At 40.7% G+C, this 144,179-nt stretch overlaps 1 protein-coding gene across 2 annotated transcripts; it reads left to right on the forward strand.

Annotated features, from left to right (window-relative positions):
- The first annotated feature begins 15,972 nt into the window (after positions 1 to 15,972).
- On the forward strand, positions 15,973 to 19,261 carry LOC147605254 (BTB/POZ domain-containing protein At3g19850-like). Of its 2 annotated transcripts, none has more exons than XM_086794167.1 (3): positions 15,973 to 16,293; positions 16,637 to 18,112; positions 18,226 to 19,261. In XM_086794167.1, the coding sequence occupies exons 1-3, from the start codon at positions 16,231 to 16,233 to the stop codon at positions 18,598 to 18,600; spliced, it is 1,914 nt and encodes a 637-aa protein (XP_086650293.1). In that variant the 5' UTR covers positions 15,973 to 16,230; the 3' UTR covers positions 18,601 to 19,261. The 2 variants fall into 2 exon arrangements, with proteins under 2 accessions (XP_086650293.1, XP_086650294.1); XM_086794168.1 differs by having other exon boundaries at positions 16,205 to 16,293; positions 16,565 to 18,112.
- The last annotated feature ends 124,918 nt before the right edge of the window (positions 19,262 to 144,179 follow it).

A 144,179-nucleotide genomic window follows, 5' to 3' on the forward strand; every position in this document is an offset into this window, starting at 1 on the left:
TATGCCAGTCGGATGCTGTCTGTATCTACCTTGCCAATTCGCTTGTAAGATTAGGCTTGCTCACCAAATAAATGAATGCATGGGTGATCAACATGAAAAACAAATTGATTACCCAAAAGAGAATTCCTAAACTTATTGATAGAGTACACCAAATAAATGAATGCATGGGTGATCAACATGAAAAACAAATTGATTACCCAAAAGAGAATTCCTAAACTTATTAATAGAGTACACCATGCAGAGAGCTTCTCTCTCTGTCATGGTGTAATTCTTCTTAGCCTACTGCTGCAGAATGCTACTACTGCAAGAATTTGACTTCACCATTGAACATAGACCCAAAAATGAGCACGCAGTTGTTGATTTTCTTCCCGAGTAGTAGAATCCAAAAAGTCAACGAATGGAGTTCTGGATCAGTTTTCGGATGTAGACTTATTTACTCTAGATATTCCACCAGATATATGGTATGATGAGATGCTACTATTCTTGATGAATGGATCATTTCCAAAGGTATGAGTAGAGATCATCAGAAGAGGCTCACACTTCGAAACATAACCTTAGCTGTGGTAAGATAGTTGTACAAAATGGGAGTGGATCAAATCTTGACGCGGTGTGTTCTAGATCATAAGAAGATAGCAATAATCATAGAAGCCCATCAAGGCATCAGTGAAGGGCATTTTTCAAAGAAATCACAAGTTGAAAAATATTCTAGGCGGCCGGATTATGGTGGCCGATAGTGCTAAAAGATGCATGGCAATTTGCCAAAGCCTACAATTCCTGCCCAGAGATTAGGGCAACCAAATGCAGCATATAGGATGCCACTGCACAATCCAGTGTTGCCTCTAGAACCATTCCAAAAGTGGGGATTGGATTTTGTGGGTCAATTCCAAACACCAACTCAGAGAACCAACAAGAAATATATACTAGTGGGCCACTGATTATTGTATTAAATGGGTGGAAGCAAGGTTCTCAGAGATAACATAGCTATGTCTCTAGAAATTTTTATATATGAAATGATTTTTTATGACCATGTTTGATTGCCCACTGGAATTGGTTAGAGATCAGGGTGGACACTTTTTGAATCAAGTTATCCAAAATCTCATTGAATATCATACGATCATTCATAAAAAGTATACAGTGTGTTATCCACAAGATAATGGTGGTCAGGTAGAATCCACTAATCAAGCATTGCAGCGAATCTTGAAGATGATTGTGAATGAGAATTTTACATATTGGGACTAGAAGCTGTATTCAGCACTATGGGCATTCTAGGAGACAACATATAAGGTAGCAATTGGAAGTACTCCCTTCTCATTGGTATATGGTCTAGAAGCAATAGTGCTTGAATGGAATTCATAATTCCCAATTTTTGGGTGGTAGTGACTCATAGATTCTCCGAAGGAATCTATCACCACACATCGATTAGAGAAACTATGTTGGCGTTGGGCAAGAAAAGGCTACAGAGAGTAGTTGCGATGCCGATGTCATCTAGAAATAGTGGATGCTTTTTGTTAATAGAAATACTAAATTTAAAATTTTTAATGTAGATGACCCGTTATTATTGTTTAATTCCAGAATGGGTCCACATCTTGGGAAGCTTAAGTTAAGATGGACACGCCCATACCAGATATTCGTAAAGCTCAATACCGACACATTTGAATTAATATCACTGGATGGTGTGAAATTGTCAAAGATCGTAAATGGACTTAGACTGAAGCCCTATTTTGGAAGGCTACTAGAACCAATGCATGTGCCATTGTACACTATTTGTATCACGCACTCACATGACATGTGTCCTTGTCCACGTAGTAGTCATGGCTAGTGGGCAAAGTGGTTGGGTTATTATTATTGTATCGTGGGGTGGTGTCGCTTCATCTTTCTTAGCCACCATATCACATCAATTTGTGTGCATTGTTAATCTAGTAATCATGAATTCATGTATTGACTTTTTTTTCCATTTGTGTGATTTACGCCCCCAAGCCCTAAATCTCTATCACTAAAACTTCTATTCTTCACAATTGCTCTCTTATTCTCAAAGTTCAATGGCATCTTATTCTCACTCTGTGTCTCGCTTGAAATCCCTCTTGTCGCTCTCGGTTTTAGCTCGTATAACCATGGTGGAATTTGAGAAGCTCACCTATTATTCTAGATGTAAACATCATCCACAACCGTGTTTGGTTGTTTGAGAAGGTTGGCCTATTGTAGTTTGCCTCTCTTTTGTGGAACCCTTTAACACTTAGCCCAGATGTGTTAGAGCAACTGGAGGTGTAGAAAAATGGACTCGTGAAAGACAACTACATAGGGTACCAGGATTTTTACTCCAGAATATGTGGCTCAGGTTTTTCAATTACCTCTGGAAGAACCCATGGATATACCAACATCAGCCAACGACAGATGCTGACATGGAATTTTATTTTGGTCCCAAATGAGCAGGTAAAGAATACAAGCTTGCAAATTATAGGGGATGCTTGCAATAGATTACTTTTTTAAAAATTTTATTGAAAGGAGCATTCTATATTTAATTGTTATAAATATGTATAGTTAAGAAGTTATAAAAATTGGATTTATTTTTACTTATTCTTGAAAATAATCCTAGCCCTCAAGTGGGTTCGACTTTTGTCCACAAGGTGGACTACCCAACCACTGGGTATACCAGGTGTTAGCTTAGGAAATAACTCGCCACCTCAATCTTATAATTTTAGCTTAGGGGTAGTTTGGGAATAGGTTTCCAATAGTCTTATGTGTCTATCTAATTCTCAAAGCTGATAATTATGTATCCACTCACAAGCACTCATTGTAATTGTGAATGGATGAACTGATAATCAAGAAACACAAGAGATTTGAGAAATACATAGTCCATTTTTTGTCTTTGCATTATCAGTGCAATGTTGTCTTCATCTCTAATATGTATTAATCAACTGCTTGTTGTTTAATTATACCATCATGTTTAATGTTAATCTTTCATTACTGTGTTAGTTTATCTGCCAACAAATAGGTTGGTTTTGGGCAGACCAGAGACACTCAAACAAAAACCAAGGAGATAAAAAAAAGAAAGGATGCAAGCCATCAAGAAAAAAAACAAAGAGAAACTTGGTTTTATACTGTGATCCTATAAAAGAATTGGAAAAACTTCATAAGCTTAGGGATATGGTCACACACTCAGAAGGAGGTAGAACCAAGACCAAAACAAGTAAACACCTCTGACACTGTTCATCCAAACAACCTAAAGTTTGTCTGACAACCCACAAACCATTGGATATACTTAGTGTCATCATTGAGGTCAATGAGAACTCATCGGTCCCGAGTATGGATTTTGAACTCTTTAGGAGAATGTTTGAATATGAGAACCCTAAATCCATTCAAGAGGTGGAGATTCTAATTTCACTAGCACCCTCATATGGTAGAGAGGTGATGGGTACTCCTCCATTGAACATCCCTAAGTTGGTGGATTTCATGGCTTCAAAAACCAAGACCACAATCACTGCATGTCTGTGTGGAGACCCTAAACTCTTTGTTGGATTGAAAGCTCTTCTTAATGGGGAACTTAATGTTAGGCTTACACCCTTTGTAGACATGCATAAGCGACATCCTTCCTATGAGACCACACTAGAGCCTCAAATGAATGAGGACAATACCAAGTCTATGGTCAAAATTCCATTGAACAAATTGGGGTAATACTTTGAGTGTGATGAGACTGATGCAACCGTCTTTGTGCTAATAAGGGAATCACAGTAATGGGAGTCCTAGATGGTGTTGCGGGAGTGAGTTTAATCACAAGAAGTGTTGGAAAAACATGGTTAAACCTCATCTTGAAGTGTCTAGCATTGTTGTCAAGAAGGCAGATAGAACAATTGCCAAACCTATTGGGATGTTCCGAGATCTTAGGATCAACATTTTGAAACATTGGGTGAAGCATACCTTCATTGTGATTTCTCCAAACAACCCGACTCTTATGAGATGATCCTAGAAAGATACCATTTATGCATGAAGCTAAAATGGTCCATGATTGGGCAAGGCACCATGTCTACTTACATTTCGATGATTCAATCCTTAGAGTAGGCCTTAAGATTGGTCATGTACATCCTATAGGTAGTGGTAGAGTTTTTGACAATTAGCTCGATAATTTAATCCTTAGAGTAGACCTTGTGTGATGTGTCATGTATATCCTATGGGTAGTGCTGGACTTTTCAATAATCTATCGGATACCACCTAACATGCCTAAAAAGGGTGTTTCAAAGGTATCTATTTTATTGCATATCCTTAAATCCTTATAAATGCCAATTTTGGGTGAAGCACAAAGTTATTCTTGGGCATATAGTGTCCAAAAATGAGATTTCCACTGATGAGAACAAAATCAAGGTCATCTTGGAATTAGCCCCACCAAAGGGAGTCCAAACATTCATGGGCCATGTCGGCTACTACCATCGGTTTATTCTTTTCTATATAGAGATAGCTCGTCCTTTGTTGAAGCTATTCGTTTATTTTTTTATGCACTGAGGAGTGTCAACAAGATTATGACACACTGAAACAAGACTTGGCAAGTACTCCAATCTTGCAAAAGCACTTGACTAGGACGTCATCTTACATTGATGCATTAAACTTTACAATCGGATGCATCATAGCACAGCTAGGAGAACACAAATTGGACTATCCTATTAGCTACCACTGAGCATGAAGGGTTAGTAATAGCTTATATGCTATAAAGAAATTTAAGCATTACCTTCTTGCTAATAAATTTATTTTGTCGATGATCATTATCTTGTGAACAAACCATGCTCTACGGGAAGGATCACGAGGTTGTTTTTTATTCTTCTTGAGTTTGATTTTACAGAAGTTTTGAGGCATGGCAAGAAACATGTCATGGTAGATCATCTATCCTACATACCTAATGGTGAAGCACCAATTAGAGTTGGTGATAATTTTCCAGATACTACACTATCAAAGTAGAGGCTATTCTAGAGTGGAGTGAGAAAATAGTTAACTTTTTAGCTAATGGTTTTCCAGAAGGAAAGGAACTAAGGAAAGATTTAACAAGGAAGTTGCTAAAAGAGAACGAGCCTTACCACCATGAAAATCTTTATAGAAGAGTTAAGGATGGTATTCTTAGACACTCCTCATAGGAGGATGAATTTCTCATGATCATCGAACAAGCATACTAGGGGTTAGTAGGTGGACATTTTTACAGTAGAGATCACTGTCGAGGAAATACTCTGAAATCAAGGTACTGGTGGCCCACACTTTTTTAGGACCGCACACTATTTGTAAAAGGTTGTGATGAGTGCCAATGTTGTGCCAAGCCACAAAAGAAAGACATGATGCCACTTCATCCTGTTAGAGTCTAGCCTTTTGAAAAATGGGCTTAGATTTCATTAGCCCTATTAGTCCTACTGCACGTGGCACACAAGCACGCTTCATCATTGTTGCCCCATATTATGTGTGAAGAAAAAGCTTCACAAAAAGTGGATGCCATAGTGACTGATAAGTTTTTCTATGAGAACGTCTTTACCCCTTTGGATGTCCATTTGAGTTAGTGAGTAATTAAGGTAAGCCTTTCATCAACGATGTTATCAAAAATCTCACTAGCACATTTACGATCGCACACTGCAAGTCAACACCATATTATGTAGGTTAGCTAATTTTAGCTTACTTTGGGTAAGAATAAAATGCCAAAAACGGAGAGAAAATAGAGGAAGAAGAAAATGCCAGATGGTGGCCAACGCATAACCAAAGTACGAAGCCTTTTTTTAAAATAATGTTTATAAGTTTAAGCTTTAACTACGCTTTAAACTAAACAAGCTCTTATAAACAAAGTTTTGAAGCCATTGCTCTACAAATTAGTTTTGGTCTTCTTTGTACCAGTTCCCCAGCATGATTGCCAAAAGTGTTGATATCCGGTTGAGACTTGGCACTTTCATGGTTCCAAACCACCTAGTCAGCTTCAGAGATGCGACTAATGCAACTGTGACCAACACAATAAGCCAGTGCTAGTGCGTTGCACCACCAATCTACGTAAGCTAAGGGAGTTAGTTGCGATAGCGCAGAGGTTAGCTCCTATATCATCTGATCAAATTCTTGTTGTGGCTCCTAATTTTGTTCCCAGATAGGAGTCACGTCTGGATAGGAATGACATTGGACCCATTTCTAGTTAGAAGACATATCCATAAAGAAAGCACTAACACAACCTAGAAATTAAATAGAATTGCACAATACAGAGAATGGAGAATTACACCAACAATCACTGTATCATCAAAGTGAAGACCTAGCACTAAGTACAACACAATAGTCCCCACAGTTTGCACTGTCTACTTTCTTCTCCCTCCTATATCTCTGGATAGTTTCCCTTACTTTCTTTACATCTTCCCGGGCACTACCCATTGGCAAGAACAGTTAGGTTGTTAGTACAAGAAAGAAGAATCAATTCTAGAGTTGTTGCCCCCAATGGATATGCTTGTGCGATGGTGGTCGACGGCTTGATGGCCGCCAACACCGACATAGATGCATCTTCTAGTCCTACATGATTCGACTATGGAGGGATTTTTGTTGAAATAGATCTATTTGGGGCCAATGATCTTTTTGAAGATGAGAGAGTTGATAATGATCAACTGTGATTTTGTAAACATGCAAATATTTTCATTACGGGTCTAACTTTCCTCTTTTTTGTTGGTTTCATGTATGCTTATACGTATTTATGTATACCAAAAGTGAGAATATATGTATATATATGTGTGTGCGTGTATATATATATATATATATATTGATTTGGATACAAAAAAGACTAGTGGAGAAAAAATTGGGGAAAAACATTTTTTCAATACAATTTTAGACCTTCATTCCGACGAAATAATAGACTATACTTCCAACGTCTTTTTAGATGCTCATTCCGACGATAATTTAGACCTATGTTCAGACAAAAATTCCAAAGATGCAGAGGCATTAGGACTTGCCGCCGCCGTCAGAACATAAGCATCCTGTAGTAATGAGCTAACCTAGCTAGTTTGAGTTTGAGTTTAGTCACTGTTAATAAATCTAAGTACAGTGTAAGTGAGCTAACACAACTAGTTTGGTCACTATCAACAACAAGTACCTAATCAATATCATAATCCCCCACTAGTGGTCAATGTGCATGTCAAGGATACTATGCACATCGAGGAGGTTGTGCCATGAGGCTATGCCAGCTTTGCGAGGGTCACTGAATCTTTCACACATGTAGGTTTGCCTCAAAGGTAGGATCATGGGATAGTGGTGGTGGGATAATTCAAAATAATACGCCAGGATGTTTAAATATGGCCACCAATACATTGAAATATCTATAACTAGTTGCACGAAGAGAACTAGATTCCTTACACAAGGATATTTCAAAATAAAATGTTTAAATATGGCCACCAATACATCTAGCCCAAGGATTAGAGTTTCACCAATTATGATGCCATAACTAATCCCTAGGCATTTAACATGTTGATCCCACATCCATGGGCTACTATGTTGTTATGGCTCACCTTGATAGGAAGCTTAAGGGGGCAAAAGCAAAAGATGAGGACCTTGAATAACTCTCACAATGGTTTCAAGAACACAAATGCTACTCCCAAGTTTCTTAACATAAATTGAATCAATACGTCAAAGATGGCTGCTCCAATAGTATAAGGAAATGCTATGAATCAAAGTTAATGTTCAATGCTAATTTTGTCACTTTAAGAAATATTGAGATAAAGAAAAACATCCAATTAAAAGAAGAACATTTGTAGGAATTTTGTAGATGAAGGGAGTCTCAATCCTAACACTAGAGAGAAATGATTTGTTTCTATTATAAAATTGATTTTGCTAAGTGAATGTTGATAAAGGTGATGAATTTTTAAATTTTGGTGGATTGATATTAGGGTACTCCCTCATACGGCTTCACACACTAAATGGTTTGATGGCCTACAATTTAGAGAACACTCCAAATGCAAGTTAAGTAATTCCAATGGATATGTTCAGACAATATAAATGGTTCAATGGTCTACAATGTAGAGAACACTCCAGATGTAAGTTAAGTAATTCCAATGGATATAAGCATTGGTAAAAAGGCAATATAAGGGATGTTTCATTCGTGCCTTCCATCACTAAGATTTTAGTATCATTGGTGGTATGGTAAAGAGAGGTTCCAAAGTTGAGTTTGAAGGAAATCAATGTGTTATGGGAGGTAGTAATTAGGGTGATTAAAGTCATCAAGCAAGGGAGACTTTGCAACTAGAGTCATCAAGTAAGGGAGACTTTTCAAGCTAGATGCATGTGCTTCATAATTTAGTGTAATGAATATAAAAAAGAGTAAGAAAACTACTATAGAGCTATAGCTTTTAAAATCTGTTGAAATTAAGATCTAATGTTGTGACAATTAGAGTTCTTACTTTACAGAGAACACTTATTATTACTTTGGTAAACAAGCAAGGCAGAGGTCCAACAAAAGCTTAAGCTAAGGGGTCTTTAGATCTTATCATTTTGATGTCTTAGGGCCTTTTAAAGCCTTAACAAGTGGCTCATACTACTTTCTTCAACCTGTTTAGATATACTAGGGTGTAGTTTCTCAAAGAAAAGTTTAATACATATTTGAAAAATTTGATGCTATGGTTGGGATCTTATGAGTAGGAAAATCAAAACACTTAAATCAGTAAGAAGTTTGAAGCTTTCTTGAAGAATAGTACAAGGACACAACATTAGAATACCTCAACAAAATTGTAGACCACCTCAACAAAATGGTAGAACACCTTATAGTAGAGCACATTAGAACACCTCAACAAAATGGGGTGGTAGAAAAAAGAGCAGAGTGCTTGTTAAATTAGCTAGATGCATGTTTAATGAAAAGGGAATGCCAAGGCTATTTGTACTTCATACTACCTTATGAATATGTATCCTATAGAAGCTTTACACAATATCACACTTTCAAAGGACACAAACCTAGCATCAGTGATCACTTAAAAAAAGTGTTTGAGAGTATTACACAAAAAAGAAATTTGTTGGTTGCTAAGGCAATCAAATGTATCTTAGTGGGATCTAGTGAGTGTAGCAAAGGTAATAGACTAGATGATCCTACCAAAGGAGAATTAGTGTATCTAGAAATGTTCTTAGTGTGATGAGTATGCTTGTTAGAAATATTTTTCATAAGGTAAAATGGAATTTGAAACTTGGTAAGACATGGCTATTTTAGCTCTGAGGGTTCCCAACACAACTCCACACATAGAAGAAATGCAAGAATGAACTAGACAGTGATGCAAATGAGAAAGAACTAATTACATCTCATCACAAGTGACACACCCGATAGCTAACAACTTACAAACGATATATTAATTACACTAGCTAACAACTTACAAACTATATATTAATTACACTAGTCTCATAGTGTTGTAACTCAAAGGAGAATGTTTAACAGAGAGACATAGTCTTAGACTTTGTCCATTGCTTAAAAAGAGCTCTTTAATTAGATATAGATATGGGCCATACCCGTTGAATGACTTGACATCTTGCCATAGATTGTAGTAACCTCACTAGTCAAAGTGTGGTAGCTCAAATGAGAATGTTGAATAGAGAGACATAGACAAAGAGCTCTTTAATTAGATATAGATATGGGCCATACCCATTGAATGACTTGACATCCTAACTTGTCTACAAATATGCCATAGCTTAAATATTTTCACTTGAAATCTTGTTTTGCAAGACCTTTGGTACATGGAGATTTGAATATTCCACAAATTGATTAATAAAGAAAATAAACCATAGTAACTCAAGAGTACAAAAACCAAAGAACACAAGGTTGGGTGCAATCCTCCCTCCCGACGTGTGTGGCTCCTCTCCCACATGTGGTATTTAAATCATATTTCATAAATTATCCCTTGGAGCCATAAATAGCATAGCTTTTCCAAAATTGGGCTTTTACAAAATTGAACCATAGTCCATGAACCATAGTCCAATGCTTTTAAAGTATCTCATAAAAAATAAACCTTGCCCAACATATGTACAATGGACCAAACCATACAAAATTAATTATTTTGCAAACATTATTTTGCAAACATGTGCATGGCTAGATAATTCTGTCCAATATCCATCTTTGCTGTCCTGAAGTTATGATCTATATTCAAAGAAATTCCACAATGTTAGATCACAATTAGTTTGGAGTCACTAAGAAAAATAATACTTACAAGTGGAAATCATCATCTAGATTCACTACCATGCTTCACACATAAACTATGCATCACACATAAACCATGCGTCACACATAATTAATCGAATTCACTCACAATGTCTTCACATAATTAATTGGACGCATTCCTGCATTGGATTCACTCACAATATCTTCACATAATTAATTGGATTCATTCCCACATTGGATTCACTCATAATGTCTTCACATGCGTTGCACGTGTTCACATAGTTGATTGGATTCACTCACAATCACACCACACGTCTTCGCACACGTCGCACGTGTAACAAAGTTGTTTGGATTCACTCACAATCAAACTCACACCACACGTCTCATACATTATCGTTGATCGGATTCACTCACATAAACTTAGCCTAAGATATTCTTTTCACTTATTGGGTCACCGAACAATTAATAAATTAATTATCGTAACAAAGCCCCACATTCAAAGCTTATTTTTGCTGAGCATTAATACAATCATTTTGACCTCTTTACACATCCCAAATTGTAGTGCAAAAGGTTGCCACGCACAAAGATGACTATTTTCTTAGGGTACCAGTTATACACCCATTTTGACCTCTTCATGCACGTGACACCCCAAATCATAATGCAAAGTTTTTTGTCACATATGCATACGAGTAGGGACAAGTCTTGTACATATTTAATTGCTCCTTGTATTGTACATCTTCGAATGCTTCAAATGGCTCCTTTTGCTACCTAGATATCTAGGTGCTCAAGGCTCCGATTTCAATCAAACTAGTTTGATTGAATGGGAAGAGAAGGTTTCCTATGGTTTCAAATAGACTAGGAGGATGTTGATGAGGAGAGAGAGGCTTCTCATTGTCGGAGAAGGAACCCGAGAGAGAGAGAGAGAGAGAGAGAGAGAGAGAGAGAGAGAGAGAGAGAGAGAGAGAGAGAGATGTTTGAGATGAGGAGAGAGAGGCTTCTTGTTGTTGTCAGAGATGGAACACGAGAGAGAGAGAGAGAGAGAGAGAGAGAGAGAGAGAGAGAGAGAGAGAGGGAGGGAGGGAGGAAATAAATCTTGTGTGTTGTGGGGAGAGAGAGAGAGAGAGAGAGAGAGAGAGAGAGAGAGAGAGAGAGAGAGAGAGAGAGAGAGAGAGAGAGAGAGATTTATATTGAGATCTCCTCTATAGTTATTGAAGCTTCTTTGGAATATTTTCTCTTTTAAAAAAAAAAGGTGTTGCCCCCCTTCCAACAATATTCCTTCTATATATTCTATATAAAGGGGCTTCATAAGTTGACTTTGGGAGTTGCCATGTGGCGAGTTTTTAAGGCCTGTCCTCTTTCAACTCTACTAACGTTTTCTTGGAGGTGCATTAAATGCTTTAAAAAGAATTGGTAGTGTGAGGCAGGGGTCGCTTTAATTTAAAAACAAGAAACGTCACCTTCATGCTTTGTTTGAGCTCTTTCTCGCTTTGTCTCTTTTCATCGACTACCTCCCTCCCTCCCTCCCCCTCTTTCTCTCCATAATGTGTCTGACATGTGTATGTAGGTGGTGTTGAGTTGTGAGTAAGTGTGAGACTTTAATTTAAAAAGAAAAAACGTCACCTTCATGCTGTGCCATGCATCAACAATAAAGACGACCTACTGTTCTGTAAAGAAGCGGTGCCCTGGCCTGAAGGTAATGTTGTAGCCATCCTAGCTGGGATTCACTAAGGCCTCCATCAGTGTCATGCGGCTGCGAAAGATAGATCCCGCCTGCCTGGCCAAACAGCTTCAACAACAGCATTGCCACTCTAAAGATGAGGAAGGGGGACAAATGTAGCCTTTAACAGGTGACACATAATCTGTCATACCTTTCCATGTTCGCCTTCACCAGACCAAATACGTCATCAACCCTGTTCTGGATGACAATAAGCTCTATCTCCCTCATTGCTTATTTTTAAATTTGTATTTACATGTTCTCAAGGCTCAGCAGAGAGAGAGAGAGAGACAGAGAGAGAGAGAGAGAGAGAGAGAGAGAGAGAGAGAGAGAGAGAGAGAGAGGAGGGAGGGAGGGAGGGAGGGAGGGAAGGAGGGAGGGAGAGGTTTCGTTTCCTCTGCGAGAACGTTGCGGGCTTAGCCCGGTACATTACCAAGCGTTTACTTGCCTCCATAACAGCAAGGGGATCAAGTGATGCACAGTTTGATGTGAAGGGTTCCAAGATTGTCAACTGCATTGTAACTGTGAAGTCCCGCTGTGTTATCTTGAACACACTGATGAGCATGGTGAGCGAGCGATTGACCGGTGAGCCTACATATTGGATGCCCACCGTGTTATCTTGAACACACTGATAAGCATGGCGAGTGAGGATTGACCGGTGAGCCTACATATTGGACTTCCACCTACCACTTTCCACATCGGTGTCCTCCAGACTTCGAGCGAGGATTGACCGGGTGAGCCTACATATTGAACGCCCACCTACCACTTTCCACATCGGCATCCTCCTCTCATCCCGTTTTGAAGTTGCCAGATTTCTCTCTACCCTTTGAGGTAGTAATTGATGCCAGTGGTTTTGCCCTGGGAGGTGCACTCATGTAGGAAGGTCATGCAGTGGCCTATGAATCTCGAAAACTCAGAACGCATGAGAGAAATTATGTTGTCCACGACCTGGAACTACTTTCAGTAGTATATGCCCTGAAGTTGTGGAGACATTACCTACTGGGTCAAAGATTCACTTTGATGATCAAAGCTTAAAGTGGATCTTCACTCAGAAAGATCTCAACATGCACCAAAGAAGGTGGATGCAGACCCTACAGAAATTTGATTTTGAAATCAAGTACCGCCCAACAAGCCAAGAAAATGTGGTAGCAAATGCACTCAGCAAAAAAGCCTCCTTGCTTGCAATTACTGTAGTGTCAAATCCTTTGATTATTGAAGCAAGAGAGAAGATCATGCAGGATAGATTCTTTGGCTCTATTGCTACCCTACTTATGCAGGAAAGCAAAACTCCACAAGAGTTGAACCGAGTTCAAGGGTACAGCCTGAATGATGGAATTATGTATTATAATCGCAGGCTATGCATTCTCAATGATGAGGGAACTAAGGGTGAAATTCTGAATGAAGCCCATGACAACCTTATTGCAGGACATCCAGGTTTCATCAAAAAACTTCGAACGAGGATTGACTGGTGAGCTACATATTGGACGCCCACCTACCACTTTCCACATTGGCATCCTCCTCAGCAGACTTCGAGAAATTCTCAGCGAAGTGGGGACTCCATTCCAACACTTGCCCGTGGTGGAGCTCTTAGAACACAATGCCCAATCCAACGACCAACTTACTCATTGGGCTACCATTGATTGCATGTCGCCTTGGACCTATTACTTGATCCCATATTCACCCAATATGCTCGGTGGCCCATGACACTTATAGTCTCTTGCACTATCGGGTTACAAAAGTAGAGTATTTTATCTAGCATAGGAGGTGAAGTTTGAAAGCATAAAACAACAAATGCACTTCATTCGCCCTCACCATTGAACGCGCTCGAGGACAGCAGACACTATCACAACCTCAGCTGCAATGGTCATCCAAAAGGTAAAGTCTCTCTCATTTCTCTTTATGCTAATTTTTATGCGTGTTTGCAGGTTCCGAAACCTCAGCAGAGGGGGGAGAGTGAGAGAGAGAGAGAACATAGTTTGTTAAGTGAACAGAAGGAAGCCTGGGTAGGCTTTGGGACACAAAGGATTGGTGCGGCATTTGAGATGATTTCCCATGTCTCAATCAGTCATCCCAGGTCCTATTGTAAGGCAAGTCAAAAGCGAGTGGGCGCCCATGGAAGCACTTCCAAAACCTTCCTAATCATGACCTTTCTAGCATGTTCATCTGGTAGAGGGTGCCCATAGGTGGTCTTGCAAAAGCATCCAACAATCATGACCATGAAAATTTTCTTAGTGCATGTTCATGGGATTTTAGTGCTCTCGTTTATGTGTGTAGGTTGGAAAATTGATGGGGTGACGGAAGATCGAGGAGCAACAGCATTGTAGCGGGGCAGAGGTGTACAAGGAGAAGGGTGTGAGAAGGGTGGCATCATCTCTTTGGTTACTCCGCTTTGTTTTTGGATCGCACGACCTTCCTCTTTGTTTTTGGATAGTTTATAAAGAGCATATTGCCATTTCCCATAATTTTGTTAATAAATGCGATTTTCCAAAAGAAAAGAACATTAGCATTTCTTACAATAGTGATAGTGGTTGGGCCAACCTGGAAGAGGATTTTTTAAACTTTCTCCATGTTTTGCTTTATACTAAAAAATTGCTAATGGGTAGCATTACAAGCAATGCAACCCAAAAAGGTTGTGTGTTTGTGCGTGTCCCAATCATGACCATGAAATTTTTCTTAGTGCATGTTCACGTGCTTCAACACTCTCCTTTATGTGTGAAGGTTTGAAAATTGATGGGGTGGCGGAAGACCGAGGAGTAGAAGCATTGTAGTGGCGCGTACAAGTCTCTGTTCGACTACTCCACTTTGTTTTTGGATTGCATGACCTTCCTCTTTGTTTTTGGATAGATTATAAATAGCATATTGCCATTTCCCATAGTTTTGTTGATAAAGGTGATTTTCCAAGAAAAAGAAGAACATTAGCATTTCTTACATTAGTAATAGTGGTTTGGCCAACGTAGAAAATGATATTTTTAATTTTCTCCAAGTTTTGATTTATACGAAAAAACTGCTAAGGGGTAGCATCACAAGCAATGCAACCCAAAAAGTTTGTGTGTGTGTGTGTGTGCGCGCGCGTGTGTGTGTGTATTTATATACATACATACATATATATAGGGGAAAGAGAGAGGGATTATAGGGGAAAGAGTAAGGAGAGGTATAAGTTAAATAAAGACTCATTGGGATCTTAAAGGGGCTTCTTTACTTTAGAGTCCTAGACCAAGACTTGCAATTTTCGTGTGTGTGTGTGTGTGTGTGTAGATATACAAATTTTAAGCCAAAATAACCCTCAACAAACTCATTTCCTTAACCTTTTTTTAGTTTTAATGTCAACCAACTCATTTTCTTAACCTTTTTTACTTGTAGATATTAGCACTGAAATAGCCAAAAACAATATGCACCTTAGTTCAAATTTTAGTTCTTCACATATAAGGCGGAAATTATTGTGTGTGTGTGTGAGAGAGAGAGAGAGAGAGAGAGAGAGAGCTTCATATTTCACATTGAGAGATTCCTTCATATTTTACATTAAAAGAAAGAGAGATGAGAGAGAGAAAGAGATGCATTGATTGGTATGTGGCTTACGTGTCAGAGACCAAAGGGCCCAAAACGGTATCCTTTCCTCTCTCGGCCGGAGGAGGTTTGGGAGACTAGTGTTTTTTAATGGATTGACTATATCTAATTCATCATACCACCCCTAATTTGCCCTTGCACTTGTTAGACCACCTTGGATGTGCTGCCCGAAAACTCATACAAGAGCTTGGCAGTGTGTTCGACGTAAAAACCACCATCATTGTGTTTATGAGGCTTTCGTGGATCCCGAAACGTCGTAGCTGAGGTGCTGACTATGCGAGTGCGTGCGCACGCACACACACAAACCTCCCCAAAACCCAAAAAAATATATTTGTGGATTCTCATGTGAATGTATCCTTTCTTCCTTGCTGACAGGATGGCAGCTGCCCCCCTGATTGAGCACCTATCATCATTAATATACGCATTTCAGTGTGTACAAAGAAAAGGAAAGGGTATAGTTTTTATAGTGTGGAATGTTGGATCGACCTCCAATACCCATGGAACTCTAAATGAGCCGGGAAGTTCCCCCTCATGTATATACACATGCTTAGTGCTAATTGGCCACAAAAACGCATTTCGAGAGAACGGAGTTTATGAATTTAAGAAATGCTTAGTGCTAATTGGCCACAAAAACGCATTTCGAGAGAACTGAGTTTATGAATTTGAGAAATTATTATGCCGCCAAAAGCAAAAAGCAAACGCAAAAGCAGAAGCACTCTCCGTCTTCCTTCTGCCCTTCTTCTTCATCCTCCTTCTCCTGCGAACGTCTAGCTCACCTCTGGTGCTGAACCTTTGCCCTAACGGAGGAAGAAGAACCAAATATCTTCTGCACAGCATGCGGTTTCCCTGCGATTTAGAGGTCCAGGTGAACGGAGAGCAGACGTTCTTCCTCTCAAAGGTATAGACTGTTTCTTCCTTTTTCATACCTCATACCTGCGGCTTTTAGGGTCTTTTAGGTTTCTGCAAGGCTGATTTTAGGGCTTCTGAAGCCTGCGTTTACGGGTTATGAAGCCTGCTTGTGGGGTTGGTTGTAGGGTCCTGGAAGCCTGCCTTCAGGGAATTTGATGTAGGGTTTCTGTATCCTCTTTTTGGGATTTTTGTAGAAGCTTTTTTCTCTCTGGCTCCGTTATGCTGCCTGACGCAAAGCCGTTCTGCGTTTTGATCAGAAGATGGCAGCAGTGTTTGTTTTCTTTGCTACTTTTCTACAGTCGAGTTGAAGCAAAGCTGTGCAAAAAATGCAGGAGGTTCTTCTACATCGCTGTGGGCGGCTTCTAAAGGAGTACAGGAAGGCGTTGAGGACCGAGAGAGGGGGAGAAGAAGGGGGGATCTCTTCTGTGAGGATGTTTTTGCACGAATTGCCAGGGGGTGCTAGGGCGTTCGAGATGGTGGCCCGCTTCTGCTACAAGGGAGGGATGGTGAAGATGGACTTGGGAAATGTAGCCCTTCTGCGCTGTGTGGCCGATTACCTGGAGATGAGTGAGGAGTATGGTGCCGGGAACCTGCTGCAGAAGACCGAGGCCTTCCTTTCCACCATGGCCATGTGGAGCTGGAAGGATGCCATCACCCTGCTCACGAGCTGCGAGACCCTCCTGCCCTTTGCCGAGAAAACCCACATCATTCAGAGGTGCGTTTATTCTCTAGCCATCAAAGCCAGCCCCCATTACTGCTGCATCTCTCCGAACCCAAGCTCCATGAACTCACCAAACCCTAGCTCCATCTTTTCAATCCTTAATCATAATTTGTCAAACACTCAATCACCAAACCCTAACCACAATTCATCATACTGTAACCATAATACAGCGCACCCTAGCTGCAAATTGCGAAACCCTAACCGCAGTCCATCTTACCCTAGCTGCAACTCCGCAAACCCAAGTCTCCCGTGGAAAAACCCTAGCTGCAATGCACCAAACCTCAACTGCAATTCACCACACTCCACCTGCAATTCCAAGTTCAACTGGTGGTGTGAGGACATGTCTTCTCTTTCAATGTACATGATGGAGAGAGTAGTCAAGGCCATGGTAGCATATTGTGTAGACAACAAGTACATTGCCAAGGTTCTTTTGAGGTACTTGGAAGCCTCATTGCCTTTGCTGGGATACAGCTCTCTGTCTGTAGGTACAGGTAAATCTGGTACTGATGAAAAAATTCTGCAGGAATATGCACAGAGAGTTCAGAGAGAGCTTTTGGAAACTGTTGTTGGTCTTCTTGACAGCTTGGAATGGGCCTCAGTGCCAGTCAAGTCTCTTTTTGAACTGCGCAGGGTGTCCATTTCTATGAATGCTGCCAATTCTTGCAAAAGACAGCTTGAGGAGATGATTGGATCTCAGCTCCATAAGGCTTCTTTGGACAACATACTCATACCTCGATTCAATGGTAGGGAACGCAGGGCTTGCTTGTATGATGTGGATTTGGTTCTTCGCCTGGTGAAACACTTTCTGCATGCAGAAGCTGTAGACAAGCTTCAAGCCAGGTCTGGTTGCAATGGTGATTTAGTTCACGACGGTGATTCAGAACTTTGTTATGGTTATAGTGATGAACTTGGCTCTTCTCCTGCCACTCTGAAGATGGTGGGTAGCCTCATGGACATGTATCTTGCGGAGCTTGCTCCTGACCTGCGCTTGAAGGCCTCCAAGTTCAGTGAGCTAGCAGAAGCACTACCGTGCAATGCCAGGGATACGCATGATGGCCTCTACAGGGCACTGGACATATACCTTCAGGTAACTCTACATTAAGCTTGATGAATCCCTCTGGATTTTGATTCTTGAATGATAGGTTAGAATGAAAACTGGATAACCCATTTTGTCAACTTTATCTTTTACCTTTTGTGTAGGCCCATCCAAGAACAACAGTTGAAGATGCTGTGCAAATTTGCAGAGTCATTGATTTTGAGAAGCTCTCATTTGAAGCATGTAAGCACGTCATGGAGAACCCCCGGATTCCTGCAAGGTTCAGTTTTCAAGTTCTAGCATCGCAGCAAGATAAACTGAGAACTGTGCTGGAGTCAGGCATGCAGTGCTCGAGGAGAACAAATGCTGAAGATGGTATCACATACCCACCTGCTGCAACACGGTATGCCTCCCTCATCAGACAAAACGAAGAACTAAGATCTGATCTACAGAGTATGCAGGCCAAAGTGGTGGAGTTGGAGAGACTTTGCAAGGGTTTAAGGTCTCAGATGTCTCAAGAGGTGCTGCTGAGTTGCTAGACTTGTGCAGGACCTGTAAATATTAAGGGGACATTACTGAAGTGACAGGACACTTGAAGGTCTGGTGCAGGCCTGCAACAAACTCTAGCCGTGCTCTTTCGTGTTGGCATTAAGGAGAACAATCATGAAAAATCGAGAAGATGGAACCAGTGGTAAAATAGAATCCTCACTCTTCTTATTGCATTATTAGAAGGTGGCATGTGTTGGGTAGAGGCCTGCTGATGGATGATCAAGTCAGCTTTTACGAGGCATGATTCTTCTTACTTGGCCTTCAGCCATCAAAGATAAAGACTGGATTGTGACTGTATAGTTGACTGGGAGTAGGTAAGGATCCTTGCATGGGATGGCAGGTTCTTACGAGCTAGAAGAATACAAGGTTACGTTCTTTACATATTCTTTGCAAGCTTTTCAAAAGCTTTGCAATTTTTTCTTTCTAGCATTTGAGCTAACTGATATCTCATGTAAGGTTGTGGATTCAGGGCACAGCAGCCCCATTCTTTATTGCATTTGCTTTGAAACCCACCACTGGTCAATCCTTAAGCCACAAAGACTAACTAATAATCGTGGGGAAATCTCACTGTATGGAGGAGTGCATGACAAGTGAGTGCATTTTCTTCCCCACTGCTATCAGTTTGCAAGAAGAAGTGTTGGTTGCACCCCATTTATCGTCCAAGAAAGAGAGGCCCAAATTTTTCCTTCACAACATATAAGTTGAGAAACATAGATTACAAATTCTTTTGCTTTTCCAATCTGTGTGAGATGCATACATGCAATTAGATTAGAGATGTAGTAATAAGTGTTTTGCAATTCGTGATGTTTTAAGTCTTCTGAAATGGGTGGCTTAATAGCTGCTTGGGATGCTCTAAGGGACCACAATTGTATCATCCTCCAGTTATATGAGGGTTAAGACTCATCAAGCTTTCAGGGTAGGTTTTGAACAGTGATACTAATTAAGAGGCAAGACCCCTTTCATTAGCTTCCGATTTCACAGAAATTTATGCTGTTAACTTTTAGACGACAATAGAAAACAAGAAGCAATGCCGTTTAATTGATAAGGGTTGGGCAAGGGGCTAACTTTAGTTCCTTCCCTCTCCCTCACTAGGCATCAAATGAGCATTTTCTCCTCTTTGAAAGTTGTGCGTTTTTAGAAGGATTTAGAGTTCCTGGGGGTTAAAAACTGTTAGGAACACACAATGCCCGAAATGAATCACCATAATTTAATTTTTACGATGGATCTTCCACCTTAGGCTTTTCTGATGCATCTTTATTGAGTATGTTGCATTTCAAGGTATGGGACTTTTTGGGGTGTTTGGACTGGTGATTGAACACGATATGTTGATTTCAAATTTTAAGTACCAATGTTGGTGACAATGTTAGCAACAGAGCTCTTGCAGAATTATGGTATTGTGTGAGTTCACCATAGTACTGGATTTTCTGGTTGTCAGCATAGATGTCGGTGATGCGTCCTTGCTCTCTGACACCCTTACTGACCTGCTTCCAACAAGTTTGCAAATCAAAGTGGTTTCCTCTAAGGAGGCAACCAAAGTAGACAGGAGCTGGAGGTCTTGGTTCTTGTGCTTGGACCAAAGTACAAGTTATTGAAAATGGGGGATGTACAGAGCACCATTGATCTTACTCTTGGTGCTTGGTATACTGTCTCTGGACATGTGGATCTGTTAATGTGGCCATTGGGGCCAAGAATGTGCAACAAAACACCCTCAAGGACTCAAGGGCCTTTGTATTCTCTTGGGAATCACCCCATGTGAAGTGGTGTTGAAGAAGAGGACATTCATTTGTGTTTATAATGGTTGGTTCACACCCATTTTAATATGGGAGGACATATTTATTAAATGGGCACCTTCCTCATTAAAGGGTGGACTTTATTGCTAATGAGGTGATAGCTCACGTTCAAAACCCCCCTTGGTGATAGCTCAAGTGGTAAAGGTGTTTATTGCCAATGAGGTGATAGCTCAAGTGGTGAAGGTGTTTGCCAAAGACCAAGAGGTCTTGGGTTCAAAATCCCCCTTGGTGCTTCCTCAACCACGGGCGGGTGCCTACAAGCGGTGGAAAATCAGTGACTATGGGAGGATCTTGGACCTAAGGCTAGTTGGGAAAAAAAAGGGTGGATTTTATTCCTAATGTTTATACGAGGAGGATCTTGGACCTAAGGCTAGTTGGGAAAAAAAAGGGTGGACTTTATTCCTAATGTTTATACGAGGAGGTAAACAACCCATAGGATTTGTTCATATATCTCCTTTTTTCGTCTCTTTGCCGACATGCATATATGGCTCATTAGTTGAGTAAACATGATTGTCCATGAAGTACATAGGGTGTTCACATTATCCAGAGGATTGTCCTTAACATGATCTCATGGAGTCTTGCCCAAGTTCCTACCACCAATGAGATCTTTTTGGGGTTACTAAAGATTTTGCTAAGAATAGAGCATGAGCATCTCTTTGTTCTAATGTAAAGGATAGAATAGCATAATTAGGGGTGGTAAATGATTTATTCCATTAAAAATATCTTGGAGGAGTGTAAGGTAATTGCTTAAAAAAAACAACACAATTAAAAATATGATAATCTTTTCAAAGAAGCTTCAACAAATAGGAAGGGAATTTCTTTAAATAACTCCCTCCTCTCTGTGTGTCTCTCTCTCTTAGGACACCGTGAGATTTCTATAATTTAAAACAATAGGATTTCTCACCATAGGAATTGTTCTTGTATTTTTTTCATTGGTTTGAGCTTTCCTAGGAAATTTTAAGTAGTGTAAATATGTAACTAATTTGAAAGCATAAGAAGTGGTTTTAATTTTACTCTTCCAATTCAAGTTTATTTAATTGAAATCAGAGTTTTCCTTGAGCAGCTAGGAATTTTTAAGTAGCAAAAGGAGCCACTAGGAGCAAAATAGGTTATGAGAAATATTAGTCAGCGTGAGGTTAGTGAAGGAATGGATTTATGGAAATTCTCTGATGGATTAGCAAGCAGAGCGTGAGGTGTGCAGCGTTCTCTCTCTCTCTCTCTAGCAAGCATACCAGGAGATCTCTCGCGCAGGGTTGATTCTCTCTCTAATGCTACAGCACAGACTAGGGAGCTCATGAAAAGGAAAAAGTTGCTAAAGCGGCCATGTATTAAAATTTTAACTTTTAGTTGAAATTTTCCATGGGGTATGTGTGTGAGAGAGAGTTTTTTGATTCTAACTTTTAGTTGAAATTTTCCGTGAAAAAAAAATGGAAGGGAAGAGAACAAATGGTAGGAATACTTGAACAAAAACCTTAGTTGACAAAAAATCTAATGGATCACAAAGGCAAGTCAAAAAGTTATACATCTTATTAAAATTACAACGTTACCTTAACTTAAGATTGCTCTCAATTTCCAAGTAGGTAAAAGCTCTTCTTCTCGAGTCCCAATTGGTCATTCTCAATTTCCAAGTGGTTAAAAGAATGCCTTCTCGAATTCTTGAATATGCAAGCAAGCATGCTGATTCTATCAAGGTCAATTTCTAAAATTTATCATTTGCCCAACACTAAACCTTGGTTTTTTGCGGACAATGCTTGTAAGCAAGCTTGATTTTTGATGAGCTTTCAAAGCATTTTTTTTTCCAAAGAAAAGTTCTTATTACTCTATTGTTGAATTCAAATTCTAGTCCCTAGGGTCTTCCAAAAGCCTTTAGCTTATTATGTCAGCACCACTACCATTGTTAGCATTAAAGAGAATGTGAAGAAGAGGGAGAGCTTGAGTTTCTTTTGTAAACAAACACACAAGAGAGAGATGGATGGCTGAATTTTCTTCTATCTTTACAACCATTAACATAAAGAGATAGGAGTACATACTATAAGGAAAAGTACTCTCTTACTATAACATACAATGGTCGATCCATGTTGAGATATCGAGCTCAACTAGTGCTATGAGACGGACATTGATGACCCGCCTAGGTGATAGCTTCCGCACTTGTGTCACTGGCATGGTTGGTAAGATTATGGTTGATATGCTGCTAGTGGATGATAGGCTGTGTGACAGCTACTTTGGAGTACTAGGGTTATGGCATAGTTATAGCGCCAGCTCATAAAGTCGGATTCACACTATGGACCAATCATTTGTACGTTATTGTAGGAGAGTACTTTCCCTTTATTTACGTACTCTTATCTTTTAATTATATGGTTGTAGAGAAGAGAAGAAGATATACAAAAATTCAGCCATCCACCTGTCTCTCTCTCTCTCTCTCTCTCTCTCTCTCTCTCTCTCTCTCTCTCTCTCTCTCTCTCTCTCTCTCTCTCTGCGCGCGCGTTCTCTTTATAGTATTAGAGCTCCAGTTCATGTGAGAGCTAAGGAGGCAAAGAACAAGAAAGAAAGGAAGCAGTACACAGATAGGAGCATCATCAGTCCCCTTCTTGGTTTAGGTACAATAGCCCCTGAAAAGATGCAGGGGGGAAGAGAGCTTGAGCTCTTGCAAGCACACACACACACACTCACAAAACCCTAATAGAGAACACACAAGGTGAGAGGCTGAAAATCTTCTTCTTCTCTACTCAACACTCAACACACCATATACAAGAATAAGAGTACACATAATCAATACATACACGGGTTCTCTATAGTGTGAACCCGACTAAATGAGCTGGCGCTATAACTATGCCAGTCTCTAGAATGGCTGTCACATAGCCTGTCATCCCACTGGCCGCATATCTCCCATGATCTCACCAACCATGCCAGTGGTGTAAGTGTGGGGCCTATCCCCCAGGCGGGTCATCAGTGGCCACCGCCTCACTAGACATAAAAATATCTAAACACTCCCCCTCGAGCTCAACTCCATCTCATGTACACCAAGCGAAGCCCTAAATCTGCGGAGCTTCTCTGTACCCAATGCTTTGGTGAAGATGTCAGCTACCTGATCCTCTGTGCTGACATAAACAAGGTCAAGGTCTCCTGCCAAGAAGTGGTTTTAATTTTTCTCTTCCAATTCAAGTTTATTTAATTGAAATCAGAGTTTTCCTTGAGGAATTTTTAAGTAGCAAAAGGAGCCACTAGGAGCAAAATAGGTTATGAGAAATATTAGTCAACATGAGGTTAGTGAAGGAATGGATTTATGGAAATTCTCTGATGGATTAGCAAGCAGAGCGTGAGGTGTGCAGCGTTCTCTCTCTCTCTCTCTCTCTCTCTAGCAAGCATACCAGGATATCTCTCGCGCAGGGTTGATTCTCTCTCTAATGCTACAGCACAGACTAGGGAGCTCATGAAAAGGAAAAAGTTGCTAAAGCGGCCATGTATTAAAATTTTAACTTTTAGTTGAAATTTTCCATGGGGTATGTGTGTGAGAGAGAGTTTTTTGATTCTAACTTTTAGTTGAAATTTTCCATGAAAAAAAAAAAAGGAAGGGAAGAGAACAAATGGTAGGAATACTTAAACAAAAACCTTAGTTGACAAAAATTCTAATGGATCACAAAGGCAAGTCAAAAAGTTATACATCTTATTAAAATTACAACGTTACCTTAACTTAAGATTGCTCTCAATTTCCAAGTAGGTAAAAGCTCTTCTTCTTGAGTCCCAATTGGTCATTCTCAATTTCCAAGTGGTTAAAAGAATGCCTTCTCGAATTATGCAAGCAAGCATGCTGATTCTATCAAGGTCAATTTCTAAAATTTGTCATTTGCCCAACACTAAACCTTGGTTTTTTGCGGACAATGCTTGTAAGCAAGCTTGATTTTTGATGAGCTTTCAAAGCATTTTTTTTTCCAAAGAAAAGTTCTTATTACTCTATTGTTGAATTCAAATTCTAGTCCCTAGGGTCTTCCAAAAGCCTTTAGCTTATTATGTCAGCACCACTACCATTGTTAGCATTAAAGAGAATGTGAAGAAGAGGGAGAGCTTGAGTTTCTTTTGTAAGCAAACACACAAGAGAGAGATGGATGGCTGAATTTTCTTCTATCTTTACAACCATTAACATAAAGAGATAGGAGTACATACTATAAGGAAAAGTACTCTCTTACTATAACATACAATGGTCGATCCATCTTGAGATATCGAGCTCAACTAGTGCTATGAGACGGACATTGATGACCCGCCTAGGTGATAGCTTCCGCACTTGTGTCACTAGCATGGTTGGTAAGATTATGGTTGATATGCTGCTAGTGGATGATAGGCTGTGTGATAGCTACTTTGGAGTACTAGAGTTATGGCATAGTTATAGCGCTAGCTCATAAAGTCGGATTCACACTATGGACCAATCATTTGTACGTTATTGTAGGAGAGTACTTTCCCTTTATTTACGTACTCTTATCTTTTAATTATATGGTTGTAGAGAAGAGAAGAAGATATACAAAAATTCAGCCATCCACCTCTCTCTCTCTCTCTCTCTCTCTCTCTCTCTCTCTCTCTCTCTCTCTCTCTCTCTCTCTCTCTGCGCGCGCGTTCTCTTTATAGTATTAGAGCTCCAGTTCGTGTGAGAGCTAAGGAGGCAAAGAACAAGAAAGAAAGGAAGCAGTACACAGATAGGAGCATCATCAGTCCCCTTCTTGGTTTAGGTACAATAGCCCCTGAAAAGATGCAGGGGGGAAGAGAGCTTGAGCTCTTGCAAGCACACACACACACACTCACAAAACCCTATAGAGAACACACAAGGTGAGAGGCTGAAAATCTTCTTCTTCTCTACTCAACACTCAACACACCATATACAAGAATAAGAGTACACATAATATGAAAGGTACTCGCCCAATACATACACGGGTTCTCTATAGTGTGAACCCGACTAAATGAGCTGGCGCTATAACTATGCCAGTCTCTAGAATGGCTGTCACACAGCCTGTTATCCCACTGGCCGCATATCTCCCATGATCTCACCAACCATGCCAGTGGTGTAAGTGTAGGGCCTATCCCCCAGGCGGGTCATCAGTGGCCACCGCCTCACTAGACGAGCTCGATATCTCAACACTCCCCCTCGAGCTCAACTCCATCTCATGTACACCAAGCGAAGCCCTAAATCTGCGGAGCTTCTCTGTACCCAATGCTTTGGTGAAGATGTCAGCTACCTGATCCTCTGTGCTGACATAAACAAGGTCAAGGTCTCCTGCCGCCAAGACCTTCTCTCTGACGAAGTGGTAGTGGACCTCTATGTGCTTCGTACGAGCATGAAAGACTGGGTTCCTGGCCAACTGTATACTGCTAATGTTGTCACAGAAAATGACAACTTGTCTATCCACTGATAGACCCAAATCTGCCAGTAGCTTTCTCAACCAAGCTACCTCACATGCTGCCATAGCAGCTCCTCTTTACTCGGCCTCTGTACTCGATAGAGCAACCGTAGGCTGCTTCTTGCTGCTCCAAGTCACAGCAGCACTCCCCAAAGAAAACATGAATCCACTGGTAGATCTTCTATCTGAGATACTACCAGCCCAATCAGCATCTGTGTACCCATGTACACATATCTCTGTCCCAGTCTCATAGAATAGTCCACAATGCAAAGTAGACTTCACATACCTCAGTATGCGTCTCACTGCATCCAAATGCAGTTTCCGTGGAACCTGCATAAACTGACTCACCAACCCAACATCATAGCTCAAATCTGGTCTGGTGATCGTCATGTAGATCAAACTTCCTACTATGCTCCTGTACATAGTAGGATCCTCCAAGATCTCTCCTGAATCTACACTCAACTTGCCATTCTGATCCAATGGCATAGAAATAGGCTTACAGCCTGTCATACCATACCTGGACAACATGTCCAAGCCATACTGTCTCTGCAGTAATCCAATACCATGTGGTGACCTAATCACCTCAATGCCCAAGAAATATCTGAGCTCCCCCAGATCCTTCATCTCAAACTTTTGTCTAAGCAAGATCTTTACATCAAAGATCTCTGCATCATGGTCCCCCGTAATGATCAAGTCATCTACATAGATGACAACAAGCACAACTCCTCTATCACCATGTCTCACATACAATGAGAAATCTGCATTGGCTACATGAAAGCCAATAGTGACAAGATATTCAGAAATCTTGTCAGACCATGCTCTTGGTGCTTGCTTTAAGCCATACAAGGCTTTCTTCAACCTGCAAACATACTCGGGGTGACCCACATCCTCATAACCAGGTGGCTGCAACATATACACCTCTTCTTGCAAATCCCCATGCAAGAATGCATTCTTTACATCCATCTGATGTAAAGACCATTGCTTTGACGCAGCCACTGCTATCACAACTCTCACCGTTGCCATCTTGGCAACTGGGCTGAAAGTTTCCTCATAATCAATCCCATATGTCTGCGCATATCCTTTGGCTACCAATCTAGCCTTGTACCTTGTTTATGCTTCCATCACTGTTATGTTTAACTTTGTACACCCACTTGCATCCAATGGCTTTCTTGCCTTCAGGCAATTGCACTAAGTCCCAAGTTTCATTTCCATATAGTGCATCCATCTCCTCATCCATAGCTTTCTCCCAACACACATTTCCAACAGCCTCATCAATGCATGTAGGCTCTACAACCTGCACAACCTTTGCCATATATGCATAGTGATGTGCCACATAACCATCATATGTAAATCTCTGCACAGGGTTCTTCACTCTCCCTGATCTTCGCAGCTTTTCATTCATGGCTTCCATAGCCTTCTTTACACCAGGTGTTCTCATAGCTGGGATCCCAAGCTCCTCATCAAGGCTCATATCTGAGCCACTAGACTCTCCATCAACATGAGAATGCCCTGCAGAAATGTCAGGCATACCAAGGGGCTCAACCACTTTCTCTTTTCCTTTACATGATGTAGTAATCACATTTGCAGGGCTGGTATTATGACGCAGCCTGCCACTCCATGGTCTATCAACAGACCCACTAGATGAGGACTCTCCTGGTCCACTCAAAGACTGTGATTGCTGACCTGCATTCTGTGAAACCACACTTCCACTCACATCAGCCCCAACAGCTTCTTTTTCAGCAGCATACCAGCTGCTCATCTCATCAAAGACAACATCCCTGCTTACCCTCAACTCACGTGTAGTAGGGTTATAACACCTGTATCCCTTTTGCTCAAGGGAATATCTAGTGGGTCTATCAACAGACCCACTAGATGAGGACTCTCCTGGTCCACTCAAAGACTGTGATTGCTGACCTGCATTCTGTGAAACCACACTTCCACTCACATCAGCCCCAACAGCTTCTTTTTCAGCAGCATACTAGCTGCTCATCTCATCAAAGACAACATCCCTGCTTACCCTCAACTCACGTGTAGCAGGGTTATAACACCTGTATCCCTTTTGCTCAAGGGAATATCCAATAAACACACATTTTTCAGCTTTCGGATCCAGCTTAGTTCTCAGCTCATCTGGCACATGCACATATGCAATGCATCCAAAGACTTTCAGATGAGATAAATCTGGTTTTCTGCCAGTAAACCTCTCCTCTGGAGTTACATCATGTATGGCTGCAGTTGGAGTCCTGTTCATGATGTATACCGCTGTAGACACAGCCTCAGCCCAATAGCAATGCGGCATATTCTTCTCTTCCATCAATGCTCGCGCAATCTCAGCAATGTGCCTGTTTTTCCGCTCAGCAACTCCATTTTGCTGCGGAGTGTATCTGCATGTATACTGTCTCCGAATACCATTCTTCTTCAAATATTCAGAGAACTCATTGGAGAAGTACTCTCCCCCTCCATCTGACCTTAGGCACTTTACATATTTCCCTATTTGCTTTTCAACCAAAACTCTGAAATTCTGAAAGTGAGCGAACACCTCACTCTTCTCCTTCATGAAATATACCCACACTTTCCTTGTGTGGTCATCAATGAAAGTCACATAGTACCTGCAGCCTCCCATAGATATGGTCTTCGTAGGACCCCATACATCTGAATGCACAACATCTAGTGCATTTCTGCTCACATATCTGTTACGTGGAAACACATGCTTTGTTTGCTTCCCAAATTGGCATGCTTCACAGATTTTATGCATACCTTCCACTTTAAATTTTGGCAGCCCTGTCACAATTCCTTTTGTCTGCATAGACTTCAATCTCTGCACATTCACATGTCCAATTCTTTTATGCCATATGTCTGTGTCTGCAACAATTCCTGAACCATTTGCAAACATCGCAGCACTCATCTGAGGCATGTCTACATCCAACGTAAACATTCTGCCCACTCTGTTGCCTTTTGCAACCAACCTGCACTTGTCTTTAAAATCTTCAACATAACATCCATCAGGGTTAAACCGAACCTGCAAACCCTGCTCAATCATCTGGCCAACTGAAACCAGATTCTTTGTTATGTTCGGTACATGAAGTACATCTGCAAGGTACTTCACTTTGCCATCCTGCATAGACAATGGCACATCTCCAACGTGGGCAATTGGATGAGCAGTGTCATCCCCTGTTTCCACAAAACGTGGTCTTTCCGGGTTTTTCATCTCCTTGAACCACTCCCCATGACTCGTCATGTGGTTCGAAGCGCCTGAATCCACATACCATACATTATCTTTTTGTGCTGCATCAACATTTTCAGACATGGCATTCACAACATGCTGCATAACAAACAACCTTTCATTATCCTCATTATTTCTGCTTGAGGATGCATAGTTGTTTTGCTGCACTTTCCCATTTTGCATGTCAGCCTGCTTCTTATAACATTCTGACTGCACATGTCCAAGCTTACCACAATAATAGCATTCACGTGCATCATTATATTGCCTTTGCCAATTTCCATGGCCTCTTTGACTCCCCCTGCCTCTGAATTTGCCTCTTCCACCTGCGTGTTGTTGTTGTTGTTGATTCTGGGACTGTTGTTGCTGCTGCTGCTGCTGGCCATAATTCTGATTACCTGTTCGGCCACCTCCTTGACCGCGTCCTCTTCCTGAACTCGTGTAGAAGGCCTGTTGCTCTGAACTGTTTTTGCTTTGTGAAGACTGTTGGTCTTCACCCAAGTTCTTCTCTTCGATAATCAGCATAGACACCAAATCTGTAAAGTTGGGAATATTTTCCCGAGTCTGAATAGACGTCTTAAACGCCTTGTATTGTGCCCCGAGACCACGTAGACAGACTTCCACCTTGTCATCATCATCTACTGACACACCAATAGTTGCAAGGGATTCCACAATACCCTTTATCTTCAACGCATAGTCATTCACAGACATGCTCTTTTTCTCCACAGTATGAAGTTCATTCTTCAACTATATCTTACGTGCCTTGGTATTTGTTTCATAAAGCTTTACCAAGGTGTCCCACGCCTCCTTGGGGGACTTGGCATCCTGAATGTGCCCAATCATGGTGTCCTGTATACTAATGGATAGCCAATACATAACCTTCCTGGCTCCTTGGTTCCAGTCTTTAAACTCTTTCACATCTGCAGTAGTAGGATTTATGTCCGGTATCTCCGGTGCCTCTTCATGTTCACCTTCTATGTAGTCCCAATAGCCTTTTCCCATCAGGAAATTAGTCAACCTAAACCTCCAAGCATGGAAGTTATTCTTATCCAGCTTCTCAGCCACAATCTGTGTTATGCCATCATTAGACATCTTGCCAAACACACAATTTTACCAGAAACTGCACTCTGGTTTTTCCTGCACAACTGCTGTATTTTCTACACAGCGGTATTGTAGTCCACTCAAATGTCACAACCAGTGACCTCAATGTGCATACATACACCCAACCAATGGCAACTGTAGACCTCTTTGCAGCACCCACAGTGTCTGCACAGTCAATCTGTCTTCCTGCAGTACTTAAAACAGAGTTCTGCAGAGAATCGATGACTTACCCTCAGTGCTCGAAATCGCCTGCTTTCTGAAAAACGGAGGTCCAGATGCGCCCAAAATACGTTTTCGGCCTTGAAAACTTTGTCCGATAGTCCGATAGGACAGTATAGTTGCCCTATAGCTTTACTCCCGCGAAGAAAGCTCCTCAATCAGAGATTGTTGCCCCGGTGCCTCCCGTAGAGCTCCCGACAAGGGTGTAGTCACCAACACAAATAGGGAAGAGTAGTTGAAGCTCTTACCCTCGTACTTCTTGTGGTTCTCTTGCTTGCAGCTCAACCCTTAGCACGAACCACGCTCTGATACCATGAAAAGATGCAGGGGGGAAGAGAGCTTGAGCTCTTGCAAGCACACACACACACACACACTCACAAAACCCTAATAGAGAACACACAAGGTGAGAGGCTGAAAATCTTCTTCTTCTCTACTCAACACTCAACACACCATATACAAGAATAAGAGTACACATAATATGAAAGGTACTCACCCAATATATACACGGGTTCTCTATAGTGTGAACCCGACTAAATGAGCTGGTGCTATAACTATGCCAGTCTCTAGAATGGCTGTCACACACAGCCTGTCATCCCACTGGCCGCATATCTCCCATGATCTCACCAACCATGCCAGTGGTGTAAGTGTGGGGCCTATCCCCCAGGCGGGTCATCAGTGGCCACCGCCTCACTAGACGAGCTCGATATCTCAACAGCCCCTCGGTAGCTCCGGGAGCTACACATCTTCGATCGAGGAGCTATCTTCGCAGGCTTGGAGGTGCATGTGTGTTTGCATATGTATTGCTAATCTTGGGTGTATGTACATGTGCTGAAGTACCGTTGCCTTAGTACATAAGATACTGTTATGTTATAGGTTGCATATAGAAATTATCTATTGATAAGTTTTTGGTCCCTACAAACTAACATGTCTAATGAAATCAATCAGATTGTCAGTGAGAAGCTGGACAAGAACAACTTCCATGCATGAAAGTTTAGACCAATTTCCTAATGGGTAAAGGATTTTGGGACTATGTTGAAGTAGACAATGAGGAGCCTCTAGAGTTGTTTGAAGAGAATGCCACTCTAGCAGATATAAAGGCAGTCAAGGATTGGAATCAGGGTGCAAGGAAAGTCATGTATTGGCTTTTGATCAGTGTCACAAACACAATGAGATAGGATACATACAGGATGCCAACACTCCAGCAGTTGCATGGGCAGAACCTGGTGCAAATGTTCCAAACCAATACAAAGGCAAGGAAACTTCAGCTAAAATAAGAGCTGTGTACTGTGGTGGAAAAGAAAAGCATGTCTATCAAAATGAGTATGTTTTAAAGAAAAGCATGTCTATCAATGAGTATGTTTTAAAGATCAAGGATATTGTTGAATCCTTTGGGTCTATCAATGTATCGGTGGAAGATGATGATTTGGTGAGTGTCTGTTTGAATGGGCTTGAAAAAGAGTACAAGCCATTCAAGACCTCCATTGGAGTCAGAGAGAATATTCCCAACTTTCGGGACTTCGTGTCTATGCTAATCATAGAAGAAATGTCTCTGGGTGAGGACTCTTCTTCATAAAGAAAGAACACATCAGAACATGTCTTCTACTTTAATTCAGGTAGAGGCAGAGGTAGAGGTAGAGATCATGGTTGAGGCCAAGGTGGTGGCCGACAAGGAAACCAGAATTCTGGACAACAACAGTCCAATTATTAATGTAGCAGGGCAATCATACATAGGTGTAAGAGGCCATTCTAGAGGTAGGGAGCCAAAGAGGCCAAGGTGAAGGGCAAAGAAATCAGAGTGCAAACATCATAGAGTACTATTATTGCGGCAAACTAGGGCACTTGGCAAAGGATATTAAGAGTGGAGAGTTGCAACAAGGCAAATATGCATCATCTAGTAAACATGGTGGTGATGACAGAAGTGAGCAGCTGTTTGTGATGCAGCATATGCTTAGTTCCACAAACAGGAGATGTGTTAGGATATGTTATGTGGATTTTGGTGCCTCTAACCACATGACCAATCATGGTGCGTGGTTTAGAGACATGCAGAAAATAAAAAAACCAGGTTATGTAGAAATAGGTGTAGATACTGCATATCCCATTGAGAGCATGTTAGTAAAGTGCGATTGTCTATGTAGGATGGCAAAGTGAAGTACTTGGTAGATGTACTTCATGTTCCAAATATTACAAAGAACCTGGTTTCTGTTAGATAGATGGTTGAGTAAGGTCTGCAAGTGAGGTTTAATCCTCAAAGGATGTTTTGTGGAAGACTTTAAAAATTAGTGTCGCTTGGTTGCAAAGAGTAACAAAAATGGCATGATGTTTACTTTTGATGTGAACATGTCTGAGGTAAAGGCAGCCATGTTTGTGCATGGAATTGGTGTCACTGCAGATATTGACATATGGAACAAGTGCATTGGTTATGTGAAAATAGAGCACTGAAGTCTATGTAGGCCTAAAATATTGTTGCAGGTTTTCCAAAGTTTAAGTTGATGGTATGCATAAAGTATGTGAAGCATGCCAACTTGGTAAGCATGCGAAACATGCTTACCCACATGAAACGCATGTCAGTGCAAGGCCATTAGATGCCAACTATGTAAGCATGCGAAACATGCTTTCCCACATGAAACGCATGTCAGTGCAAGGCCATTAGATGTCATACATTCAAATGTATGGGGATTGACCAAGACTACATGCAACCACCAGGTTATGAGAGTGATGCACATTGAGATTTTGTATATAGAGGTTACAGAAAGTCTTATATGGCTTGAAGTAGGCACCCAGAGCATGGTCAAACAAGATCAGGAAGTATCTTACCATTGGATTTCAGATATCCAATGTAGATTTTTTTACAATAGAGGGATCGTGCTATTAGTCATCCATGTGGATGACTTGATTATCACTAGTGATAGTGATGCTGACATACATGATGTCAGGAGGATTTTAAAGTAGAAGTTTGAGATGAAGGGTTTGAGTGAGATGCAGTATTTCTTGGGCAGAGGTGGTAAGATCACCTCATGGCATTTTGTTATTGTAGAGGCAGTATGGCTTGGACATGTTGTCCAAGTATGGTATGATCGGCACTTTCACTACCATTTGAGTAGAACACAAAGCTTTTTGTAAATACGGGTGAGCTTTTGGAGGACCCCACTATGTATAGGTGCCTAGTGGGTAAATTGATCTATATGACCATTACTAGGCCAACCTTGAGCTATGCTGTTGGACTTGTGAGTTAGTTTATGTAGGACCCCACTGTATAGGTGCCTAGTGGGTAAATTGATCTATATGACCATTACTAGGCCAACCTTGAGCTATGCTGTTGGACTTGTGAGTCAGTTTATGTAGGCCCCTAAGAAGCCACACTTGATGTGGCTAGACGGATTCTTGGGTACATAAAGTCCACAATTGATCATGGACTTTTCTATGAGGCTGGTACAGAGATACAACTACATGGGTACACAAATGTCGATTGGGCTAGTAGTGCTACGAATAAGAGATCTACCAGTGGTTTTATGTTTTCATTTGGAAGTGCCACTGTGAGTTGGAGTAGTAAGAAGCAGCCAACAATTGCCTTGTCAGGGATGCTGCTATGGCAGCTTGGTTTTAGAAGCTACTTGGTGATATGGGTGAGCCCATGGATAGGGTAGTTGCCGTTTATTGTGACAACATGTGTAGCATACAGTAACCGAGTATACCATGCAAGAATGAAGCACATTGAGGTGCACCATCACTTTGTTAGGGAGAAGGTTCTGCAGCAGAGGTAATGTACATTCGGCATATGTTAGCACACAGAGGATCAGGTGTCTAACACCTTCACAAAGGCATTGGGCACATAGAAGCTCTATAGGTTTAGGAGCTTACTCGGAGTGAAGTGTGTGGAGTTGAGCTTGAGGGGGAATGTTAAGATATTAAGCTCAACTAGTGTTACGACGGGGCGGACATTGATGGCCCGCCTAGGTGATAGCTTCTGTGCTTATGCCACTAGCATGGTTGGTGAGATTATAGTTGATATGCTGCCAATGGATGACAAGTCGTGTGACATCCACTTTGGAGTACTAGAGTTATGGCATTGCTATAGAGCCAGCTCATATAGTCAGGTTCACACTATGGACTGACCATTGTATGTTATTGTAGGAGAGTACCTTCCCTTTATGTATGTAATCTTATATTTTACTTTTATGGTTGTAGAGAAGAGAAGAAGATAGAATAAAATTCAGTCATCCATCTCTCTCTCTCTCTCTCTCTTGTGTCTTGCACTCTCTTGTGTGTGTGTGTTTCTTGCAAGGAACTCAACCCGTCTCTCTCCCTCGTATTCTCTTTACGGTCCATAGTGTGAACTTGAATATATGAGATGGCTATAACTATGCCATACTCTAGCAATCCAAATATAGCTATCACATAGCCTGTCATCCACTGGCGATATCAATCATAATCTCACCAAAACCATGTTAGTGGCATAAGTGCAAAGGCTCTATCGCTCAAGCAGGTGATCAATGTCCACTGAGCTCGACATCTCAATATTCCTCCTTGAGATCAACTCCACACACTACACTCCTAGTTAGCTCCTAAACTCATGGACCTTCTTCGTACACCAAGTGACTTTGTGAAGGTATCAGTCACTTGATCCTCTGTGTAGCTATATACCAGATGTACATCACTTTCTAGAACCTTCTCCCCTCACAAACTTGTGATAATGTACCTCAATGTGCTTCATCCTAGCATGGTATAATAGGCTACTAGCTAACCATATGATACTCATGTTGTCACAATAAATGATAACGACCCTTTCCACATGCTCACCCATATCTAAGTAGCTTTTGAAACCAAGATACCTCACAAGCGTCCATAGTAGTGCCCTTGCACTCAACCTTTGTACTCAACAAAGAAACTACCGGGCTGTTTCTTGTTGCTCCAACTTAGAATAGATCTCCCAAAAGAAAACATAAAGTCGATGAATAGATCTCTTGTATGCGACACTATGAGCCTAATAAACATCTGTGTACCCATGTAGCTGTATCTCTATGTGCTGTCCTCCAAAAGCTCACTGTATCTATAGAAAGCTTTGCATTGTGCTCCAATGGCACAAAATAGGCTTACAATGCCTATCATACCATACTTGGACAACATGTCCAAGCCATAATACCTCTCTAACAACAAAATGCCATGAGAGGTGATCTCAAACTTCTACTTCAAAAGCATCCTGACATCGTGTATGTCAGCATCACTATCGCCAATGATAATCAAGTCATCCACATAAATGACTAATAGCATGATCCTTATATTTGTCTTTTCCACATAAAGTGAAAAATATGCACTGGATATCAGAAATCAAATGGTAACAAGTTACTCCCCGATCTTGTTTGACCATGCTCTTGTGCGTGCTTCAAGCCATACAAGGCTTTGCATAACCTGCACATAAAATCTAGGTGTGCATCACTATCATAACCCGGTGGTTGCGTTATGTATACTTCTTGCAAATCACCATGCAAGAAAGAATTCTTTACATCCATTTGATGTAAAGACCAACCCTTCAGTCTTTTGCAACCATAGCAATGGCAGCTCTCATGGTTGACATTACCTGGATTGAGAACCTTTGAGTAGGCAATTCTCTCCTGTGTTTGATTTTGGCATTAGTGCCCTGACTAGGTGGCTATGAATCCTCCACTATATAGAGGTGTAGGCAAGGTTTAAAATATCACTAGTACTGATGATGCTTATGAATGCTAATGCTAATCATTAATCCTAATGATATATTTAACTAGAATCAATGCCTATGCTAAAACCTAAGCTTTGACACTAATTATGAAAAGGCTATGGAGGATTAAACACAAGGATTAGCATGGTGGATTAAGCTTAATGGAGCACATAAATATAAGATTAATACTAATCACATCTAAAGAGAATGTGAGGGATTAAACACAAGGATTAGTATGGTGGATTAAGCTTAATGGAGCACATAAATATAAGATTAATACTAATCACGTCTAAAGAGAATGTGGGGGAGAGACATAGAGCTTGAGTTCCTTGTGCAAGAAAATACACACACACACACACACACACACACACACACACACACACAAGAGAGTGCAAGACGAGAGAGATGGATGGTTGGATTTTCTTCTTTCTTCTTCTATTCTCTATAACCATATAACTAAAAGAAAAGAGTGCATACATAAAGGGAAAGTACTCTCCTACAACAACATACAAAATGGTTGGTCTATAGTGTGAACTCGACTATATGAGCTGGCACTATAACTATGCCATAACTCTAGTAATCCAAAGTGGTCACACAGCCTGTCATCCACTAGTGGCATATCGACCATAATCTCACCAACCATGCCAGTGGCATAAGTGTGGAAGCTGTCAGCCAGGCAGGCAGGTCATCAATGTCCACCGTAGCACTAGTTGAGCTCGATATCTCAACACTCCCCCTCAAGATCAACCCCACACAATGAACTCCAAGTAAGCTCCTAAACCTGTGGAGCTTCTTTGTGCCCAATGCCTTCGTGAAGATGTCAGCCACCTGATCCTCTATGCTGACATATACTAGATCTGCATCACCTACTAGAACATTCTTCCGCACAAAGTGATAATGCACCTCAATCTGCTTCATTCTAGCATGGCATACTGGGTTACTAGCCAATTGTATGCTATTCATGTGTTGTCACAATAAATGACAACTTCCCTATCCACGAGCTCACCCATATCACCAAGTAGCTTCTAAAAGCAAGCTACCTCACATAACCTACCATAGTAGCACCCGTGTAATCTGCCTCTTTACTCGACAAGGCAACTGTTGGCTGCTTCTTACTGCTCCAACTCATATAGGAACCCTCCCAAATGAGAACATAAAATCACTGGTAGATCTTCTATTTGCAACACTACCAGCCCAATCAGCATCTGTGTATCCATGTAACTGTATCTCTATACTAGCCTCATAGAAAGTCCATAATCAACTATGGACTTTATGTACCTAAGAATCCGACTAGTCTCATCCAAGTGTGGCTTCCTAGGGGGGCCTGCATAAACTGACTCACAAGTCCAATAACATAACTCAAGTCTGGCCCAGTAATGGTCATGTAGATCAAGCTACCCACTATGTGCCTGTATGTAATGGGGTCCTCTAAAAGGTCACCTATAGCTGTGGAAAGCTTTGTGTTCTGCTCCAATGGCACTGAAATAGGCTTACAGTATGTCTTACCATTCTTGGAAAACATGTCCAAGCGCCCTATTGCCTCTGTAATAACAAAATGCCATGAGGTGATCTCACCACCTCTATGTCCAAAAAATATTATAGCTCACCCAAATCCTTCATCTCAAACTTTTGCTTCAAAAGCTTCCTGACATCCTGTATGTCAACATCACTATCACCAGTGATAATCAAGTCATCCACATAGATGACTAATAGCAGGATCCCTCTATCTGTCTTTTTTCACATAAATTGAAAAATCTGCATTAGATATCTGAAATCCAATGGTAACAAGATACTTCCCGATCTTGTTTGACCATGCTCTGGGTGCCGGCTGCATCATGTATACTTCTTCTTGAAAATCATCATGCAAACATGGCTGTCTTTACTTTAGGCATATTCACATCCAAGGTAAACATCCTACCATTTCTATTATCCTTTGCAACCAAGCGACATTGATTTTTGAAGTATTCCACAAAACATCCTTCAGTATTAAACCTCACTTGTAGACCTTGCTCAACCATTTGTCTAACAAAAACCAAGTTCTTTGTAATATTTGGAACATGAAGTACATCTACCAGGTACTTCATTTTGCCATCATGCATATACAATGACACTTTACAACATCATATGCAATGGGATGTGCATTATCATTACCTGTTTCTACATAACTTGGTTTTTCCATTTTTTGCATGTCTCTAAACCACTTAGCATGTCTCTAAACCACTCAGCATGACTACTCATGTGGTTAGAGGTGCCAGAATCCACATACCATATATCTTGAGAACCTGACACATCTCCTGTTATGGAATTGAGCATGTGCTACATTATAAACATTTGCTCACTTCTGTCACATCACCTTCCTGTTATCTAGATGATGCATAGTTACCTTGCTGTAACTTTCCACTTTTAATGTCATTCTGTTTTTTATAGTAGTCCTTTGCCATGTGCCCTGGTTTGCCACAATAATAGCACTCTATGCTATTTACATTTTGATTTCTTTGCTAACCACCTCGGCCTCTTTGGTTCCCCCTACCTCTGGCCTCTTCCACCTGTGTATGATTGCTACTGCTCTACGTATCATTGGATTGTTGTCCAAAATTCTGATTTCCTTTCGGCCACCACCTTGGCCTCGAACACAATCTCTACCTTTGCCTCTACTTGAAGTAGAGTAAAAGACCTATTCCGATGTGTTCTTGATTTGTTGACCTCACCTAGTGACTTTTCTTTTATTATCCACATAGACATCAAGTCTTGAAAGTTGGGAATATTCTCCTTGACTATAATGGAGGTCTTGAATGTCTTGTACTCTTTGCCAAGCCCATTCAAATCATCAAATCATTATCTTCCACCGATACATTGATGGACCCAAGGAATTCAACAATGCCCTTGATCTTTAAAGCATACTCATTGATAGACATGCTTTTCTTTTCCATGATATGCAGCTCTTGCTTTAGATGCAATTTCCTTGCCTTTGTGTTGGTCTGAAACATCTGCACAAATTATGCCATGCAACTGCTGGATTGTTGGCATCCTGTATGTGTCCTATCATCATGTCTATGACACTAATTGAAAGCTAATACGTGACTTTCCTGTTGCCATATATATAGGCAGTGATGTGTGTGAACACACTTAGGACCGCCGGAGCACTTTTTCCCTCTTTAGGAGGTTTTTTTCCCCGGCTTGTATATATGCCCATCCTTCTAGGGCTAACTTATCTTTTGTACATTGACACAATCTAATATACTTTGTGTTGTGTGCATTCTTGCTTCTTCTTCTCCAAGCTTTGTGTGCTTTCCTGCAACCCTAATTCCAACAATTGGTATCAGAGCAGGCATCGGCTTCCAGGGCTACACCGCCAGCACCCTTCGACTCACGTTCTCCGATTGAGGTGAGCTTTCACGAGCGCTTGCAAGTCCCTATACTCTACAAATCATCCTGTAGAGCTTAGCGTTCTCAGAAATTGCATCTGAGGTCGTTTCGAGCTCCGTTTTTGCATTTCAAGTTCTGCACAGGTGTTTTCGTCATTTTCTGCAGAAATTTCGACCGTGCTACATAGCACGAGTTGTTTTCTGTTCAGTCTTTGCTTCATTAACAGGCAACTTTTGCATCAGCTTCAGTCAGTGGCCATGGCTGATAACAGCAATGATGTATTTCGCATGTTGTCTGCTGAAGACAAACTGGATGGAGACAGCAACTACCCACTTTGGGCATACATGATGCAACATGTTTTGGTTGCAAAAGGAGTGTGGAACATTGTGCAGGGTATGGATGTACGTCCAGGTTCTGTGGATGTAGGATCTGTTGAGGATGTTGCAGGTTCTAGCAGCTCTACTGTTGCTGCTGTTTTACCCACTGCTGAACAAGCTCGTTGGGATGGTAAAGATGCGCAGGCTCATGCCTTGATTGCACTTTCTGTCAAACGTAACATCACCCCACATATTCGTTCAGCTAAAACAATAAAACAAGCTTGGGATATTCTAGCTGGTTTGTATGCAGGTCGTAATAACGAGGCAAAAATCGCTTACCTGTGTAAAGAGCTAGAATTGAAGATTATGCAAGAAGATGATGACATGAATGTTTTTCTTGCTGAGATTAAAGATCTCAAAGAACAGTTGATTTCTGCAGGTGAGAATATTCTTGATCATTCTCTTGTGCAGACTGTTCTTGATGCTTTACCTGAGACATATCAGAGTTTTGCTTCCACTTGGAGACTTCTTAATGAGGACAGACCTGATGCTGTTAAGTATGATACTTTAGTCACCAAGCTCTTGCAAGAAGCGCAGTCCAGGCAAAACAGGGCCAGGCAGCGTGCAGTTGATCAAGCATTTATTGCTACCCAGCAGCAGAGAAGAAGTGGTAAGGCAGCCCCTTCCATTGTTTCTTCTTCTATTAGTAGGTATGCAACTTCTTCTCCTTCCACAGGTAGCAACAATAAGTCTGAGAAGGCTCTTGATAAAGGCAAGAAAAAGACCAGGTGCAACTATTGTAAGGCAAATGATCATGTCATTAAGAATTGCCCTAAGCTAAAGGCTAAAGAGGCAAAGAAGAAAGAGTCAAATGCAGCCACAATAGCGGATGCTTCTACAAATGCAGATTCTGCAAATGTTGTGCAGGATACAGAATGGGCGTTTAGCGTGTATTGCCAGTATGACCCATCTGTACATGATGCATGTTTGGCAGTTTCTGTTGACTCTCATGTATGGTATTTTGACAGTGGTGCTACAAAGCACATTACCTCACATCGTGATATGTTCACTTCTCTTGAGGCTGTCCCTAATGGGAATACTGTCACATGTGCCAATAATGCTTCTTACCCAGTGAAGGGCGTTGGTAAAATTATGCTTACTGCTACAAATGGCAGCGCTTTCACACTTTCAGATGCTTTGTATGTGCCAGGGATAAAGAAGAATCTATTGTCTGTCTCTGCGCTTGCTAGACTTGGATTTGTACTCAAATTTGTGGATGACAGATGTACTGTTCATGATTGGACTTCTGGTGATACGATTATTGCATCTGGCACCTTGTTTCGTGGGCTGTATAGGCTCAATTCTTATCATAAGTGTGTGGAAGATTCAACAAATGCAGTTTCTGATGAAAAGGCAGTTTCAGATGCAAAACTATGGCATGCTCGTTTTGGTCATCTGAACTTTGCTAGTTTGCTGTGTTTGCAGAAATTTGATATGGTTGCTTCATTGCCCCCTCTTGAGGCACCATTGAAACATGTTTGTGAAGGCTGTATTTTGGGCAAAATGCAGCGTTCTGCGTTTCCAAAGGATGGTTCTGTGCCGGCCAATCGCAAATTGCAACTTGTACATAGTGATGTATGTGGGCCTATGCAAACTCCGTCATTTGGTAAACACTTGTACTTCGTGACTTTCATTAATGATTACTCAAGGCATGCATGGGTATATCCACTGAAGGTAAAGTCCAAAGTGTTTTTGTGCTTCAAACAGTTTTTGCTTATGGTTGAAAATGTATCCAATTGTAATGTGGGCACCCTCCATTCTGATCGAGGGGGGGAGTACATGTCTAAAGAGTTTGATGCATTTCTGGCTAGTCGTGGGATAAAACACCAATGTACAGTGTCATATACCCCTCAGCAAAATGGTGTTGCTGAGAGGAAAAACAGGTCACTTATGGAGATGGCACGATGTATGGTCAAGAGCCAAGCTTTGCCACATGCGTTTTGGCTTGAGGCTGTCATGTGTGCTGCATATGTACTCAACAGGTGTCCTACTAAGGCCTTGCAGTCTATTACTCCATACGAAGCTTGGCATGGCAGGAAGCCTTCTATTGGTCACTTGCGTGTCTTTGGTTGCTTGGCCTATGCTTTAGTGCCTATGCAACAACGCAAAAAATTGGATGATAAGGCTGTCAAATGCATTTTTGTTGGTTACAGTGCTGAGAGCAAGGGTTACAGATTGTATCATCCGCAGTCAAAGCGTATCTTGATTAGTCGAGATGTTGTTTTTGTGGAAGATGATGTGCAGCCTTTGTTATCATGTACCAAAGAGACAGGTGTGAGCTCACGGGATGTATTTGATACATTGTTGCCTCTATTTACAGGTGGGAATTCAAATGTAAGTCCTAATGAGGCAAATATTCAGCCTATGCAGATTTCAAACGACATCATAGATCAGCCTATTTCTGATGCAGATTTACAGGATGTAATTCATGAGGATAGGGCTGAAAATGAGCACGCTAGAGGGATGCCTAAATGGCTGGTGCAAACCTTGCGTGATAGTAAGATTGATGCACCTATGACTAGTCGTACTCGTTCAGGTTTTCAGCATGCCTCTTATGCATCAGATTGTTATGCTTTGGCTGTGTCTAGTATGTGTGAAGAGGAAGAACCTCTTTCATTTGTTGATGAGGCACAAAATTCAGAAAATTGGTTGGCTACAATGCAAAGTGAATATGATGCTATAATGAAGAATGGTACATGGTCTTTGTGTGATTTGCCTATTGGTAAAAAGTCCATTGGTGGATGTAAGTGGGTTTTCAAATTGAAACGAAAGCCAGATGGCACTGTTGATCGCTATAAAGCTAGACTTGTTGCAAAGGGTTATGCTCAAGAAAAGGGCATTGATTTTGATGAGACCTTTGCTCCCACTTGTCGTATGACTACCATTCGTAGCATTTGTGCATTGGCAGCTCATAATGGTTGGAATGTACATCAGCTGGACATAAAGACTGCGTTCTTGAATGGAGATTTGCATGAGGAGGTGTATGTATCGCAGCCTCGTGGTTTTGTTCAAAGAGGGCAGGAAAACAAAGTGTGCAGGTTGAAAAAGGCTTTATATGGTTTAAAGCAAGCTCCACGAGCTTGGTATGAAAAGATACATGCATATTTGACTGCACATGGTTTTCAGAATAGTCCAACAGAAAGCACTTTGTATGTTAAATGTGTGGATGGTGTACATCTAATCATTGCTCTCTATGTCGATGACATGCTGCTCACAGGACCAAATGAGAGTCATATTGCTGATTTTAAGGCTGACTTGAATGCCTCTTTTGAGATGTCAGATTTGGGGCATTTGCATCATTATTTGGGGATACAATTTAAGCAGTGTGATGGAGGTATTGCTTTGTGTCAGACAAAGTATATTGAGACATTATTGCGGAGATTTGGCCTTGAAGACTGCAAGCCTATTGCTACTCCAATGGAGACAGGATTGAAGTTGAGTCTTCATGATGCTGGAGATCACTTTGATGTCACACTCTATCAGACAGCTGTTGGTTGCCTCATTTATGTATGCATTACGAGGCCGGACATTCAGTTTGCAGTCTCACAGGTGAGCAGGTTTATGCATAGCCCAGGGTCTCAGCATTGGAAGGCAATTAAACGCATCTTTCGCTACTTGAGTGGCACCATACATCTTGGGTTGTTTTATCCCAAGGGAAGATCATTGCCGCCAGATTTACATGCTTTTTCGGACTCAGATTTGGGCTGGTTGCTATGACACAAGAGTGTCCACAAAGTGGTTTTTGTTTCATGCTCGGTAGCTCATGCATATCTTGGTTGAGCAAGAAGCAACCTACTGTGGCCACTTCTAGTTGTGAAGCTGAGTACAGGGCAGCTTTTACAGCTATGGTTGAGTGTGTGTGGCTCAGACGGCTTATGGCTGACTTGGGTGTTGGACAGGAGTCTGCCACCTATATCTTCACTGACAGTCAGATCGCATTGGCAGTTGCGAGAAACCCAATTTTTCATGCTCACACAAAGCACATTGAGGTGCATTATCACTATGTCAGGGAGAGACTCTCAGCAGGAGAGATCAGCTTGGCCTATGTGCCAACACAGGACAACCTCGCCGATCTTTTCACAAAGGCGCTTCCTGGTGAGAAGTTCAAAGCTTTCCGCAAAGCTTTGGGCTTGCTCCCCTTTGTGGATTGATCTACTTCGGGCATGGCACTCCCCTATACATGAGTGCCAGCTCTCGTTCACACCATCACTCCCAGGGGGGATTTGTTGCCATATATATAGGCAGTGATGTGTGTGAACCTCTTTAGGAGGTTTTTTCCCTCGGCTTGTATATACGCCCATCCTTCTAGGGCTAACTTATCTTTTGTACATTGACACAATCTAATATACTTTGTGTTGTGTGCATTCTTGCTTCTTCTTCTCCAAGCTTTGTGTGCTTTCCTGCAACCCTATTTATTGCCATATATATAGGCAGTGATGTGTGTGAACACACTTAGGACTGTCGGGGCACTTTTTCCCTCTTTAGGAGGTTTTTTCCCCCGGCTTGTATATACGCCCATCCTCTAGGGCTAACTTATCTTTTGTACATTGACACAATCTAATATACTTTGTGTTGTGTGCATTCTTGCTTCTTCTTCTCCAAGCTTTGTGTGCTTTCCTGCAACCCTAATTCCAACATTTCCTTGCACCTTGATTCCAATCCTTGAATGCCTTTATATCTGATGGAGTGGCATTCTTTTCAGACAACTCCAGAGGCTCCTCATTATCTCCAAACTATTGTTGTGCATGATATTGACCTACCTTAGCCAATTGCATTGTCACACATTACATTCAGGTAGAGATAGAGATAGATGTCGTGGTCGAGGCCAAGGTAGTGGCTGAATGATTTGCAGTAGCAACAAAGCAACCATACATAGGTGGAAGAGGCTAGTCTAGAGGCATAGGGAACTAGAGGGGCCAAGGTGGTTGGTAAAGAAATCATAGTGCAAATAGTATAGAGTGCTATTATTGTAGAAAACCAAGGCACATGGTAAAGGATTGCTTTAAAAAGTAGAATGGCATTAAAAGTGGAAAGTTGCAACAAGGCAATTATGCATCATTTAGTAAATAGAGTGGTAATAAAAGAAGTTAGCACCTGTTTGTGATGCAACACATGCTCACTTCTGCAATAGGAGATGTGTTAGAATCTAAAGATGTATGGTATGTGGATTCTGACACCTCTAACCACAGGAACAACCATAGTGAATGGTTTAGAGACAGGCACAAAATGGAAAAACCTAGTTATGTAGAAACATGTGATGATACTACGTATCCCATTATGCACGTTGGTAAAGTGCCATTATCTATGCATGATGGAAAAATGAAGTACTTATTGGTAGATGTAGTTCATGTTCCAAATATTATAAAGAACTTGGTTTCTGTTAGACAGATGGTTGAGCAGCGTGAGGTTTAATCCTTAAGTATGCTTTGTGTGGAAGACGTAAAAAATCAATGTCACTTTGGTTACAAAGGGTAACAAAAATGGCAAGATGTTTACTTTGGATCTGAACATGCCTTAGATAAAGGCAGCTATGTTTGTGCATAGAACAAGTGTCATTGCAGATATTGACATATGGCACAAGCGCATTGGTCATATGAATATATAATCGGCTGAAGTTCATGCATGACCAAATTATTGTTTTTGCAGATTTACCAAAGTTTAAGGTTGATGGTATGCATAAAGTATGTAAAGCATGCCAGCTTGGTAAGCAGGACAAACATGCTTTCCTACATGAAAAGCATGTCAGTGCAAGGCCATTAGATGTTATACATTCAGATGTATGGGGACCAACCAAGACTGCAACAATTGTTGGTTGTAGGTATTATGTTACAGTGTGTGGTTTATTTCATGAAGGAGAAAAGTGGGGTGTTTTCTCACTTTCAGAGATTTAAAGTCTTGGTCAAGAAGGAAAAAGGCATACAAATAAAATGCCTGAGATTAGATGGTGGTGGAGAGTATTTCTCCAATGAGTTCCAATGAGTTTAGTGAATTCTAGAGAAAGCATGGAATCAAGAGACAATTTACGTGTAGGTGTACTCCATATAGAATGGTGTTGTAGAAAGAGAAAATAGGCACATTGCAGAAGTGGCATGTGCCTTGATGTCTGAAAAGAATATGCCACATTATTTTTGGGTAGAAGAAATTTTTGGGCAGAAGCATGAACATGACCACTGTAGCTGTTCATGGTATGAAAGGTAAACAGAGACATAAAACCGGATGTGTCTCACTTGAAAGTGTTTGGGTTTATTGCATATGTGCATGTTCCTTTGACGAAGTGAGAACAAAGTTGGATCCAAAGGTAGAGAAATGTATCTTCATTGGTTATGATTTGGAGTAGAAAGGTTATAACCCTACCACTTGTGAGATGGGAGAAATGTATCTTCATTGGTTATAACCCTACCACTTGTGAGATGGGAGAAAGTAGAGATGTTATCTTTGATGAGATGCACTAGAACTGAAGGAAACATAAGATGTAGATGTAAGAACTACTGATGTTGCACCACATGTAGAGTAGTAATCATATGTCCTTAGTGGACTTGGAGAGTCCTCTAGTAGTGGATCCACCAGTGTTAAGCCATGGTCAGGCACGTTGAGGATAGATGTAGGTACACATATATCACACAAAGGGAAGGAAAAGGTAGATCAATCTTTTTTGTGCTTGATCTACCAGCAGGTCTTTAATATATGGATGGTAACTCTAGTGGTTCTGAGTAGAGCCTTGATGTTGAGGAGCTTGGCATTCCATGTGTGGTTACTCCTGGTGTAAGGAGAACCAGGGCTGTTTTGAGGACACATGTAGTGATCCAGGTGTACGTAGGTCTATGAGGGTTAGGATATAAAACCCATCATTATGATTACATGGTTAAAGAAATACAGGAGTTGTAGCCCAAGTGTTTTGAGTAGGCACTTAGAAATAAAAGAGGAGATGGCAGCATTGGTGGATGCAAATTTAACATGGGAGTTAGTCCTTTGCCTAAGGAAAAGCATGGTTTAGCATTGGTTGCAATAATCCATTTCCATACTAACTAAGCACGTGTTTCCAACATAAACTCAATCGCAAAAAAACTTGTAGGTAAGGGGGCCAGTTTGTATGTAGATTTTATTGTGATGAAGTATGGTTTAGTATGGGTAGGAATAGTCCATTCCCATCCTATAACTAAGTGTGTTTCCATTGCTATAACTAAGGGTGTTTCCAACATGAAATTAATCACAAAAAACTTGTAGCTGTGGGGGTTAGTTTACATATAGATTTTATGTTCAAATTACCCTAAACATGGTATATTTATGTCATGAAAAAAGGGAATCCACTTAGGTTAAGCTTGCAATGTAGGCTAACCTAATAATTCCTATAGTTTAAGGGTCATGAGATTATGTTCACACCATGGATAAAGTTGGGCTTAAAATGTGTTGATAATTCCAAATGATTTAAATCCTAAATCAAAATTTGAAAGATTCAGAGTAGGGTCAAGTTTAGGTGGTGCCAGGGTTTCAAGTTCCATGGGTTTAGGTGGTAAAGGTTCCATTTCTAGCAATGACTCCTTTTCTCATAAGAGTAGTGTGAATATACTCATTGGGTTTAGGTGGTAAAGGTTCCATTTCTAGCAATGACTCCTTTTCTCATAAGAGTAGTGTGAATATACTCATTGGGTGTTCTAAGGTGACAGTTCGCATTGATTTGTCAATAGATTACTGAGATCTACTTATCTAAAATCCATCCAAGGTGAGTGATATCAAACTCCCATTCTATGTCAATCCCCTCAAGAAGAATAGTGAAATAACCCCATATGAGTTTAACTCCTTTTCATCTAGTTGATGCTATAGTTGTGCTTAACAATCCATCCTCTTCTAAGGATGCTTACTTCTAGCATAGTTCCTACAACCATGAGAAAGAAACTCCCTTCCATGAAATAAGATCTCATGTGGAACTTAAATTTTACAACATATTCACACTCATTGTAAAGTCCTAATATATTTTTCATTAAGGCCTTTGTGGATTGGTTTGCCTAATGAGATCCATGTCTCATAGGATATGTGGTTTCTTCCTACTCTAATATCTAATAGAGTGAGCTTGGCTATACTCTTTTTGGATTGGTTTGCCTAATGAGATCCATGTCTCATGGGATACGTGGTTTCTTCCTACTCTAATATCTAATAGAGTGAGCTTGGCTATACTCTTTGTAGCAGGCAAGAAAGTCCAAGAAAAGTCTTGCGGGGTTTACCTCTTCTTTGCTATCATTATCTAGGATCGAGGCATTATTAGGCTTGATATCTACACTTGAACCTCTGCTCAAACCTCTAAGTAGTATGACTAGTGCATCTAGGGTTATACTTCCCTTTCTTTCTCTAGGCCCAGTTTCTTGCTTAACAGTCCTCTCTTACCCGAAGGTTAGATGTTCCTCCCTTATTGGGTATAACATGGAGGGAAGCTTCACCTTGGCTTCGAGACTGCTATTCATTTCCCTTGTGGAATACAATGAATTATCCCCTCACCCCTAAAGGCATTTTGGTCTTAAAGTGATTTTCTTAGGAGAGATCCTCTCTTCACTTAGCCTTGAAGTACTATGGTCTAGGTATGAATTGGATGTAATAAATGCACCCTTGTAGCCAAACTTTTTTGTTCCTCTCACTTCATTGGTCACTCTGAGGATGTATGTGTTGCCATCCTCATTTGTGTAAGTAGTTTTGTCTTTAGCAGGATGATAACACTTGGTGCTGACTAAGGAAATAATTGGAAATTTGGGGTTCCCATCCCTTTTCTAGTGATGTTGAAGAGATTTCCTTGGCATCCTCATATGGGCATATGTCGCCTTGATTGACTGTAACCCTCCTTTGGAAGAATATGTCTATCACATTTGGAGGTTGAGTCACAAATTGGTTCCATGTGAGCTCTTGGACTCTCAAGTGTTCTATGTGGTTCTTGAGGCTATGTTGGCACATCAAACGGTTGGATTTGGAGGAGTTTTGCATGGGTTTATACATATTTTCCTCAGAATCTACATAAAAATAATGTTCATCATCATGCTAAGGGATGACAACTTTTGGGTTTTCTAACATTTGTGGTCCATGTCTTGGCATAGCCGAAAAGCGACCCATCACTTCAAGAGCATGCCATTATGGTCAATGTACATGGGAACCTTTGTAGATTCATGATACATGATGCTCATCAGACACTTGTGCCACTTGTGAAAGCTCTATGGGGTTTATACCCCACATTATTGATCTACTCTATTTCGTTGTGTGAAGAATTCTTGGTCTGCTTTCTACATGAGATCAAGCACCACTCCCTAATTTCGGTGCATGAGATGAAATCTCATTTTCAAAGGTTGCATTTGAATAGGCATGGTGATTAACCACAAATGAATAAGCACTTAATCCAGCACTAGAATCACTTGTAAAAGTTCTTTTTATGATTTTTTAGTTTTTGAGTTTTCTATGGATTTTTAATGGTATTTTTTGTGATGTTTTTATGGTTTTTAAGCTTCTAAACAAGAAAACAATAACTTAAAAAGGAAGGAAATAACATACATAAACATATAATGCAACTATGAGTTCTTTTTATTTTTCTTGTCCAGTCTTTGGAATCTAGTCAAATTGATGATTGGGATGACAGATGGATGATCTAGAAGTTGGATAATCTGAAGAGGCAACAATTTGTATCAAGATCTTAGAGCCTAATCATAGGAGTATTTCACCCATCAACGATCTTAATGTGGTGATTTGGATCAAACAATCATACACTAGAATTGTCACAATCATACATGCATATGATCAGAATAGACCCAATCTAGATCAGCTCTATGCTAGAGTCTAAATATTTCACTGATTGGCAATCTTGATGTGACAATCTGGATGAAATGATTGGATATGAGAATTGCCACACTCAGAAATGCGTGTGATCAGAATAGACCCGATCTGAATCAGCACAATCTTAAAGTCTAGCAATTAGAGTCTTTCACGATCTTAATGTGGTGATCTTAACGTGGCCATCTAGATAAAATGATAAATTGGAATCATCATGATTATAAATGCATACCCTTGGAATAGCTATGATCAAGATCAATGCAATCTTAGAGTCTAGAGATCAAAGTATTTCATCGATTGGTGATCTTAATGTCAGACGATCTGAACAATGCAGCGATATCTTAGGGTCTAGCGATTAGAGTATTTTACTAATCACCAATCTTAATGTGGCTATTTGGATTCAAGATCGGCAATCTAAAAGCACATTAAATATGGAAATGTTGCTACCAGTTTCACCATCCTTTTCAATTATTGTAAGAGTATTTACTCAACTTTATTCCCTCTTACAAGATAATATATGTCACATACTTTGTGAGCCCGATCTGGATGATGATTTGGATCTTGGCAGACCCAAAAATTTCAGAGCAGAATACATTATTTTTGTATATTTTTTAATTTTCAAGTTTTGTTAATGTTTTTGAGGCTTTTTGGCATGATAGGGTTGTTTAGTAATAACCTCATAATTATCAATATAATTTAATAAAAAATAACACTTATTACTATTAATTCCTTGACTAGGCTAATCTAGATAAAAGAATAAAAAAATGTTGATGTACACTAATGCCCTATTTAATCTAAGGCTAATGCTCATAGTTATGATTAAATATTTCAAGTTGATAGAGAGCTTACCTCAAACACACTCAGGAGAGTTTTCTCTTCATATGAGACAAGAATTAAATAAAATAAGCACCATAAACACCAAAGAGGTTAAAGTGAGAAGCCAAAACCTATTCTAATCACACAGATCTACTCCCAGTCATTCTAATCACACAAACAATGACATAATACAACTCCAATACTACACTAGACACATTTCCTCAACACTCAACTAAATATTTTCATCCAAGGGTAAGATAGAGTGGGATATTGAATAGAAAAGTAGTTGTACTCCCTTATCTCATCCAAGACTAGCTTAATCCCAGCACAATATCAACACCATTTGCTCTCCATTTGCTCATGTCAAGAACTTTCTTGATCTCTAGCAAGGAATCATAGTGTTAAAGGTTAGACCACTTATTTTCAATTATGGAAGTCCATTTGGAGAGGCTAAAGAAGCTAAGAGGTGTGTCAATCCCTCTTGTTTAAGCCCTCCTTCTCTAAGAATCCTGAACCACCCTCTTCTACAATCATGCTTAATCTCTCTCTTACTCAAGCAAGCAAGCAAGCATGCACACTCCATACACACCATCAACACACATAAGCATGCACATTACAATCAACCAAGTAAGAAGGCAAGAGCTCAAGAGAACAATAAATATTTGCACTTTTAAAATGATAAAATTCCCCTATTCACATTATCAAAAGTTGTGTATGTATAAGAGGGCTTCACTCGATTGTCGTCGCGCCCAACTTAAGTGGGTTCCCAATTCCTATGTCTATCCATATATACATCATTTGTGGTTGTGGTAAGCTTTAATACAATAGTGGTCCATGGCCTATAAACATAATGTGAATACAATAGATCCATTATATTTGCCCATGAATCTGGAAATTTCTATGGACATGAGTCTAGATTACTCCTTTGGGTCTTATGTAGGTCCTTCTTTGGTTGAAGAACCATGCAACCTTTCTGTAAACCCCCTTCCTATATTATTCAATATTGCTAATGTTTGGGCATCTACTACGGGTTGTGAGGTTTGTGGGGTACCATCTCTAAGCATTTGCAAGGAAGTTGGACCAAATATTGCATTTGACCTAGGACCAATCATTGTAGGAATTGGAGCCACACCAAGTGTTTGAAACTCAGTGCTACAATTAGAGGCATAAGATTATGGTCCAATGTATGATAGGTATGATTAGGGGTTATATTTGAGGCATTGTCCTCAAGGACTAGTAGGTTTCTACTATTATATTAAGTTTTGATGTTCGCACGTTTAAACCTCATAGGTAAGCCATTATGTCCATGTTCTCTCTCTTTTTATTTTTAGTTTCCTTATAGCCAAAATAACCTTTGTATGGTCTACCTCCTTATGCATCAAACAAGGTTCTATTAATTTTTGTTTGCATGAATGTTTTCTTAGACACTAGGGCAGGTTAATGCTGTTGAGAATTGTGGATCAAGCTCTCCTACTAAAAATCGACTTCCTATTGAGATGCTAATCCTACTCTAATAATAATATAATTAACATGAATAATCTAAGGTGGATGATACCTAAGTGAACTCATGATGATAAGTTTGTGCTAATTAAATTGCACTCAAGCTAATTAGACTCCAAGATAGATTAACTTTGATACATAGAGAAACTTGAGATAAGTGTAAGTAATATATTCATTGCTTGAAATGGCCCCCTTTCATATGAGGAGGTAAACCCTTGGGATTGAACATTAATGTGGAATAATTCCCTTTGCTCATGTAGCTTCATGCTAGACTTTTCTCTTGCTTGGCTATTCATTCTCACTCTCTACCTCTTCCTTGTTCTCAATGGCACCACATTTCTCAACACCCTAAAGAGAATGTGGGGGAGAGGGAGAGCTTGAGTTCCTTGCAAGCAAGAGAGTGCAAGGCACAAGAGAGAGATGGATGGCTAAATTTTCTTCTATCTTCTTCTCTTCTCTGTAACCATATAGCTAAACGATAAGAGTATATATGAGCTGGCACTATAACTATGCCATAACTCTAGTACTCCAAAGTGGCTATCACAGCTTGTCATCAATAGGCGGCATATCAACTCTATAATCTCACCAACCATGCTAGTGATATAAGTGCGAAAGATATCTTCCAGGTGGGTCATTAATGTCCCGCAGCACTAGTTGAGCTTGATATCTCAACACTTCCCCTTGAGTTCAACTCCACACTGCACTCCAAGTAAGCTCCTAAACCTATGGAGATTCTCTTTGCCTATTGACTTCATGAAGATGTCAGCTATGTGATCCTTTGTGGTGACATATACTAGATCTTTATCACCTGCTACTAGAACCTTCTCCCTCATAAGTGATAATGCACCTCGATGTGCCTTGTTCTAGCATGGTATACTAGGTTATTGGCTAACTGTATACTAGTGATGTTGTCAGAATAAATGAAAATTGGCCTATCCACGGGCTCACCCATATCAACAAGTAGCTTTTGAAACCAAGCTACCTCACAAGATGCCATAGAAACACCTTTGTATTTTGCCTCTATACTAGACAAGGCAATTGTTGGTTGCTTGTTACTGCTCCAACTCATAAGAGCACTCCCAAATGAAAACATAAAACCCATGGTAGATCTTGTGTCTGCAACACTACTAGCCCAATCAGCATTTGTGTACCCATGTAGCTATATCTTTGTACCAGCCTCATAGAAAAGTCTATAATGAGCTGTGGACAGTATGTACCTGAGAATCCATCTACATACATACAAGTGTGGCTTCTTATGGGCCTGCATAAACTGACTCACAAGTCCAACATCATGGCTCAAGTTTGGCCTAGTAATAGTCATGTAGATCAAGCTACCCACCACTATCCGTCTGTACGTAGTGGGGTCCTCCAAAATCTCACCTATATCTGCATAAAGCTTTGTGTTATGCTCCAATGGCACTAAAATAGACTTATAGCCTATCATACTATTATCAGGTGATACCATTGCCCAATAATCTACTAAGTTTTCTCTAGTTATGCACGTAACATACACCAATGTAATGCCAAAGAAATACACAACAAGTGCAAAAGATAAAACATAAATACAGTCACAAGAGACGAATAAGATTACAAGAGATGAATCGGCATTGATATATTACCAAAAAGACTGATATACAAAGATGACACTTGACTGATCAAACAACCAACAATAACACTTGTTCTGATTGTCATTACAAATTTATACTACTTAAGGCACAGTTACAACTAAGAAGTTCTCATGCTCTAAGAAATGGATATGTTACACCTATGATGGAATTCGTTACAAGTGCTCAACTGGCCACGACCATGGTGTTCTGACTTGTCCGACTGTCTGGCCCCAACAGTTGGCACACCGGTGGGTCAGATTTCCAATATGACAACTCAAACCCACATTCTTTCCTTGAGGTTGTCGGTAGTGTAGATCACCTGGAGATTGGCTCCATTGGGGATACTCATTGGCATCCTCCTCCGCTCACTTCTAACTCCAACACGCTTGGGGACGTTCTTGATCCCTCGGCTCTGGAGGCGCTAGTCCTCCACCCCGCCAAGCTCATCGTCTCCGACGGCACCATTGGTAGCGCAGTAGTAGGCCGAATCGGACTGTTCTTCTGATTGGGGGGAGCTAAAGGGGCACAATTGTTGGGGGGCAAAGGGAAACTTGCATGGTTGCTTCTTATTGTTATAGGTTAGAGATCTTCGCTTTGGCTGATAGGTTGGCTCAAAGTATTACATTCTTGGCCTCTTCAAGGGTGGTGATGGCCGTCTGAATATCTTCATGTGTGTTTTGGAGCTTCCCTCGCCGAGCCGAAGGCTTCTTGTTGGCCAGTTTGGTCTTTAGTAGCTCATCAATACGAGCCAGTATGTCATGGGCCTGTTTGTGTTTGTCTTTGTAGGGCATCTTCATGGTGTCCCTATACAATCCTGCAACTCATCAAAGTTCTTTTGGAGGGCCGATGTATGTTCTTTTAGTAGTACCATGGCCGAGTCTATTGTTGATGACGTTGCTCCGGAATCGGATACCATGGCCAATTCTACATGTTGACCCGCTCCTCTTGGACTTGGAGAGGCCTCTTTCCTAGGGCAGTAAGCTTTGCATTTTGCTCCTTATACCTGCTGAGCTCCTGCTTGAGTTGTTCCATTTTTAGTGGCAAGAGATGATCCTTTGGGGTTGAAGGAGTCAGTCCTTTAGGAGGGGGGGCTGGGTCGGAGTCGTTCTTCTCAGTACAATGATTTATGTTTAGATAGGCATTCTGCTCGCGGCTCCCGGACTGGGCATCCTTGTCATCATCCGAGTCAGCCGTGTCCCTCGAGAGGATGGCAAGAGGCTTGCACTGGCCCGTGAGGATTAGCCAGAGATGGCCCCCATGAAACTGTCCCATTGAGTGGCCAGATATTCCTGTAGTGTATTGGATAGCACGGTCAATGTCTCCGTATCTATCTAGATGGTGCTAGAGGAGAGATCGATGAGGGATTTGATTTGAGACTCGACGAGGAAGCTCGTTCGAGTCTGATCTTTCAGTGTTCTATCTTTGATGGAGTCCATGAAGTCCATAAAGACGGTGGCTGCTTTCAACCCTTCCTGCTTTACATCTCCTACCTCCTACTGGGCCTCTGCCACCTGTTGTCAGGGGTTTGTGTTCTCTTGCTAGAGCCTTGTGATCGTTTCTTATAGCCGGAGCACTCGGGCTTCTTCTTGCCTTGTCTCGAATGGATCCTCTCCCTCCAAGTAGTGCGCCAGCAGGTACTCTGCATATTGCATTTGGCTGTTGGATCAGAGTTGGAAGACTCGGTTGTTGTGGATAGAAGCAATATTCTCAGCCAAAGGCTCCATCTGACCTGTTGCTTCTTTTCTTTAGAAGAGAGGCAGGCCAATACAAGCTTTCGCTTGAACTATGAGGTCATGGTCGTGGAGCCGATTCTCCCCTTGGAGGTCTCGCTAACCGTCCATTCTGAGCTGGCTACCTATGCAGTGTGCAGTGCTAGTTGCTGGTCCTGGTCCTACTATTGGGCTTGGGCAGGTTGTACCTCTGCCTTGTCGGCGGCGGGTGGATTTGCTTGCAGCCTATCTCTGAATGGGAAGTGGTCTGTCACAGCAGTTATCCCACCTTGGTGTGTGTGTGTGTGTGTTGCTCATCATCATGCAGGTGGTTTCTCTTTGCAGCTTTGTGAAGCATAGTGATGCCCAATTGATATTTTTCCCCCTCTCCACCTTTCGTATCCACGCCATGGCTGAAGAGATGTGCTAGACTTGTTTTGCAGCTAAAGCATCTCCAGAAATATTTTGCAGCAAGTTATCTTTGTGGAGTTTTGATGATTGGTCAGCTTATGCTCTCCATTCACCCTTTCCCCTTAGTATTTGACCATTATGAACGTAGGAAAGGTAAGCGATTCCTCCAAGTTTTTTTCCTTCATGATTCTCACAAGTAGGTCACATCAAGTGGCTCCTCAAAGCCCAACAAGATGTCTTGAATCATGGATTATGAAGATAATTATTCTATTCTTATTATAATTACTAACTAAACTACTTGTTTTAAGTTTTTCTTAGTCAAATAGCACAATTTTGTTTCGTTTTTTTAAAAACTATCTTTAAGTCAAGTCCACCCAATTTTCCACTATCTAGTGTTTAAATCCTTTTTCTACTTTGACCAGATCCATAGGCTCAGCCTAGCCCTGCCCAATCCCATGGGTCTAGCCTTTTGCCCACCACCATTGGACCTATAGAGTGGAAACTTACATACCTATATTTAAAACTACCACTTCACTCACACACACCACTTAAGATAAGTTCACACACACTCTCCTTATAAAAACATCCCTTTTATAAAATAAAAACATATTTTTTTTCATAACATGCAAGTAACATATGTCCATATATCACATATCTGTTTTAAGATATCAAGCTCAACTAGTGCTATGGACATTGATAGTTTTTTAAAGATATTAAGCTCAGCTAGTGTTGTAAACAATGATGACCTACCATGTGGGTGAGAGCTTCTTCACTTATGCCACTCGCAAGGTTGGTGAGATTATGGGTGCTATGCTACCAGTGGTTTATAACAAGCTACATGACAACCACTTCTGTGTACTAGTGTTATGGCATGGTTATATGTCAGTAATCTGTTAGGACCCGACACTTACCTGGTTCGAGACCACCTAGTTGGCTCTGGAGGAGTCACCGACTAATGCAGCTATGCCCAATGTAGTAAGACAATGTGAGAATGTTGAGCCACTGTCTGGCTATGTGCGGGGAGATTGAGCATGAATGCAAGCAGGTTAGTTCCTATGGCTATCCATTCTCCAGAAAGACTACCACATCCAAACAGGAATGACTTAACACAAGATTAAACACTACATAGATAGAGATGAATAGATAGAAAGTAATAGTAGGACAAGGTTCAATCCATTCTTGAGTATTACAATACAATGCCTTAGAAGAACCCTGTCCATGAATTCCTATCTCAACTCTCTTGTGTCCCTATTTGGTATTGTTCCTCTCCTCGGAGCCTGAGTAGACTCGACATGTATATCTCTATCTAGACAGTGATGCACCCTCTTCAGCCTGGTAGACTAGATCCAACCTCACTCATCTATCCCCTTATCCAACCAATCCTCCTTTTTCCATTACAACCACGGGTACTACCTGTTCATCAAGAAGTTGTTACAAAACAAGAATACCCGGTTTGTTGCACAACGGTAGTCCAGTAGGCGATTTGGGCGGCAAACCAAATGGGCTGGTTGGCCACCAACCAAATGGGCTAGTTGGCCACCAACACTTGGTGATCACGGTGGATGCTGCGCCAAAAGTAGCGAAGCCCACAATTGCGGTTCAAACAAAATTTGTTCTTGGATTACAACTTGGTATGGATCCTCTTGTTTGGATTCCTTTTACGGTCTATTCCAGCCGCCTTCTTCTGGTAACTCCTCCGTTGCAATGCCCCTTGAGATGAACTTGAGATGAACTTGATAGGGCCATTGGGGCATATCATGGCTTGTAAGCTCTCTTCCTGCTGCTGCATACCCAGGTGTGCCCTATGCCAGTCCTTTCTCGTTAGCCTTCTGGAATTGCACTTTAATGGGCCGTGCCTCCGGATGCCTTGCCCTTGCCCTGTGCATTACTTCCACTGCCATTCCTATGGCGGCAAAGGCGTGGGGCTTTGTCTACTCAGGGGTGATGAGGTCTTCTTCAAACATAGTTTTCTCTGGTTCCTTGGGCCTTATTTTCTCACCCCAAACCCATTTCACCCATAGGGTGGTGTTTCCGTAGGTTCAAGCTTTGTCATCTCTCTTTTCTTGTCTGCTGGTTGACTCCGTTGGCAAGGGGTTTTAGCAGGGTCTCTCTTTGAATAAGTTGTTGCCTCCACACCTAGATCTGTGACTCATAAGAGACATGCTTTTACGTACCGCTCTGGATCCGACGGATGGGCTTCTTCCTTGTCCTAATGCACCTACTTTGAAAGCTGCCTTGTCCATTCCTGTCTATCTTCGTGACACTTCCAACTGGTTCATGAATTTCACAATCTCCTCCTAGTTGGAAGGCCTCAGGCAAGCACCTGTGCTTGCTTGTTGGGTTGTTTGGATTAAAGCATGTATACATTTTAGGGTAGTGCCCTTCCATACACCCATGTTCTGTTGGCCCATCTCCTCCTGAACCCTTTTCTGTAGCTCTTTGTTAGCCCCCTTTTCCCTTTTGGCCCAGCCTTGGAAGTCTTCTATCATCTTATCATTGGCCCTGATTTCCTTGGCATATGCACTCTTCTCATAGCATCCACGTGCTCCTGGTGCCTCTTCCTCACCTCCTCTGCATGCGTCTAGTTGTTCTTGTCTCTTTTGGAGGTCAGCATGGGCTGTTGTCAAGGCAACATTTTCCTCGTTTGATAGTCATTTTTCCTCCTCTTCCTCTTGTATTCCTAGCAGGGGTTGTAGCCTCTACCTCCTTATGGGGTCTTTATGGTCTCATCCCATCTTGCCTCTATCTTTAAACTCCTCAACCAAGGCTTCCAATTCTTTAGTTTGCACCCTGAATGCAACTTTGTGATTCTCCTACTCTTCCAGCTTCTTTGTTGTAGTCCACACATGCTCCTTCAGCATTGATGTCCCTTTGTATATTACAATCTCCTTTCCCTTTCTGTCGATTGGCACGACTATCTTCTTTCTGTCTCCTTTGAGGAGTGTGAATCTGTGTTTCCAATCTTCCATCTCATTTTGTAGCTACTCATTCTCCTTCTACAGCAGCTACGTTTCCTTGCTGGAACTTCCCCCATTGGTTTTGGCCTCCTTACCTTCTCGGCTAGGTGTAGCTTCTTGCATAGTTCTTGTTGGTTCTAGGCCTGTTTGCTAGGTTGGGTTTGACTGTCCCCTACACCTCCTTAAAGTCCTCAATGGACTTCCCTTTCCACTACATCTTTTTAGCTTCAGGCTTGTGCACCTCTGAAAATTCATCTCGGCATCTAGGACAGCCAACCTGGCTTCTACCTTGACCATATCAACTCTATCTCTATCAGCCTTGGCTTGCACCTCCTTGACGATGGGTGATGTGCTCCTCTCTAATTAAGGAAACTTGTCCTTCTGTTGGCGGCCTAGCTCTCCCTAGCCCTGTCCAGATCCTCTTTTAGCTGCATGAAATCCTTCTCCTTTCGTGCCATGGCCTCCTTCATATTTTCCATTTCTTCCTTGAATTCCTTGTTGGCCTTCTAGAGGTCTCTGATCTGAGGTCTCTGATCTGGCTTTGCACCTCTCCTAGGCGGTCAGAATCCATTCTCCTCTTGCACAACTCTTCTTGTAGGGCTTCTTGCTGTATGATTTCATCCTTTCCATGCAATTTTGTCATCTCTTTTAATCACCACACCCAGTTTGTGTCTATGGCTTTCTGAAAGTTCATAGCACTGGTACCAGGGAGGTTAGACTGCACTTGTTTCCAACTTGTAGACTTGTGCTTGTTTCTGCTTCTTATTGTGCTCCTGCTGCTGCTGCTGGTGTGACAGGATGGACTTGCTAATGTTGGCTAAGTCCTCCTTGAGCCGTTTGGTGCTTTTTGTTTCGACCACCCTGCTTGGCCATTCTCCCCTTTTGCTGGTCTTCTTTTCACCAAATTTTGAGACTCAAGGATACCTTCTCCTTTCCCTATCCAAAATCTTGTTCCTCCCAGGGCTTTTCTACTCCTTCCTCTCTAGGCCCTATGCCTTCTTTATGTTCTACCACTTCTTTTTGGCCCTCCTTCTTTTCGACTCCTGATTGTTCATTGAATAGAGCTATCAAGTATGGGCCAATCTTTGTTCTGGTGTTTGGGCTGTTGATCTTGTCGATTTGATCCTTTAGATTATTGTATAGCACCTTGGCCCATGCCACTTTAGTTCCTTCCTCCACCGCTTTCACCATCCTGTAGGCTTTCCTTGACATATAGTATGGCTTGTGGGTGAGATTTATCATCTCCACCATAAAGCGTATTTTCTTCTATCAGCCTTCGTCCATTGTGCTTGTTATTTTTAATTCTTTGGCCTTGCCCTCCAGCGGGGCAAACTCCTTGATTAAGTCCTCCTCATATAGGTGGCTGGCTTGACCTAAGTCTCCCCTTCAACCAAAAATCTGAAGACTTTAGCCACATAAAGGGGGTTGAATATCCTTTTCTCACTTGATGGGAGTGTTATGGTATTCGATTTCTGTAACTCCACTAGCTGCTCCACAGCCTTGAAGTTTTGTTAGAGCTCCTCCCAGGGCAACTTCGTAAACTCCTTCAACCCCATCTTCTCTAGCCACCACTAGGAGTGCTTGTCTACCTCCTTATACAAGGTGCATGAGAGGAAATCTAATTTCACCATTTGCTTGGGCGTTGGTTGCGCTGGGGTTGAGAGACATGAGGCGAGGGTGGAATTAGAGCTTAGAAACAATATATCTTAGAGCGTAAGGTAGCAAGCATAGTGATTTTTGAATTAGGCTTCCAATGGAGAGGTAGTCAGCCGTTGTCTTGGAGCACGCCTTCCTTGGGGGGTACGGTCATAACTGCTCGACATCTTCAGGATTTTTCCAAATCGCTTTCACAATCTGGCCATGAGTTCCTATGACGCTTTTTGCCAGGTCATTAATGGGCTAGGCCGAGAATTGGCGATGGCGACACAACACGTGTCCTTTTCCATTCATACACCCTTTTTTGGGGTGGCAACTTTGATTTTCCCACCACCTCCACACCACCTCCACACTGCTACCAGTTGGCTCCTCTATTTCTGTGCATACTAAAATCATATTTACATATGCACATCCTAATTTTGGATTTTATATTCTTCTATTTTTTAAAACTCTAGAATCCTGTTCTGATTCCTATTGATCCTATCAAAACTCGGACTCTTCTTGTTGGGCACCTTCCAGATCTTGATTGGATGCTTCTACTTGTTAGACATTCTCCAGATCTAGATCTGGATCTGGACATAGTTTTTCTTGTTGGACACGATCCAGATGTGGATCTGGATTTGGACACACTTCTCTTAGGTTCTCGAGATCTAGATCTGGACATAGTTCCATTAGGTTCTCTAGGTCTGGATCTAGATCTAAACACACTTTTCCTTTAGGATATACTTGTCTTGCTAGTTATGGCATTTTTTTGTAAAATAAGGCTTAAGCCTGTACCCATTCACTAGTTTCCTTAAGCTTCCATCTAAACTTACTAACTCAAATGTTCTTGTCCCCATTTTCCTGATAATTCTAAATGGGCCTGTCCATCTCAGTTTCAATTTTCTTGGGTGGGGTCCCATTCTTGGTGATGAGAACAGCAAGACTGCATCTCCTTCTTCAAAGATCTTAAATTTAGTGTTCCTGTCAACCTGTAACTTTCTCCTTTTCTGCACGATCTCAGCTATCCATGCAGCCTCCTTTCATCCAACTTAAGGAGTTGTTTGATCCTGTGCACCTCTGATTCTTCTGGAGAGAGCCTTTCTGCTATAGCTATCCTGAGGCTCTGTGTTAGGAACTCCATTGGCACCATTGCCTCTAATCCATACACCATGCTGAAAGGTGTGAGTCATGTTGTATTCTTATATGCTGTCCAGATTGCCCACAATGTTGCGTGTAGCTTTGTGTCCCAATCTGCCCTATTCTCATTTATTGTCTTGACCGGTATTCCCTTCAGGATTTTATTTGTGGATTCTTCTTACCCATTTTCTTGTGGGTAGTAGACTATTGACATTTGATGTATTATCATGTGTTAATCTATCAGTTTCCTGATCACTTCATTAAGGAAGTGGTTCACTTTGCACCGCTAATCCTTTGGTGCGCTTCTGCCACCAGCACAGCCTATTGCTCATTTTTGGGGATGCATCTTCTCAATATCTGATAAATGCCCATCTTGTAGAGCTATACAACTACCACCATTAATGACTTGCTCCGCAGATTCAGCTTCTTTCTCTGATCTCTAGATATGTACTCTAGAAAGGACAAGTCAGATAGGAATTGTAGCATTTTCTCATACCAACTGGGTTTTTCTTTGTAAGTGAGGAAGAGCTGGGCATCCAAGAAGTCATATTCCACCCCCTCTGGTTCTTCTCTTTTGACTCCAATCTTGACAGGAAGTTTGCTACTGCGTGCTTGTTCTTGGGGGTGTGGCTTATGTTGAGCTAGAACTCTTGTAAACAAAAGCATACATTTGGCCAATTTTCCTGCCAAGTCTGGTTTGTTTATTAGGTACAAGAGAGCTTTGTGATCTACATGAAATTCAAACATTTTTCCCAATAGGTAGTGCTTGAACTTCTTGATGGAGTAGATCATTCCGAGTGACTCCTTTTCTTTAGTGGAGTAGTTCTTCTCTGGTTTGGACAACCTCCTGCTAGCATAGTAAACTTTTATGTACCGGACTTCTTGTGCTTCTTGCATTAGAGCACTTACCAATGGCAACATTAGAGGCATCGACAAATACATGAAATACCAGGTAATAGTTCAGCTACTACTGGAGAATGGGTGCTGCATGATAGTATTCTCTTGAGATTCCAAAATACCTCATGATAGGATCTGAATCAGACATATTCCGCATCTTTCATTGTTAGATTGTATAGGAGTATTGCCACATTTTCTAGGAGCCTCCTGAATTAGCTATGCCACTTAATTAGCCCTAGGAATCTTGTACGTTCTTTGGTATTCTTGGGCGGCTGCAGCTTTACAATTATTACGACCTCCACAGCTAGCCCTTCTGCAAACACTATCTTCCCTAAGAGGGGTCCACTTGTTTACAACAACGGCGTGAGGGTACTAATCACTAGATCTAGAGAGCTTGGTGTGTAAGAATGGTGGAGAAAAAAAAAACCTTTTATAACACCTCAAACAAGGTCAACTCAGGGCACCAATGAAATGGCGACAAAAATTAGGGCTTTTTTTTGGCTGTTAGTTGGATGGTGTTGGATCGATTCATAGTATTTCAATCAAGGTATGGACTACACAGATATGATCTTCATACCTCGATCAAGGTGTTGTCAACAGTCTAGATTCCATTACCTACCTTGATCGACGATGGAGATTTACAATTTTTGGATGGTCAAGATTTTGATCTTGTTATCTTGATCGAGATATGGATTGTCAAGATTTTGATCTTGTTATCAATAGTCTAGATTCCATTACCTACCTTTATCGACGATGGAGATTTACAATTTTTGGATGGTCAAGATTTTGATCTTGTTATCTTGATCGAGATATGGATTGTGAAGATTTGGTGTAGGTACCTTGATTAAGGTCTCGACTCCTAAGATTTTTTTTTTCATGGACCTCAATCAAGGTCTGGACTACTAAGATTAAAAAAATATATATTTATTTATGGACCTTGATCGAGGTCCATATGATATGGTGCATACCCATACATTTACAAATCCATCATGCGTGGACCTCGATCAAGGCCTTGCATGGCAAATTACTTGATATAGGGTAAGCATGATGTGGTTGCCCACTTCGACCTTGAGGAGGGGCCCATGTGGATGCCACTTGGATCTCGATTGAGTTATCTAAGCCGAGGCTCATTGGATAGATTTGCCCATATACCTTGATCGAGATATGCCACCCACAATGTTTTACGAGAGGTTCTTGTCCCATCTTTGGGGTGATGGGATGGTTTTGAGCACCCATAGCTTGCAAAAAACAACCATCCTATTTTTCTCTCTCTGTGCCCCTAATCCTACTTTCTCTCTCTAGACATGGAAACCACTATGAATTTATAAATTAATTATAACTCTCATAATTAAAATACTAATTAAATCCCATCATTCAACTAGAATTAGGTTTACAACAATTTCAAGCATCTAGACCAACTCTTCTCTCGCTAAAATCTACTTTAGCTTAGGGATTCTCCCACAATTTAATTAAATGATAAATTCTTGTAGGGTTAGGAATAGGCTATCTAAATTTTGAAGGTTTATGAAAACAAAATATTTTCTCAATTTAATAAGATTTTATCAAGTTTTGGGCATTAATTTTCTAAGGTTTATGACAACAAAAGAGTTTCTCAATTTAATAAGGTTTTATGAAGGGTTGGGCAGCATTAATTTAAAAGCAAGAGGGTGAAGACTAGGCCTTAGAGGTCTTTGGTCTTGAAACTTAAGTAAAATCATTATCCAAATTTGATTTAAGTTAAAACTTTCAATTTTACTACAAAAAGGAATTGATTATGAATCTAGATAGTTGTCTCTTGTAAAAATGGGTTTGTAGGTGGTTGTTATACACACAGTGGATAAAGTTTTGGACTCCTTCTTCCTCCAAAACTCTATGACTTTTTTTTTTTGCAGGTCCATAGGCTTGTACAAACTCCAATAACTCATCTCTTACACCTTAAATGAATTTTTTTGCAGATCCCTAGGCTTGCATAAACTCCAATAACTCATCTCTTACACCTTAAATGATTACTTTGGACCTTAGTAAACTTCCCTAGGATCAATTTGAGCACATGGTACATTGAAAAACAAGCAAAGTAATCTTCTAGCAGTACTCTCCTAGCCTTGATGAAAAAAATTTATGGATTTGTCATGAAGGGGGTAGCCTTTTATACTAAAAAATGATGGTTGCACTCTTTACATACACCATTAGTCTACTCAAGTTGGTAGCACACCATACCTCATGTAACTCAACCTTAGGCATTCATGTATTCATCCATTTTCTCATGCAATCAACTACTCTACATACATCCATCCATACATACATCCATTCATGTATTCATCCATTTTCTCATGCAATCAACTACTCTACATACATCCATCCATATATCTAGTCAACTCCCACATTTACATAGCTAGAGTTATGATCTATTAGTTCTCGGTATCCTTATCTCCACATTACTATTTTCCTTTAAAAAAATAACCTAAGGTATTTTCACTCACATGTTAACGTTAGACTTTAATCTTTCACCCATTCAATCTTGAATTAAATCAAATGTGTACTCGATTCACCTCTTTTTCCAAGGGCAATGCACACATATTCCACTACATATTTGAATGGATGATTCTTATTATTATTATTTTTTAAAATATCTCTTTTATTTCTTTTAGAAAATTCTTCTACCATTATATTTATTTTCTTTCTCTTTTTTCCATCCCAATGTGTAGGGGGGTGCACATGTATACATGTGCACATGGGGAAACTCCAACTTGATTTTTGCATATGACAACTTGACTATTAATATTGAAATTTATTTTTTAAATTCTCATCTTCTCAATTTCTCATATTGTCTCACTAGAAATATACATTAAAAATTTAATTTCTTAGCTACACCATGATCTTACAAATATAGATCAGGGGGGAGGAGAACATGGTCGTGAAGTTGTGTGCTTAGTCAAAAAGACTCCTTACTCATAATAGCTACGGTTTATTAAACCAATAAAATTATGGATAAAATTGGAATAGAGATTACCCCTATCATTACCTTGGTTAAGCAAAGATGATCTAGGAGATTGTCACCTAGGCTGTAACGCCTGTGTGACCGACGGCAGCAGATCGGATGGCCATGTCTGGGGTTCAGTGGGAGAGGACGTCCATGCGAAGTCATGGGCGGCCAGGCTAGTGTGGACGGCAGGCCACACACTATATAGCCTGGGGGATGAGGGGCAATCCTCATTCTTCCTCTATGGCTGTTTGGTGAGCCAGAGGCCATCCCCTCCTGTGGTAACGCCCGTAGAAGCGGCGTTACAGATATCTAACAGAGATAAAAAAATTCAAGGGTACAGGTTAAAAGTTGATGACTGCTTGTACTTAAACTAAACTAGCTATGTGGTCTACAACCACTAAAGTGTTGAGTCTTGACTGGAAACTCATACTCTTGGTAATCCTATTGGGAAAATTTTGTTTGGCATTTGGGGACTAGCTAGTTGAGATGATGCGTGCTAGAAATTGGCCACTATGAATTTGGAAGCAGGGTGTAGCCTGAAAAATAGTGAAGAGTGTAGTTGAGATGATGAACTGCTATAAATTGGCCCCTAGGAATTTGGAAGCAAGGAGGTTAAGAGGAAGGGAAGGATGTAGCCTCACTAATAATGAAGGGAGTAGGATAATTGTGTCTAAATAATACTTGTTGCAAGGTCAAGTGTGTTGGAATTAGGGTTTCAAGAAAGCACACAAAGCTTGACCATCTGCAATGACTTTAGTAAGAGCTTTTTGGCTCCTTAAGGTGGTTTCCACCTAAGAGGTTTTTGCTCATAACTTGAGCAAAGGAGCTTTGATTTGTGACCCAACTGAAGCATTGGATTTGTAGCAACATGGGCTACAAGAAGCCAGGCAAAATGTCTCCTTCACACATCACTGCCTATATATATGGCAACAAATTTTCCCTGGGAGTGATGGTGTGAACGAGTTCTAGCACTCATGTATAGGAAAGTGCCATGCCCGACGTAGATCAGTCCACAAAAAGGGGAGCAAGCCCAAAGCTTTGCAGAAAGCTTCAAACTTCTCATGAGGAAGCGCCTTTGTGAAAAGATCGGCGAGGTTGTCCTGTGTTGGCACATATGCCAAGCTGATCTCTCCTACTGAGAGTCTCTCCCCGACATAGTGATAATGCACCTCAATGTGCTTTCTGCGAGCATGAAAAACTAGGTTTCTCGCAACTTCCACCAATGCGCTCTGACTGCTGTCAGTGTAGATAGAGGTGGCAGACTCGTGTCCAACACCCAAGTCAGCCATATAAGCCGTCTGAGCCACACACACTCAACCGTAGCTATGAAATTTGCCCTGTACTCTATTTCACAACAACTAGAAGTGGCCATAGTAGGTTGCTTCTTGCTCAACCAAGATATGCATGAGCTACCGATGAGCATGAAACAAAAACCACTTTTGTGGACACTCTTGTGTCATAGCAACCAGCCCAATCTGAGTCCGAAAAAGCATGTAAATCCGGCGGCAACGATCCCCCTTGGGATAAAACAACCCAAGATGTATGGTACCACTCAAGTAGCAAAAGATGCATTTAATTGCCTTCCAAGGCTAAGACCCTGGGCTATGCATGAACCTGCTCACCTGTGAGACTGCAAACTTAATGTCCGGCCTCGTAATGCAGACATAAATGAGGCAACCAACAGTTGTCTGATAGAGTGTGACATCAAAGTGATCTCCAGCATCATGAAGACTCAACTTCAAACCTGTCTCCATTGGAGTAGCAATAGGCTTGCAGTCTTCAAGGCCAAATCTCTGCAACAATGTCTCAATATACTTTGTCTGACACAAAGCAATACCTCCATCACACTGCTTAAATTGTATCCCCAAATAATGATGCAAATGTCCCAAATCTGACATCTCAAAAGAGGCATTCAAATCAGCCTTAAAATCAGCAATATGACTCTCATTTGGTCCTGTGAGCAGCATGTCATCGACATAGTAGAGAGCAATGATTAGATGTACATCATCCATACGTTTAACATACAAAGTGCTTTCTGTTGGACTATTCTGAAAACCATGTGCAGTCAAATATACATGTATTTTTTCATACCAAGCTCGTGGAGCTTGCTTTAAACCATACAAAGCCTTTTTCAACCTGCACACTTTGTTTTCCTGCCCTCTTTGAACAAAACCACGAGGCTGCGATACATACACCTCCTTATGCAAATCTCCATTCAAGAACGCAGTCTTTATGTCCAACATGTCCAACTGATGTACATTCCAACCATTATGAGTTGCCAATGCACAAATGCTACGAATGGTAGTCATACCACAAGTGGGAGCAAAGGTCTCATCAAAATCAATGCCCTTTTCTTGAGCATAACCCTTTGCAACAAGTCTAGCCTTATAGCGATCAACACTGCCATCTGGCTTTTGTTTCAACTTAAAAACCCACTTACATCCAGTGACCTTTTTACCAATAGGCAAATCACACAAAGACCATGTACCATTCTTCATTATAGCATCATATTCACTTTGCATTGCAGCTAACCAATTTTGCATTGCAGCCAACCAATTTTTTGATTTTTGTGCCTCATCAAATGAAAGAGGTTCTTCCTCTTCACACATACTAGACACAGCCAAAGCATAACAATCTGATGCATAAGAGGCATGCTGAAAACCTGAACGAGTAGTACGACTAGAAATAGGTGCATCAATTTTACTATCACGCAAGGTTTGCACCAGCCATTTAGGCATACCACTAGCCTACTCATTTTCAGCCCTATCCTCATAAATTACATTTTGTAAATCTGCATCAGAAATAGGCTGATCTGTGATGTCGTTTGAAATGTGCATAGGCTGAATATTTGCCTCATTAGGACTTACATTTGAATTCCCACCTGTAAACAGAGGCAACGACGTATCAAATACATCCCGTGAGCTCACACCTGTCGCTTTGGTACATGATAACAAAGGCTGCACAGCATCTTCCACAAAAACAACATCTCGACTAATCAAGATACGCTTTGACTGTGGATGATACAATCTGTAACCCTTGCTCTCAGCACTGTAACCAACAAAAATGAATTTGATAGCCTTATCATCCAATTTTGTACGTTGTTGCATAGGCACTAAAGCATAGGCCAAGCAACCAAAGACACGCAAGTGACCAATAGAAGTCTTCCTTCCATGCCAAGCTTCGTATGGAGTAACAGACTGCAAGGCCTTAGTGGGACACCTGTTGAGTACATATGCAGCACACATGATAGCCTCAAGCCAAAACGCATGTGGAAAAGCTTGGCTCTTGACCATACATCGTGCCATCTCCATAAGTGACCTACTTTTCCTCTCAGCAACACCATTTTGCTGAGGGGTATACGGCATTATACATTGGTGTTTTATCCCACGACTAGCCAGAAATGCATCAAACTCTTTAGACATGTACTCCCCCCCTCGATCAGAACGGAGGGTGCCCACAGTACAATTGGATACATTTTCAACCATAAGCAAAAACTGTTTGAAGCACAAAAACACTTTGAAGCACAAAAACACTTCGGACTTTGCCTTCAGTGGATATACCCATGCATGCCTTGAGTAATCAAAAATGAAAGTCACGAAGTACAAGTGTTTACCAAATGACGGAGTTTGCATAGGCCCACATACATCACTATGTACAAGTTGCAATTTGCGAGTGGCCCACACAGAACCATCCTTTGGAAACGCAGAACGCTGCATTTTGCCCAAAATACAGCCTTCACAAATATGTTTCAATGGTGCCTCAAGAGGGGGCAATGAAGCAACCATATCAAATTTCTGCAAATGTAACAAACCAACAAAGTTCAGATGACCAAAACGAGCATGCCATAGTTTTGCATCTGAAATTGCCTTTTCATTAGAAACTGCATTTGCTGAATCTTCCACACACTTGTTGTCATAAGAATTGAGCCTATACAGTCCACGAAATAAGGTGCCAGATGCAATAATCGTATCACCAGAAGTCAAATCATGAACAGTACATCTGTCATCCACAAATTTGACTACAAGTCTAAGTCTAGCAAACGCAGAGACAGACAATAGATTCTTCTTTATCCCTGGCACATACAAAGCATGTGAAAGTGTGAAAGCGCTGCCATTTGTAGTAGTAAGCATAATTTTACCAACGCCCTTCACTGGGTAAGAAGCATTATTGGCACATGTGATAGTATTCCCATTAGAGACAGCCTCAAGATAAGTGAACATATCACGATGCGAGGTAATGTGCTTTGTAGCACCCCTATTGTAAAAATACCATACATCAGAGTCAACAGAAACTGCCAAACATGCATTATGTATAGATGGTTCATACTGGCAATACACGCTAAACACCCATTCTGTATCCTCTGCACAACATTTGCAAAATCTGCATTTGTAGAAGCATTCGCTATTGTGACTGCATTTGACTCTTTCTTCTTTGCCTCTTTAGCCTTTAGCTTAGGGCAATTCTTAATGATATGATCAGTTGCCTTACAATAGTTGCACCTAATTTTTTTCTTGCCTTTATCAAGAGCCTTCTCAGACCTATTGTTGCTACCTGTGAAAGGAGAAGAAGTTGCAGACCTACTAATAGGAGAAGAAACAGTGGAAGGGGATGCCTTACCACTTCTTCTCTGCTGGTGGGCAGCAACAACAAATGCCTGATCAATTGCACATTTCCTAGTCCTATTTTACCTGGACTGTGCTTCTTGCAAGAGCTTGTTGACTAAAGTATCATACTTGACAACATCAGGTCTGTCCTCAGTAAAACAAGTCTCCACGTGGAAGCAAAAGTCTGATATGACTCAGGTAAAGCATCAAGAACAGTCTACACAAGAGAATGATCAGGAATAATCTCACCTGTACAAATCAACTATTCCTTGAGATCTTTAATCTCAGCAAGAAAAACATTCATGTCATCATCTTCTTGCATAATCTTCGATTCTAGCTCTTTACGCAGGTAAGAGATTTTTGCCTCGTTACGACGACCTGCATACAAACCAGCTAGAATATCCCAAGCCTGTTTTGCTATTTTAGCTGAATGAATATGTGGAGTGATGTTACGTTTGAGAGAAAGTGCAATCAAGGCATGAGCCTACGCATCTTTACCATCCCAACGAGCTTGTTTAGCAGTGGATAAAATAGCAGCAACAGTAGAACTGCTAGAACCTGCAACATCCTCAACAGATCCTGCATCCACAGAACCTGGACGTACATCCATACCCTGCACAATGTTCCACACTCATTTTGCAACCAAACTCATGTATGCCCAAAGTGGGTAGTTGCTGTCTCTATCCAATTTGTCTATGAGCAGACAACATGCGAAATACATCATTGTTGTTATCAGCCATGGCCACTGACTGAAACTGATGCAAAAGCTACCTGTAAAATGAAGCAAAGACTGAACAAAAAACAACTCATGCTATGTAGCACGGTCCACAGTAGAATACGTATGCCTATTTTGCAAAAAACTACACTGTCGAAATTTCTGCACAAAATGACAAAAACACCTATACAGAACTTGTAATGCAAAAACGAAGCTCGAAACGACCTCAGATGCAATTTCTGAGAATGCAAACCCTACGGGCTTATCTGCAGAGTATAGGGACCTACAAGTGCTCGTGAAAGCTCACCTCAATCGGAGAACGTGAGTCGAAGGGTGCTAGCTGTGTAGCCCTGGGAGCCGATGCCTGCTCTGATACTAATTGTTGGAATTAGGGTTGCAGGAAAGCACACAAAGCTTGGAGAAGAAGAAGCAAGAATGCACACAACCCACAGTGTATTAGATTGTGTCAATGTACAAAAGATAAGTTAGCCCTAGAATGATAGGCGTATATACAAGCTGGGGGAAAAAACCTCCTAAGGAGGGAAAAAGTGCCCCGGTGGTCCTAAGTGTGTTCACACACCACTGCCTATATATATGACAACAAAGTGGTTACTAGAAGCTATGCACATGGAAGCTACATGGAGGATGAGTGTCATCCAGAGCAATGCGTTATTGGCCAATGGTATTGGCGCATGTAGTGAGACTAAGAAAAAATGGTGGTGAGACATAACATGCTATAATTAGCTCTAGGAAGAACACATGAAGCAACAACAAGAAGCTGTGAGGGAGGCTAAAGTCCAAGATCAAGAGGAGAGAGAATGGGGAATCTAAAAAATCAACATGACAATGGGATGGAATACAACTAGAGTAGCATAATAGAAGGAAGGAAGATCAAAGGGAAGCTAAAAGCTTCCACCAATAGCAATGACCAAAAAATACCCAAGGTTCAAGAAAAAGAGTGTATCTTAAAAAAAAAGGAGTGATTAAGATACAGGTTCCCATGTATTATAACTAAAAACCACATTTCTGGCCATGATAGCTCTAGACCCCTTCCCCCCCCCAAAAAAAGTTCTGTGTTGCTGATATATGTGGAAGGGTTTCTGGTCATCCCAGACAAGGGCTGTCGACCCCAGCAGCACAAGAATAAAATATCAAATAAAATGCTCTTTTAGGGCTAGTTGTCACACATTGTCTTCCTGAAGAAATCTGGAAGAACAACCACAAAAGTGTTGGTGAAGCTACAAAGGCTCACTCAAAAGAAAATGCCCACGTAAGACTATGTTGTTGAGTTCAGAGCACTCTTGACTAGATAAGGTTGACAAGCTAGAATACCTTTATAAGACTATGCTATTGAGTTCATAGTAATCTTGATGAGACTAGATCAGGCTGATAAGCCACCAGAGCAGCTACCCTAAGCCCAATGGTTTATGGGTGGTTTACATATACAATGTTCTAGATAGTGGTAGCATCATTTGATCTAGAAACTCATTTGGACAAGTGGTAGTAGAAAGGATCATGAGGAAAAACAAGAAAGAGCCTAAAAATAAGAAACATAAATTTGAGAAAGTTAAGGAGAAAAAAAAAGAATCTTCAGTGTCAAAATTTGATGAAGACATGTCTAACTCATACTATAGTTCAATTTTAGATATCGAAGAATAGCTAAAATCATGGAAGAAGAAAGGTAGGAAGCAGACAATAGATGTTTAAGAAGAATTGAGATGAGGGAAATTGATATTTAAGAAGAAAGGACTAAGCCCGCCCTAGGCAGGCTTGTCGGAGGATACACAAGGATAGATGTCTTATGTACAAAGTGTAAAATCAAGGGCACACTAAGGAGGACACAAACTAAGGAGAAGTATTAGCAAGGTATTAGCTTTCCATATATACCAAGACTAACCACATCACTAACAATTGCTACCACAATACCAAGAATAAGAATCCTAGGGTGATAGAAAGCCAAAACATCAAAATATAATAGCCACCCACCTGAGATTAATTATGTAGCCATAGCACCTCCAAATGATTGCCCTTATGGAAGGAGATGGGGGTGGAAGTTTTGACCAAAGGGGAGAAAGATTAACTTGTTGTTACATTGTAACATGCATGAGTGGTCACAGACAGGTTTGTTTGGATCAAACATCGGTAGGAGTTACAGGATGCAAGAGAACCCAAAATTGTAGTTCCAAGAGGACCTAATCCAATTGTGAACATAGTTAAAGTGGATTCTACACCCAAAATATCACAGAAAAAGCCCTAGGAGTGTTAGCAATGACAAAGTCACAAGGATCTAGAAAAGAAATGGTAGAGAAAAAGTTGATTTGGAAAAATAACAAAAGCTAGAACAATGGGTGGGGCGGAAGAAAGTCTACAACAACAATTACCAAGCTCATGTAGATAATGCACAATAAGTGATTTGGTTAATACAGGAAAACCCATATCTATAAGAACAAGTTGAAGAAAATTGGTAGAAGACCACTCTTGTGAGAGAACAAAAAATTGCTTTAGGAAAAAGGGGGCTGGGAGAAGGCCGCATCAATGCGGCCATATCCCAACCAAGCATTACTGTTTTTAGCTCTCTAGTAGATGAGTGCCTAAACTGGTTTTGTTGTTGTGAATCTATCACCGATGCTTCATCTACCACTTCTATGAGTTGGACACCCCTTTATCCCTTATCAATCTGCATCTGGCATGCCACTCCAAGTCAAGGATACCCAACCCTTCTAAATGCCTAGCCCAACAAGAGTTACTTCTTGGCATGGGGAGGGGTCTTTGCTTAGGTTTGAGAACCACAAAGGATGGCTATGGATGGATCTCAAGCTTTTGAGTTTGTCTTTTCCTCTCACAAGCTTGAGAATGTGGGCCTTTTTGCAATAAACTCTCCTTTTTTGATGGTCAACTCACACTTTTCCAGTGACCGGAATTCTCTCTTTTATGAGTTGGATGCCCCTTTATCCCTTATCAATCTGCATCTTGGCATGCCACTCCAAGTCAAGGATCCCTAGCCCTTCCAAATGCCTAGCCCAACAAGATTTACTTCTTAGCACGGGGAGGGGGCTTTGCTTAGGTTTAAGAACCACAAAGGATGGCTTTGGATAGATCTCAAGCTTTTGAGTTTGTCTTTTCCTCACAAGCTTGAGAATGTGGGCCTTTTTGCAGTCCACTCTCGTTTTTGCAGTCCACTCTCCTTTTTTGATGGTCAACTCACACTTTTCCCCAGTGACCGGAATTCTCTCTTTTATGAGTTGGATGCCCCTTTATCCCTTATCAATCTTCATCTTGGCATGCCACTCCAAGTCAAGGATCCCTAGCCCTTCCAAATGCCTAGCCCAACAAGAGTTACTTCTTGGCATGGGGAGGGGGCTGTGCTTAGGTTTGAGAACCACAAAGGATGGCTGTGGATAGATCTCAAGCTTTTGAGTTTGTCTTTTCCTCACAAGCTTGAGAATGTGGGCCTTTTTGTAGGTGACTCTCCTTTTTGGATGGTCAACTCACACTTTTCCAATGACCAGAATTCTCTCTATTATGAGTTGGATGTCCCTTTATCTCTTATCAATCTGCATCATGGCATGCCACTCCAAGTCAAGAATCGCGAGCCCTTCCAAATGCCTAGCCCCCAACAAGAGTTACTTCTTGGCACGGAGGGGGCTTTGCTTAGGTTTGAGAACCACAAAGGATGGCTGTGGATAGATCTCAAGCTTTTGAGTTTGTCTTTTCCTCACAAGCTTGAGAATGTGGGCTTTTGCACTCAACTCTCCTTCTTCAATGGTCAACTCACACTTTTCCAGTGACCGGAATTCTCTCTTTCTCTCACTAACTCACTGTCTCTCCTACACACTCTTACATCACACATGGATCACACACACACACACTCTCTTTCTCTCTCTCTCTCTCTCTCTCTCTCTCTCTCTCTCTCTCTCTCTCTCTCTAGCCCATTGACACACACTCTTACACACATGGAGATCATATACACACACATGCGTGAACACACTCTTGCAAGAGTTTCAAAAAATATGGTTGAGTTGGCAAAATTCAAACCTGCAAACAACCTTATACACCCACCCAATGCACCTACCACTACACTACACCACAGTTCATGCTCAACTAGCTGAAGATAAGTGTTATAATGTAAAAAAATATGGTTTTTTGAAAAAAAGGGGCCAAAACTCGCCGGAGCCCCAAAAAGTGATGGGTAGTCTGGTCTCCTTTCTATCGTGTCAATAAGATAAACTCAAGAGCTTGAGATCTATCCTCGTCCTCACAAAGGATCATCCACCAAGTAGCCTCTCGACAACACATCCATCTTGAACATCATAACTCACCAACAACACACTTGACAATACATCTATCCTGAACAACCACCACCACGACACAATCATAAACGCTACTACAAAGGCTCCCTAGCATCATTCCTAGCAACATAGCTGCAAGTGACACCTTGTTTAGGTTGGTATGATTATCAATGATTATTAGCCATGTAATTAAAATGGATTTTTAAAGCTGAAATCATCTTCAAAAGTACAATTGCATCCATGAAATGTGCTACCAGGGTTGGAAATGAAAAATCAAAAATAAAAATTTCTTATTCCAAAATGAAACATTTACCTAGAGGGAGGCAACATTGACGCACACCATACTTCCAAGGTCTTTGCACGTAGCTCCAAGGTCTTCTCCAAGCTTGGTGTAAAGGCTCGCATGCTCAGGATTAGGCATTAAGAAAATGGCTCTTACGGTTAGGAGTAATATAAATTTATTAGTTATTATAATGAAATTTATATTATATTTCTATTATTATTTGAGGTTGTCAGCAAGTGTAATGTAAACTTATAAACATGATTAGTTATCATAGTCATTTTTTGTATTACAATTTTTAGTTTCTTTGGTTATTATTTTTATTTATTATCAACATTTTTAGTTGTTAAAGTGATTAAAATTATTTTGAAGTTTGAGTTAATATCATAAACTAAATATTTGTAAAAGTTTAATAACATTTGTTTTATATGAAGAATAATATACAAATAATAACTTGTATGTTGCACATTCTTACTAACTTTATTTTTAGTTTACTTATATTATAAAAAATGGAAAATGTACAATTCATTTTAAAGAATTCTAATTTACTTTGTTTTTATCATTAAAAGTATTTGTCATCATTAATTAGTGAAGAGATGGGATTTTGATATGGGATTTTAAATTCAATGGATTTTGGAGAAATTTTTGGTGTCTTTTATGAAATTAAATAGAGCCATAGGATTTATATTGCCTTCAAGAGTGAACTCACAACAGTACTTCTACTCACAATAGATCAGACCTTCTCTTTTGTCTTCCTACTTTTTGTTTATCTTATATGATAGATAGGAAGGATAATAATAATTTCAAGCTATGCAACATACATAAAATAGGTTTATCAGATGACACATAATTTTGTGAGATAACCCTTCTAGACCTTCAATAATATTTCCATTTGAAAGGGTGTGTTCTCATCTTGCAAAAAATTGGAGCATCTAAAGGCAATGTAGTGCAGAATTTGATTGGATTATCTGTGACTTTGTAGGCTATGTGTTATATGGATATCAATGTTTTAATTTTATAGTGGTAGGTACCTATGACATCGCCTAGTCTTGGTAGTGCAATATCACTCATTCTTGTAGATACTAATCAAAGATTGAGAGATGCGATTGAGCAGTGTAAAAGTTTGTATGCATATATAGAGAGTATTTTAACAATGATAAAAGCAAGCTTCCTTTGTTGAATAGCTCTCTGCATGTGACATTGGTGTCTATTGCCTAGTGTGATGGGTATGTTGCTTTTGAGTTGTCACCTCAAGTAATAGGCTCTCTAATGATGGGAATGGAACAAAAACATGATAGTCATGTTCAGGTGGAGTATCTTACTTGCTCCATGGATTGTTTTGATGGCAAGGAAAGGATGAGTAGATGTGATCATCTTAGATGTTACAATGTAGAACGCTCATTCCTTGAATGCTTTGGAATGGTAAATGAAAGCTAGTGGAAAGGCAAGTTAAAGAAAGAATGCTCTCCTCGACTAGTAACTATGGAGTATGGGACCTTGTTGTGTGGCCATTGTGACGAGTTGCCTGAATGTGTTACAAGATACCATGCATTGATATATTATTGTCTTCCAAGAGAGAGAGAGACATATATATCAACATCAGATGTGTAATCCACCTCGGGTACCACAATCATCCATATGAGGAAGGTGTGTCCAGAAGAAAGACAAAGATGTTTGGAGACAAGATTGCACACATGCCAAGTTAAGACCTCATGTTACTGCCAAAAAAATAAAAGTATCAATTGTCCAAGACAGTGTGAAGGGAACATTGTGGTACGAAAGGATGGGAGTGGAATGGTGGACTTTGGTGATGTGGAATTGAAAGAGCTCATTACTCCCTTGCGTGATAGGAGAAGGTACATAGTGATAAATTAATTCTAAATTTAAATTTAGACGTGTTATGGTATAATATATTTTCATATTGATGATCCCTTTTTATAGGGTTCAAAGATGTGTCCAAGATGCATGGTGATGGATGCAGTGAGGACATGGACTCACATTTGATGGAGCATGCTATGGAGTATTAGGCATTCTCTTTTGATGATCATGGATAACTATGCATTGATACAGATATAGTATAGTCTATCATGCATTCACTCTTGGACATGATGTATTCACCTATGATCCGACGAGTGGGTGGTGCTATATGGGCTATCATGCGCTTGTAGGATCCTATCTTTTTGACCCAGGGGGATATTGGATGTATCTCATTGATGGATGTGGTGCATTACATCATCCATTTGATCCAGAAGGATGCACGATTGACATGGTCATGGGTCAGGCATGTCTTGGATTTCCATTCGCTCCAGGCATCATTATCACTAGCCTCACCATCGACGACACCCTCCTATCCTTTTCATTTGATCCGGGTAGGTGTCGTGGACATGTTTTGATGGCAGATAAATCTAGGCCATGAGTGCATTTTTGGCTTTTGTATATAGCCTCTTGTATATGTTTGTGCACGACTACCCTTTGATTTCGAGGACGAAATCATTTTAGGAGGGGATGGTTTGTAAAAACGAAGTAGATTTGGTGTCACATGCACATGGGGGATGGGACATAGGCACTTGGGCTTAGGGTCATTTACATATGTGATTTTGGGGGCCTTGGATTATAGGATACATAGGGCTCATGGGAATTGTACACACACACACATATTATTGATCATTTGACTATTATCTTTCTTGGAGCTCTCATGCCCAAGTTTTCATGGTGAACTTCTCCCATATGAGATGTGAGGATGGTGACCCACACCCATGTTATCACTCCATGCCTTGAGTGGCCAACCCTAGTTTCTTGCACAATGTGTGCCCATACCATTTACCATTGTCCACCTTGATTTTCCAAAAACCCATGGTTTTACTTTACTCCAACAGTTGGTCCTTAGTCCATTTAATTAATTCTTCCATTGAACCCCTTAATCTAGCTAAGTTTAATTTATTTCTTTGAGGTGCTAGTAATATTTTTGGCTTAGCACATGACCCTAGATTGTATCTCATATTAGGTTTTTAATTATGAACTTATTTTTCTCAAATTATCTTAAGGTCAGGGTGACTTAACACATATGCACATGTGCCGATATACACACAGGTACCAATATTGATCATTTTTAATCTTCTAGTACCTTAGGTAAATAAATAAACTTGAGCATTTTTAGGCTATTAGGGAGTGTACACACATGCGCTTATGCCTAGTTTGTGCATTTTTCTCTCTCCTTTGAAATGCACAATTTCACCCATTTAGAAAACATTTTTTTGATAATTCTTTTACAAAAAGAGCAAGGAGGGATCTTAATGTTACCATATTATAGTAGTGATGTGTGTGAACACACTTAGGACCGCCGGGGCACTTTTTCCCTCACTAGGAGGTTTTTTCCCCCGTGCATTATATATACGCCCATTATCTTCTAGGGCTTGTAATCTTTCTTTTTTGGCACTCATAATACACTACTGTGTTGTGCTCAAGCTTCCTCATCTTCTTGAAGTTGTGTGTGCATTCCTGCAACCCTAATTCCAACAATTGGTATCAGAGCAGGGTTCCTCCTCCCGGGCAGCATCACCGGCACCTGCCGCTTCATCTCCTCCGATTGCGACGAGGTTTCACGAGCGTCTGCAGGTTAGTATATGCCGTGGGAGAGCCCATAGGGCTTGGTCATTTCAGAATTTTGATCTGAAGTCATTTCGCCCTCCGTTTTTGCATTCCAAGTACTGCGCAGGCAAAATCGTCCTACTGTGCAGATTTTCTGTCAAGATTAAAATCTGCAGGACAGGTGCCCATTCGTCTGTTTTGGGCTGTGCTGCATAGCACAGGTCGATTTTATACAGGTTTACCTCTTACAGACAGCATTTACATCTAGTAGTACAGTCATTGGCCATGGCTGACAACAATGATGTGTTCCGCATGTTGGCTGCTGAGGATAAGTTGGATGGCACCAACTATCCATTGTGGGCATATATGATGCGACATGTATTGGTAGCAAAGGGGTTATGGAACATTGTGCAGGGTATTGATGCACGTCCTATTGTGGCTGGGAATGCTGCAAACACATCAGAAACAGGTACTGTTGATGATGGTGCAGGCACAAGTGCTGTAGCAGCTGTTCGAGAACCACCACTTTCAGCAGAGCAGATTCGTTGGGATGGTAGAGATGCGCAGGCTCATGCCTTGATTGCGCTGTCTGTCAAACGTACCATTATCCCACATATTCGCTCCTGCAGGACTTCTAAGGATGCTTGGGATGTACTTGCCACATTGTATCAGGCAAGAAATGAGGCTCGTGTTGCTTATCTCCGAAAACAGTTGGAGAGTGAGCATATGAACGAAGGTGATTCTATGGATAGCTTTTTGACAAAGATCAAGGATTTCAAAGAGCAGCTCATTTCTGCAGATGAAATCCTGTCAGACAGTTCACTTGTGCAGACTGTTTTGAATGGTCTACCAGATTCTTATCAGGGTTTTGCTTCCACTCTTCGCTTGATGATGAAAGGCAATCCCAATGCCTTATCATTTGAGGAGTTAGTTTCTGTTTTGCTGCAAGAAGACCAGTCAAGGCAAAACAGGAATATTATGCGTGTCGCAGATCAAGCTTTCGTTGCTAGTCAGAGAAGCGGGAAAGGTAAAGCTGGCTTTTCTTCTAGTAAGCAGAAATCTGCAAATGCTGCGCAACCAAAGAAGGAAGACAAAGATGAGAAGAAGGGTGACAAACAGAAGACATTTTGCAAGTACTGTAAGGGAAATGATCATGTCATCAAAGCGTGTCCTAAGCTGGCTGCGAAAGAGGCTAAGAAGAAAGAGGCTGGTATGGCTGTTGCAGATGCCTCTCCTTCTAACAATGAATCTGCTAATGTTGTTCAAGATACAGAATGGGCATTCAATGCGCAGTGCAGTTATGACCCATCTTTGCATGACACATGTATGTCTGCAGTAGATTCAGATGTATGGTACTTTGACAGTGGTGCCACTAAGCATATCACCTCGCAGCGCAGTTTATTCACTTTCCTTGAGTCTGCTCCCACAGGGAATACTGTCACTTGTGCCAATAACTCCTCTTATCCCGTTAAAGGAGTTGGACAGATTGTGCTGAATGTTGCAAATTGCAACACCTTTACACTTTTTGATGCATTGTATGTGCCAGGGATCAAAAAGAATCTGCTGTCAGTCTCCGCATTTGCCAAAACAGGTTTGGTTGTAAAATTTGTGGATGACAGATGTACTGTTCATGATCTCTCTTGTGGTGACATCATTGTAGCATCTGGTTCACTATGTCGAGGGCTGTATAAGCTCAATATGGATGGCAAATGTGTAGAGGATTCAGCATGTGCTATTATGGATACGCAGGCTATTTCAAATGCAAAACTGTGGCATGCACGTTTTGGTCATCTGAATTTTGCAAGTTTGCTGCGCCTGCAGAAATCTGAAATGGTGTCTTCTTTGCCTAAGCTTGAGGCACCTGTCAAGCATGTTTGTGAGGGCTGCATATTGGGTAAAATGCAGCGTGCTTCCTTTCCCAAAGATGGATCAGTGAGAGCTGAACGCAGATTGCAGCTTGTTCACAGTGATGTTTGTGGTCCCATGCAAACTCCATCATTTGGAAACTACCTTTACTTCATGACTTTCATTGATGATTTTACCAGGCATGCATGGGTATATCCTTTGAAGGCAAAGTCCGAAGTGTTTTTGTGCTTCAAACAGTTTTTGGTTATGGCTGAAAATGTGTCAGAAAGTAAGATGGGCACCCTCCGTTCAGATCGAGGGGGGGAGTATATGTCTTCAGAATTTAATGCATTTCTGGCTGAGCGTGGGATAAAACACCAATGTACAGTGCCGTATACACCACAGCAAAATGGTGTGGCTGAGAGAAAAAACAGGTCTCTCATGGAAATGGCAAGGTGTATGGTTAAGAGTCAAAGTCTACCACATGGTTTTTGGCTTGAGGCTGTCATGTGTGCCACTTATGTACTAAACAGGTGTCCCACCAAAGCATTACAGGTTGTCACTCCATATGAGGCTTGGCATAGCCGCAAGCCATCTGTTGGCCATTTACGTGTTTTTGGTTGCCTGGCATATGCATTAGTGCCTGTGCAACATCGCAGAAAATTGGATGACAAAGCTGTCAAATGTATTTTTGTTGGATATAGTGCTGAGAGCAAAGGCTATCGTTTGTATCATCCACAGACAAAGCGCATTTTGGTTAGCCGTGATGTTGTATTTGTGGAAGATGCAGTTCAGCCCTTGGTTTCATGTACTAAGGAGACAGATATCAGCTCACGTGATGTCTATGATACATTGTTGCCTCTTTTCAGTGGTGCACAGTCAAGTGCAATACCTCATGAGGCAGTTTTTCAGCCTATGCAGGTTTTAAATGATGGCACAGATCAGCCTATATCTGATGCAGATGTGCATGATGCACTTGAGGATGAGAGACAAGAGATTGAGGGTTCTAGGAACATGCCTAGATGGCTGGTGCAGACTTTGCGTGACAGCAAGTTGGATGCCCCTTTGTCTAGTCGCACTCGTTCTGGCTCTCATGGTGCCTCTTATGCGTCAGATTGTTATGCATTGGCTGTTTCTAGTATGTGCGATGAAAGTGAGCCTGTTTCATTTGATGAGGCACAAAGTTCAGAAAATTGGATGGCTGCTATGCAAGCAGAATACGATGCTATTATGAAGAATGGTACATGGTCTTTATGTGACTTGCCCCCTGGCAAGAAGGCCATTGGCACTAAGTGGGTATACAAATTGAAGCGTAAGCCTGATGGCACAGTGGATCGCCATAAGGCTAGGCTTGTTGCAAAAGGTTATGCTCAAGAGAAGGGCATTGATTTTGATGAGACTTTTGCTCCCACATGTCGTATGACCACTGTTCGTAGCATCTGTGCATTAGCAGCTCATAATGGTTGGAATGTACATCAGCTGGACATAAAGACTGCGTTCTTAAATGGAGATTTGCATGAGGAGGTGTATGTATCGCAGCCTCGTGGTTTTGTTCAAAGAGGGCAGGAAAACAAAGTGTGCAGGTTAAAAAAGGCTTTATATGGTTTAAAGCAAGCTCCACGAGCTTGGTATGAAAAAATACATGCATATTTGACTGCACATGGGTTTCAGAATAGTCCAACAGAAAGCACTTTGTATGCTAAACGTGTGGATGGTGTACATCTAATCATTGCTCTCTATGTCGATGACATGCTGCTCACAGGACCAAATGAGAGTCATATTGCTGATTTTAAGGCTGATTTGAATGCCTCTTTTGAGATGTCAGATTTGGGGCATTTGCATCATTATTTGGGGATACAATTTAAGCAGTGTGATGGAGGTATTGCTTTGTGTCAGACAAAGTATATTGAAACATTGTTGCGGAGATTTGGCCTTGAAGACTGCAAGCCTATTGCTACTCCAATGGAGACAGGTTTGAAGTTGAGTCTTCATGATGCTGGAGATCACTTTGATGTCACACTCTATCAGACAGCTGTTGGTTGCCTCATTTATGTATGCATTACGAGGCCAGACATTCAGTTTGCAGTCTCACAGGTGAGCAGATTTATGCATAGCCCAGGCATTAAGCATTGGCAGGCAGTGAAGCGTATCTTTTGCTATTTGAGTGGTACTCGGCATCTTGGGTTGTTTTATCCCAAGGGGGGATCATTGCCGCCAGATTTACATGCTTTTTCAGATTCTGACTGGGCTGGTTGTTATGACACACGCGTGTCCACGAGTGGTTTTTGCTTCATGCTTGGAAGCTCATGCATATCATGGTTGAGCAAGAAGCAGCCTACTGTGGCCACTTCTAGTTGTGAAGCTGAGTACAGGGCAGCTTTCACAGCTACGGTTGAGTGTGTGTGGCTCAGACGCCTTATGGCTGATTTGGGTGTTGGGCAGCCATCTGCCACCACCATCTTCACTGACAGTCAGAGCGCATTGGCAGTTGCGCGGAACCCAGTGTTCCATGCTCGTACGAAGCACATTGAGGTGCACTACCATTATGTCAGGGAGAGACTCTCTGCAGGAGAGATCAGTTTGGCTTATGTGCCAACACAGGATAACCTTGCAGACCTTTTCACAAAGGCTCTGCCTCGTGAGAAGTTCGAAGCTTTTCGCAAAGCTTTGGGCTTACTCCCTTTTGTGGATTCGTCCACATAGCTAGACACTTCCCTATACATGAGTGCTAGCTCTTGTTCACCGCATCACTCCAGGGGGGATTTGTTACCATATTATAGTAGTGATGTGTGTGAACACACTTAGGACCGCCGGGGCACTTTTTCCCTCACTAGGAGGTTTTTTCCCCCGTGCATTATATATACGCCCATTATCTTCTAGGGCTTGTAATCTTTCTTTTTTGGCACTCATAATACACTACTGTGTTGTGCTCAAGCTTCCTCATCTTCTTGAAGTTGTGTGTGCATTCCTGCAACCCTAATTCCAACACTTAAACTTACCTTAAGAGTTAGCTAAAGAGATTATATTTCCTAAAGAGTCTTTACATTAACACAAAACCAAACATAAAAAAAGAATATTAAATCATAGAGAGAGAGGGATTGAAGAGAAGGAATGGAGAAGGACAGAGAAAATATAAACATTTTGATTGAAAAACATAGAAGGGAGAAGACACATACCTTATGATTGAGAACACTATACATATGGAAGAAGAGAGAACTATGATTGTGGAAGAGAGCATAATGCTTATGGAAGAGTCAGGAAGGAAAAAGATGAATAAGATTAAGAAAGATCAAGGTAGGTACCTAGTTCATGCAATGAGAGAAACTATAATGTGTCGCAACCCGAGTGGGAGAATCCCAAATTTTACCCAATAAACACGGCTATATGCACGGCTATACATGCATGTATAGACACATGTATAGTGAGGAATTGGAGAGGAGAAATGGAGAACATAGAAAATACAAACATTTTTGGAGGATGTGTGTGTGTGTGTGTGTAAGAGAGAGAGAGAGAGAGAGAGAGAGAGAGAGAGAGAGAGAGAGAGAGAGAGAGAGAGAGAGAGAGAGAGAGAGAGAGAGAGAGAGAGAGAGAGAGAGAGAGAGAGAGAGAGGATTTTAATTGCGTGTGTGTGCTTGTCTGTGTGTGGACTTTATTCTCTTATAGTATGATTGTAGCTGCATGTGTGTGGACTTTATTCTCTTATAGTATGATTGTAGCTGCATGTGTGTGCGTGTCTGTGTGTGGACCTTATTCTCTTATAGTGTTGCTTGGCCAACCATATATAGCCCATAGCAAACCCCCAACCTACAAATATTATTGATCGGCAAAGTATGGGTTGTGCAAATGTTTTTGAGTCTTGATTAGTTCTTGAACAAATCCTTGGATTCACAAGCCTTGTCCAAGCCATCTCAAATGTGCACCTACTTTTCACAAGAGCATAATGTGTGTACACTTTACAATATGAGCCTTGATTAGTTCTTGACCGAATCCTTGGATTCTCAAGCCCTGACCAAGCCATCTAGAATGTGAACCTACTTTTGAATCACAATCAAAGAGCATAGTGTGTATACACTTAACAATATGATGTCATGATGATGTATGCATATACTCATAGATTAAGATTAAAAATACCTTAAACTGTAACTTGATTAAGGCTTCCTTTACTCCACAACATGCCTAGATGGTTGCATATGACTACCAAGGCTACCAAACTCCTATCCCATGTGCATGACTATGTTCAACATATCTACCTCTCTTACGAGTACACACACGTGATACTCTAAGGAAGCACATGATACTTTGTGTGTGATCGAAACATCTATGTAGACACAACAATCTAAGAATGCACCAAGAATGTAAGGGTACATGCCATTTGACTTAGAAATTTTGAGATGGAAGACAAATTCTACTAGTTGAAGCCTTAGGCTTAACCTTGAGTGGGAAGGCCGGAGATTGGTATCGAACCTTAAGGGTTGAAGAGCGCACTCACTACCCCACTCTCAAGAGATTGTTCTTGAAAGAATACATACGTGAGGGTGTGCTTTGGGGAGTAGCATCTCAACTCCAAAAAGCTGAACGCGAGGAAGGGGAGTCAGTGAGAGACTTTATAAGTCGATTGAAGCATCTAAATTCTCGCTGCACTCCCAACGAGCACTTCAATAATAACCAACTGCTCGATAGATTCATCCGAGGATTGCGCCACGAGGACATTTACAATGGCCTAGTCATTAGAGGTCTTACAACGTGGGAAGCAGTCACTGCCAATGCAATCCAGTTAGAAGACAACTTGATGATTGCAGGTAAAAGGGTGTCTTCAGAAACAAAATCCGTTAGTTCGCAAGTATCTGGGCACGAGCCAATGACAGTAAAACCTATTGCCAAGGAGCCCAAGATATCCGAAATGTCTGTGTGACCGACCTTACTAAGGCTCTCCAAGAATACTTTAGGGGTGATCGAGCTCCTCAGAATAGCCATATGTACCCATGAAGAGAGCAACAATGGTGTTCGGTGTGCTTAGGACCACATAGCACGAGTGAATGTCCCACATTCAGAGTCAAATTCAATGGGAATTACAATGCATGTGGTAAGTACGGCCATCAATCTAAGGATTGCCTAGTACTTAAGCGAATGTTGGCAAATCAGGCACCACTAGCCTGGTCAAACACACCTCAAGTACCCGCACTGATGCCTACACAACCTGTCGAGCAACCGTCACAGCACATAGTTCCAAGGAATCCGAATGCAGTCCAGTCTATGCCGTTACCACCGCCAGTGCTAGGACCACAACCTCCACATCCAAGGATTACCCCAATAAACCAGATGGGTTGTGAGTCACATAGTGCGGGTGGGGATTATGAAGAGGAGATAGACCCCACTGCTCCATATGGGATTGATACGTTTGAAATGATTCCCCAGTACTACATGGAGGATCATTTCGAGCAAGTCAAGCCTGTTTATCAAGCGGCTGCTCTCACCACAAGAGGGCAAAACCTTAATACTTTGGCGAGGAGACCACCTCTTCAATGCTACGAGTGTGGTGGACCGCATCGTGTAGCGGAGTGCCCTAATAGGCTACAGAAGATCGCTACTCATATGCAACCAAATCAAGGGAGCACATCGGGAATGCCAGTACTTACATGTAATCGTTGTGGCATAGATCATTTGATCGCTCAATGTCCACATAATCCTAATGCACCCAAGATTACGCCATTGAATTTGGTTGAGGTCACCAACCAAGCACGAGAAACCACACCCATTGTACCCGTGAATGTAGTTACACGATCAATGCTTCAAAATCAAAACTACATTCTTGAAGAGAGGGATACCGCATCAATCGCTCAGGCAAAGAAAAAGAAAACACGGCGGAAGAGATCACTTAATGCCACGAGCTCCAAGCCTAGTTCAAAGACTAACATAGGGACAGGAGACGACCCCGTGTATATGAATGATCCTGAAGATGATTCTGATTCAATAGAAACCATGGAGACCAAAGCCACTACCTTAAGGGAGGAACCCACTCGGGAGCTCAACGAAGGAGAATCAAGCGAGTACATAAATAAGGGGAAACAGAAGGAAACTTCCTCGGCCCCACAACCAAGTCAGTTAATGCCCTTCGACCACCCAAACTGACTGAGACTCCCCAAGACAAGCTACGTGGGCCAAAAACCCTCAAGAAAAAGATTGGAACTTGTCCAAACCCAACTGAGGAGATTGAACAAGTGCAACACTTAAGGGGTTTGGTGGAAGAAACACAAAGAGAACTGGAGCCAAACCCGAGAAAAATCAAAATTCCAGACACAGTGTTTCCTACGCAAGTTTAGCCTCACCGGGACCATAAACCGTTAGCTATACCTAGTATCATTCGGGAAGAAAGTGAGGATAGGACATCAGGAAGTGGGCAACCACCCTTTTTGCTTGAAAGAATGTTTAGTGAGGGAATGCCTGACCCCATCGAAGAGGAAGTGATTCCATCTTCACCAATCCCTAGTCAAGGGGCGATGTCTCGAAAAGTACCGTTGAATGTGTCTAAGCTAATGGATTTCATGTCCTCTGAAATCAGAACCATGATCATATCCAAATTATACGGAGATCCTGAGTTATTCTTAGCTCTTCGAGCATTTCTCAATGGAGAACTAAAGGCGGGGCTACCACAATTTGCAAATATGGATAGACTTGACACGCTTCAAGATGAAGGGGAGCATTGGGATCTACAACCCAACTTAGATGAAGATTCGGTCATTGAAATACCTGTTAACAAGTTGGGACAGTACTTTGAAGGTGACGAATCTAATGCAACCCTCCCCATTACTACCAAGGGATTAACTCTAAAGGGAATCCTTGATGGTGGTGCTGGAGTGAGCATTGTGACTAAAAACTATTGGGAATCTATGGGGAGACCTCACCTCGAAGTCACAAACATAGTGGTTAAGATGGCAAACGGAACTATTGCTAAACCTATTGGAATATTAAGGGACCTTAAGATCAAGGTTCTGGGATACAAGGTAAAACATACCTTCATTGTAATGGATTTCTCCAAGCATCCTATGTCATATCAAATGATCTTAGGATGTCCTTTCATGAGGGAAGCACAAATGGTGCATGACTGGTCGAAAAACCATGTCTATCTACAATTCCAGGACTCTGTCATTCGAGTTGATCTTGAGAATGGTCGTGCACATCCTTTAGGAAGCAAGGTTATCATTGATAATCGATCGGATACCACTATTCACTCCGTCCCATTAAGGTATTGCTATACATGCAAAAAAGAGACTGATGATGGGAAAGATTCTCCTTATATGGATGTCCTACCGGGTATGACCGAGTCGGATAATGTGGATTGGGTACACCTAGCGGCAACTATAGACACATGGGAAAATAGAGGCACAAGTTGGGTAACACCTGAGGGGCAAGATATGCCACCGTTAGTGCCAATAAACATGATAGGTGTTATGCACTTGACTCCTGATGGCGAGAAAGTGGCAAACTCCACTGACACTGAAAGTAGCGAAGACTCTGACCAATGCAACTCTGAGTATGAATCTCAAGAAGAAACTAACTCTGAGCCTGATGGGGGGGATGAATCAAATATTCACCCAAATGTGGAAGCAAGGTGCTCAAGGCCTAGGACAGTGACCTCTTGTACTTCATCTGAAAGTGAAGATCGACCAAGTGAGTCCGAATCTGATAGAAACAAAAATTAAAAACTTGGTAAGAAGAAAACGAGACATAAGCACCAACGCTATCGAGCCAATGTACGCACTGCAATAAACAAGGAAAGATCCACTGCAGAATGGCTTAGTTATGTAGGAGCCATTGACGCTCATCGGAAGATAGCAGATAATTGGGGACAATATCTCCAAAGTGTCATGTGGTGTATTCTGCAACCTCATGACGTCGCCCAATTAGAGATCGAAGAGAAGCCGAAACTAAGTCGTACTGCAAGAAGGCGACAAAACCAAGAGTTAGCTCAGCAACAAAAGGAGGCGGAATTGAAAGAAAAAAGCCTGGCACAACAAGAACCAGTAGACTTACACCCTGCACCCGAGCATTTCAAATCATTCACCACAGGGGAACGTAAAGTGGTCTACACAAAAGCCCAACGAACGCCTACCAATGGGAGTAGCGGTGTCTACGATGGCCCTGCGGTAGTTAAGGAGATAGACTTAGCAGATCCGGGTGAGGAGTCTAAACTAGTTTTTATTGCTCAAGACCTCACCAAGGCGGAAGAAGATGCACTTACGAAGCTTCTCAAAGAATTCAAGGACATATTTGCTTGGACATATCATGATATGAAGGGTGTTCCACCCTCGGTGGTGCAACACACGATTCCAATGATTAGCACTGCTAAACCAGTCCAGAATCCTAAGTACGCAAAGATTGTACAAGAGGAAATTGAAAAGCTTGTAAAATGTGGATTTATATACCCTATTGAGCACTCAGAATGGGTTTCTCCAATAGTCATCGTACCAAAGAAGAATGGGAAACTCAGAGTGTGCGTTGATCTCAAAAAGGTTAATGCAGCTACCAGAAGGGATCATTACCCCTTGCCATATTCTGAACATGTGCTTGAAAGAGTGGCAGGCAAAGAGGCATATAGCTTTTTAGATGGATACTCGGGTTACAATCAGATCACAATTGCAGTCGAGGACCAAGCTAAAACAGCATTTATCACGGAGTTTGGAGTGTTTGCCTTTCGCGTCATGGCTTTTGGCTTGACCAATGCACCTGCAACATTTCAACGATTGATAAACACGGCCTTTAAGGAATATCTAAGGGACTTCTGTGAAGCTTTCTTAGATGATCTTTGTGTTCATTCCTCTTGGGGTTTGATGTGTTTACGAAAAATATTTGAAAGGTGTAGATTATATCGCATCTCATTGAATCCTTTCAAATGCCAATTCTGGGTTAAACACGGAGTTATCTTAGGGCATATAGTGTCCAAAAATGGGATTTCCATGGACGAGAGTAAAATCAAGGTCATTCTGGAATTGCCACCACCCACCAACTACAAGGGAGTCCACCCACCAACTACAAGGGAGTCCAACGCTTTATGGGCCACGTTGGTTATTATCGAAGGTTTATTCTCTTCTTCGTCGAGATAGCTCGACCATTGTATAAGCTTCTCATCGAGTTTATTTGGACCGAAGAATGTGACCGTGCCTATGAGCTATTAAAGAAAGCCTTGGCGAGTGCTCCAATCTTGAGAATGCCAAACTGAGATTTACTCTTCCATGTGCATATTGATGCATCAAACTTTGCTATTGGGTGTGTGTTAACTCAACCTGGAGAACACAAGCTAGACTACCCCATTAGCTTTGCCAGTCGAACGATGCTGAGATGAACTACACCACTACGGAGCGAGAAGGGTTGGCAATGATATATGCAGTAAGGAAATTTCGTTATTACTCCTTGCCACCAAGTTTGTTTTCTATGTGGATCATCAAGCATTGTTATATCTGGTAAATAAACCATGCTCCACAGCAAGAATCACACGATGGCTATTGATTCTTCTTGAGTTTGATTTCACTGTTGTTGTGAGACCTGGCAAAAAACATGTTATGGCTGATCATTTGTCTCGCATACCTAATGGTGAGGCTCCTACGGGGGTTGATGATGACTTACCGGACACTTCCCTGTTCATGGTGGAGACAATGCCTGAATGGAGTGAGAAGATTGTTAACTTTTTGGTTAATGGCTTTCCACCCAAGGAGCTTCGTAAAGATCTAGCTCGAAAGCTAATCAAAGAATGCGAACCCTATTGCCTGATAGCTGGGACTCTTTATAAACGAGGAAAGGATGACGTTCTTAGGCGTTGTGCCCGAGAGGATGAGTATCTATACATTTTGCAAGAGGCACATATGGGCGTAGCCGGTGGTCACTTCTCAGGCGACTTAACTACGCGAAAGATCTTACAATCAGGGTATTGGTGGCCCACTATGTTCCAAGATGCATCACTCTTTGTGAAGGGTTGCGATGAATGCCAACGATACAAGAAACCCCAGAGGAAAGATCAGATGCCCCTACATCCAATCAAAGTAAACCAACCATTTGAAAAGTGGGGTTTAGACTTTGTAGGTTCGATTAGCCCAGCGGCCCGAAACACACAATCTCGCTATATTATTGTGGCCACTGACTATATGACCAAATGGGCTGAAGCAAAAGCGACACGTAAGGCAGATGCAAGGACAACAACCAAGTTCCTCTTTGAAAATATAATCACATGCTTCGGTTGTCCTTTTGAACTTGTGAGCGACAATGGTACGCATTTTATAAATGAAGTGATTAAGGAGCTCACAACAAATTTCATGATCTCCCATCATAAATCTACTCCTTACTATCCGCAAGCGAATGGCCAAGCCGAGAGTACAAACAAGACATTAATCTCTATTTTGACAAAGACAGTTGAAGCTCATTGCACGGATTGGGATCTAAAGCTTACGACAGCTTTATGGGCCTATCGTACTGCGTACAAAGTGGCTATTAATTGCACACCATTCAAAATGGTATATGGCCAAGAAGCAGTCATGCCGTGGGAATTTGTCATTCCAAGTCTTCGTGTTGCTACTCAAGAGGGTTGGGATGGTAATCCCTTAGCAGTGCGTCTGTATATCCTTGAGCGGCTAAATGAAGAAAGACAATTGGCTGTGTACAATGCCCTTGTGGAGAAGGATAGAAGGAAAAAATGGTTTGATCGCCACCTAAAGGACAAGGACATTAAGGTTGGGAATAAAGTCCTGATGTATGGAGTGCGAAACGAAAAGAAAAAGCTCAAATATGTTGGTAAGGGACCGTATAGAGTATGTGAAATTACCCCGCAAGGTACCATCAGAGTGGAGACTCTCGACGGAGTTGAAACCATTGGATTCCTTAATGGGAGTAAATTCAAAAGATACTATGACCCCCTGAGCCAAGAGGAGTTACATGCAATCCATCAAAAGAAGGCAGCTAAAGAACAAGCTGAGCTTAAAAAGATACAAGCGAGAGTCGAAGCCAAAGAACGTCAACAGCGTGCTAGGCGACAACGAGAAGCCAACTTGGAAATTACGCAAGTATTTTTCGAGGAGGCAGAGGAGGATTCACTGGAATCCGACCCGTCTCTAAGATACCCAATTGAGTTACAGAGTCCTTACGGGGAGGTGCTGTATAATGCATTATTGGATACAGGAGCTCAACACAATTTACTATCATATGGCGTGTGGTGTCAACTAGGAAAACCACCTTTATCCAAGAGTTCTATCCAAGTTCAAGGAATCAACAAGAAGAAAATCCCTGTCTCAGAAATTCTGCACACTCCGGTTGCTTATGACAAGGGAACCATAATTCAAAGCTTTTTGGTTATGCCTGCGGGTACCATGGAAGGGACTGTAAACTTAGGGCGCAAATGGATGATGGCCACCAGTGCAATATCGATTGGGCAACTAGACGAGTCACAACGCAAGAACCAACACTAGGTCTGACCGCTCAAAATCCCGCACCTAAGTCATCCACTCAAATATTAGATAATGGAAAATCACAAAGCCCAGTGGCAAAACCATCTTTGATTGTTTTCCACCCCTCTAACGCTTCAACGCCAAGAGTGGAAACAGGCAAGGTGGTCTCTAAAGCTGCGCTTACTATGCCAAAAAACACATACAAATGGGTCCCAAAGGCTTCGTTAATAGCTACTTCCCCTGCTCAATCTCGTTCAGCCACCAAGAAGCCTCGTAAAAGGAAAGCAGCTACCTACCCGAGAAAGGGCAATGTAACATCGCGATGGATCCCTAAAAAATTATTAGTAGCCCAAGGGTACTACGAGGGGAATGACCAGATTTGGGTCCCTAAACATAAGCTGAATCCCTCTACATCACCTATAAAACCTTGCAAACCAATTGTTGCCACCCCAATGACAATTCAAGACCGTGGTAAGGAAAAGGTAACAGAGTGCTCCGCACCACTTCTTCTAGAGCTAGTTTGGATTCCCAAACGATATCGATCAATACCACCTATAGGGGGAGTCACATGAAGCTTCTAGCTCTTCATGCCAAACACACATTGATATAGAAGTTTCTTCATGCTCTACACCTACTCTTGTCAACACCCAACAGAAAACCGATGAGTCTACGTCTCCCCTTGTAATAGTATCGTCGGAAACCATTTCCTCCATTCGTCAATGGGAGCGTACACTACCATCTCTGCAATTGGATGTGGCCACAAGGGTCATAAAAAGCTATTAAATCATTAATAAGCTTAACCTTATTGGATATATTCCTGAGAATGCATGACGTCTTTAGTTAACCTTGGAATACGATTGTCTTAGGTCTAGGGTCAAACCATCTTAATGTTTGACACTTGGCCATGTGTGTGTTGACCTCTAGGACATAGCTTTTACCCATTTGTCGAAAAAGGATGCAAGACAAACTATAGTTCAGGAGCAAAGATCAAAAGAAATAGAAAAAAAAAAGCCTACAATAAATGGCAATACAAGTCTATGATGTGCTTTAATGTTGGCCTATCGCCTTATTGATACTTGGTAGGCGAGGAGTATTCTACTCCAGACCGATGCCTTGGTTGGTAGGGGGTAGCCTTGCCTAAAGTGAGCTAATAGATTCCTGGATAATGCCTTGTGTTAAACATGGTACCAGGATCGATGTTAGTTTTGCCTTAGGAAGGTCGCCATTGAGTGTAAAAATTGTCACGTGCATAAAAAAATAAAGGCAAAAGGCTCCTGTAACTCTGATGTTTCTTGTGTCCCTAAGCTCGTGGTAACTACTTGTTCTTAGAGTAGACACAGTGTGGTCATCTGTTTATTTATTAAGCTTGGTTATTTTCCTTGACTTAGGCCAGTTATAAACCTTGATTAACCTTTGACACCTTGCTAACTCTTGATTTACTTTCAATAATTTTAAACTCCTGTTAATTTGCTATACTAGCTCATTCATGTGACCCTTAAACTAAGTTCTCATAGCAACATCCATTGTGGTCTAACATGCTTGAATTTATACACTTTATATCTTTTGAATTCAAGCATACCTTCACTCTACTTCCCTGTTTTGCAGATGGTCTACCACAACAACCCTATCGAGCTTACCATACCATAGCTTCCGAGGACGGAATCTACATCAGGGAAGGGGGGCATGTTAACCCATGGCGGACATTGAGACGTACTATGTTTTACATCATTAATTTAAATATTCTGAGTCATGGGCCGGGCTTGTCGGCACCATATGTTAAGGATAAAGGGATTGGGTGATCGCCGATGAGAGGCGCACCTTGAATATCAGCAGGGTAAGGGTTAGGATCGGCCGGCCATGTATGGGCGCCCAAGTGTGAACGGCCAAGTCACCTATAAGAGTCAAATGTAACCCTAAAATCCTCATTCTCATGTGTTGTGAATACAAGAGTGCTCTTGCCTTATCTCTTTGGTTTCCTTCTCCTGCGTGAGAGAGAGAGAGAGAGAGAGAGAGAGAGAGAGAGAGAGAGCGATCGAGCACTGTGTAGCGGCATGGCGGCGGAGAGGCGGTAGAGCGGCGACGGCGGCTCCTTCTTCACTACGACGCGGGAATCCTTCAAGGCGGCAGTTAAGCGGTGAGTGACACACCTTTTGCATTCTGTTTGAGCTTGCCTTCCTGGTTGTATGCTTGCAGCCATTCGTGGCTCGCATACGCAAGTCCCCAGCTACGACCTGTGCGGCAAAAGCGCACACCTTTCTAGATGCGCTGTAGGAGAAAACACATCTGTAGCATTGAAAGTGTGGAGCTTTTCAACAAAAAGGATGCTGATGGGAAAGCTAGATTCCTCATGGTTCAGGAAATTAGACTAAATCACGAGATGAGACCCAACACTTGAACATTTAAGGTAAAACAAAAAGACATTGGTGACCCTAACAAGCATTGGAAAGATAGGATCTTGGAGTTTTGCAGGTTGACCAAATGGTGCAATCAAGGTCCTTGTGCAGCATGTTTAAATGCACATGAACATAAAGCTACATCACCACCAGTGAAAGTACAAGATCTAAGACAAATAGTAAGATTCAATAAGTAGTCTTTATTTTTGTGTTCAATACCTAATTGTTTTGTTCTCTATAGCTAAGAATTAAAATTTTCTTGTAGCTTTATCAGTGGTGGTAACCCACCCAACCATTTAGTAGCACAGGGAATCTTCTTTTATAATTCCATATATGTTTTGGCTAATGCAAATGATAATGTTGGTAGACTAGAGTCTATCCCACTACCACCATTGTCTAGCCAAGAATGGGTTTTTTCTTGTGAGTTTCTTGCACAGGTATCATTGTAGAATACAAGAATAAGATAAGAAGACAGATATGCATGTAGCAATGAAACCATCAACACGTTCTAACGACATCCATCTAAGTTGGTTTATACCATTTAGTGCCTTTGCATAGATGTTTGCATCATGTGAAGGTGCCAAGAAAGCAAAGTTAACATATCAAGTGAGGTCTCTTGATAATGATTGGATGAACCAGCTTTTGGGGGAGGGATGGGATGTAAAGAGGACCTTTTTAGAAGATGCCATTGAATGCAAAGCAACAATGCCAGATGTAACATTAAGGTGAAATCAAAACAGCACAAGAGGCGTGCCAAGGAAGAAGAAGATATGGCGCAAGTTGATAAACATTGGATTGAGAAATGAAAACTTACTTGTCAACAAAATGTCATCCACGAAGAGATGAGATGGCGTAGACAACGAAGAGAAGATCACACCGACAAAGATATACGAAAATAAGATGTGCTGTTTAAGAAAAGCTCACCCCAATTAATTCGACAATTTTAGGTTTAATAGAAGAGGTCCCACATTAAGTAGGTGTTGCATTGAATGATGACGTCAGAAGTAATGGTGTTAGGTGCACATAACATGCAATGATGATGAGATTGAATGCATGAGTGATAGGTATTTATCACTCGTGTGAAAGAACGTGGGTGACTGCCTCCAATGTATGCTTGTCACGTGTAAAGACTGTGAGATAACGCATGCACTCCCACATGCATTATTTATAGCGTGCGTTTTAGAAACTCCAGCTTTTTTTTCCCCATGCAACTATTTTCTTATACTCTATCTTTGTCCTCTGCAAGACGGTGGGATCGGTGTTGGCACTTCTCCTAGGCAATAATCTTTCTGATATTGATCCCTGATAGTCTCCAACCTTTTGTCAATTTTAAGGTGAGTTCTCAAGTCTTGCCAGTCTTAGAATGTTCTTTTTCATAATTGAAAAATGATTGTGAGCATCATTTCTTTACCTATGCAAATCATGTATAATTGAAAAATGATTGTGAGTGTTAAAGTACAATGCAATCATAAGGCTTCACTAGAGAACATCCATCCTAAATTATGGTGTTCTAGCTTGCATTATACAAGGTCAATATAGCACAAATTCATAAACCTATGGGCAATTGTTAGCCCATACTCGCATTCTAATGAAAATAGGTTCGATTTGCAAGTTTTAAAAGCCATGTTTTTAGTGTTTTCTACATATTTGTGCAATCTAGACCTTGTATATTGTAATTCAGTACAATGCAATATAAGGCTTTGTTTGCTAACATCCACCATACATCACATTGTATTGACTTGCAATATAGAAGGTAAGTATAGCGTGAATATGGAACTATTTTCTTATACTCTATCTTTGTCCTCTGCAAGACGGTGGGATCGGTGTTGGCACTTCTCCTAGGCAATAATCTTTCTGATATTGATCCCTGATAGTCTCCAACCTTTTGTCAATTTTAAGGTGAGTTCTCAAGTCTTGCCAGTCTTAGAATGTTCTTTTTCATAATTGAAAAATGATTGTGAGCATCATTTCTTTACCTATGCAAATCATGTATAATTGAAAAATGATTGTGAGTGTTAAAGTACAATGCAATCATAAGGCTTCACTAGAGAACATCCATCCTAAATTATGGTGTTCTAGCTTGCATTATACAAGGTCAATATAGCACAAATTCATAAACCTATGGGCAATTGTTAGCCCATACTCGCATTCTAATGAAAATAGGTTCGATTTGCAAGTTTTAAAAGCCATGTTTTTAGTGTTTTCTACATATTTGTGCAATCTAGACCTTGTATATTGTAATTCAGTACAATGCAATATAAGGCTTTGTTTGCTAACATCCACCATACATCACATTGTATTGACTTGCAATATAGAAGGTAAGTATAGCGTGAATATGGAACCCTACGTCCGATCGCTAGAGCAGAACGTGGTTGTTGCATATTTGTGCAACATGAAACCATACTGTCAAACCCTACGTTGTAATAAAAAACTATAGTATCGTGAGCTTTTGAGGCCATTTTGTTGCATATTAGTGCAATATAGACCTTGTATATTGTAAGTCAATATAACACGATATAAGGCTTCCCTTGCCAACATCTAAACTAAATTGTGTTGTACTCACTTGCAATATAGAATAGATTTTTAGGTCGAATATGGAGCCCTATTCCTAATTGTTGGCTCATAGTCATTTTTGCTTAAATTTTAACAATGCAAATCAGCATAGCTTGAATATGGAACCTTATGGTCGATCACATTAGGGAAATTATGAGCTCATTTTGGGGCCCTCTAAGGAGTTTCATGATTTTTCTCTCTATAAAAAATAGGGCCATGGTAAACTTTAAGCACATCATTCCCAAATTTCTCGGAGTTGGTAGATTTAGAATGTACTCTTCAAGATCTTTCCAATGGTATATTTACAATGATGGGGTTCTAACATAGGATAGTGAAGCTCCCCAAAAAGCAATTTCAAAAGTGATGATATGGCATGTAACGTTACATTTTGGCATCTTAAATATTTTTTATGGTGTATTTTGAGCATTACTACTTGAAAGTTGTTAGAGATTGTATATTTGAAATCTACTCATAAGCTTCTCAATGATATGTCACATAGAGGGGTTTTGACATAAGATTGATAGGGCTCACCATGGCCCTAGTTTTTAGAGAGAGAAAAAGCATGAAACTTCTTAGAGGGCCCCAAAATAAGCTCATAATTTCCCTAATGTTGGGGTTGGCCCATAGTTCCGTTGTAATGAAAAGTTATAGTATCGCTAGCTTCTGATGCATATTTGTGAAATGTAGACCGTGTATATTTTAATTCAGCATAATGAGATATCAAGCTTCACATGCCAACATCCACTATGAATCGTGTTGTACCTGACTTTTGCATTGTAACTGTAAATATCCATTACTCTTTCATTCTTGTGTAGTTAGTAATTATTTTGATATATTTTTTCTGCTTGTAGATGCATCCTTTTGAGATCAAGGTCAAACCTGATACTGGGTTGGAAGAAACTCCTAAGGAAAAATTATTTGACTTCCTTTACAAAGTTGGCCAACTTTAAATTGTTACAGCTTTTGGGATTGAAGAACAAGGTTAAGCTTGATATTGATGTCCTAAGAAGAGAAGACACCCAAGTTGTTATAGCTTTTGACAAGGGCCCCGTTGTGAAAGAGGAAACAGAGCACATTCTGACCTCAGTCCTCCATGCATATCCAATAGGTGACAACCATTATGTCCTATTAAACAGATATTCAGGTGTTGTTTGACATCAGAGAGGTGATTACAATAATTTTGAATATTGTGATGAAGCTTCATATTGTATTTGTTTTGTTAGGTTATGGACAACTTTGTTTATAGCTAGTGGTGTATGAGGAAGATTTTCTCTTGTGTGCATCAGGATCACGAGTGGGAGGACTCAGTACTGGGAGAGTACATTAACCGGCTAAAATTTCCATAGTTCATTATATTCTACAAAAAGTTTTAAAAGGATAAAGCTGAATTTCCATTGTTTATAATCAAGACATTATCGAGATATCTTGGGGGATACCCCATAAGGTGGAACACAGACAAAATCATGCTTTGGACAAGCAATTAGTGGTACGAATCTTCAGGCAGGGCCCCGGAGTGTATGCTGTAAGGAGAAAATATTACTTAGCCTATACCGCATATGGATTAACATGTGGGATCAGTGATCCCACATGTGGGATCAGTGATCCCTAGATGCTAAGTGAATATGGCAAAAGGGAGCTTCTTAGATTTAAAAGACCAAGAGTTCCACTAGTTTTACAGTTGTTACAGGATGATGCCTAGCCATCTTTAAAGAGGGCAAAGCTTCACACACCAGAGGATGCTAGTCAGCAGGATTAGGAGTAGTAGTAGACTCCCATCTCTTGTAAAAAATTAGTTTTTTAATGTAATATAATGACACTTCTGAAGTAAAACTATTGATCATGGATCATGAAGTATGAGTAGGGGCTTTTTTATTTGGCTATATTGTTATATCCATGTTATTAATGTCTGGAAGTTTGAAAGTTTGAAAGTATTCATGGGAGGTGGTGACTATAGTGAAGCATAAATTGAAACCAATAAAAAATTTATTCAAGTCAGTGATTTATAATTGTGAATTTTATTGAAGAATCAATTTTTCACAATATCCAAAGCATTAAGCCCCATTAATTTAATGTGTTCTATCAGCTTTGGCTTCTTTCTCCTCTATCCTAATTGAAATCCTCCTATACCACCACATGAGTAATTTCCTCAATTCATCGACTTCATGGATTCCACTGCCATGCGAGGTGGCCTTCTAAAACCCACAATGAGCTTCCCTTGGGTAGACCAGATAGCTAAGATTCCTTGATTTGCAAAGTACGGACAATGAGCCTCCAAAATGTGTTGGAATAATAATGACAACATCATATGCACATTGGTTATTTTCAATATAAGAATCACTGAACAACATAAGAACATACAAAATTGGTGATATTACCATATATTGTGTTATGCTACTTGAGGTCCATGCTTCCACCAAGTACTTGTAAAACATGGTCATAGATTCTTTAAAGTCACTGGCATCTTCTTTGTTGAATGTCATTTTCTATAGAAGTTTATCAAACTTATCAAAGTCAATTTATACATTAGCTTTGCAATTCTATTCTTTCCATTATTACTACAATCTGGGACAACCATGTGTAACTTCCTCCATGCCTCATACTTCCATGGTTGAAGAATTTAATAAATGGCCTTCATGGTTCTTTGGTGGGGTGACAAAAATTTTCTAGCCTTGGCTCCACCAATACTTGGTTTGCGCGACGGCACATTTCCACTTGCACCAAGTATTGGCTCCACCACTACTTGGTTTGCATGACGGCACATTTCCACTTGCACCTGACCTCTTCTCATCTTTCTTGATTTCCACTTTCCCTTTGTGGTGTAGACCCATGTATAAAAGAACCTCATCCACTCTCTTACACACTTCTTGGGTCTCTAACGTCGGTTGCATCTTATATGCAAAACATATATATTCATAAACCAAAATTTCCACAATTCTGCAGACAGCATGTAGTGTACAAGGATTGGAATATCAAGTATACGGTCCTAGTTTGGATCCGCCATAACCATTAGAATTGATCATTTGGTGCATCATCCTTCCCAGTATGCATACTACATGCCTTTTTTCCATTCTTACACTTTTTCCTTGAGCGCATGCAATACAAACAAGAAAACTCTACATTTTCCGCATTCAAGACACCAAACATGCACTTTAGTGTCTTCAGATCACTTGCAGGATGCCATTCCACTGAGTAGTCTCCAAAACCATCCACATGTAGAATTTTACCCAATTTTTGACGTTGAACCATAATAGCAATCTTTGTTAGATTGAAAAACATCTTTAGGATCTCATGATCCTCTTTTGGAATCTCAAATGTTGCAAGCCACCAAATTGTATTTTTGGATTGAACACTAAAGTACCGAGGATCAACTGGCTTTATGAAAAGATATAATGCCCTATTTGTCAACGCCAGATTTACTCTTTCTATCTTTTGATTCTTCACAATTTCACTCTCATCAAGTTTTAGTACAAATTTCAGTGTGTCGCCACATTCTTTAACATTCATATCATAGAACTTCACCATTGCAGCTTGCAATTTGCACACATCTAAGACATAATAGTTGTTTGGATTTAGATTGAAGGTCACTTCTTTAACAAAATGTTAGAATACATGCGAGTGAACTATGTGTTTAGGCTCACAATGAGTTCAAGGACATTGTTATTCAATTGTTGTCTTGTTTTTTTGATACTAAAAGGACACGACAACAGAGTTACCCTTTTGTTCTACAATGCGAACTTAAAACCTGCACCCATTTGTTTGTAGATTATTTCGTAGGATTCTCTAATTAGACCAACTTTGTCACAAATACCTTGAGATTTAGTTGTACTAAATGTTTTCTTCACATCTTGCAATCGTGCATAAACATGATCATCACTAATTGTTCTGAACTTTGAATGAGAAAGTGCAGACTTCACTGTCTGTCTTGACAAGACTTGTGAGAGTGCTTCATTTTTGGGTTTAAGGTTCTTTAGCTTATTAATTTCAACATGTATATGGAGTCTTTAGTAAGTAGTCTTTGTTCTCTTACTTGTTCACGTGCATCCAAATTAGAGGTGGGTTCATGTTTGACTATCTTCTCTAATACCACTTCTAATTTATTATTCTTGGCCTCTAGATCCAATTTGGTTTTGGTTCCAATTCATGGTTTTGTAAATGTCAAGAATGAACAACTTCTGCCAACTTATTGTATTAATTCTCCTTGTTAGTAGACAGTCGAGCATTCAACTACTTGATCTAGGCTTCCTTCATCATCAACATCAATTGTGACAATATCCAAACGCTTTGCACGTGACTAGCAAGCCTTGTTGTGTAACCAAGCAAGCTAGACTTTCCCTCACAAACATATTTAATAAAAGAAGTTAGGCCTGAAAATTTAGGTGGTTGTAGGGTCGAGGGATCAGGTGGGTAAATTGATCCTTCCACCCATACATAGGAGATTCGAGTGACAACTTAGAGGCTTCCTTGAGAGATTAAAGATTTGAATGGAGGGAAATTCAAATGGAGAAGAGTGGCTATTGAATGAGGAAAACTCACCCAATGACAACCATCGTAAGTTCATGAAAATGCACTAGACTAGAACTTAAGCATGTTTATACGTGTTACAAAAAAACTTTTCAAAATACTAAGTTTACTTTAAGACATATTTGAGTTCTTTTAAAAAATGCCAGTATTTACAATCAACATCTTCAAATTCCATGTTGTACTTATATTAAAAATATAGTTGCATAGTTACATATGTCAGAAATGTTATCGTACTTGTTTTCTTACTTTATAGAGTACTAACTTTTCACATTTATGAATGTTCACTCATAGTGGTTGAAGTTACGTCGAATTTAAGCACACTAGAATAAAATAAGCATTGAATCTCTTTAGAAAACATGGAAAAAGGTGAATTTAGATTCGAAAAGAAGAGAGATAAATCCAATATAATAATATTATTTTTGCACTATTCCTAGATTCTAGGAAGAGAGAGAAAGCCCTTAAAGGGCCCATTTGGAGCCCGAATTTTCCCTAATGCTAGATCTACATCACCTGCTAGAATCTTATCCCTCACAAAGTGATAGTGCACCTCAATATGCTTCATTCTAGCATGATATACTAGATTATTAGATAACTATATGCTACTCATGTTGCCAAAATAAATGACAATTGTCCTATCCACATGTTCACCCATATCACCAGGTAGCTTCTGAAACCAAGCTACCTCACAAGCTATTATAGCACCATCCTTGTACTCTGCCTTTGTACCCGATAAGGCAATTTTTGGGTTCTTCTTATTGCTCCAACTCACAATAGCACTCCCAAATGAAAACATAAAACCATTGTGGTAGATCTCTTGTCTACAACACTACCAGCCCAATCAGCATTTGTGTACCCATGTAGCTAAATCTTTATACCAGCCTCATAGAAAAGTCCATAATCAACTATGGACTTTATGTACCCGAGAATCCATCTAGCCACATCCAAGTGTGGCTTCCTGGGTTTGCATAAATTGAATCACAAGTACAATAGCATAGCTCAAGTCTGGCGGCCTAGTAATGGTCATGTAGAGCAAGCTACCCACTATGCGCATGTATGTAGTGGGGTCCTCCTCAAAACAGCCTTGGTTCTCTTACACCATAGATGGAATGCCAAGCTCCTCATCAAGGCTTTACTCATAGCAGCTGAATCACTATCCACATATGAGTGACGTGTTGATAGATCAGGCACAAAAGGTTAATCTACCTTTTCCTTCCCTGTGCACGATACATGTGTACCTACATCTGTCCTCAACCTTATTGACCATGGACTATTATTGGATCTATTGCTAGAGGACTCTCTAGGTCCACTAAGCACCTGTGATTGCTACTCTACATGTGGTGCAACATCAGCACTTCTTACATCTACATCTTTTGTTGCCTTCATCTTTGGTGCATACCAGGTACTCATCTCATCAAAGACAACATCTCTACTTACTCGCATCTCATGAGTGGTAGAGTTATAACATCTATAACCTTTGTGCTCCATAGCATAACCAATAAAGATGCATTTCTCTTCTAGGAGCCAACCTTTTTCTTAGTTCATCGAGAACATGCACATATACAATACATCCAAATACTTTTAAGTGAGAAACATCCGGTTTGATGCTTGTAAACTTCTGTTTAGGGAGCATACCATGAATAACTATAGTGGGTGTCCTGTCTACTACTTCTATCCAAAAATAGTATGGCATATTCTTTTTCGCCCCATCAAGGCACATACCACTTCTGCAATGTGCCTATTTTTTCTTTTTGCAACACCATTCTATTGCGGAGTGTACCTGCATGCAAAATATCTCTTGATTCCCTACTTTCCCAAGAAATCTTTGTCTCTTAATTCCCTTCTTTCTCAAGAAATCACTGAACTCATTGGAGAAATACTCTCCCCCACTATCTGATCTTAGGAAAATTTTTAGCATGCCTTTTTCCTTCTCGACCAAGGCTTTAAATCTTTAAAAGTGAGCAAACACCTCATTTTTCTCTTTCACTACAACAGAATGAGGGTCTAGCAGTGAAAATAGCAACGTTTTTATAACTAGAAGGTAGGTAGGTGTCGAGCCATTTTTGCTTGCTAGAAACACTGCTATTTTCGGTGCAACGAGTTTGCTGCTCAGTAGTGACATTTCGCTCAGTAAGCGACATTTCACTGCTGCTGCGCGCAGCGACTTCTATTTTCACTTGCTAAGTAGCAAATGCTCTACACAACAAAAAAGAACTGGGGCAGATTGGGGAGTGTGCACAGGACTCCCTAGTCTACCCCAGCTCTTTTTCTTAAATTAAAACAGAGTCACAGTTTCAGATTTATAACACAAACACAAATATAAGAAACACATACATTGTGGAGAATGCAATTGAGCCTAAAAAGTTATTATATTTCATAAATTGTTGGGCCTTTGGCCATATATACATAAAGTTTTTACAATATGAAGAGGTGTCTAATTGGAATCCTCATTGGATTCTGAGTGATCTTCATCATTCGCTTCCTCGTCCTCTTCACTTGCTTCATACTGATAATCTAGATCCTCCTCCTCTTCTTCCCCTTCATCCTACATACATGCCATCAAGCGTAAGGAAATCAAGGGCATTAAAATACAATTCGACGTAGGAAAGAGAATGGTTTAGGCTCACTTACCTCATCTACTTGAGTCCCCAAAACGGACTCATCCAAGCGTACACCTCGCATACGCATCCATGCCCACAATTGCTGGCGGACGGGGGGCTCTATACCCATAGTCATAGTCCTGCTTTGTTGGGTCATGCCCAACAACCTCCCTCTACAAAAAACAATTAAGAAAATATACAATTATTTCAAGAAAACAATATAGTACAAAACAAAATAAGGATTTCTTGCTGGAGCCGAAGTGCGAAGCCCTTTGCTTCCGTAGTCAGGAAGCACTCACCGCTGCTGCTTGTTGAAAAGCACCTGGGTGCTTTCTCCACTTCTTGGCTGTACATATGCTAGGCTTCTCTAGATTATTCTTTGCTGCTCTCTTGATATTTGCTCTCCTATTAGAGAGAAATAGCTTGATCCGCCTCTTCATCCACTCCTCGGAGAAGTAAAGACTAGCATGTGGCACGGGGAACTCCGACTTAAGAACATTGATAACGTATTGCTTAGAAAGTTCATCTTATGCTTTCTACTTTTTGAAGGAGTTTACGAACTCCAGGTTCGAAAGTACATGCATACGGTTCATGACTTGCTTTCCTTGTGCATCCATCATGAGGGCACCATCCGCATCCATGTTGTATGGTCGAAGGCGTGGATCGAACGGTGGAATGGGTATCCTGGGGGCTGGCTCATAATGTGTAGATGAAGAGCCCCCTAGGGGAGACGCATCGGGAGACCTAGTGCTGCTTTTGCCAAAAAAAAAGTAGCCTGCTCCCCCCCCGCTAGCACATCTACTACCCCCAAAACTCCCTACTACGTCATCGTCGTCATGGTGAAGACAGACGTGAGGGAGCGGGGGTGGGTCTAGTAGAGGAAGGTGGTGTAGGCTCATTACAACCATATCGTGATGGGCTTGCACCACTCGGCCCTGTGCCTATCAAAGGTGTGGTCTGCCCCCCTGACTGAGCAAGTGGGGTAGATTTCCCCCACAACGTCGACTGGCCAAGTGGGGTAGATTTCCCCCACAACGTCGACTGGCCAAGTGGGGCCGTCTGCTCCCATGGCGTCGACTGACCCGAGTGTAAGCCCACCTACAAATAAGATTAAAATATAAGACTTATAGAATCTATAAAAGATTAACTTTGTGTATGTGAAAAGGTTTGATGGAACCATTTCTGTGTCTGTGTAAATTGAGACCAAGCTTGCTGCCCATATCGTTCATTCATAATGGATAGTAGATTGGCCACATCGGGGTCTTGTGATGGGTCGATTGACATTGTTGCTACATACATGAATAGGAAACAAAACACGATTTCTCTAACCCAAGCCATACTTAAAACAAAGAATACAACATGTGATATTAGAACATTGTTAAGACCTTCTATAATACTGCTTAGACAAGCAGGGTGGATAGTGCCCCTTTTGGCTGATAGCTTCTGAGGACTTTTTCACATGCTCCCCACTATTAAGGCCAAAGGCAACTCCTCTTTTACAAAAGATAAGGTTAGTGAGAAGATCGAGGGCTCCCCCTCCAGCATAACCACCTACTCGTCGTCGCAGATAATCACTCCTAACTTGACATAAGTAGCATTTTAGATGGCATATAACAATGTCCCATATCTCTATGCATAAGTCCATTTCCTAAACCCGGTACCCAAGGGAGCAATAAACATGAGGTTGAATGAATAAGACCACTTATCTCGACAATGTCAAGCCAACCAAGAGAAAACAACAACACAAGCTTAGACAAAAAATACAACTTGTGATATTAGGACATTGTTAATGACCTCCTACAATATTGCTTAGACAAGCAGGGTGGATAGTGCCCCTTTCAGATGATAGCTTCTGAGGACTTTCCACATGCTCCCCACTATTAAATCCAAAGGCACCTCCTCTTTTACAAGAGAAGTATAGTGAGAAGATCGAGAGCCCCCCCTCCACTATAACCACCTACTTGCGGATAGTCACTCCTCACCTGACATAAGTAGCATTCTAGATGGCATATAACAATGCCCCATATCTCTTGACCTAAACCATAGCGTATGCATAGTCTTAACCATATACCATGCATAGCCTATGCATAGCACCCTATGCATAGCCTATGCATAGTGTATGCATACAACCTATGTATATGGCCTATGCATAAGCCCTATGCATACGGCCTATGCATACAGCCTATGCATACGCTATGCATATGGCCTATGCATAAGCCTATGCATACGGCCTATAAGCCCTATGCATAAGGCCTATACATACGCTATGCATAAGGCCTATAGGCTCTTGACCTAAACCTAATCCCCGAAACCCAAGGGTGTAAAAACACAAAGAGAAGAAGCATAAACAAAGAGGGATTACCTCTACTAGCGAAATCTGTATGAACCGCTACGTGGCCTTTGCCCTTGTTGGTGGTTGTTTGCTTGAATAGACCTATAAAAAATTATCATAATAAATTAAAACATTGGTTCATTAGTTCATAAACACTATTCATAAGCCCTATGCATAAGGCCTATACATACGGCCTATGCATAAGCCTATGCATAAGCGCTATACATACGGCCTATATGTAAGCCCTATGAATATGGCCTATGTATACGGCCTATGCATAGCCCTATTGCATATGGCCTATGCGTAAGACCTATTTTATATGGCCTATGCATAGCCCTATTCAATATATGGCCTATGCGTAGCCCTACTGCTGCATAAGAGGACTATGTATACCCTATGCATACCCTATGCATAGCCTATGCATAAGTCCTATGCATAGCCCTATGTATAAGGCTATGCATACACCCTATTACATAAAGGCCTATGCATAACCCTATTGCATAAGAGGGCTATGCATAAAGCCTATTGCATAAGAGGGCTATGCATAAAACCTATTGACTATTGACCTAACCCTAATCCCTGGCACCCAAGGGTGCAAAAACACAAAGACAAGAAGCATAAACCAAAATGAAGAAAGACAAGAAGCATAAACCAAAATGAAGAAAGAGGGCTTACCGTATGAGAGACTATGCCCAAAACCTTGCTCACTTGAATAATACTACAAAAAAGAAACATAACAAATAAAAAGTTAGTCCTTATTAACACATTAGTAAGCAAGAACGAGAGAAAAAAGAGGTGAGTGCCTAAAGTCTACTCTTAATGCATAAGTGAATGGAAAAACTGGTTTATGTCAAGCCTAAACCCTAGCTCTATGCAGAGAATACTTAACATAAAGCTTTGATGGAGATCTCTCCATCAAAGCTCTCTATTAGAGCTCTATACATTAGGCTAGGGTTAGGGAAAGGGAGAGGAAAGATAGGGGAAGGGAGAAAAGGAGAGGGGAAGGGAGAAAAGCTCACATAAAGCTATGTCCAGCTTTCCATGAAGCTTGGAAGAAGACAAACATTGAACAAAACCATGAAACCATGAAGAAATCATGAAGGGGCTTACCTTGGAGAGGGAGACTTGATTGATGTGCAAAACCCTTGAGGGATGAGTTGTGGTGGGAGGAATACTCGGGCTGCAGGCATAGGCTGTGCATGTGCAGGATAGGGGAAGTAGGTAGGTATTGACACCCGTCGACGGTAATTTAGGTGAAAGTCACAGTTTGTAGGTCGCTATTGAGCAGCGAAATTTTGCTGCTAGCTTCACTGAACAACGTATTTTCGCTGCTATGGTCTGTTTAGCAACAAAACCGTGGGTAATTTTTTGTTTGCAGTACTGGATGTTGTTGTGTGTTTTGGATGAACCCTAAATCAGTTTTGGCTAGGTTAAAGATGTTTGACAGAAGTTGGATCCGAGGCATGGTTGAGAGAAAAAATTTGATGTGTGTGTGATTGATGCAAGGGCCAGTATATACGACAATGTCGTATATACTGGCCCTTGCATCGATAACAATTGAGCATGTCTGGACATATGATCTTCATGAGCCAGTGACACGACCAAGTGCAGATGATGACATGGAGGAGAACCATAGGAGAGTTCTAGGTAACATGCCACACCATTCGGTGACATCGGATAGAGTGCAAAAGGTGGCAAGGCTTCATATAAAAAGCATGGCTGAGACTCATCTTCCCTAACCAATGAATGAGGTGCCTCCACCATTGCCACGTGAGGAGGAAGAGAATCTCATCATGGATGACATGGTGAATGACTTCTTTGGACGGGAGGTCATAGATGATAGTGAGCAAGCTTCAATGTCACAAGAAGAGGAAACCTCGCATAAGGAGGCAATCACCCCTTTTTATGAGGGATGTTCATACTCCACAGTGCGAGAAAACTTGGAGCTATTGAACAGACAACTTATGGATGGAGTGATGCAAGTGTCACAAATCTTATTTGGTAAGACCGCCTCATTCTATTTCTCCCTCCTTCACATCCCAAGTATGTGCCACATGATGTCTCACCACTTGTGATGAGAGGTAGAGATTGGTTTGAGGCATGGAGAAGAACTCCCAATCCACCGCCGAGTGGGATGTCTAGACACTCAATCTTCTTTCGACTTCCATATTGGTGTGACATGAAGATTAATCATCTCTTAGATCCCATGCATATCTTCAAGAATGTGGCAACAAATATTTGGCACCGTTTAATTGGTAAAAGAGATACAAAGGGTGCAAGGGATGACTTACAAAACATTGGATGCCTTCAAAGTGCATGGCCAATTGAAAGTGAGAGTGGCAAAATAGTCCTACCAAAGGCACCATGGATATTAACCAAGAGGGAGCACAATAAGGTGAAAAGTGTGATTTCCTCTTTTCGTACACCAACATGAGTAACGCATTCATTGAAGGGTTCCTTCACAAAGACCAAAAAGAAAGGAGAGGAACAATTATATGGCCTCAAGACACATGATTGGCACAAGATATTACATGTATATAAATATTCGCTTGTTCATTTTCTCTTTGTGGTACATAATTTGTAAGCTCATATACTAACTTCCATTTTTTTCTATGCATAGTTTATTCTTTAAATTGCTATAGTTGGTTGTGGACACAAGAAGGTGAGAGAGGCTATTCAAAATGGGAAGCTTAGTGAGGTATGAGTCTTCTCTTCAATTCACTAAGTTATATTGCTTATTTGGAATTCTCATGCGCTCACAAGTTATGTATTGGTAAATAGTACACATAATTGCTATGTATGTAGGTACATATTCTTAAAGGAGATAGATCCTACATCCATTGAGATGTCTCGTCTCAATGCTATTGAGGCAGTGTGTATGATTGAGGACAACTTTCCTAGAACAATTCTCACTAGCTGATTGCATCTTGTGGTGCATTTAGTTGCTGAAGTGGCATTGTGTGGTGTTGTTCATGTTTGATGGATGTTTTTTCTTGAAAGGTTCATGAAAACCTTAAAGGACTTTATGAGACAAAGAGCAAGTCTAGAAGAAAGCAAGCATGGCAGAGGGATAGTTGATGCAAGAGTCTCTTGTGTATAACTCAAAATATCTATCTTGCATAGATACTTCCATGCCATGATTTTGGAGAGGAGGATGACCGGCTAATCACTAATGTGCTGTCTCAGGGAAAAGAAAGGCAACAAAGACTGGATGAAGCACTATAACACAAGGTGAATACATTCTGCATTCTAAATAGTCCCATCATGGAGAAGTGGATTGGTAGATACAAGGATGCAATCAATAGACGAAAGGATGAGAGGAGATCTTTCAGAAGAACAATTAGACACTTGCCATTCCCGCCTAGCTTGGAAACTCTACCAAACGTGATCAATATAGAATGGCTTTGTATGGCAATATCGATGGCATTGCAAAATGGAGAGATGATCACAAGAGAAGAGCAGGAGTATGCAAGAGGATGTGACCCTCAAGTAAGTACATTCTTCATCTCTATCTCACGTATATACCTTGTTTAATGCATATGATATATACTAAATGTCATGCTTTTGTTTAATGTTAGTACAAACTATATAATGTAATATGGTCAGAGCGAAGGCACTTTCACATGGAGTGTGTGGATTCTAAAAGAAACACATTTGATTGTGGTGAGATGGTAACTTTTGAGAGCAAGAAAGTCGAGTCAGTAGACATGATACCAATGTCATAGAGGACAATCTTGAGTATTGTGGAACTATTCTCAGGATATTCTTGAGGATGGATTTAGAGCATTTATTCTATTCATCTTTGATGTCAAATGGTTCAAGGTGATATATAGAGGTGCTTAAGAAATCGTGAAGAAACATCCAAATGGGTTCTTTCAAATTGATTCCATCAAGTTTTGGAATGATGAGAAAGATACCTTTGTACTATCTCAATATTGTCAACAACAACCCAGCCAATCCCAAATTAAATCTTGATGTAGTATAATAAAAGTGTAACCCTTTTGCTTTGTGATATTAGGTTGTGTTTCACACTGATCGAATTGATCCAAAGTGGTGGTATGTTATACAAGTTTTCCCTCGTTCAAAACATATCTTTCAAGATCAAGATATGGAGGCCGAATCTCTATATGAGGTGTAAGTACTACCTCAAATCAACTTATTAGAACAAGAAGATGAAGAAAACATTTTGGATGGGGCCGATGAAGAGCATGATGAACATCAATCGGAAGAAAATGATGAGTCACCTATCAATCATGACAATGCTTCATTGGATCATGATAGTGATATTGATATTGATATTGATATTGATATGGAAGTCCATCTTTTCATTGAATTTCCATTAGATATAGACATTGATGAAGTAACACATATGGATTTATAACAAGATGGGATAGATTCATGATCTTGACATTGTTTTGCTTCTCAAAAGTTTTCAACTATCTATTTTTTAACTCGAAACATGGCTCCAAGGGTTTTAATGGATGTTTTTTTAAAACTATATATCATTTTCTGTGTGTATGTGACATGTATTTTTAGAATTTAGCATCCAACAACTCTCTCGAATTTCATGCAGTGAAAATAGCAGCGTAATTTCACTACTATTTTCGCTGTTCAATTTTAGCAAAATCACAGTATAGTAGCAAAATTTTACTGCTAAAGATGCTGCTCAGCAGGCAACGATATTTCGCTGCTAACGGAATCCCTGACATCCTAACAAAAAATGCATTGCTAAAACACTGCTAGAAAATGCTATTGTGCCCTCGACATATTGTAGTGTTTCATGAAGTAAACCCACACTTTCCTAGTGTGCTCGTCAATGAATGTAATGTAATACCTACAACCTGCAATTATTGTAGTCTTGGTTGGTCCCCATACATCTAAATGTATAACATCTAATGGTCTTGCACTAACATGCTTTTCATGTGAGAAAACGTGTTTGGCCTGCTTACCAAGTTGGCATGCTTCACATACTTTATGCATACCACAAACTTGTAACAATATTTTGGTCCTGCACTTGTTGTATATTCACATGACCAATGCGCTTATGCCATATGTCAATATTTGCAATGATACTCGTTTCATGCGCAAACATGGCTGCCTTTACCTCAGACATGCTCACATCCAAAGTAAACATCCTACCATTTCTGTTACCCTTTGAAACCAAGCAACATTGATTTATAAAGTATTTCACAAAATATCCTTGAGGATTAAAGCTCACTTGCAAACCCTGCTCAATCATCCGTCCAATAGAAATGAGGTTCTTTGTAATATTTCTAACATGAAGTTCATCTACCAAGTACTTCATTTTTCCATCCTAAATAGATAATGGTACTTTACTAACATGCAGAATGGGATACACAATATCATCACCTGTTTCTACATAACCTAGTTTTTTCATTTTTTGCATGTCTTTAAACCACTCACCATGACTAGTCATGTGGTTAGAGGTTCCAGAATCCACATACCATATACCTCGAGATCCCATTAGAGGAAATTTAGACTCAAATTAGGCACTTTTAGGATTGCTACACAATATCTCTCTATAAAAATGGGCTCATGGTGAAATTTTTGCAAATCAACTCAGAAGTGAGCAGAGTTTTTTAACATAGTACCAAAATCATTTAACCATCAAGAAATTGGTCATTCTGAACTTCCAAGCATGGAATTTATTCTGCTCCATCTTCTCACTAATAATTTGATTGAGTTTGTTAGACATATTAGCCTGCAACAATATGAAATTTATAAACAAATAATTCATGTATGCAACATCTAACACAGGAGTATGCTCTATGATTGCTCTACATCAGTACTTCAGCACAACCTGTATGTCACCAAATCTAACCAGAGTATATGTACATATGCCCAATATCAATAATACATGTGTAAACATTGTTTGCACTCCCAAAATGCAATGCTACACTGTAATAACCAGATTTCCACTAGAGATAGTTCTCTACTAGAACTTTCCGAAACTGCCAAAAATACATTGTAGTGACTAAATAGAGACCGTAACGTGCCCGAAACGTGAATATGAAAAAATGCAGTGCAAATTTCTACGTTCCACACATGCACCTTGAATCCTGCAAAGATAGCTTCTCGATCAGAGATGTGTAGCTTCCGAAAGCTATCGAGGGGGTGTTGTACCTAAACCAAGAAGGGGAAGAGATGATGATGCTCTTACTCGTGTACTAGTTCCTTACTTTCTTGTTCTTGCCTCTTGCTTGCCTCCTTAACTCCCACACAAACTGGAGCTTTGATACCATAAAGAGAATGTGGGGGATAGAGAGATCTTGAGTTCCATGCAAGAAAACACACACACAAAGAGAGCGCAAGATACGATAGAGAGAAATGGATGGCTGAATTTTCTTCTATCTTCTTCTCTTCTCTTCAACCATATAACTAAAAGATAAGAGTACATACATAATGGGAAAGTACTCTCCTACAACAACATACAATGGTCGATTTATAGTGTGAACGCGACTATATGAGCTAGCGCTGTAACTATGCCATAACTCTAGTACTCTAATGTGACTTTCAGACAGCCTGTCATCCACTAGTGGCATATCAACAATAATCTCACTAACCATGACAGTGGCATAAGTGTGGAAGCTATCATTGAGGCGGTCATCAATGTCCATCCGTAGCACTAGTTGAGCTTAATATCTCAACAAGGTACGAGTGTAGCAAAGGTAGAAAATTATAAGAAGTATCAAAGATGTCATATGAGCATACATTTTGTTGTTTATGCATAAAAGCATAGGCTAAATTGAGATTTCAATAAAGAAGACATCTCACTTACCAAAATCTACCTTGGGTTGGATGATAGACTCTATATCCTTTGCCTTCTCATTTAGCAGTATCCCATAAAAATGCAAGTTACCACCTTATCATCCTACTTATTTGCTCAAGCATAAGAGCATAATCAAGACAAGCAAAAACATGTAAATGAGCCATAGAGGGCCCTACCATTACAATATTTAGAAGGGGTGATTGGTTGTAAAGCCTCGGTGGAACATCTGTTTAGAAAATAAGGGGCACATATAACAACCAAAAAACATGAGGCAAATCCTAGCCTTTAACCATGCAATGTGCCACTTCCATGAGAGATCTATTCTTTCTCTTAGCCACACCTTTTTGCTACGGTGTGTAAGGCAATGTGCATTAATGTGTTATGCCTCTTTTAGCTATATAGCATGAAAATCCTTTGACATATACTCCCCCCTTGATCTTTAGTATGAAGGGAGCCAACTTTACATATAGATACATTTTTAGCCCTAGAAAAAAATTGTCTAAACTTGTAAAAACTCTGACTTTGCCTTCAATGGATACACCCATGTGTGCTTGGAGTATTTATCAATAAAAGTCACAAAGTAGAGATATCCTCTGATCGATGGTGTCCTCATAGGACCACATACATCATTATGTATAAGTTGTAATTTTTGGAAAACCCTTATTGATATCTAGCTTTTGGAAATGATACCCATGTTGCATCTTTCCCAGAGTGTACTTGTTTTACTGTTTAACATCATTTTTCAAGTGTGGTTATGCTTCTTGTAATCCATTATTATATAACTGCGCGCTAAAGCGCTTAATGAAAAAAGATATATGGGATGATTGAGATTACAACTTAATGATTATTTTTGTGTGCTTCCTCAAAGGAATTATACTTCTTTTCATTACATATACTAGTGATGATGAAAGCATGATCCACAAAACAATAAGATACAAGATGGGAACATACATGTGTCCTACTAGGTAAAGGAGTAGCTAATTTGTTATCCCATAATGTCTACACCAATCATTTTGGCATATGCTTGCATGCCTGTATTACTTCCAGAATCACCTTATCAATAGATACATGAATCTTTCAAGTCATAGTGGTCCCCACAATTTGATCTAAAAAAAGAGGAACAAAATATATTGGCATAAAACTCAAAAACTAGAAGAATGTCAGACCTGAATACCAACTACCAAAATGTATGTTAGAAGGAATATTAGGAAAAGAGGCTAGACTGATTGAAAACTTGTCTGGTTGAAAACTTTCTCCACAGATTACACTTAGTTCTCCCCTCTTATAGTGTCACTTATGTCTGCCATATCTGCTTCATCTCTTCTTTGTTGAGAGATATAATCACGGTGTTGTGTGTATGTGGGCAAACACCCTAGAGGTTCAAGATATTGTGGTAAGATAAGAATGCCACGTGTGATATTGTATGGCGTGTGAGTGTTGACCAAAAGAGTGAAAAAGAGAGTGCCACATGGATGATGATATATAAAGTGGGATAAGGCTAGAAGGCCCATACCATTGTATGGTTGTGTTGAGTATGCAATCTCTCTCTCTCTCTCTCTCTCTCTCTCTCTCTCTCTAGTCATGGACTTTTTAGTGTGGTATAACCCACCTTAATCTTATACTTAATCTTGTGTCTAACACCATGATCAATCCCATATTAGGGATTTTAACATGGTATCAGAGCTAGGATGGGCTCTTGCTCATGTTGAATACTTATGTATGTGTATTAGTTTATGTGTTCATTTTATTAAGCATATTATGTGATCTTTCATCTTTCATTATGGAAAAAAGTTAAGTACACTCATTATCATTAGTATTGCATTTGGAGAGAGATTATGCTGTTGGTGATAGGAGAGATCATGAAACTGCCTATAAAGATGAAAAATGGAGGATTTTGAAAAAGTATGAAGGCTATGGAGTTTTCGGTAACAAGGAAGGTGACAAGGAGACAAAGGTGTCTCAAGAAGGTTGGTTTTGTGAGTTTTGCCTCATTAAATTTTAAAGAAAGGTTACTGATTTATGGGATGAGAAGATCCCATGGTTCTTTGCTGCACACTTGGGCAAAGAGCATAAGTAGGTGCAGGCTTATCTAAGCAAGGGGTAAGTGTTTATGGGCTAAGGGTGGAGCCCATATTGAACACATCAAAAGAAAGGGGAAGTGCTGCAAATTTGCTCATGGAAGATGAGCAAACTCGTGTGGAAGCTATTGATGGCTTTCATTATGGTATGCACCTTTGGTTCCAAGAGAAACCGTGTTGAGAAGCACCCTTGAAGGTTTAGCATGAAAAGAGGAGGAGAATGCAAATTTTGGTGCTCAATATGGAGTTGTTCATGGCCATAGCAATGGAAAAGTTAACCTCAATTGAGAGATTTGTCAATGCAAACAAGAATTTGCAGTAAAGGAGCTTCTATTCAAGAAGAAACAACACAAGAAGAGAGGTTTGCATGTGTCTACCACGCCGCACTCAAAAGGTCTTGATAAAAAGCAAAAGCTGATGAACAAGGCAGATAACAGAGGTGCAGTGTGTGGACTTCACACAACAGAGGCACAACGACTCACAGAGATAGCTGCATCGTCAGCAAGTGTTTTATTGCAGGGATTGTGTGTGTATAAGGGATAGGCACCGCTTCTACTCTAATTCCCTCTCCTCTGGTAGCTCTAGTGGATAGCATCTGAAGCCCATCAATGAGCTTACATGAAAAGTGGGTGCTGGCAAGGCAGATGATGGCTCCCCTCTCTCATACCTCACCGGTAAGTTCGTTGTGTACCTTGGTTGATCCCTTAGATTTGACCATTTGCATATCCCCTTTTGGCTGAGTTTCTTGGCAATCTTGGAGATCTGTCTAGCAATAGGGAGCCAAGAAACCCGACGACACTTCCATACTTAACCCATTTGAATCCATACTTACTTAATCCACAAGAATGTGATAGTCGCAGTACTTCCTATTGACCAAGCCAAAAAGCTCGCACCTTGTATTATATAGATAGATGAGGGACCCAATAGCCTGCACCCAAACAAAGGAGGCCTATCTATCATTAAGTTGGAATGTGTTGTGTATCGTGGTTGATCCCTTAGATTTGACCATCTCAATATCCCCTTTTGGCTAAGTTTCTTGGCAATCTTGGGGCTTTGTCTAGCAAGGGGAACCTCAAACTCCTTTATTTCCTTAGTCCACCATATGGATTTAGCTAGTGAGGCATCACATTTGAAGGACCATTTCCCCACCCACCAATGGAGCTCCTTGTAAAACTCTTTCCAATAGTTTGCTCAACCATCTTAGCCACCAATCTATTAGACTTTGAGAGGCCAGTGTCTAGATACCAAGTCCTTTCCTTGTTATTTGGGGTGTATACTAGGGGCCACAGAATGGCAGCCCATCCATCTCTTGCTCAAGTGAGGGGGGCACAAGAATCTAAACAGCTTCTTGATCTTTTTCCATGCAAAACAAACCATGGAAGAGGAGAGAAAATGTTGTAAAATTGTGATCTTTCCCATTATAGAAATCTACATTAAGTTCCAATATGTCAGCTTGAAATTTGTCTTCTCAAAAAGAACCAATAAAACCTCTATCTATCTGTGAGTTCAGCATCAATAGGGAGCTAGGAAACCTGATGAAACTTCCATACTCAACCCATTTGAATCCATACTTACTTAATCCACAAGAAGACCATGTCTTGTGATAACAGCAGTACTTCCTATTGACCAAGCCAAAAAGCTCGCACCTTGTATTGTATAGATAGTTGAGGGACCCAATAGCCTGCACGCAACAACCTACTCATAAAGTGATGCATCAAATTGTTCACTTGCATCGTGGAGACTGAGCTTAGCACTTGTCTCTACTAGTGTAGCAACTGGCTTAAAGTCTTCAAGACCAAACTATGTAAGTAGTCTTTGTATGTAATTCAACTCCAATATCTTGCTTGTAATATAACAATATTAGCATCATACTGCATAAATTGCCACCTAAATTGTATGCCTGATAATAATCCAATGATCCAAACTGGTTATCTCAAATGACACATGTAATTTAGCTTTGAAGGATGAAACCTTAGGTTCGAAGCATGTTGAGAACGTATAAAATGATGACCAAATAATAGTTCTTACTTCTCTTTTTGTAAGATTCCTCCCCCCCACCCCCCAGCTTTTGAGGTGTACAGGTGTAAGAACCTCCCCTTCTGATATTGTAATTAGTCCCCCCTCTGAAATAAAAGAAAGATTCTATTTTATCCTGTTTTTTGACCTAGAGAGAGAAAATGTCTAGAGGGAGGTAGTCCAAAATTGAGATATTTTTGGATATAAAAATCCTCCTAGTGTCTAAAATGGGTTCCCCTGAAATAGAAAATCAAAATAGATTTTCCAAGGTGCAATTGGAATCAATGAAAATTGATTCAGAAGACCTTAGCCTAAGGGTGTAGATTTTTAATTTTTTTTGATTATAATCTAATTAAGGTTCCTATGGACCAATAAGATTAATCCAAGTGTTGGGACAAGATAAATCCAAAGAATAAAAGAAAATATCCAAAAATGAGTAAATGCCCACATAAGATGAAGAGTTGACCAAGTACTAGGTTTATTAGTTAAAAATTATGAAGTATTAATAAAAAAAATGAAATATTTTGGAGTAATCATTCATTTTTCACACATGTAAGGAAAAGGGAGACCTTCAAGGAGGCGCCTACTTCACTTGCTTGGATGAGTTTAAAACTCAAAAATATTGTGATATTTTTATCTCTCCTATCAAACCAAATCAAAAGGGAACCACACTAGATCCAAATCTTGTCCAAATTTAGCCAAACTGAACCTCGAAAATTTTAGAAATTAGTTGGACTTGGTTAGAGGCCTCCCTCACCTATAAATATATTCTTAGCCCTTTGTAAAAAAATAGGAGAACTATACTATGCTAGTATTATGCTGAAATAATGATATTTTCTATTATCCTCTAAAAACCTCTACAAAATTGAAGAGATTGGAGCTTCTCTCTCTCTTTAATCTTCCTTGGTGACTCCTACAACATACCAAACCAATTGATTGGTTGGGGGCCTCTACTGTAATCAAAGAATCAAGCAATTTGGAAGGTAAAGAGTGGATTATGATCTTTTTTTCATAATTTCTAAATGTTTCTCTCTTCTCAACCCCTCTCAAGCTTGAGAAGCTTAATTTGAATGGATTTTGAATACTATTGAAGTTCTTTGATGTATTGTAATAAAGAAACACATAAATTTTTATTTATGCTTAATTTTAATGGTTTTTAAGCATTTCTCTCTCTCCCCCAAAGAAAGGTCATTCCTATGACTTATTCTCAATCCAAATGAAGCTTCTCATGAAGCATTTCTCTAATCCAAAAGTAATTTCTATGCTTGTCTAATTGGAGGCCAAAATAATGGCTTTTTAATGCTTTTATGATATTTATTTCATAGAGAAATTATGAATCAATTCATAATTAGATAATGATCGAATTAGTGATCATTCTAATCATATCAATAATATTAAACTTGATTCTTTCAATTAAATTGAGAATTATTAGTAATAGCAGCGGAGCTATGGTAAATTTTTTATAAAATAAACACATAAAACATTTTCATTCATAATATGAAAAGAGGACTTCCTACCATATTATAGGAGTTATCATCCTAGATTAATTGAATGATTCTCAGTAATCATGAAAAAATTGATTTTTATGTTTATGCATAATTAGTGAATTAGAAAAAGAGAATTTTTTAGTAATTTATTTTCTATGTTAAAAGAGTAATCCCCATGACAATGGAAATCCATGTATTCCAATGAATCAAGAGAAAAAATTGGAATACTAATATAATGTATATTTTATGTAAAAATTAAAGAAAGATTTTAGTTAAATTTATCTTTTTGCATATATAATTTATATGATAAAAGAGGAATTCCTATTACATTTGGAATTCCATCAATTGGATGGGAAAAGAGAAATTCCTATCACATTGGAATTATTGGATAATTCATTTAAATTCAAAGATAAATTTTTAGATAAATTTATTTATCTATGAGAAATTAGTAAATGTTAAAAGAGGAATTCCTATGACATTTGGAATTCCATCATTTAGATGGGAAAAAGAGAAATTCCTAGCATATTGGAACTATTGGATAATTCATTTAAATTCAAAGATGAATTTTAGATTAATTTATTTTCTCTATGAGAAATATTTAAATGTTAAAAGAGGAATTCATATGACATTTGGAATTCCATGATTTGGATGGAAAAAGAGAAATTCCTAGTATATTGAAATAATGGATATTTTATTTTAGATAAAATTATTTTACGAGAAATATTGAAGATAAAAGAGGAATTCCCATGACCTGGGAATGCAATTAATTAAATGCAAAAAGAGGAATCCATGGTAATTGGGATCCAAGAAATTGAATGGGAAGAAGAGGAATTTTTAATATAATTCGATTTATGATTATTTACCAAAAGTGAAAATATGGGTAGAATTGATTTCTACAAATCCCATCAATTCTTTTATTCAAAAGAATAATATTGAATATAATTCAATTGAGGAATTGAGATGGAATATGGAAATAGTTGTCAGAAAAAGAATCTTTAAATAGGCCAAGCAATTGGTAAAAATTTAGAAAAAGTCCTATTATCGATATCAATCTAGAAAAAGCTATTAAATGGGAATAGCATGTGAATGGATGTGATAAGATGTGTATGGGATGTGATAATATGTAAATGGGATGCGATAAGATGTGTATGGGATGTGATAGGATGAGAACGGATGCGATAAGATGAGTATGGGATGTGATTGGATATGAATGGGGATGTATATGTGAAAGAAAGTATATGCATGTGTATGAGAATGAATAAATGTGGATATGGATGTAGATGTATATGTGAATGTATGGACGTAGATGTATGGATATAGATGTATGGATGTGGATATGGATGTAGGTGTATGGATGTGGATGTATGTGGATGTGGATGTGGATGTATGGATGTGGATATGGATGTAGATGTATGGATGTGGATGTATGGATGGGGATGTGGATGTATGGATGTGGATATGGATGTAGATGTATGGATGTGGATGTGGATGTGGATGTATGGATGTGGATATGGATGTAGATATATGGATGTGGATATGGATGTGGATGTGTATGTGGATATGGATGTAGATGTATGGATGTGGATGAGTATGTGGAAGAATGAATGTAGATGTGTATGTGGAAGAATGAATGTGAATGTGTATGTGGAAGAACGAATGTGATGTGTATGTGGATGTATGAATGCAGATGTGTATGTGAAGAATGGATGTGGATGTGTGTGTATGTGGAAGAGTGGATATATGGATGTGTATGTGGAAGTACGAATGTGGATGTGTATGTGTATGTGGAAGAATGACTGAGGATGTGTATGTGAAAGGATGTGATGTTGATGTGAGTGAATGGATGAGATGTAATGTGATGTGAATCGGGATGAGAATGAATGAGATGTGATGTCATGTGAATCAGAATGTGAATGAATGATATGGGATGTGAATGGATGATATGTGATGTGAATGAATCTGATGATGTGATGAGATGGAAAATGATGTGATTGGATGAGAATGGTACACATATGAATTGGATGTGGATAAGTAATATGGATTGATGTGGAACAATGTGAAAAGACGAGAGTTTATTATAGGAACTATATTTATGACCTGTTTGTAAATGACTGTTTTATGTCAAGAATGCTGGGGAAGCATTTTGACCGTCTTGTGAATAAGGTTATGGAGACCTAACTGATAAAGTTGCAACAATTGATAGAGAGTCAATGGAGGACGTCTCGCATAGCAAGGTCGACCGAGGTCTTGACCAGCCTCGGTTCGATTTAAATGGTGAGCTTCCGGTACGGTGGATGAGGGACCAAGGAAGTGGCCTATGAGTGAAGCGCTAGGTGACCTGCAAAGGATCCTAGAGGGTGTTGACCATACGGTGCTCAGGCTCTGGGTCACCAAAGATACCCACATGTGCATCGTGGAAGATATTGGAACAAGGAGTAAGAGTTGTTTTCTGAAATCGGGCATGGATCTGGTTGATTGACCTTGCTGGTCCTCAACGGATGAGTCCATGGCTCTTTTATATGCATCTGTTGGTTGATCTTGCTGATCTTCAACGGAGATTCCATCTTAAATTTTTATAAGTGAATATATTATTGGGTACTATGAGCTAGGAACTATATCAAAAAGGCCCCTGATAGAGTGGACAGGTGGTGAGCGTTCTGGTTGCCAATGATGCCATAGATACTTCGATAAAGGAATGATTGGAAATTAAGATTCAATAGGATATTTTGGAGGATTGTGATCAGTGATACTATGGCTTCATTAAATGATTGTTTTAAAGATAGCTGAATCTATGAAGAAAGCAATTTCATATTGGGTGTGTAAGTGGTGTGACTAACTTTAAGTTTGCATGAACATCCGGTTAGGGGGCCTGGGAACTCTTTTCCCTGGTACCCGGGACAAAACCTAACCAAATTCTTAATTGGATGAACATCCGGCTAGGGGGCTTGGGAACTCTTTTCCCTGGTACCCGGGACAAAACCTAACCAAATTCTTAATTGGATTCCATCACTATAGTGGTTGGGCGGTTGGCTAACCCATGGGATAGGATGGGGCTAGGCTAGACTGATGGATCCGTAAAATGAGACTCAATTCTGTTGTAGTACGCTAGATGAAGTAAATCTCGGATAGTAATTATTCTATAGAAAAAGGAATCAACGGTTGTGCCTCTCGATGGGGATAAAAGCGTTGATCTCTATGATCCAAGTGCAAGTTTCTTCCTTGATCTGACCAAGTGACTTTAGGTTCGGTCGGATCAGTTTGGTCAATAATGACTTTGACTACATTAGAGTAAAAATATCCTGGAGGAATCGCCCGTGCTTTCCGGGCAAGGAAATTTTTTTCGGGTTCGGTTTTGGAAGAACCGAGGGATTAGTCTCCTGTTCGCATATCCGCGGGCGAGGCCTCGAGTGAGAGGACCCTGTACCACGCAAGGAGTGCTACTTCCGTTGCTAGCACCCCCGAATCCATTGCACGGAGGGGGCAGGGATCTTTCACTTTTCATAGAGGGTACTCTCAGTTGGACTATTGTAAAAACCATTTACAAATAACTATGCATTTATCTTTTCATACCATGCTTTGGGAGCTTGCATAAGGCTATATAAAGATTTTTTTAACATGCATATTGTAGACTCCTATGCCTTTGTACAAAACCATGAGACTGAGATATATAAACCTCCTTATGTAAATCACTGTTATTTGAGAAGGTAGTCTTGCTATCTAGCTAATGTACATTACATCACCAATATAATAACACACTGGATTATAGTCATACAAGATGTGGGAGAAAGGTCTCATCATAATCGATAATCTATGTCCTTCTCATGAGCATAACCCTTTGCAACAAGCATTGCATTATAGTAGCAGTCAATGCTACCATCATCATTCCACTTAAGCTTATAAACCTACCAATGACCTTTTTTATAATAAGACAAATCTACGAAATACCAAGTGTCATTTTTGAGGATTGGTTCATACTCATCCTGCATGGCCTGCATTAATGATTATTTTTGTGTGCTTCCTCAAAGGAAATATACTTCTTTTCATTACATATACTAGTGATGATGAAAGCATGATCCACAAAACAATAAGATACAAGATGGGAACATACATGTGTCCTACTAGGTAAAGGAGTAGCTAATTTGTTATCCCATAATGTCTACACCAATCATTTTGGCATATGCTTGCATGCCTGTATTACTTCCAGAATCACCTTATCAATAGATACATGTATCTTTCAAGTCATAGTGGTCCCCACAATTTGATCTAAAAAAAGAGGAACAAAATATATTGGCATAAAACTCAAAAACTAGAAGAATGTCAGACCTGATGAATACCATCTACCAAAATGTATGTTAGAAGGAATATTAGGAAAAGAGGCTAGACTGATTGAAAACTTGTCTGGTTGAAAACTTTCTCCACAGATTACACTTAGTTCTCCCCTCTTATAGTGTCACTTATGTCTGCCATATCTGCTTCATCTCTTCTTTGTTGAGAGATATAATCACGGTGTTGTGTGTATATGGGAAAACACCCTAGAGGTTCAAGATATTGTGGTAAGATAAGAATGCCACGTGTGATATTGTATGGCGTGTGAGTGTTGACCAAAAGAGTGAAAAAGGGAGTGCCACATGGATGATGATGTATAAAGTGGGATAAGGCTAGAAGGCCCATACCATTGTATGGTTGTGTTGAGTATGCAATCTCTCTCTCTCTCTCTCTCTCTCTCTCTCTCTCTCTAGTCATGGACTTTTTAGTGTGGTATAACCCACCTTAATCTTATACTTAATCTTGTATCTAACACCATGATCAATCCCATATTAGGGATTTTAACATGGTATCAGAGCTAGGATGGGCTCTTGCTCATGTTGAATACTTATGTATGTGTATTAGTTTATGTGTTCATTTTATTAAGCATATTATGTGATCTTTCATCTTTCATTATGGAAAAAAATTAAGTACACTCATTATCATTAGTATTGCATTTGGAAAGAGATTATGCTGTTGGTGATTGGAGAGATCATGAAACTGCCTATAAAGATGAAAAATGGAGGATTTTGAAAAAGTATGAAGGCTATGGAGTTTTCAGCGCCAACAAGGAAGGTGACAAGGAGACAAAGGTGTCTCAAGAAGGTTGGTTTTGTGAGTTTTGCCTCATTAAATTTTAAAGAAAGGTTACTGATTTATGGGATGAGAAGATCCCATGGTTCTTTGCTGCACACTTGGGCAAAGAGCATAAGTAGGTGCAGGCTTATCCAAGCAAGGGGTAAGTGTTTATGGGCTAAGGGTGGAGCCCATATTAAACACATCAAAAGAAAGGGGCAATGCTGCAAATTTGCTCATGGAAGATGAGCAAACTCGTGTGGAAGCTATTGATGGCTTTCATTATGGTATGCACCTTTGGTTCCAAGAGAAACCGTGTTGAGAAGCACCCTTGAAGGTTTAGCATGAAAAGAGGAGGAGAATGCAAATTTTGGTGCTCAATATGGAGTTGTTCATGGCCATAGCAATGGAAAAGTTAACCTCAATTGAGAGATTTGTCAATGCAAACAAGAATTTGCAGTAAAGGAGCTTCTATTCAAGAAGAAACAACACAAGAAGAGAGGTTTGCATGTGTCTACCACGCCGCACTCAAAAGGTCTTGATAAAAAGCAAAAGAAGATGAGCAAGGCAGATAACAGAGGTGCAGTGTGTGGACTTCACACAACAGAGGCACGACTCACAGAGATAGCTGCATCGTCAGCAAGTGTTTTATTGTAGGGATTGTGTGTGTATAAGCGATGGGCACCGCTTCTACTCTACTTCCCTCTCCTCTGGTAGCTTCAGTGGATAGCATCTGAAGCCCATCAATGAGCTCGCATGAAAAGTGGGTGCTGGCAAGGCAGATGATGGCTCTCCTCTCTCATACCTCACCGGTAAGTTCGTTGGCGATTACGCCTGCTGGGACATCGGTGGATTATTTGTCGATCTTGAGGCCTTTGCCGCCAAGAATTAGGAGTTGGAGGTGATCCTGATAGGGATTGTAGAAGAGCAGCTTGGTGACATCTCAAAGATGCACTCGATGCTGAGCTGGTGATTCAACGCTGCTGATATGTAACAGCTGATGTGGGATCATAATATGGAGGAGTAGATGCAAGAGCGTATGGAGCAACGAGAAACCAAACAACAATAAACATCCACTGCATCTAACAACAGTACTGCAGCAGTCACATAAACACAAAGAAGCGCAGCATGAAAAGAGGAAGCCGCCATGGAAGCTGCAGCGAGAAAACTGTGGCTATGGCACAAATGAAATAGTGGGCCTAGTTGTGGCAACGTAGGAAGATGATCTGCAAAAAAATGGGTCCCAATCCGCAGTAATGCCGTGTAGATGCCAAAAACAAGAGGAGGCGGGTCCTGATTTTGCAAAAGGTTGGTGCAGTAGCAGAAGACAAAGCTATGGTGCAGAGATTCGCCAGCAATGCAAAATGGTGTTTTAAAAGAATTAATTTGTGTTTTTGTAAAGTTTACCCTTATTGGCAGTAAGGGTTCATTCACACACCATATCATATGTTTTTTTAAAAATAAAAAAAGCATAAGTTTTGATCACATGCCTTTAATAGCATACTTTGTATTTGGTGGGGACATGCTGTTTTACATATTTGTTTACATGGTGTAAAGTGAATTGTAAGTAACACACACACACAGCTTCGGCATGGAATTTCGAGTTGGTATCAGATCAACTCAAGGGAAGCTGTTAAGAATCTTCATACGGGGTCTGTTTTCCGGCAACCAAAATGCTTTATGATCTTTCCACCCATGTATATGAGGGCAACCGTGCCCGAGCCTGCGTGCTCAATATTCACCCATTGGTATGAGGGTAACCATACCCAAGCTCATCGAGTAGCTCAAAACGAGTGGATTTGAATGTGTGATTCTCGATACACTTTGAGATGGTTATGAGAGTAGTTGGCTCTCACAAGTGGTGGTGTGCATGGGGGTTAGTGCCTTTCCCGAACACTCCAGTGATTCAAAAAGGAAAAGGGTGGTTTCGCCCGAGCGAGTGGTGCTCAAATGAACTTGGTGTCTACATTGGGTAGATACGGCACATGCACGTTGACATATGCAAGAGCGGGGGGTCTAGATGCGTCTAACCTCGTTTGATGGACACTCCAATGTATCATTGAGAGGTAGCAATTGCGGTTGTGCAATGCTGTATTGATATGGGTGATGGGTGAGTTGTGGAACACCTCGATTAAGAGGCGGTATTGAGAGATGTAATCACGGTGTTGTGTGTATGTGGGAAAACACCCTAGAGGTGCAAGATATTATGGTAAGATAAGAATGCCACATGTGATATTGTATGGTGTGTGAGTGTTGACCAAAAGAGTGGAAAAGGGAGTGCCACATTGATGATGATGTGTAAAGTGGGATAAGGCTAGAAGGCCTATATGATTGTATGGTTTACTGTGAATGATATAGAGTTATGTTGAGTGTGCAATCTCTCTCTCTCTCTAGTCATGGAGTTTTTAGTGTGGTATAACCCACCTTAATCTTATGCTTAATCTTGTGTCTAACACCATGATCAATTCCATATTAGGGATTTTAACATTCTTCTTCTTCTCTCAACGTCTTTTTTCTTCCATCTTAATAGTCTCGTAAACTTCGTTAAGGTATGTTTGCTAATCATGATTTCTTTATGATTTTATTTTGTTTATTATGCTCGTTAACCTTCTTGGCCATGATGTCATTTGTGAAAACTTATAGGTTATTTGTCAAGTTGACTACAAGGAAAACGGTGTTCACAACATTTCTTAAAGTTTTATTTTCATTATTTAGATTGTAGAGTCCATCGAAATGCTAATAGTTTTCTATTTTTCCTTTCTAGATGCACTCTAGGAGAAAACACATCTCTAGCATTGAACGTGTGGAGCTTTTCAACAGAAAGGATGCTGATGGGAAAGCTAGACCCCTCACGGTTCAGGAAATCAGACTAAATCACGAGATGAGACCCAACACTTGAGGAGCATTTAAGGTAAAACGAAAAGACCCTAACAAGCATTGGAAATATAGGATCTTGGAGTTTTGCAGGTTGACCAAATGGTGCAATCAAGGTCCTTGTGCAGCATGTTTAAATGCACATGAACATAAAGCTACATCACCACAATGAAAGTACAAGATCTAAGACAAATAGTAATATTCAATAAGTAGTCTTTATTTTTTGTGTTCAATACCCAATTGTTTTGTTCTCTATAGCTAAGAGTTAAAATTTTCTTGTAGCTTTATATCCATCAAATGTGGATGACTGGTAGAATACAGAGTGCATTAGTGGTAACCCACCCAACCATTTAGTAGCATAGGGAATCTTCTTTTATAATTCCATATATGTTTTGGCTAATGCAAATGATAAACCATTGTCTAGCCAAGAATGGGTTTTTTCTTGCGAGTTTCTTGCACAGGCATCATTGTAGAATACAAGAATAAGATAAGAAGACAAATATGCATGTAGCAATGAAACCATCAACAGGTTCTAACGACATCCATCTAAGTTGGCTTATACCATTGCATAGATGTTTTCATCATGTGAAGTTGCCAAGAAAGCAAAGTCAACATATCAAGTGAGGTCTCTTGATAATGATTGGATGAACCAGCTTTTGGGGGAGGGATGGGATGTAAAGAGGACCTTTTTAGAAGATGCCATTGAATGCAAAGCAACAATGCTAGATGTAACATTCAGGTGAAATCAAAACATAAAGTTTGTTTTTGTTTGTAGCAAATTCTGTTAGGGTGACATCCATTAATTTTTAGCATTCATTGTTTTTATGACTAGGTATTTCATTGGGAGGCAAACATTATACGTGCGATTTTATTTTATAGAAGATGGTGACTATGGAGAGGCGTCTGCTAAATCTTGGATCAAGACATGTGTGATGGAACTCACTCTTCCATCATAGACGGTGTAATCCAATCACAAGGTCGAGACCCATTAGTGGTCAATCAAGAAAGCCATTAGTGGTCAATCAAGAAAGCCATTAGCCATTGGCCTTTCTTAGACATAAAGTTTGTTTTATTTGTAGCAAATTCTATTAGGGTGACATCCATTAATTTTTAGCATTCATTGTTTTTATGACTAGGTATTTCATTGGGAGGCAAACATTATACGTGCGATTTCATTTTATAGAAGATGGTGACTATGGAGAGGCGTCTGCTAAATCTTGGATCAAGACATGTGTGATGGAACTCACTCTTCCATCATAGATGGTGTAATCCAATCACAAGGTCGAGACCCATTAGTGGTAAATCTAGAAAGCCATTAGCCATTGGCCTTTCTTAGACAAGACATCCAATTGATGTGTAGTGATGCACTGAGGGATTTCTATTTTAAGTTAGGAAAATCGGAAGAAAGAGTGAAGCTTTCAAAACCTGCTCTGTTTTTATCGAACCACATATCCTAGAGGTTGTGGAATCACCTTGAGATTGTAACCTTTCCATCTATAATAAAATTTCAAGAGTTATCTTTGGTCTATATGTTGTTGTATAAATGTTACCTCTTTCTTCTTTTTGCATTTTTTTCTTTCTATTTGCTTCAATGGCAACCACACATCTTGGGCATCCCTACTCCTCTACCTTGAAAATATCTAGATTTCAACATTAAACCATAATAGGCTATTACTTACATACATTACTTTGAATTCTACATATAGGGACTACAGAGAACGAAAGGAACATTTCACATAAAGATATTACCATGAAGGAAGTTTTCTCGGTGCTACCAACTATATCATAGAGATTATCATTATAACATGGAGATACAAAAATGCCTTGTTAACATCCAGCATGATAAAATTTTATACATGTTGAGAGTAGTTAATACAAATATCAATGCCTTGGGTGGACTAGCTGTCAAAAGAAGCCCTTGATTAATATTGTATACATATGTCCTAGAGGTTCTGTGTTTCTAGAGGCTATAGACACCTCGTTGAAGGAGAAGACCTCTTCGTACATTCAAAAAATATATGACCGAGGAATTGCAAGAGTGGGTGGGCCGAAAAATGTGACAGCAATAGTCATAGACAATGCATCAAATTACAGGAGTGCAGGCAAGGCCATATCAGTAAAGCTGAGACAACATGGTTGCCATGTGCTGCTCATACTATAACCTTGCTGTTAAAGGATTTTGGAAAAATGCCATTCATTCAACCCATTTTATTAGATGCAAACCATGTGGTGAAGTTTATCCGAGAGCACCAATTTTCACATGCTTTGTTTTGTTCAAAGTCACCTAATAAGGGGATGCAAAACTCTTGTGCTACTAGATTTGCTACATCATATTATGTATTATTGCAAAGGTTGTTAGTAGTTCGCCCATCATTGAATGAGACAATGGCAGATAGGAGGTGGGATATTTGGATAGCCAAGAACTCAAAACACGCTATGCTGCTACAACTAGGTGCCAAAATTTAATGCACTCTTTAACATTTTGGCAAAATGTTGATAAAATTGTCAACATTACTAAGCCTCTTGTAGAACTTCTTAGGATTGTGGATAGTGAGAAGTTTGTCATTGGTAAAGTGTATGGGTTAATGTCTGAAGCTATACAACATATAAAGAATTCAACCAATTCACTATTAGGGAGAAGGTACAAAGGTAGCCCAGGTTAATGAAAGATGGTTTCAATTCAATACACCTTTGCATGGGGCTTCTTTTGCCTTGGAGCCTTGCTTTCAAACCCATTCTCAGTCAGCGAACAATGAAGTGAGTGGTAATTTTAAAACAATATGTGGTCAACTATTGCCCACGCGGGTGATGATGGGAAAGAAGCCTTCCACCAACATGTGAAGTTCGCTTTTTAATAGAATTGGTAGCTTTGGGAATCCATGGCACTAAGAAATTGAGTGCTTCAATGTGGAGGAAAGAGTATGGCAGTAAAACATTCATACTCTCTCTCTTACTTTTTGACTTTTCTCATACTTTCTCTCTTACTTTTTGAATTTTTTATCTTCAATCTCGACAAATTGAATCTTTCTTGTCAGTTTGAAATCTCCTTTCTCATTAACTCCCACCATATCTTCCTTCCACATTAGCAAAACATTCTCGTATTTAGGTGGGCCCCAGAAAGTGAAAAAATTTTATTTTTTATTTTTTTACATTTTGAGGTGGAAAAACCACCACCCAACCAATATGTATGATGAGAATAAAATTTTTCCTCCAAAAAGCTTGTAATTCAAGGGTCACGTCAGAAGCCTGTCAGGAGCTAGTACATCCATAACTAACTGTCAGGTCCCCACAACCCCATAAACATAACTAACTGTCAGGAATCACTACATCCATGAGATCCTGAAATTGTGGGGACCCCAAAAATTATTATTTTTTATTTTTTCTCATAAATGTAATTTATTGATGAAAAACTCCATGTTAGTATATTTGTATATCAAAAATATCATTTTCTACTTAGAAAAATGGATTTGTGTTAAACCTGCAATAGTAAAGTTTTAATAGTCTCTCTCACTCACTCCCTCCCTCCCTCCCTCCCTCTCTCTCTCTCTCTCTCTCTCTCTCTCTCTCTCTCTCTCTCCCCCTATGAGGATCTCTCTGCTTTAGCTTCTTCCTCTGCTTAGCTATGGAGCCTTTGCAAGCTGTGTGTGTAGCCCCTTGTGAAGCTAGAAAACGGAAGGTTGATTTACACATTTGTATTCCTGAAGAGTATGGCAGCTCTAAAAAAACCCATCCTACTGATGCACAATCTATCCAAGCTCGTAGGATAGCTAAGGAGAAAAATGTAGATCTTTGGGTTGATGGGCATCTCTATCCAATTGACCCTCCATTAAGAGCAAACCCTCCTTTCAGCAATTTATCATCTTTTATGCAATTTGTTGGTGAAGGAGAGCTTGGCTTGTTAGGATACTGCAGATTGACTACAAGTGGAGCTTGGCAAACCCATATTCTCCATGTGGAGTACCCAAGGGATGGAGAAATCACATTATAAAGCAAGAGGGGTTTATTTCAAAAATACAAGACATGGAGGTGGAGCTTCTGCAGGGAGGAACACATACAAACTATCTACAAGAGATGTTCAATTGGTTTTATCGCACAACCTTTGGAAGGGTATTGGTTAGGGAGCAGGTCCAACAATCTAAGATTGCACAAGAGGCACGCAAGGCTGCAAAAAGTCATGCTCGGCTTTAATGGTTGTAGATCAATGCTCTTGGTGTGCACGAATGAGGAGACAAGGGAGGCGTTGGGTTGTGCATGCACCAGCATAAATCTAGATGTAATAAGGCTAAGAAAATAAGTTTAGTTAGGTTTTTTTTTAACCCTAAAAAAAAACTATTAATAGTTTCTTCTCTCACTTCATTTTCATTTCACTTTTTTAGAGAGCTTGAGCTCAAGATCTACGTAGACACCCACGTAAGGACACCAGCACATCACCACGTTAGCATAGTCATACATGGATATGGCATGCACCAAGAACACCGCACGTGTTACCATGCCTTCACAAAACACAGTGCAAGGCACCCAACGACCACATACTGGTGGCAACACTACGGAAGAGAGTGACCCCTTGGATTCTAGGACACGCGCAATGGGATCACCAGAGTCCAACCCTCCTTCCACAGCAACACCAGCGCACACACATGCAGGCCCTTCTAGTGGGAGCAAGCGTGTGAAGAAGACCCCACAATGCAGCCACCCCAGAGATCAAGACATAGAGACCGATGATGAGCAATTCGACTGGGTTGGTGAAAACATTCCTACATTACGCAGCACCATAGGTGGCAAGACCCTACTACCAGGATAGGGTCCCCTACCTACCCGCCGGGAGGAACTTGATACACAGGTACCACAGCAACAGGAGGAGGAGGATTCAGACTATGAGAGAGACCAAGAGGAGGTTCCTGTAAGTGCGCACAAGCGTAGAAAGGTCAAGCTCTTCAGGAAGTCCCAACCTCGCCAACGCACTAACACAACACAGAGAGAGCTCCAAGGAGAAGGATGCGCCAAGGGCATAGGGCTCTATAAGAAATCAAGTTTTATCAGAGGAACACTGAGTTGCTGATAAGAAGAGCCCCTTTCACTCGCACAGTGAAGGAGATTCTCCAACAATATAGAACAGAGTTCTGTGTGTAGGGGATTTCCCTTGAAGCATTGCAAGAAGCCTCCGAGGCTTACCTTGGGCTTTTTGAAGACACCAACCTCCTTGCAATATATGCAAAGAGGATTACCATATCTACCAAGGACATGCAACTAGCTCGGTGCATTCGTCGAGGCGAGTGAGACACGATCTAGAGATCTTAGATGTTAACCTTTTTTTTGAAGCAACACTTTTGTTTCAAATCCCCCTTTGTAACAAGCCTATGTGGCTTTCATTTGTAACCTTCTCATAATTAAAATTTTAAGTTTCTCTTATAATGTCTCGGTGTCATCATGTTTGTTTAACATGGAGTGTCTATCATGTGCTAGTTTGTCACCCAAGGCATCAGAAATGCTCCTGGAGGACTGAGGAAGCTCTGCTAGAATAGTGCGAATTTGGCCTCTGCAACGGCGATGTAGGCTCAAAATTTGCACTGTTCTAGCACTTCTCTCCTAGCCACTCAGGATCATTTCTGATGCATTTATAATGAAGTTGAGCACTGTTCTAGCACTTCTCCCCTAGCCACTCAGGATCATTTCTGATGCATTTATAATGAAGTTGAGCACACTAATTGTGAGAAACAATAGTTTATAAGATAAAAACACCTTTAATCATGTGTAAAAATATAGTGTTTATCATCCAATGCATCAGAATTGCTCCTGGAGGATTGGGGAAGCTATGCCAGAACAGTGCGAATTTAGGCTCTGCAGCGGCGGTGCAGGCTCAAAATTCGCACTGTTCTGGCACTGCACCCCCAGCCACTCAGGATCATTTTTGATGCATTTATAATGAAGTTGATCACACTAATTGTGAGAAACAATAGTTTATAAGATAAAAACAGCTTTAATCATGTGTAAAATTACATTGTTTGTCATCCAATACATCATAATTGCTCTTGGAGGACTGGGAAAGCTATGCCAGAACAGTGCAAATTTAGGCTCTGCAAACGGCGGTGCAGGCTTAAAATTCGCACTATTCTGGCACTGCTCCCCCAGCCACTCATGATCATTTCTGATGCATTTATAATGAAGTTGAGCACACTAATTATGAGGAACAGTAGTTTATAAGATAAAAACACCTTTAATCATGTGTAAAAATATAGTGTTTATCATCCAATACATCAGAATTGCTCCTGGAGGACTGGGGAAGCTATGCCAGAACAATGCGAATTTAGGCTCTGCACAGCAGCGATGCAGGCTCAAAATTTGCACTATTCTGGCACTGCTCTCCCAAGCACTCAGGATCTTTTCTGATGCATTTATAATGAAGTTGAGTACACTAATTGTGAGAAACAATAGTCTATAAGGTAAAAACAGCTTTAATCATGTGTAAAATTACATTGTTTGTCATCCAATGCATCAGAATTACTCCTGGAGGACTGGGGAAGCTATGCCAAAACAGTGCGAATTTAGGCTCTGCAGTGGCGGTGCAGGCTCAAAATTCGCACTGTTCTAGCACTGCTCCCCCAGCCATGTAGGATCATTTCTGATGTATTATAATGAAGTTGAGTACATCAATTATAAAAACAGTAATTTACAAAATAAAAATACCTTTAATCATGTGTAAAAATACATTATTTGTCATCTAATGCATCTGAATTGCTCCTAGAGGGCTGGGGAAGCTATGCCAAAACAGTGCAAATTTGGACTCTACAGCAGCGGTGCAGGCTCAAAATTCGCACTGTTCTAGTACTGCTCCCCCAGCCACTAAGAATCATTTCTGATGCATTTATAATCAAGTTGAGTACATTGATTATGAGAAACAATAATTTACAAGATAAAAATACCTTTAGTCATATGTAAAAATACATTATTTGTCATCCAATGCATCAGAATTGCTCTTGAAGGGCTAGGGAAGCTGTGCCAAAACAGTGCGAATTTGGGCTCTACAGCAGTGGTGTAGGCTCAAAATTCGCACTGTTTTGGCACTGCTCCCCCAAGCTCCCAGGGTCATTTCTGATGCATTCACAAAAACATTGATGGTACAAACTAGAAAAAACAATGATATACTTGATGAAAATAAGTTCGTAAAAATTGTATTGTATCCATAATAAGAAGTGATACATCATCTTTACAAAAGCTTTCTTACAATATTGAGCTTCCTTCTCTTATTATTGGACAGAGTGTGCTCAAGGAGTGATTGGGCTATTTCTTGAGGATCCTCTATGCCTATGCTTTTGGCTATACCTATATGAGCAAGAAGCTTACCCCTAAATCCAGAACCAAAAACATCGAAGGCAAGGGATTTTTTAATTAGAACTATACATTTGGTGCTCTGTGCCGCCATAGAGGCTACACAAAGCACCTTAGAGAGAAAGAAGAGAGTGAAGGCAGATTGAGGGGTGTAGTCCCTGTGGATAATGGTGATGCCATCCATAGGAAGTCTTCCAAGATAGTGCGCCAACGCAGCATCATGTCCATGGACCTTGGCCAAGTCTCTGTTGCCGCCGCCTCTCCCAGAGCAAATGCGTCAATTTCAACCACCCTCTGCAATCAAAGGAAAAATCAAAATATTTTCCTATACATAATTACAAATGTTTCTAGGTTGTAAAAGGTCGATTATTACCTCTTGCTCAATGTCTTCTTTTGCCAAAGTGCTGGTGGGGGTGGAGAGGTCAATCGAGGACTTAGATCCTTTTTTGGTGCTTTGGTCTCCTCCATCACTCCAGCACCAGCAAGGGTATCCTTTTCAGCCTCTAGCTTGTCTTGTAAGGTTGTGAATTCCTCCTCTGGAACTAGGGCTTGCTTCGTGGTCTCAACCACAGCAGTTTCCTTGACCAAAGCAACTGTCTCTGATAGATTCTCCAAGGGATAATATAGCACTATCTAAGTGAGGACCGAGGTTGGAGGTATCAAGGTCCACCTCACATCGCGTGCATATAATGCCCAAGCATTCATCCATTCTTAAGCCAGATGCCTTTTCAAAGTCATGAAGAAATAAGTATTCTTCACCTTCCACCACAATGGTGCTCAAGAGATTGATCTCAAGCTCTAGCAACACATTGCTCTCCTCGTGTGGGGAAGATGGCCCCGCATCTTCTACTACAGTGGGCTATTCAGCTGCAGATTGTGCACCCTCTGGAAAGTGCTCTGATGCAAGCTGCTCTTCCACACTAGCACTTGTTCCTACTACCTTCACTTCCTTGTCATCCCTCAAATACCCTGCCAATTGCAATGCAGGCATCTCTACCTCTTCATCTGAATCCTCATCGGCTGATGAGGAATGCAAAAGTGGCGAGCCACGAGAGGAACCTAGTTCCTAAATTGCCCTTCCCCAACCTCTTCACCTCCTGCTTATTGAAGGTACAGTAAGCTCCTGTGGGGATGCAGATTATGTCGAATGAAGCGTTCAAGGCGTTGGATGTAGGGGCGGGCATATTGTTGAATGTACTTAAGCAGCTCAACAGGCACCCATTGATCATTGGGGCAATGGGGAAAGGAGATGGAGTGGGGAGCCAAGTATTGCTTCATGTATGCAATCTGCGTTGTCTCATAATGTTGGGACACAAGGGCGAGCAACTTTTAAAAGTCGACTTCACGAAAGAACATGACAAAGAGCTCGCTCTTGCCCACAGGAGGGTGGTGGAGAGGAACTCACAGAAGTTGTCAAAGTGGGTAGCCATGTGAATGCAAAGAGATAGTGTGAGCTTGTGCTTGGTTTCTATCGCGTGAAAATGAGAACGTAAAAATGAGAAAGAAGGCACCTTTGGCTATTTATAGTTAAAATTTAAAGTGGCCTTTTCACACTAGACCGCTAGACAAAAAAATTACAGTTTGCAAAAATATTAAGATTTCAATGTTGAGATATCGAGCTCGTCTAGTGAGGCGGTGGACACTGATGACCCGCTTGGGGGATAGGCCCCACACTTACACCACTGGCATGGTTGGTGAGATCTTGGGTGATATGCGGCCAATGGGATGACAGGCTGTGTGACAGCCATTCTAGAGACTGGCATAGTTATAGCGCCAGCTCATTTAGTTGGGTTCACACTATAGAGAACCCGTGTATGTATTGGTTGAGTACCTTTCATATTATTGTGTACTCTTATCTTGTATATGTGGTGTTGAGTGTTGAGTGAAGAAGAAGAAGATTTTCAGCCTCTCGCCTTGTGTGTTCTCTATTAGGGTTCTGTGAGTGTGTGTGTGCTTAAAAGAGCTCAAGCTCTCTCCCCCCCTGCATCTTTTCATGGTATCAGAGCCTGGTTCGTGCTAAGGGCTGAGCTGCAAGCAAGAGAACCACAGGAAGCAGTACGAGGGTAAGAGCTTCAACTACTCTTCCCTATTTGTGTCGGTGACTACACCCTTGTCGGGAGGCACCGGCAAACGATCTCTGATTGAGGAGCTTTCTTCGTGGGAGTAAAGCTATAGGGCAACTATACTGTCTTGTCGGACACCTTTTTTTTTGGCCGAAAATGCGTTTCAGGCGCGTCTGGACCTCCGTGTTTCAGAAAGCAGGCGATTTTGAGCCTTGCAGCCAGGTAAGTCATCGATTCTCTGCAGAACTCTGTTTTAAGAACTGCAGAAAGACAGATTGGCTGTGCAGACACTGTGGGTGCTGCGAAGAGATCAACAGTTGCCATTGGGTGTATGTATGCACATTGAAGTCACTGGTTGTGACATTTGAGAGTACTACAGTACCGCTGCAAAAAATACAGCAGTTTGTGCAGGAAAAACCAGAGTGCTGTTTCTGGTAAATTTGTGTATCTGGCAAGATATCAAATGATAGCATAACCCAGATTGTGGCTGAGAAGCTTGATAAGAATAACTTCCATGATTGGAAGTTCAGGTTGACGAATTTCTTGATGGGAAAGGGATATTGGGACTACATAGAAGGTGAGCATGAAGAGGCACCAGAGATACCGGACATAAATCCGACTGCTACAGATGTGAAAGAGTTTAAAGACTGGAACCAAGGAGCCAGGAAAGTAATGTATTGGCTCTCCATTAGTATACAGGACACCATGATTGGGCATATTCAGTATGCCAAGTCCCCCAAGGAGGCGTGGGACACCTTGGTTAAACTCTATGAAACAAATACCAAGGCACGCAAGATACAGTTGAAGAACGAACTTCATATTGTGAAGAAAAAGAACATGTCTGTGAATGACTATGCATTGAAGATAAAGGGTATTGTGGAATCCCTTGCATCTATTGGTGTGTCAGTAGATGATGATGATAAGGTGGAAGTCTGTCTACGTGGTCTCGGGCCACAATACAAGGCGTTCAAGACGTCTATTCAGACTCAGGAAAACATTTCCAACTTTACAGATTTAGTGTCTAATAGAAGAGAAGAGCTTGGGTGAAGACCAACAGTCTTCACAAAACAAAAATAGTTCAGAGCAACAGGCCTTCTACACAAGTTCAGGAAGAGGACGAGGTAGAGGAGGCCGTGGACGCGGTCAAGGAGGTGGCCGAACAGGTAATCAGAATTATGGACAGCAGCAGCAACAATAGTCCCAGAATACACAACAACAACAACAACAACACGCAGGTGGAAGAGGCAAATTCAGAGGCAGGGGGAGTCAAAGAGGTCGTGGAAACTGGCAAAGGAAGTATAATGATGCACGTGAATGCTATTATTGTGGTAAGCCTGGACATGTGCAGGCACAATGTTATAAGAAGCAGGCTGACATGCAAAATAGAAAAGTGCAGCAAAACAACTACGCATCCTCAAGCAAAAATAATGAGGATAATGAAAGGTTGTTTGTTATGCAGCATGTCATGAATGCCATGTCTGAAAATGTTGATGCAGCACAAAAAGATGATGTATGGTATGTGGATTCAGGTGCTTCGAACCACATGACAAGTCATGGGGAGTGGTTCAAGGAGATGAAAAACCTGGAAAGACCAGGTTTTGTGGAAACAGGGGATGACACTGCTCATCCAATTGCCCATGTTGGAGATGTGCCATTGTCTATGCAAGATGGCAAAGTGAAGTACCTTGCAGATGTACTTCATGTACCGAACATAACAAAGAATCTGGTTTCAATTGGCCAGATGATTGAGCAGGGTTTGCAGGTTCGGTTTAACCCTGATGGTTGTTATGTTGAAGACTTTAAAAACAAGTGCAGGTTGGTTGCAAAAGGCAACAAAGTGGGCATAATGTTTACGTTGAATGTAGACATGCTTGAAGTGAGTGCTGCAATGTTTGCAAATGGTTCAGGGATTGTTGCAGACACAGACATTTGGCATAAAAGAATCGGACATGTGAATGTGTAGAGAATGAAGTCTATGCAGACTAAAGGAATTGTGACAGGGTTGCCAAAATTTAAAGTGGAAGGTATGCAGAGTATGTGAAGCATGCCAATTTGGAAAGCAAACAAAGCATGTATTTCCATGAAATAGATATGTGAGCAGAAATGCACTAGATGTTGTGCATTCAGATGTATGGGGTCCTACGAAGACCATGTCTATGGGAGGTTGCAGATATTATGTGACATTTATTGATGACCACACAAGGAAAGTGTGGGTATATTTCATGAAGGAGAAGAGTGAGGTGTTCACTCACTTTCAGAATTTCAGAGTTTTGCTTGAAAAACAAACAGGGAAATATGTAAAGTGCCTAAGGTCAGATGAAGGGGGAGAGTACTTCTCCAATGAGTTCTCTGAATTTTTGAAGCAGAATGGTATTCAGAGACAGTTTACATGCAGATACACTCCGCAGCAAAATGGAGTTATTGAGCGAAAAAACAGGCAGATTGCTGAGATTGCACGAGCATTGATGGAAGAGAAGAATATGCCGCATAGCTATTGGGCTGAGGCTGTTTCTACAGCAGTATACATCATGAACAGGACTCCAACTGTAGCCATACATGATGTAACTCCAGAGGAGAGGTTTACTGGGAGAAAACCAGATTTGTCTCATCTGAAAGTTTTTGGATGCATTGCATATGTGCATGTGCCAGATGAGCTAAGAACCAAGCTGGATCCGAAAGCTGAAAAATGTGTGTTTATTGGATACTCCCTTGAGCAAAAGGGATACAGGTGTTATAACCCTGCTACACGTGAGTTGAGGGTAAGCAGGGATGTTGTCTAAGCAGCTGTATGCTGCTGAAAAAGAAGCTATTGATCTAGTGGGTCTGTTGATAGACCATGGAGTGGCAGGCTGCGTCATAATACCAGTCCTGCAAATGTGATTAGTACATCACGTAAAGGAAAAGAGAAAGTGGTTGAGCTCCTTGGTATGCCTGACATTTCTGCAGGGCATTCTCATGTTGATGGAGAGTCTAGTGGCTCAGATCTGAGCCTTGATGAGGAGCTTGGGATCCCAGGTATGAGAACACTTGGTGTAAAGAAGGCTATGGAAGCCATGAATGAAAAACTGTGAAGATCTGGGAGAGTGAAAAACCCTATGCAGAGATTTACATATGATGGTTATGTGGCACATCACTATGCATATATGGCACAGGTTATAGAGCCCACAGGTTGTGCAGGTTATAGAGCCCACATGCATTGATGAGGCTGTTGGAAATGTGTGTTGGGAGAAAGCTATGGATGAGGAGATGGATGCACTATATGGAAATGAAACTTGGGATTTAGTACAATTGCCTGAAGGCAAGAAAGCCATTGGATGCAAGTGGGTGTACAAAGTTAAACATAACAGTGATGGAAGCATAAATAGGTACAAGGCTAGATTGGTAGCCAAAGGATATGCGCAGACATATGGCATTGATTATGAGAAAACTTTCAGCCCAGTTGCCAAGATGGCAATAGTGAGAGTTGTGATAGTAGTGGTTGCATCAAAGCAATGATCTTTACATCAGATGGATGTAAAGAATGCATTCTTGCATGGGGATTTGCAAGAAGAGGTGTATATGTTGCAGCCACCTGGTTATGAGGATGTGAGTCACCCCGAGCATGTTTGCAGGTTGAAGAAAGCCTTATATGGCTTAAAGCAAGCACCAAGAGCATGGTCTGACAAGATTTCTGAATATCTTGTTACTATTGGCTTTTATGTAGCCAATGCAGATATCTCGCTGTATGGTGAGATATGGTGATAGAGGGGTTGTGCTTGTTGTCATCTATGTAGATGACTTGATCATTACGGGGGACCATGATGCAGATATCTTTGATGTAAAGATCTTGCTTAGACAGAAGTTCAAGATGAAGGATCTGGGGGAGCTCAGATATTTCTTGGGCATTGAGGTGATTAGGTCACCACATGGTATTGGATTACTGCAGAGACAGTATGGCTTGGACATGTTGTCCAAGTATGGTATGACAGGCTGTAAGCCTATTTTCGTGCCATTGGATCAGAATGGCAAGTTGAGTGCAGATTCAGGAGAGATCTTGGAGGATCCTACTATGTATAGGCGCATAGTAGGAAGCTTGATCTACATGACGATCACGAGACCAGATTTGAGCTATGCTGTTGGGTTGGTGAGTCAGTTTATGCAGGTTCCACGAAAGCCGCATTTGGATGCATTGAGACGCATACTGAGGTATGTGAGGTCTACTTTGCATTGTGGACTATTCTATGAGACTGAGACAGAGATATGTGTACATGGGTACACAGATGCTGATTGGGCTGGTAGTATCTCAGATAGGAGATCTACTAGTGGATTCATGTTTTCTTTGGGGAGTGCTGCTGTGACTTGGAGCAGCAAGAAGCAGCCTACGGTTGCTCTATCCAGTACAAAGGCCGAGTACAGAGGAGCTGCTATGGCAGCATGTGAGGTAGCTTGGTTAAGAAAGCTACTTACAGATTTGGGTCTATCAGTGGGATAGACAAGTTGTCATTTTTTGTGACAACATTAGCAGTATACAGTTGGCCAGGAACCCAATATTTCATGCTCGCACAAAGCATATAGAGGTCCACTACCACTTCGTCAGAGAGGTCGTCTTGGCAGGAGAACTTGACCTTGTTTATGTCAGCACAGAGGATCAGGTAGCTGACATCTTCACCAAAGTTTTGGGTACAGAGAAGCTCCGCAGATTCAAAGCTTCGCTTGGTGTACATGAGATGGAGTTGAGCTCAAGGGGGAGTGTTGAGATATCGAGCTCCTCTAGTGAGGCGGTGGACACTGATGACCCGCCTGGGAGATAGGCTCTACACTTACACCACTGGCATGGTTGGTGAGATCTTGGGTGATATGCGGCCAGTGGGATGACAGGCTGTGTGACAGCCATTCTAGAGACTGGCATAGTTATAGCGCCAACTCATTTAGTTGGGTTCACACTATAGAGAACCCGTGTGTATTGGTTGAGTACCTTTCATATTATTGTGTACTCTTATCTTGATATGTGGTGTTGAGTGTTGAGTGAAGAAGAATAAGATTTTCAGCCTCTCACCTTGTGTGTTCTCTATTAGGGTTCTGTGAGTGTGTGTGTACTTAAAAGAGCTCAAGCTCTCTTCCCCCCTGCATCTTTTCATTCAATTAAATAAAGATTGGTTAAAAAAGAGCCTGCTACAAAATTACAAGCATGTCATCTAATCTAAAATTGTTATAATGTCTTCATTTTTTGCCCCTCTTGTGACATTTACTTCATGTTGATCTCCATCTCCTTGTTGACTTGAAAGCTTGTCATTGCCTTCACCTCGATCCTGAAACTCTTGCCCCTCACGTGCATCAAAACAGAGGCTATTTTCCCATATACTCACTTCATCTTCAAGCTCTTCCACATGCCTACTATGTGTTGGTAGGGCTATGCACCTTGCTGCTGAAAATTCAAGGTCCCCCATTTGCCATGATTCTAAGACCATGGTTGTCCTCTCCTTACGCTTCCCAATCTTTAAAAATATAGAAAGTGGCATAAAAACCAGAAAGTGTAAGGGTTAATTTTAGACATGTAGTGGAATCAGATCATGCCTTTCTTCTCATCAACTTGAAACTTGACTCTTCCACATTGTCAAAGCCCATGATGCTAAAGTCTTGATGCAGGTCTGCTAGGCTCCAATGCTTACTTGCTGCCACTCGCTCAATCCATCCATTTTGCATCATCACAGCTACTCAATAGGCATAATTTCTTCTTCTGAGGCTTGAAGTGGGATCTATGTCCCGTGCTTTTGCATCCATCTTTGGGAATGCAGACGCATGTACAAAATAGAGCGTGCCTTCAAGAACCTGAAAGACATTGTAGAATCTACTACATTGAACTTGTACACATCACCTTGATGTGACCCCTCATTAACCTCCCAACCCTCTCTCCTGGGAATCCTTGAATGAGGTCAGACCGTACCTCCTTAAATATACATTGTTTTTGTTTGGTGCATTGGCATGGAATTGAACATGTGTACAAAAACATGTAAGGGACAAAACCAATTTAGCCCTACTGACCTAGATGCCTTTGAAAACTTGAGTGATGTCTTGATATGACTTACCATCTTAAACTTTAAGCATAAGATAGACCAAGCATCAGGTTTGGGCCATTCGGGATTGTTAAGAGGGGGGTTGGGGATCTCTTCTAGCTTGCCAAATAAACCTAGTTTTTTATCTACAAAATATGAGTGAGAAAAGAAAAAGATATTGTTCTATACAAGATCACTTGGGCTTTGAGATACAAACATTGCCTCTCCAATGGATGCATGCATAGCATAGAAGACTCCAGTGAGGCTTTGGAGTGGTTGTTCCTCAACATAATTAGAGGGGAAAATATCTGCAGAGAGACATAAGAAAATGGAGAATCATAAGAAAATTTGAAACAAAAAATCCAATATTAGCATGTTGTTAAAGCTATGTTTATGTTACACTGACAATTTGAAGGAAACCTTGGTCGTTGGCCTTGAATGTATAGGTCTCCAAGGGTATACACATGTTGCACTATGGCAACCAGTCCTTTCTTCTTAGTATGCTTGAAGCCTTGTAGCCGCCCCTTCCAATGATGTAGCAGATTCCCCAATTGACGCACTCGATGTGGTCCCTTAGAGCTTGATTGCATGTAGACCCAAGCCCCAACCCTGAATCTTGTTGGAGCCCAAACTCCATTCTCATCTCTTGTGTTATGCAACACAAGCTCTTCCACCTTCTCCCTAGGTCTTCTCACATTACTGGAAGAGGCCATGGTGATAAGGAAAGAGAAGAAGGGAAAAGAAAAGCTTGTTTTACAACAGAGGAGTGGAGAGGAGAGAAAGTTCAGGGTTTTCAGTGCAGCAATGGAAAGCTTAAAAGAGGGTTAGAGTTTGAGAATAGGCTTCCTGAACCTAGAGTAGACTAAAGAGGGATAGAGTTTCTACAGCAATGGAGAGGGAGAAAGCTTGAGAGAAAGAGAGAGAGCGATTGAGAGGGAGGGAGCTTGAGAAGGAGGGAGAGCTTGAGAGGGATGGAGTTTCTGCAGCAATGGAGAGCTTAGAAAAGGAAGAAAGAGGGAGAGGGAGCTTGAGACTGAGGGAGCTTGACAAGGAGGGAGAGCTTGAGAGGTATGGAGTTTCTGCAGCAATGGAGAGCTTAGAAGAGGAAGGAAGAGGTTCAAAATGAGCTTTCCAAACCTAGAGTATGTTGGGGGGAAGTTTGAGAGGGAAAACACACTTTTGGGAAAAAAATTAAAAATTTTCAATTTTTAGGGTTTTTAATCTGCGCGATTCTAGGTGGGGGGACCTCCAAGTTTGGGGCCAAGAGGTAGGGGGACAAGAGTAGTAATTAGGCCCCATTAGCAAACCAAAGCCTAGGCCCCCTAGGGTCAAAGAAGTCAAAAATGTGCACCCAGCCCTCTTCCTATTGGTCCATTCCTAATCAAAAGTTAATCCAAGAGGCCCTCTTTGGGTCCAAAAAAATCCTAATGGAACAATGCTTGTAGAAGAATAATGTACTTGTACTCATCAACATGTGTTTTCACTCACTAACAATCATATGCAACTTGAAATATAATCACTCATTAACATGTAATGCAACTTAATATACTTACTTAATAACATGTAATCTAATTTTTGCAAGTATATATTTTCAAAAACAAAGGTTGCCATTATAGCTTTAAATTATCTTTTACAACTAAATGTTGTTGACTCTACACTAAAAAAGAGTTTGTGTCACTAAGATAAGTCTTGTGCATCCTCTTGGGTGATGCCTCCATCTAAATAACCACCGCGAGCACCTTGTAAGTGGCCACCACTAGCACCAATAGCAACACTTGATGGGATTCTAAGTAGATCATCAATGTTGAACAACTTAGCTAACACATTGTTTGGAATTTGATAACGTGCAATCAGTGCATGGAGCTTTTGGTTCTCTGCATGCAATGATGCAACCTCTGCTTCAAATCAAGCAATTCTCTCAGTCACACCCTTTGCTGTTTATCCTTAGCTTGCAAGGACAATCCCTTGGCTGACCATCTTGATGATCTTCTCATGCTCATTGTGTAACAAGATGACAGGATGCTTTTGTACTAGCAAAGGAATATTTTCTCTTCT

This window comes from Cibotium barometz, chromosome 60 (genome assembly GCF_041138505.1).
Source record: "Cibotium barometz isolate CiBa-2024 chromosome 60, ASM4113850v1, whole genome shotgun sequence".
NCBI classification, from domain to species: Eukaryota; Viridiplantae; Streptophyta; class Polypodiopsida; order Cyatheales; family Cibotiaceae; genus Cibotium; species Cibotium barometz.

Excerpts from the sequence above, each read along its gene's own strand:
- LOC147605254 (XM_086794167.1), top strand. The coding sequence starts at position 16,231 with ATGCGGTTTCCCTGCGATTTAGAGGTCCAGGTGAACGGAGAGCAGACG. Across the intron at positions 16,294-16,636 it reads AGACGTTCTTCCTCTCAAAG|GAGGTTCTTCTACATCGCTG; the intron begins GTATAGACTGTT and ends CAAAAAATGCAG. Across the intron at positions 18,113-18,225 it reads CACTGGACATATACCTTCAG|GCCCATCCAAGAACAACAGT; the intron begins GTAACTCTACAT and ends CCTTTTGTGTAG.